This window comes from Dasypus novemcinctus, chromosome 2 (assembly GCF_030445035.2).
Source record: "Dasypus novemcinctus isolate mDasNov1 chromosome 2, mDasNov1.1.hap2, whole genome shotgun sequence".
Taxonomy (NCBI): Eukaryota; Metazoa; Chordata; class Mammalia; order Cingulata; family Dasypodidae; genus Dasypus; species Dasypus novemcinctus.
In genome coordinates this window covers 39,694,279-39,838,457 of record NC_080674.1, presented here as the reverse complement: position 1 = coordinate 39,838,457, position 144,179 = coordinate 39,694,279, and the positions used below count along the sequence as shown (strand labels likewise).

The 144,179-nt window shown below is 40.6% G+C and overlaps 1 long non-coding RNA gene, 1 other non-coding gene and 1 pseudogene across 2 annotated transcripts; 1 reads left to right on the top strand and 2 right to left on the bottom strand.

The window, feature by feature from the left end:
* Positions 1-19,067: 19,067 nt before the first annotated feature.
* LOC111763286 (U6 spliceosomal RNA) lies at positions 19,068-19,174 on the bottom strand. Its single transcript, XR_002796176.1, has one exon. It is a non-coding gene; the product is annotated as a U6 spliceosomal RNA (small nuclear RNA).
* Positions 19,175-101,287: 82,113 nt separating this feature from the next.
* Positions 101,288-107,214, bottom strand: LOC139436376 (uncharacterized). The gene is made up of 3 exons (XR_011645594.1): positions 106,958-107,214; positions 101,618-101,872; positions 101,288-101,529 (listed from the first exon to the last, which is right to left on the bottom strand). It is a non-coding gene; the product is annotated as an uncharacterized lncRNA (long non-coding RNA).
* A 7,840-nt stretch (positions 107,215-115,054) lies between these two features.
* Positions 115,055-120,607, top strand: LOC139439937 (omega-amidase NIT2-like; annotated as a pseudogene).
* Positions 120,608-144,179: the final 23,572 nt, after the last annotated feature.

Genomic DNA, 144,179 nt, shown 5'->3' with positions numbered 1-144,179 from the left:
AGGCCAGTCTATGGGATAACATCTTAGAAAAAGATACAATATTTATACAGATGATTTCCTTGAGTCACAGAAAATTTTTCTTGGTGACTAGAGAACTATGGCATTTTGGAAAAGTTGAAGGGTTTTTGTAACAGGAAATAATAGAAACATCCCCAGTAACATGATAGCAAATGTTTGGGAGAAAAATTAATCAGAGTAGTAATTTAGCACTTACTGTATGCCTAGACAGTAGGATGGGTTCTATTTGGAGAACTACATGATCCCTGATCTAAAAGTACTTTTGGTGCATTTGGAGAGATGTGGAATAATGGAATATTCTTAATGAGAATGATGGAAACAAAACAAGAGAGTAATCATTAATGACTGTCAAGGTGAAGAAAAAAAGTGGTGTTGAAATTCAGAGAAAAGTGACCCCAGGGGCATTGAAATACATGGCAAAGTTTAGTGAAAGTCATTATCAACTGGATTTGGATTTGAAGACCTGGATTAAAATCTGGTTCTGCCATTTACTAATTTACCTTCATTTCTTAATTTGTAAAGTAAGACTGCCAAGACCTATCCTGCAGTGTTGCTGTGAAGAGCCTGTTCGTCCTCGTACTGTTTGCCTTCAGATCCATTCCTTGCTCTCTCTGTATTACAGCAGGGTAGGGGTAGGCAGTGGCTGCATTTCCCAGGCTCCTGTGTCAGGAGGATCAGGCCAATGGATGGTCTAGGACATGATGGAAGGCAAGAAGAAGGAAAATGCCAGAGTATCTCTTTTCATCTCTGTGCCTCGGGCAGCATCTCCAGTAGTGGTTATTTCTCTTTCATGGCCTCAGTTCCCTTTGTTTAGGCTGACTGTGGTTCTGGCTTCTACTAGATAATTCTGACCCTGGGTTCCAGTAACACCTTGTTCTCCTTTCATCCTTCAAGCCTAGGGGTGCTGGTAGCTTCTTGCTGTTGCTAATTTCTAGATTACCTCACCGCATCCTGTTTGCTTTCAGCTTTTTCATCACCTGTGTTACCAATTCCCTGTATTAAATTTCCTGTACTGTAAATATTAAGAGTGTTTTTGTTCTGTTAGATTTTTTTTTGAAGATTTATTTTTTATTTATTTCCCTCCCCTTCTCCCCTGTTGTCTGCTTTCTGTGTCCATTTGCTGTGTGTTCTTCTGTGTCTGCTGCATTCTTGTCATGTGGCATTGGGAAACTGTGTTGCTTTCTTTTTTGGTTGCATCATCTTGCTGTGTCAGCTCTACGTGTGTGTGGCGCTACTTCTGGGCAGGCTGCACTTTTCTCAAGCAGGGCAGCTCTCCTTACAGGGTGCACTCCTTGCATGTGGGGTACCCCATGAGGGGGACGCCCCTGCATGGCATGGCACTCCTTGTGCATGGCAGCACTGCGTGTGGGCCAGCTCACCACATGGGTCAGGAGGCCCTGGGTATCAAACCCTGGACCCTCCATATGGTAGGCGGACACTCTGTCAGTTGAGCCACAACCACTTTCCTGTTTGATTTTTTACCAATCCAAGGAGTACATACTATTGTGAAGTTGTAAAGTGCCACATAAGTAACAACTACATGTACGCGCAGATGTCATATCACGCATACCTGTCTTTGCCTGTCCTGCCTATGGTTCCTGCATAATCATATTTGTGATCTGCCTTCCCTGATCTAGTTGATCATTCCAGAAGACGCAGGACAGGCTGCTGATCCAACCACAGTCCCTCTCAGAAACTTGAACTAAGAAACAAAGAGGAACATTTTAACCCACTGGAGCTGAGAAGTCAAGCTATGGAGTCATTACTGATGGCCGTCATGTTGGGCCAAGTTCTGATAAGTAGAAGGATCCAGTTGAGAGAGAGAGAGAGAGACAGGCAGAAGGACAGGCAGAGAGAAAATACAAACTAAAGGGCAGGTCATACAGCTCCTGAGAAGTAGAGTGTAGCCTTGGTTCCAGATAGCTTTCCATTTGCTAATATTAATACCAGTTTTGTGCATAGCCTGGTATTCCTATTCTCACATTTCATGAGATTTCTTTATATACTTTCCATAAATTTCTCTTCATTTGGGCTAGCTTGGCTAGAAATTCAGGTTTTTTTTTGTTTTGTTTTAGCTTTGAGTGAAACACTCCATGTGAGTGTATGAGTGTATAGATACATATATACACATACTCCTCTTCAGGATTTGCACCGCCTTTAAAAATATTTAGCTAGCATTTGAGACAGAGACAATTATATAGAATTCTGTTTGAAATGAACAACATCAGCAAAAGTTTGTGGATGAGAAGGATAAGACTCTAGATTACCTCTTTGACTGCTATGCTTGTTTTAACTAACCTAGAGTTTATAAAGATGCCTTTAAGGTCAGGTGAAATTGTTTCTAAGTTAACTGTACTTTTTATTAGCAATGTTGTTTCAAATTCACAAAAATAAAAGAACCGAAAAAGGCAACTCAACAACTTATGGAAACATTACTCCTAAAAAGTCCTTTTTTAGGCCTTTTATCTTATCTAATTCCAACTGCTAACTAAGTTGTTCCTCTAGTGTTCAGAAAGATACACGGATGAATGCAGATTAGTTAAAAGCCCTAATCAAGGACTTCTTATTAATGAAAAAAATGAAGAAGATAATACTTAATAGTATTCATATCTCACAAAACCAAACTTCATATTCTTTTTTTACCTTTAGAATTAGTAAAGTACCAACTTTGCTTTTGCTACAAAAATATTACAATGTTGTTGTCAACTAGAGTGTATAAATTACATTATATTTTCCCATGTATTACCACATTCTTAACACCCTGTAGTAGATGGACATTCCTGTATTTATATTGTTTTTAAAATACATTTTTTATTTTTAAAAGATATGTTCCCATATAGCCCACTCCCCACATCTCCCACTTTTCCCACATCAAAAACTTCTTTCATTAGTAACCGTATTTAGTTTATATCAGTGAGACCATACACTGTGTCTGGCTTATTTCACTCAACATAATATCCTCACGGTTCCTCCATGTTGTCATGTGCTTCCCCAGTTGATTTTTTCTTACAGTTGAATAATATTCCATTGTGTGAATATACCAGATCTTGTTTATCCATTCATCAGTTGATGGTTACTTCGCTTGTTTCCATCTTTTTAGCATCTGTGAATAATACCACTATGAACATCAGTGTGCAGATATCTTTTCAGTTCTGAATATATTCCTAGTAGCAGGATTGCTGGATCATATGGCAGGTCTATATTTAGTTTCCTGAGGAATGACCAGATCATCTTCACAAAGTTTGCACCATCTTACAATCCCACCAACAGTGAAGGAGTGTTCCTACTTCTACACATCCTTTCTAGCACTTGAAGTTTTCTATTCTTTAAATAATGTCTATTCGATATGGTGTGAGCTGATAACTCATCATAATTTTGATCTGTATTCCCCTAATAGGTAGTGATGTTGAACATCTTTTCATGTGTCTTTTGGCTTTTTGTATTTCCACTTTGGAAACATGTCTGTTCAATTCTTTTGCCCACTTTTTAAACTTTTTTTCCTCTTCTTCCTTTAAAAAAAAAAATTCTTTATTTACCCTAAAAAGATACCCAGGCTACATAAAATGCTACAGAAAAAAATATAAGGGGTTCCCATATGTCCCACTCCCCACATCTCCTACCCTTCCCCACATCAACAACTTCCTACATTAGTGTTGTACATTCACGGCAATTGATGAGCACATTCCGGAGCACTGCCACACAGCATGGGTTACAGTCCACATTGTAGTTTATACTCTCTCCCACTCCATTCCACAGGTTATGGCAGGATATATAATGGCCTGTATCTGTCTTTGCAACGTCATTCAGGACAACTCCAAATACCCCCGAAAATACCCCCATACTACATCCCTTTTTCCCTGTCCCTGACCTTCGCACCTCCAGTGGCTACTGTCTCCACATCAATGACACTTCTTCCATTCCTAGACTTTTGCCCATTTTTTAATGCAATTGCTTGTCATTTTGTTGGTTATGTGATCTCTTTATATAACATGGAAATCAATCCCTTGTCTGATATAGGGTTTCCAAAGATTTTTTTTCCCATTGAGTAGGTTGCCTTTTTACTTTCTTTACAAAGTCTTTTGAAGAACAAAAGTGTTTAATTTTGAGGCAGTCCCATTTACCTATTTTTTCTTTTGTTGCTCTTGCTTTGGGTATAATGTCCAAGAAACCACCACCAAGCACAAGATCTTGAAGATGTTTCCCTAAATTTTCTTCTAAGAGTTTTATGTTTTTAGTTTTTGTGTTAAGACCCTTGATCCATTTTGAATTAATTTTTGTATAAGGTATGAGACAAGGGTCCTCTTTCTTTCTTTTAGAAATGGATATCCAGTTTTCCCAGCACCATTGAATAGGCTATTCTGACACAGCTGAGTGGATTTGAAAGCTTTGTCAAAAATTACTTGACCATAGATGTGAGGGTCTATTACCAAATTCTCAGTTCAATTCCATTGGCCAATCTATCTTTATGACAGAACCATTCTATTTTTACCACTGTAGCTAGAAAGTATGATTGAAAATCTGGTAGTCAGAGTCTTCCAACTTTGTTCTTCTTTTTAAAGATATTTTTGGCTATTTGGGGGCCTTGACCCTTTCAGATAAATTTGAAAATTTGCTTTTCCAATTCTACAAAGAAGGTTATTGGAATTTTTATTGGGATTGTGTTAAATCTGTAGATCAGTTTGGGTAGAATTGACATTTTATGATATCTAGTCTTCCAACCCATGAACACAGAATATCCTCCCATTTATTTAGATCATCCCTGGTTTCTTTTAGCAATTTTTTATACTTTTCTGAATGTAGGAAAGACTGTCTTTGGATTTTATAGTTTTATAGAGCTATCCAATAATGTTGGGGTTCCCTGAAGACTGCTTTAAAATAACATAATTATAATATAACTCCCAAAACAGAGCAGCAGTAATCAGTACATTAAAATGTATTAAACACTATATTTATAAGCAGCATGTTTCATTCATGCCTTGAAGATCATGCCACCAAGTTTCTGCAAAATCAGTTCAGGAAGAAAATTCAGCAAATAAGGGCTCTCTCTGGAAAATATCCTATTTGCAATTTCCTGAAGTTAAACTTTAAAACAGTCACTCAGTGCACCCAATGGATCATAATTACTATACACAACACATTCTTGAGTCCCAGTTTTATCTTGCAGATTAAGTGTTTTGCTGTCATCCATTCCTTGTTCAGCAGAATGCTTGCTATTGAAATGAATACCACTCCTCTGTTATTATCTGGTTTTGTTCTAAACAGACTGGATAGTGTTTTGTTATTCAGTGTGAACTCTAACAGGTAAGGGACTTGAACAAAAATATAAAATGTGCTCTCAGAAGAAAGTTCCAGGTTTGAAGTTTTAAAAGGTATCGGTCAACTTCACCAACAGTTGGAACCTGTCTGGAAGTTTTTCAAAAACAGATCCAATTTTCTGGTCACAGCATTTGTGTACTATGGTAGGTTTTTTTTTTTTTTTTTTTAAAGATTTATTTTTATTTATTTAATTCCCCTCCCCTCCCCCGGTTGTCTGTTTTCTGTGTCTTTTTGCTGCGTCTTGTTTCTTTGTCTGCTTCTGTTGTCGTCAGCGGCACGGGAAGTGTGGGCGGCGCCATTCCTCGGCAGGCTGCTCCCTCCTTCGCGCTGGGCGGCTCTCCTTACGGGTGCACTCCTTGCGCGTGGGGCTCCCCTACGCGGGGGACACCCCTGTGTAGCACAGCACTCCTTGCGCATCAGCACTGCGCATGGGCCAGCTCCACAGAGGTCAAGGAGGCCCGGGGCTTGAACCGCGGACCTCCCATGTGGTAGACGGACGCCCTAACCACTGGGCCAAAGTCCGTTTCCCACTATGGTAGGTTTTAGCTGCTTACACAAATCCATTTGTTGGTAAAGGGCAACATATATCTTAACCATTTTTAAAAATCATAGTCATGTATTTGATATCCTCAAGTACAGAATTTGAGCTGGTATTGACCCTAGATATCATATAGCCTATGTGAGAAAGCACAAGAAAATCTCCCCACTCCAAATATTAGATGATACTAATGATGCTAATGATCATTTATATGCATACACATTTTGACTGCTATTGTGAAATGATTGAATATTTAAATTAAGGTGTGGAATATTTTCTTTTACATAGTTTCAGAAACAACCAGTAGTCAATATTAGGAACAAGACTCAATCCAGTTTTCTATTCACGTTTGTCTCTTTTTATAACTTTTGAAATTTATATATTGATAGAATTAAACTTCTATAAAAAAGGTCACTTATAGAAGCAGCTTTTATAAAATATGATTTTGATAATTTATTAAATATTTAGTTTTCTTTTGAACCCTTGAATAATACACTGTGAAAGTAGTACAAGAAAAGCTTTATAAAAATGCACGTGATTTCTAGAATTTTTGAGGATTAGTTTCTCAAATTCGTGTTTAACAAAGGTTGCATCTATAAATGATCCCCAATACAGCATGGCTCAGAGATAGTGACAGTCTTGTTTCGCGACTTCTAGATCTTGCTCTAAAAAGCCCTTTTAGTCATATATTAAAATCCCAGGAAGTGGACTTGGCCCAATGGATAGGGCATCTGTCTACCACACGGGAGGTCCATGGTTCAAACCCCGGGGCCTCCTTGACTCATGTGGAGCTGGCCCATGCGCAGTGCTGATGTGCGCAAGGAGTGTGGTGCCACACGGGTGTCCCCTGCGTAGGGGAGCCCCATATGCAAGGAGTGCACCCCATAAGGAGAGCTGCCCAGCGTGAAAGAAAGTTCAGCCTGCCCAGGAATGGTGCTGCACACACAGAGAGCTGACACAGCAAGATGACACAACAAAAAGAAACACAGATTCCCATGCCGCTGACAACAACAGAAGCGGACAAAGAAGAACACACAGCGAATAGACAAAGAGAACAGACAACCAGGGTGGGGGAGGGGAGAGAAATAAATAAATAAATCTTTTAAAAAAAGGTAAGATATAGAATACATACTAATTTAGAAAAAATAAATAAAGGAAAAATAAATTGGAGTACCAAAAAATGAAAAAACTTTGTTTTTGACATTTTGCCTTTCATCACTGCTATAGGTGTTGCCCTGTATATACAGTGACAAGGCAATTTCTTCCATTTCTTCTTTAGTGTCTACATCCTTTCTTTTTTTTTCCTTCTAATTATTAAGTTTGTCTTCACATAAGTTTTAGATCACAGTAATTCACATATACAATATATGGTACTCCCACATATCCAACATCAAACAGTTTGTCCAAACAATGATCTTTTTACATGTTCATATTATATTTGCTGCAGCTGATATACAGATATTGAAACAATAGCTTTCAAACATGGTTCTATTTGGGTTTACATTATGGTTTATATTTTAAACTACACAATTTTCTAAATTTTTAGTTATCTTATGTTTTACATTATGGTTTACATTTTTAGCCCATAGATTTTTATGTATTTTTGGTGTAATTTAACATGTCCTATATCCATCATTGCATGATCTTGTGGAACACTTTCATTGCCCCACAGTTACACTGATCCATCTATTCAATATCTCTTTCCCCCTCCCCTCAGGGCCCACCATGACAATCAATCTTCATTACTTGAAGGACTGTATTCAGAGACACTTGCAACAATGTTGAGGGCTTGACATACTCGACTGCCCTAACCAATTGGGAGCCACCAATTTTTCTTTAATCTGTCCGTTTTTGTTCCTCCATTCATACAGATCTTGCAAAAATCGTGTCTGGTTTGCATATAGTACACATGGGCCCAAAACCATCAGATAAAAGAACTTCCTACAATCCTTCCTGGAAAACTGCATTTCCATCCTGACTTGAATTGAAATGGCTGACTGGTTCCATGTTCAGTTTAACCCTCACATGGAGCACTAGTCTCTGGAGATTCGCTTTCTGGAAGATCAGAAATTTCCAGATCATCAGTTCCTGTTTTCTTTATGCCCAGGAGTTCAGTTCTCAGCTTATTCCTTTCCTCTCATATTTTTCTATTAGCCACAAGGAGAAACCAGGCTGCACTTCCACACTTAGCTTGGAAATCTCCTCAGCTAAACATCCAAGCCCATCACTCTCAAATTTGCCTTCCACCTGATGCCGGAACTCAAATGTGCTAAGTTCTCTGCCACTTTAAAAGAAGTATCACATTTTTTCCAGCTTCTAATGATACATTCACCATTTCTGTCTAAGGTCTCAATGGAAGTACCTTTATTATCCATATTTCCACCAATAGTCTCTTCAAAGCAATCTAAACCTTTTCTATCAAACACCCCACAATTCTTCCAGTTTCTACCCATTATCTAATTTCAAAGCTATTTCCACATTTTTGGTACTTGCATTAGCAGAATTCCATTTTTGGTATTAATAATCTGCTTCAGTTTTCTAGGTTGCTGAAACCATGAAGGGGGTAAACTTACACAATGGGAATTTATTAGCTTACAGGGCCTTTTGTTTGTTTGTTTGTTTGTTTTGAGGTACTAGAGGCGAGGGATTGAACTCAGGACCTTGTATGTGGGAAGCCTGCACTCAACTAGTGAGCTACATCAGCTCCCCTGAGTTGGTTTTTTCATTTGTTTTGCTTGTTTTTTTTGTTTTTGTTTTCACTTGTCTTTTTCAGAAGGCACCAGGAACTAAACCCAGGACCTCCCATGTGGGAAGCAGGTGCTCAACACATTTGTTCCCTAGCTTACAGTTTTGAGGCCAAAGAAAGATCCAGATCAAGGCATTATTGAGGCAATACTTTATTGTTGAAGACTGGCTGTGGGCATTCCTTGGCTCTTCTGACACATGACAAGGTGTCTCTGTGGTGTGCTAGTCTCTCCCTTCTCTTCTGGGTTTCACTGATCTTGGTTTCTTGCTTCTGTGGTTTCTCTCTCTTTGTCTGAATTTCATTCTCTTATAAAGGTCTCCAGTAATTGGATTAAGACTCATCCTGTATGAGGTGGGTCACACCTTAACTGAAGTAACCTCATCAAAAAGGCCCTACTTACAATGGCTTTACACTCACAGGAATGGATTAGATTTAAGAACATGTTTTCCTGGGGTACATACAGCTTTCAACCACCACACCTAAGAAGCGAACAACTAGAAAGCACATTAAACAGAGTCTAGGTTTATATAAGCACAACACATTTCTCTTACTCACATAACTCCTCCCATCCCTCTTAAGTTACGAAGTTCACCACAAGTTGTGTCTCTGAGACTTTCAGGAAGGGTGGCCCAAACTCTGGCTAGATACTGTCTGAGGTCCAGGTTTCTCCCCAGTTGGAAGGTGGATGGGAGATGGTGAAGGTATGGATTCTCAGTTCATTTTATTCTAGAATCCACCCAAATTAATGCACATGTGGGCCCGGGGTTTTGTTTCCGAAATTCCCTGGTACCTTGGAAGTCATCATTTGTGTGAATCTGTGGGCAGACTCTGGCTACTCACCACCCCCTGACTCATTCTGGCATCAGGATTATGGCATCTAGGTTCAAGATGGTGATTTCTCTTATTATTATTTATTTATAGCCCAAATAAAACACCAGCACAAAAAGGCTACATCTTCCCCTGATGCAAAAAAGCTATTAGTTTAGTCTGCATTTGCAGAAAATATGCAACTCTTACTCTTCCAGCTCTTATTCTTCTTCCATGTATGTTCTTTACTGAGCCTTGCCTCAGAAATAGCCAAGGTTACGACTAATCTCAGCTTAGCAAAATGTGCCAGCCACCAGTTAGACAAAGTCCCTGGAGTTTCAGTGTGTTTTCCAGTTGTCAGTATCTGTATCTTTGCCTGAGGACTCTTCCCTCCACCTCACCTCCCCCCAATCCCAAATACAACTATGGAAAATCATGATGCCCAAATACAGCAGGCTAGCAGTATGAGAAGTTAACATTCCATCTCCTCACCACTTCAATTGCTGACTCTTGGGATTTTGAGTTTAAATACCTTAGCTCCCTCACCTCTCAGCTGGTATAATTGTGAGACATGTGTTTTGCACTATTTCCAAGGGTTTCTACCCTGGAAATTCTGGGGACAGCAATGGGAAGGGGAAATTGAGCTCTAGCTCCCACCGCAGTATTGGTCTTAATAGTACTCCTTTTAAGTACTTCTGCACTTTTTTATCTGTGCTATGTTCACTTCTCAAATAAACTACCAGCTCTCAAATCCTTGTCTCCAGGTCTGCTTCTGGGAGAACTCCAACCATGCCACATGTGAACTTTGTCCCTTAAGTCTCATGAGAGTCCCTGGAACTGCAGCCATAATGAAATTGGTGGAATGGCCATGTCTGCTCAGGTGAGAGTATTGTGCATACCACATAACAAGACCAGGAAACTCATGGAGCCGTCCAGGAGGAGCTCCATGTTACATGTGGCCATCCATCTTGGCCTCCTATGCTGTAAAAGAGTATGCCTCTTTAGTGTTCATTCAAACATTGGAATCTGGGATACCATTGACCTTCATAGCTGTGTTATGAACCCTGGAAATTGACCTGGGTTCCCAGCGGAAAAAGTTAAGAAGTCCTAGCATGATCAACTGAGATGGGGGGTGGAGGGTGGGGGGAGAGTAGGTGGTGGGACAAAGAACAAATGTGGAGAAAAACAAAGCAAAAGAATGGAAAACAATTGCTAGAAGAGGGAACGAGGAATCTAGCATTCACTTTTATTGAGTGCTAATGTTGGTTACATAATGTGCAACAAGTCAGCCTGAGTAAAAGGCACAGTTGGAAAGGAGCCCTAAATTACCTTGAATTACTTACAAGAAAATGATCTTACTAGCTGGTAAGATTCATTTTGGCTCTGAACCCCATTCCATTCTTCTCTTACATTGCAACTGACTACATTAAAAGGAAAATTCACTATAGTTGAAGATTGGCTTGAGAAGTCATTCTTCCCATCAAACTTTATTCTCACTGTTTTCTGTCTTGTTCATTCTGTATACACATTATCCCTACATCACCACGAGGAGTTTAGAAAAAGCAGAAATCTCTTTTGAAAAGTTAACTCTTCTTTGAGAAACAGTCATTGATGCATAGCTTCTAATAATATAGACGTTTATGTCTTATATGTTGAGAACTTAAATGGATAGCTACATAATTTGAAAATAATACCCACCAGGAAAACTGACAAAGGTCAAAACACAAATACAAAGTACTTGATGTGTATATTTTAGGGACAATATGCCTAGAGTTCAAGTTTCAAAAGCAATTTTCAAACAAGTTTGGGCAAGACATGAATTCAAGCCCTGGTTTTTCACCTTAAAAACATTTTTCCACAATATTGCCTTCCCTTAAAGCATTGTTATATTTGGAGACTGGAGAGTTTTGAGTAGAGTGTGATGGGATTTCTTTTGCTGCAGTATTAAGAATAGATTAGATCCTTTCCTTTTCTTTTTTTGTGGAAAATTTTTAAAGAACTGGTGATGATTTTTGCTGTACTTATTGACTTGAAAAAAATGCAGGACTTTAGAAGTGTGAAGGAAAATACTAATAAAAGTGTGACTTCTCTCCTTAGTTCTACCACTTATTAGGAATCTGTGGATTGGGTTAAATTCTGGGTTATTGTTAGTAAGTCCTTTTTGGCCCCAAACCCGGCTTCATTCTCCTTCCTCATCTATTTCTTTGACCCTGGCAGGAAATTGTTTTTCTATATCTTGTGAGTTATATTTGAAAAACCAGTGTTATTAGTTGGAAACTAATTAGGCTGATGTAAAAAACAACTCCAAACAGTAGCTTAAATAAAATAGAACTTTATAGCTCTCATGCAAAGAAGTCTGGAGAGTTAGTCTAGTAACAATATGGCCTCTCCATGGTGTCAGGAGCCCTAATGTGTTACTCAGAGATTATCAATGCTCAGCTTCAATCCCTTTGTTGAAAATGGTTGGTTCAATTACAACCACAGATCAATTTACTGTAAAACTAATGAAGCTTCAGCTTCAAGATCCTTCACTTGCTTGGGTCCTTTCTACATGTTGGGTAATGTTGGAGAGTCTGCAAGGATGTTCTGGGTTATAATGGACTATTTTGTGTCATAGATCCCTTTGGCAGTCTGGTGAAGCCTATTCTAAATTCTTAGAACAGTGTTCTTAAAAACCTAAAATAATATATATAGTATTACAAAGGACACCATTCATATTGAAAATGAATAGTAGCAATACTTCAGTAAGTATTCATCAATTGTAACAAATGTACCACACTAATGAAAGATGTTGTTAATGGGGAAAAGTATGGGAGGGAGAAGGGGTAAGGTATATGGGAATTACCTATGTTTTTGATGTAATGTTTATGTAATCTAAAGCTTCCAAAAAAAATGATCAAGATATGGAAAAAATTTTTGTGACATAGTTATATTTGTGCTTTTTTATTTTTAAAAAAGATTTATCTCCCCTCTCCCCTCCCCACTCCTCCAGCACCACCTCAGCTCCCTGATGTGCTGCGTCTCTTATTATCTCCCCTCTGTATCTCCTTTGGTTGAGTCATCTTGCTGCGCCAGCTCTCCGCGTGGGCCAGCACTCCTGCACAGGGCAGCATTCCTGTCGGGGCAGTACTCTGCGCAGGCGAGCACTCCATGTGGGTCAGCTTGCCCACATCAGGAGGCCCTGGGCATCAAACCCTGGACCTCCTATGTGGTAGATGGGAGGCCAATTGCTTAAGCCACATCTGCTTCCTTGTGCTTCTTTATTAATGATTTACATAATAAGACCTAATGATTGGCCTAATAATTACCATAATTTCAATGTTATTATAATGAGCATTAATGATATATTGATATATTTGGAATAACCGTAATGTCATATGGAAATATCTGTGACTTCTTTTGGTGACAAAACCAAATTCAAATACTACCATTGTTTATTGTCTGCATTTATAGTAGAAGAAAATATTAAAAGTTAGTTAGGAATCAGTGAAAATAAAGATGTAGATTTTTTTCCATTCAAGTTCCTCTATAAATTTACACACTAAGTTCCTCAAGTCCCTCTATAAAATTACACACTAAGAACCCCTGGACTAACGGGAAATTGAATTGGGACATATTTAGTATGGGTTTAGAGAAATATGTTTACATGTTTCTCAGTCATTTCTCTGTGTAATTAAGTTATTACTGACCATCCCAAAGTAGAGATGGCCTCATTATTGTCCCCAGTCCCCACCCCACCCTCAACTCCATACCCACTTCCTCTTCTCCTAGTGCTGACTTACCAGACATCAAGACAAGCAGACTTGGCCCAGTGGTTAGGGCATCCATCTACCACATAGGAGGTCCATGGGTCTCCTTGACCCGTGTGGAATTGGCCCATGCGCAGTGCTGATGCATGCAAGGATGCTACCCAGAGGTGTCCCCCACATAGGGGAGCCCCACGTGCAAGGAGTGTGCCACATAAGGAGAGCTGCCCAGGGTGAAAGAAAGTTCAGCCTGCCCAGGAATGGCGCCGCCCACACGGAGAGCTGACACAACAAGATGTCGCAACAAAAAGAGACACAGATTCCCGTGCCACTGACAACAACAGAAGCGGACAAAGAAGAATACACAGCAAATAGACACAGAGAACAGAAACTGGGGTGGGGGGGTGGGGAGGGGAGAGAAGTAAAATAAATAAATAAATCTTAAAAAAAAGACATATTGGGACAAGACTAGTGTGTGGTGAAAGATCTTTTGGTACCCAAAGTATTTAAGATTAAAATGACCTTAAAATGACTCAAAACCTTTTGACTCATATATGAAATGAAAACTTGATCAAATTTTTTTCAGATTTGACAACAATCTTAAAGATTTACATAACATTTCTAGTAACAAGTCATGCAGCTGAAAAAAGGCTTTCTTAAACCATTAAAAAAAATAAGCAAAATTTGATAAGCTGGGCTATAGGTATGCATACTCTACACAAAATGACATGGAAAAAAACTAATGTCATGTAAAGGGGCTATCGAAGAGTATGCAAACAAAAAATATAGGAAAAATGTGTTAGACTGTTAAGAAATAAAGACATTACATTAATTTCTGGATTTTGTGATATTCTTGGTAGTTTTCCACTTCAAAATTTATTTGTGTTTTTTTTTTCTCATTTTAAATGAGTATTTACTTTTTAACTTAATTTTGTACTCTGGATTTTGCATTCTTTCTCCTAATGAGGTCCTCCTGCCAAATTGAACAAGGTGCAAGCCCTGTATAAACCTGCATGCACCTCTATCACCGCCATGTCTGCACTTCAGTCATCAGGAAGGGGGAAGAGGACGAGGAAGGCACGTGGCATGCCTTGTGCACAACTCAGAAGCTGTGCCCATCACTTCTGTTCACATTCTACTGATAAGAACTTAGTTGCCTAGCCACACCTAGTTGAAAGGGAACTTGGGGAATGTAGTCTTTACCTGGATGACTGTGTGCTGAGCTAAAACTCAGAGAGTTTTTATTAAAGGAAGAGAGAGGATGGATATTGGGAGACAATTGGCAGGTGGTGCCACAACCAAAAGGTCCTAACTTCCCTACAGATATCTACAAAGGATGTTCATTAGGAAGGCGGAGATGGCAGGTAAATCCACAGATTGATACTAATTTGACTGTGTCTAAGTAAAGTCTGTTCTGGGAATGCACCCTTCTTAATTTGCTGTTAAGGGTTCCTTGACAGCAGGCAGATATGATGCTTCTTGGGGAAGGGTGACCCAATTAGCAAGCTCCCAACAGCTTCTCTGGTGCCCAAGTTCAATACGATGCCTACTGCAGGTACCTCCTGGCTTCTTCAGATTTTCTTTCACTTCCTAGAATAGCAGTTAGGTTCCAAGTGTTCCACTGCCAGCACTACTGAAGCTGGCTAGTAAGATAGGGAATCAATGGATGGATCTAGAACCTGGCAGAGAGTCCACGTGGACATTAATAACCCCCAAGATGGCTGCTGGAAGATCCCCATCCCCAAGATTGTGCCATCTAGAACAAGACTTCCTCCAGAAGCCAGGAGAAGCCCCAGATATTCCCTGAGGACTTTATCATTGGGCCCTCATGGGGGATTGATGGAGAAGGTAATCAGTCAAAACACAAACAGCTGGAACTCCTCCTATGCCATTAGCAAAGGGGTGGAGTAATTAATAGTTCAAAAAGCAGGCTCAAGGCCTGAATTCGCTCTCTCTCATCTTTGGACCCCTGTTGCTGCCCTCTGCACCCTGCTCTCACCATTTTTCCCCTGCTATGATGGCGATGCAAGTAAAACCTAGGCATTTATAATCTATAATGGGGAATTGTAATCTGTAAATCAGCCTGCTTTATCACTTTTCAGCCCCTTTCTCTCTATCTGGGACCCATGCTCTGTTATTTTCTCCCATTTCTCTTCCCTCCCTACCTGAATAAATTGCTGGCCTAACTCACTCAATGTGCTCTTGAAATTCATTTCTGCAGTATAGTAAAAAATCTAGACAAAGTCTGGTAACACTATCCTGGAGGGCAGTTCAGAGTGTGTTTTCTGATTCACCCTCATCTAGGGTCAGACACTCAAGTCAATACTTCTATCTAACCACCACCACCCCTCATCCTGCTCTCCTATAATGTGACAGTGATATTTTACCATAGTAATAGTGAGTAACAACAACCAAAAAAATTCATGCATCTGGAGTGATTGACTAAATGGCTCTGTTGACCTTGGCTGGGCTCAGCTTGGCAATTCTTCTGCTTTCAGCTGGATTTGCTCACAAGGGAGGGGTGTAGCTGGCTGTTAGCAGCTCTAGGATAGTTTGGACTAGGACAACTGGTACTACTTGGTGCTGTTTCATGTAATTTGTCCTCTAGCAGGCAAGCCTGGGCATGTTCACATGGCAATTCCAGAGGGCGAAAGCACCAGCAGAGAATGCAAGTGCTCGTTCATCCTTCTGCTATGCCATGTCTGTTAATATACCACTGAAAAAAGCAAGTCACATGGCCAAGCCTGGAGATAGAATGGGAGGGAACTACAAATTTTCATGGTAACAGATGAGAATATAGGGGAAAATTGGAGCATTTTTGGTAATTTACCACATCACATGCATTTGCCTGACCCTGGGGGAAAGAACAACTCCACTGCCCTATCCCTAGGTCAGCGTATACTCTTATGTTCCCCAGGATTCTGGCAGTGTTTAGAGTCTAGAGCACTCCAATAGAACTTTGTGCAATGATGGAAATTTCTACTTCTACACTTCCTAACACAGTAGTCACTAGCTATGTATGGATTTTGAATGCTTGAAATGTGATGAGTTTGAAGAACTGAAATTTTTAATTTTACCTTATTTTTATTTGATTTAAATTTAAATAGCTATATGTGTCTAGTGGCAACCATATTGGACAGCCTATCTAAACTCACATCTCTGGGGAGCTTGTTTTCTGCATTTTCATTAAGTACAGGGGACATATGAAAGTTTGCTCCAAGGAGCAGCCCTGGGTCTCACAATCCTAAAGCTAGTTGTGTAAATCAAACTCAAGCAGTGACTGTGGGTGACATCTTTGATATGCTGGAAGGAGCATCAACTGGAGGATTGTTGCTGTTCCATTGGGGAATGTGATAGAGCTCCCCTGGTCAGGAATTCAGCACTCTCTCATCTGTTGTTTCCTCTGAAACCACTATGAAAATATCCAAACCTTTCTATGCACCTGTATACATGCCCTGGAGAACTCGCTCCTAACCGTGTGCCCCCCACTAAAGACACCCCTCACAAGTGCTTCTCACTTGCCATAGTTGAACCTCTCTGTAGTCCAAAATGTCTTCAAAAAGGAAGCCCAATATATTGCCAGGTTCCATTAATAGAAAAATGGAATATAATGATGGGTTTAAAGGTTAGATACAGAATACATAGAAAATCAGAAAAATTAAATAAAGGAAAAATAAATTGGGGTATCAAAGAAATGAAAAAATGAAAAAGCTTTGTTTTTGACATTTTGCCTTTCATCACTACTACAGGTGTTGCCCTGTATGTACAGTGGCAAGGCAATTTCTTCCATTTCTTCCTCAGTGTCTTCCTCCTTTCTTTCTTTTTTTCTCCTGATTATTAAGTTTCTCTTGACATAAGTTTTAGGTCACAGTAATTCACATATACAATATATGGTACTCCCACATATCCAACATCAAACACTTTGTCCCTTCCCCAACAGTGATCTTTTTACATGTTCATATTATATTTGCTGCAGCTAATGTACAGATATTGAAACGATAGCTTTCAAACATGGTTCTATTTGGGTTTACATTATGGTTTATATTTTAGACTACACAATTTTCTAAATTTTTAGTTATCTTATGTTTTATATTATGGTTTACATTTTAGCCTATAGACTTTTATACATTTTTGGTGTAATTTAACATGACCTATATCCGTCATGGCATGATCTTGTGGAGCACTTCCATTGCCCCGCAGTTACCCTGATTCCATGTATTCAACAGCTCTTTCCCCCTCCCCTCAGGGCCCACATGACAATCAATCTTCATTACCTGAGGGACCATATTCAGAGATACTTGTAAAAATGTTGAGGGCTTGACATACTTGACTGCCCTAACCCATTGGGAGCCACCGATTCTCTCAAGAGATACAATTCCCTCTGTTTGAGAACATCAGTACTCCCCAGGATGTGGGTATACCTTCACTCTCATTGTATGGGCCTCCACCCAATGATATAATCCATTATGACAAAATGAGCACTCACACACTCCCCAGAAGCTTGCCCTGTGTCAGATGCCCCCCCACTTAAGCATCCCAAACAGACAACCTTCCATATTACATTCTCTAAAGAGTTTTCTCTGCACCACAATTTCAACCACATACCTGACAATCTCCCATGATCTAATGTTCCCTATTTAGGACTTTAAAAAAAAGAAATCTTTGCCTGATATGTCCCAGGTCTGATCCTTCTCATTGATGGTTTCTAATGCTTTAATCTTCTCCTCTGCTTGGGTCATTTTTCACTGTTTCTTTGTATGCTTTGTGACCTTTTGTTGAAACCCTGAAATTTTGATATTTTAATGTAATACCAATGGAATTTAACTGTGAGGAGTCTGTTCCTTAAGCTTGGATGCTGTTAGTATTATGGCAGAGATTTCTGGAATGCCAGGAACTAACAAAAAATAAGGAAAAAAAAAAAAAAAAAGAAAGCATCTTTGTCAGTCTTTCCAGACTGACCCATGCAAATTTTCTCCTTCAGGCTTATCCATACAATGCATTTAGAGAACATCTCTACGCCAAAGCATGGGGCCTTCCTGATCCTTTCTGCACATGTGTCTTGGGCATGCACTGTGTCACTAGGTATTCTACAATTTACATGATTCTGAATGTCCCTTTTTCTCTAGGAAACAGTTTCCACATGGTCCTGGGCACTGCATTGTCTATCCTACCCCAGCCAGTGAGACATGACTGCTCTCCCACAGTGTTTAGAAGGAGAGTTCTGTGAGTTGTCTTTTCCATGCAGGGCAAGTTCTGGGATGGCAAGTCCCTCAATCCACCAGCAGACAGACTGGGCCAGGCAGACATACTCCATATGTGTGCTGGGTGTTACTCTGCTCCCTCCAGAACTGGGACCTGGGCTCTGCACTGGGAATGTGGGCTGATCCAGATCAAGCCAGCGAACAGTGGGAGAGGAGCCAGCCAGGGTACCAGGAGATCCTGCTGCTTTTAAATAGCTTTCTTTTTCTTTCTTTCTTTTTTTTTAATCTTAGTGAAATTGTAGTTTTACAGAAAAATCATGCAGAAAATACAGAGTTCCTATATACCCCCCTTTCATACACATAGTTTGTAATATTATATTATTAACACTTTGGATTAGTGTGGTATCTTTATTACAATTGGTGGAAGAATATTCTTCTAATTGTGTTTTTAACTACAGTTCATAATTTGCATTGGGTTCACTATTTGGATGTTTGGTCCTATGGTTTTATTTTTTTTATTATTAATTTTTAAAAAATATTACATTCAAAAAATATGAAGTCCCATTCAACCCCACCGCCCCCACCCCCCACTCCCCCGACAGCAACACTCTCTCCCATCATCATGACACATCCATTGCATTTGGTAAGTACATCTCTGGGCATCGCTGCACCTCTTGGTCAATGGTCCACATCATAAAAATATGGAACGCTTCACAAATTTGCGTGTCATCCTTGCGCAGGGGCCATGCTAATCTTCTCTGTATCCTTCCAATTTTAGTATATATGCTGCCGAAGCGAGCACAGTCCTATGGTTTTTAAAAAAATTTTATTCTACTTACATATATAAAACTTAAAAATTTCCCCTTTAACGGGATTCAAATAATAATTCAGTGGTGTTAATTACATTCAGAATGTTGTGCTACGATTACCACTATCTATTACCAAAACTATATATGCCAGACAGAAACTCTGATTAGACTTTCCTTGATTTGGCACTCACTTTACTAGAGAAGTTCTTTACCTATTTTCCAGAGCTTTGAGAAAGATGTTTCTATCAGTTCTTGCTGGTTGTTTAAAGCCTTGAACACTGTCTTGAACTTTCCTCGTGCTTTCTTCTTTCCTTGTTTATTTCTTACATGATTATAAAAAATTCCTTTGGGGGGAAGAATTCAATCTTATTCATATTTTAACTCTACTTTTGCCCCTTTCACCTAGTACAGAGACTGTCACAGGTATGTAAATATTTATTTGAAATAATCAACATGTGTGTTTAATATGTAAGCTGAATAGAACACTCTAATCCAATTTATGGCCATCATACATTGAACGTGTTAGATAGAAAAACAGCCTTTTCATTTTTCTGAGGAACTATGCCTGTAATTAGAGGACTGTACTACATGTGGTCATTTAATGCTACAGAGGAATTGCTGTAATAACAGTTTTTGCAAACTACATTATTTCCAAGCTTCCTTATAGTTTGGGTGAAGTATGTCATTTTGCCACATCCTACTGAGAAAACCAGATCCCGGTACCCCTTTAGAGAGGACATCGTGGGCCTTGTTGACATATTTTCTCCATATGTATAGATGGTATAGATGGTATTCATAATATGATTATTAGAAATTCCTCAACTTTTATATCTATATCATGACAATTGCCTTTTGTTAAAAAAAAGCAATTGACTTTATAATCAGGGTGTGTGTGGAAATGTGTGACATCTAATAATATTACAACTAAACAGCAAAAAAAAGACATGACTCATATTCTCTTGGGTGTTTCTTTTTTTGGTTGATGGGTGGTTTACATAAGCCAAAACAAACAAACCCATTCATTCTTCAAAATTAACAGGTGTGTGCTACATATTGTGCTTTAATATGCCTGCTTTCACAATTGGTAGCATTATATACTTAGGATTAAAGGGTACTGAAAATGATTTGCACTTTCGAATCTCCCCACCTTTGCTTGTGCTTGTCCTTCTGTATAGCAAATGTTGTCTCTGCACCCAAAGAACTATTGAGGTCATTTCTATCTTTTAAAGCCCATGTCAAATACACTCATATACAGTGCATTTTATTATAACACCATTTATCTCAGGCAAATTTTGAAATGAAAAGCACATATACATATTTTGGGTAAAGATGGGTTGAAATCAGCTTGACAGAAAGCCAGTTGGTACAGGTAGGCCAGCATGAATTATTTTGAATAAGTCAATCAGTAATAAGAATTCTGATGATACCTGGGTTGGGAATGTAACTTTAGAATCCAGCACATGCCTACTTCATTCACTCTTATCTTTCATGTTCTGATAGTTTCGCTTTATTAGGCAGAGTAGGAATGGAGATGTAGGCTGTATCTTGTGGTATCTTGCATATTAGTTCTGAAAATTGCTATGAGCTCACACATCGAGGGCATAAAAGAAAACCAGGAACATCAAGTGAAATGAGCTGGAAGATTTTTAATTAACTTTTGAAATGATGGCCTATGAGGCTGATACTACTCTTCTTCAGTTGACCAGCTCTCACTCTTATTAGCTACGTTAATCCATTAATTAATACAAGGAAATTTAGTGGGTGCTTACTATATGCCAAGAATTATGCTAGTTGCTACATACTGTTCTAAGTTCTAAATTACTTTTATTGATGTGGGACTGTTAGAAGGCTTTTATGGAAAAAACATAACATGTTAAAAATTTTAAATTAGTGTTTGGGACATTAAAAATATGAATAGTTAGTACAATTTCTATATTTTTGCAACATCATACTTTCTCTAGGAACTTTTCTTTTGCATTGTCAAAATAGTTCTGAACTGTCTTGCTAAATGTTACTGCTCTGTGAGGGTGGTCTCCATTTATAAAATGGAGGGCATGCTTCTTTTTCAGTGGGACCCCTTTAAAAAGAATTTCACTGCTTCCTTTAAAAACATGCAATGAATTGAAATTATTCTTAAATGTTCTAATTCACTTCCTTTTTATTTCATTTTTTAATTTGAAAAAATATCACAAATAAGATAAAATAACAAGGCATTACTTTTTAAAAAAAATCCTGTCCAGGCACTTTTACCTTATTTAATCTTAAAAACAAACTCAATTTTTTCTCCAGTGTTCAGAAAGATGAATAAATGAGCACAGATTGGTTGAAATGACATGACCAAGTTCTCCTTGTTAATGAAAAAAAAAAAGCTTGATCATATTCATATTTCATAAAACTAAATCCCATAATCTTTTTTTTTACATTTAACATTGATATAATACCTTCTTTGCCTTTGCTACAAAAATATTACAATATTACTGTTGACTATAGTCTATAAGTTACTTAGTTGTAAGGATCCCATGTATCACCACGTTCTTAACACCTTGTAAGAGAAGAACATCTTTTGTTTGTATTATTAACTACCATCCTCATTTACCACTGAAATCACTATGTTATACAGTCCTTAGATTGTCCTCTAGCTGTCTTTCAATTAATATTAACCTCCCTAGACTACCCCTTGCAGCCACTATGAAATCTTGCCTTTGGAAAAAGAATTAGGATGGTGAAGAAAGATTAAAGGAATATGATCAGTTGCTAAGAGAGAGGAAATAACCCGAATTGTGATTGCTGGAATTATTACTAATGATGGAGAGGTATTTTGCAAATGTCAGCTATTATATACAAACTGCATAGAAATATGCAAAATAATATACTTTCATATCTGTAGAGAATTATGTGGCAGTCCATAATTCTTTGACACTCCTCCCTTTAAGTAGTAGAGCCTCAGTTGCCTTTTCTTGAGTGTGGGCTGGACTTTGTGACTTACTTCTAGTGAAGAGAATAAAGCAGAAGTGATGGTGTGTGACTCAGGAGGCAGGGTCATAAAAGGCACTGCAGCTTCCTTTGTCCTTTCCCTTGGATTGCTTGCTCTGAGGGAAGCCAGCTGCTCTGTTGTGAGAACACTCAGGCAGCTCTGTGGAGAGAATCATGTAGAGAAGAACGGAGGCTTTTAGTAATAGCAAGTGAACAATTGATGCGTGCTGTTCACAGCCATGTGAGTGAGGCTCTTGGAAGCAGGTCCTCCAGCCCCAGGTAAATCTTCAGATGACTGTATTCCTGAGTGATATCTTGACTGCAACCTCATGAAACTCTCTGAGCCAGGGTCACCTACCTAAGCATCTCCTGAATTCATGACCCACAGAAACTGTGAGATAATTAATGTTTGTTTTTAAGCCACTAAGTTTTGGGATAATTTCTTACACAGCACTAGAAAACTAATGGAAATTCCTTTAATAGACAGGATTTATTGAAAAATTCCAGCTGTTTTAATCTAGAGGAAGTATGCTATAAGGAGTTTGGAGGGCTGGAGGAAAGGTGCTTAGGTCCTATTTGTAGAATGATACCACTTTACTTGTTTCCAAGTGGATACTTCCCTCTGGAACTGCTGACCTCAATAAACTCTACTAAATAAATCAGTAATCCCCTGACACTATCACCACTGCTATAATACCCACAAAGCTCCTACCTGGACACAGGAATGTGGCTGCAGAATAAGACAAATGTGAGTAACTTTAGTTTCAACCAAAGTAGCAGAAAAAAATGCCTTTGCCTTGCTTCTGCCTTCCAGGTCAGATGAAAATATATCCCGTTGGTAAAACAAACAGATAAGCAAGCAAAACAAAGAAAACCAACCTGCTGCCAGAACACTAGCTGTAAGGGAGCCTGAGAAATGTTGTTTGTAGCTTCCTAGTCTCTGCAGTACAGGAAGGCATTGTGGAAGAAAAGTAGAATGGAAACCAAGTGTCAATCCACATATTCATCACAGTCATTAATCCATATTTACACCTCCATATGATGAGAAAACACCAACTTGTGTCATATCATGTAATGTAACTCATCCTTGTATTGAAATTTCCAACTATAATTAGGTATTTGCCTCTTTTTCCTTGTAGTTCTATCAGCTTTTGCTTTGTGAATTTTGAAACCCTGTTGTTAGATGTATACATGTTTAGGATTGTTTAGTCCTCTTGATGCATTGAGCTCTTTATTATTACAAAATAATCTTCTTTAACCATGGTAATGTTCATTGCTCAAAGTATCTACTTTGTCTGATGTAGTCATTCCAACTTTTGATTGCTGTGAATGTGATATATCTTTTTCACCCTTTTACTTTTAATCTATTTGTGTGTTTATATTCCAAGTGTGTTTCTCATAAGCAGCATATATTTGGATTTTGCTTTTTTACCCAATATGAAAAACCTTTGCCTTTTAACTGGAATATGAATGACATTTAATGTGTTTTGATGTGGTTAGTTTTAAATCTATCATCTTGCAATTTGTCCTTATTTACTCTATGTTCTTCTTTTCCTCTTTTTCTACCTTCTTTTGGATTGAATTTTTTATTATTTCATTTTATCCCCTTTGTTGGCTTATAAACCACAACTCTATTTTGTTGTTTAATGGTTGCTTTAGTGTTATAATATACATCTTCAACTTATCACCATAGTCTACTTTCAAGTGATATTATATACTTCAAATACAGTATAAGTGTGGCAGTTTGAGATTATTTATGAATCTCCAAAAGAGAAAGATTATATCTGTAAACTAATCTATTCCTCTGGGTATGATACCCTTTGACTATATTAAATTCAGTTGAGGGGGCCTTTGATTAGATTACCTGTTAAGATAGCTTTTAGGGCCTTAAAAATTTATTTTTATTTTAAAATAATTTCAGATTACATAAATGCTACATGAAAAAAATAGGAGATTCCCATATGCCCCCTCCCCTCCCCTTCCCACACTTTCCCACATTACAACAACTTTCATTAGTATGACATATTAACTAAAATTGATGGACACATATGAAGCATTGCTACTAACCATGGCCCATAGTTTATATTATAGTTTACACTCTATCCTGCATGATTTTGTAGGTTATGACAAAGTATATGATGGCCTGTGTCCATCATTGCAATGTCATGTAGGACAATTCCAATGTCCCAAAGATGCCCTCATATTACATCTATTCTTCCCTCTCCCTCCCCTTAGAACCTCTGGTGGCCACTGCCTTTCTTTCAATGATAAAATTCTTCCATTGCCAGAATAACAATAAATCCATAATAGAATCATAATGTCTACTTTAGTCCATTGTTCTTTCCCCAATCTTGAGGATTTGGGGATAGTGATGCCCATTCTGTTACTAATTGAGAAGGGGCCTAGGTCTCATGGGGCAGATATATGGAACTATCTAGCTTGCAGTTGCAGACACTCTCTGTTCCTTGGGATGGGCATAGTCCATCATCATCCTTTTGTTAGTTGTCCTGGGTGAGTCCAATGAACTGGAGAGTAGGTTTTGCAATTCTGCTGAGATTCAGAACTCAACTGGCACATGAACAAACCAAAGATTTAAGTCTCTGGAACATATATTTAACAAGTATAGTGCTAATTATACATTCAAAAAAAGGTGCAGTAGAACCAAGTGTAGGGTATATTATTCAGCCAAAGGGGTGCTCATGCAAAATACCAGAAATTGGTTGGTTTTCATAAAGGGTATTTATTTGGGGTAGGAGCTTACAGATACCAGGTCATAAAGCATAAGTTACTTCCCGCACCAAAGTCTGCTTTCACATGATGGAACTAGATGTCTGCCAATGTCTGTGAGGAATCAGGCTTCCTGGGTTCCTCCCTTCCAGGGTCTTGCTTCTTTCTGGGCTCAGGGTTCCTTTCTTCCCGGGGCTTGCTTCTCTTTCCTCTGTGTGCTTACTTCCTGGGGCTCCAGTTTAAAACTTCAGCATCAAACTCCAACATCAAAACTCCAATATTAAGAACCCTTAGCTCTATCTTTTGCCATGCCTTTTATCTGTGAGTCCCCACCTACCAAGGGGTGGGACTCAATGCCCTAATGATGTGGCCCAATCAAAGCCCCAGTCATAACTCAATCATGCCCAGGGACAGACAAGATCACAAACATAATCCAATATCTATTTTTGGAATTCATAGCCATGTCAAACTGTTACACAGGGAAACTATAATTGAGTCTACATCTGCTATACTGGGAAGGATAAATTCCAAAGTAAGGCCCATTGACAGGGTGCCAAATTCCTGAGCTTGTCTGTCCTATATTGTCTGGATGTCTCTAGAGCCATCACGAACCCCACTATTAGAGGCAGTGTTTACTGTGGCAGTCAATGAGATCCTGCAGAAATGTGCGTAAGTATAACCTCTGGAATGACCTCCCCACTCACTTTGAAATCTCTTAGCCATTAAAACTCATTTGCATTTAATATTTTCCCCTTTTGGTCAAGATGTTTTTACAAATGCATTGCTAGTTGGTTCTGCCTAATAATCCCTTGGTGCCAGGGAGGCTCATCCCTGAGGGTCATGTCCCAAGCTGGGGGAGAAGGTAGAGCATTTATAAGCTGAGTTTGGCTTAGAGAAAGGTCTCATTTGAGCAATAAGGAGGCTTTCAAGAGGTAACTCTTAGACAATATATAGTACTAGGCTAAGTTTCAATTTTACAAGAAAAGGTTCATAAGTACAATCATCAATATAAACAGCCTGGTGTAATGGTCTATCTTCCTTCACTAGGCACTGCCATTGTACCTGGGGGATTCTTGTCACTCTATTAGAGAATGTAGCAGGACTCCTGAACATAGAAATTCAATATTCTTTTGGTTATTGAGTGGGTCTCCACCCACTGAGACAATGCCCCATGAACACTTGAACATATTCATATACCTTAGAGGCATGTCCCAGGTGCACCCCTCCCCACACATCCTCCCATCACTCACACCTGGCACCAGTGATCCTCCCCTGCCACAGTAATGAGCTTTCTGTGATTCAAAACCTCTCCAAAGACAAGGCCAACAAAATAACCTAATAAAATTAATAAGAAAATGAAATAATTTAAAAAAATAACAAATAAAATACAAAATTTTTTTAAAAAAATTTAAATAATATAAGCATTTTTTAGACACTGTAAGATCTATTGTCTTCTATGCACAGTAACAATTTCTTCTGTATAGCCCCCCAGTATCTTATTTTTTCCATTTTATTTTCAAAGAAGCTTTAGGTTACAGAAAAGTCACATAGGAAATATAGGGGATTCCCATATACTCCACACCGTCCCCCTTTTCCACTCTTTTTTTAGGGTTTATTGATTGGAACAGGTATTAGTCAGCCAAAGGGGTGCTGATGCAAAGTACCAAAACTCTATTGGCTTTTATAAAGAGTTTTTATTTGGGGTAGAAGCTTATAGTCACAAGGGCCATAGAGTGTAAGTTACTTTCCTCACCAAAGTCTGTTGCCACGTGTTGTAGCAAGATGGCTGCCCATCTCTGCAAGGGTTCAGACTTCCTCTCCCTCCAAAGGCTCCGTGTTCCCAACTTCTTCCTATCTCAGGTAGGCAGGCATAAGGCTTCTGTCTCTTCCTGGGGCTCATTTCTCTCCAGGCTCAGCTGCTCAGGACTTTGGTCTTTGCAGCTGCAAACTACCAGGCGAATGGTTCATCTCTCTTCCCAGGGCCGCAGAATCCTGTCTATGAGCTGTCTCTTTTACTCTGTGTTCTCTCCTTCTTTGTGTATTTACTTCCCTGGGCTCCAGCATCATAAACTCAAACTGTCTCCTTTACCATGTCATTTTCTCTTGTGACTCCCTGCCCAACAAGAGGGTAGAGACTCAACATCTTACTGACATGGCCAAGTCAAAACACCAATCTTAATTTAATTAAGTAAAAGTGAAACCTCTGAATCTAATACAATCTAATATGCTCAGAGAAACAGACCAGTTTACAAATATAATCCAATATCTATTGTGGGAATTCATAAGTAATATCAAACTGCTAAAGATCACATAAGTAAGGTGTGACTCAGTTTGAGTCCCTGCCCCCTTGTGGGTCTGATATAAATGGACACTCACACAGAGGGAGCTCTATCAGTTTTGATCCTGCCATGTGACAAAAAGTAGGAGGCTCAGACAGCTAAGGCCCCTGGGTGAGCCATTTTGCCCAATAACTTACAGATGCCTTTGTGAAGAAAGCAGGGCAGCTAAGACTGATATAGGAAGCCCTAAGAGACAAGCTCTATGCTAGCCTCCAGCAGAATCGAGAAGAGGTGGAACAGCTGAGCCTGAGAAAGGAAGCCCAGGGGAAAGGCTGAAACCTCACAGAGATTGCCCACCATCTTGTTCAACACGTGGCAGCTGACTTCGGGGAGAAAACACCTCTTATGGCACCTTGAGTTGGACTTTCCACAGCCTTGGGACTGTAAGCTTTTACCCAAATAACTATCCTTTATAAAAAGTCAACATATTTCTTATACTTTGTGGTGGTGCGGCGGCTTGCTCGGTCGGTAGAGGTGGGGTCTGGCTGCGGACGAGGGGTCGGTCCAGCTCTGGACGAGGGGTCGGTCCGGCAGCAGACGAGGGATCGGTCTCACAAGGGGTTGCGCGGTTCGGCTGACGGGGTCGCCCGGCGAAGCCGGCGACGAAGGGGTCGCCCGGAGAAGCAGGAGACGAACTGGGGACAAGGGAGGCCAGGCCCTTGTCAGGGGCTCTCAGGACTGGAGGGCGCACGGCAGAAGAACTACCGCGGAGACAAGGTAAACACGCAAGTCCACTTTATTGAGGGAGAGGCAACAGTTTTATAGGGGCTGGGGAAGGCTGATTGGTCGAAGCCATGCCCTGTTCTGATTGGTTGCCGGAGAAAGGTCAGTGGGCGGTACTGGACGGGGGAGGGGTGGTGGTTAGGGATTGGCTGTCGCTGTTGCTGGGGGAAGGGGCAGGGTTTAGGGATTGGTGGCTGCTGTTGCTGGGGTGGAGGGCAGACTTGAGTTTCCCGCCCACGCCTGGCTGTTGCTGCTGTCGGGGGGAGGGAAAAGGGCAGACTGGATTTTTCCGCCCACGCCTAGCTGTTGCTGCTGTCGGGGGAGGGGAAAAGGGCAGACTGGAATTTTCCGCCCTGGGCCTACGCAGGGAGAAAGAAGAAGAAGGGTACTGCCCCACAGGCATCGTGTGGCGCCATCCGGGAGGAGGGGCGGCCGCGGAAGCATGGCTGCCGAGAAGGGGAGACCCGAGGGCACTCTGCGCCCATGCTGAGCTCCCTTCAGGGGTGGCGGTGAGTCCGACCAGCCACCCTATTATGGGGGCAGCGGCTTGGCCTGCCGCGGCCGCTCCCCCGCCGGGCCACACTTCAGCCCGAGGGGTGACCGCACGGTGGCATTCCTGTGATAGATTAATATAATAAGAAACTTAAAATAGTACACTTCCATTTCTCCTTGTGAGGCCCTTATGTTAATGTTGTCATATATTTTATTTAAATATATGTTATAAATCCCACAATAAACTTTTATTATTTCTGCTTAAACAGTTATCTTTTAAATTTTTTTTCTACTCATTTTATTTCAAGTCTTTCAAGAAATAAAATAAATTTTTAAAAATTTTCAAGAAATTTAAATAATAAGGAAAATTTTAAAATATATTTATCCATGTAGGTACCTTTTCTGTTCTTCATTCCTTGAGATAGATCCAGATTTCCTTCTGGGATAATTTTCCTACTGCCTGAAGGACTTCTTTAACATTTCTTGTAGTGTGCATCAGCTGATGAAGAGTTCTTTCAGCTTTTGTATATCTGAAAATGTCTTTATTTCTCATTCATTTTTGAAAAGTGTTTTCAGTGGTATAGAATTCTAGGTTGACATTTTTTTTTTCTTTCAGGACCTTAAAAATGTTGCTCCATTCTTCTCCAGTTGCGTTGTTTTCAGAAAGGAAAGGAATCTGCTGTCATACTTATCTTTATTCCTCTCTATGTAATGTGGTTTATCCGCCTGATTTTCTCTTTATCATTTGTGAACAATTTGATTATAATGTTCTTTGGTATAATTTTGTTTATATTTCTTGTGCTTGAGATTTGTTGATCTTCTCAAACTGTGGATTTATAGTTTTAATAAAATGTGGGAATTAGAGGATAGTATTTCTGTAAATATTTCTCCCATGTCCTTCTTCCCACTTTTAGGAATGCCAAATACATGCATGTTAGGCTTCTTAAAGTTGTTCCATAGTTCACTGATACTTTTTCTTCTCTTTCTTTTCTTTTGGATTATGTTTTCTTTCTGTGTTTCACTTTGAATAGCTTCTATTCCTAGGTCTTCCAGTTCACTAATCTTTTTTTTTCTGCAATGTCTGATCTGCTATTAATCCCATCTAGTCTATTTAATTATTTTTTCATCTAAGACATGGTAGTTTTCACATATCTAAAAGTTGAGTTTGGGCATTTTTTATTTCTTCAATGTCTCTACTTAACTTTTAAATATACAGAACACAGGTATAATTACTGATTTATTGTTCCTTTCTGCTGATTTTTAACATCTGTGTCAGTTCTAGGTCTTGAGTGATTGATTGATTTTCCTCCTGATTATGGGTTGTATTTCCCACTTTTTTATGTGTCTTATTTGGTAATCATTGTTCACTTCCTGTTTTATTCCTAGCTAACAAAACAAATACAATTAAATGGGTTGGCTTAAACAATAGTAATTTATTGGCTCACAGTTCTGAAGCTAGAAGTCCAAAATCAAAGCATGCCCCGAAGACTGTGGCATTCAGTGGCTGGCTGCTGGTGACTCTTGGTCCTTGGCTTTTAATGGAGGAATATCAATGTCAAGTTGTAAAAAGCACATATGATGGATATATTGGTGTAGCCATCTTTGGAAAATACAATCTGGCTCACCATCATATATCTCTTCTCCTCATCACTGATTTTCCATTCTTGTACCTTCCAAGACCCTGAACATCTAGCCAAATTGGTAGCCTTTGTCCATGAATTGATGTGTCTCTACTATACTTCTTTCTAAAAAAAGAAGATGAACACATGAGCTGCTCAGAGTTCTCTCCCTGAAAGAATTTATCTGCCTCATTGTCTTTCATAGTGCCTAGGAGTGTCACTGTAATCCTGAGGCAGTCCACTTCCAGAAGGTACCAGCATATTATGCAAAATATCTGAAAACCTTTCTTGAATTTTTTATTCCTGGGCAATTGTCATAGATGATTAGTTGTGATGAAGGAGAAGTAGAGGTGCATCAGGAGCTGGAATACTGAGAGTGTAAGCCACATGTTCGTGAAATGTTAGTGTCCTCAGAACCTGCTTGAGCCAAAATTTTTATTCTCTTCAGGATGGAGCGCAACTGCATTCAACTTTAGAGTTTGCTGGAACTGATAACACCTCAGTTCATGATGAGATCAGGACACATGATCACCTGGAATCTGATGTTAAGATGAGTATTAAAGTCTCCACGAGGGCCCACATGCAAGCCTAAAGCTTTGTAGTGGTTTGGAGCTATGCACTCCAGAAAAACATGTTCTTAATCTATTCCTGAGGATGTGACCCACTTTAAGTAGGACTTTTTTTTTTATTTCCCCCTCCTTGGGTCTTGCTTGCTGTCTGCTCTTCTGTGTCCATTCACGGTGCGTTATTCTGTGTGTCTGTATTTATTCCCCACCTCCCCTTGAGGCTTGCTTGTTGTTTTGTTCTCTGTGTCCATTCACTATGCATTCTTCTGTGTTTTTTACATGTCTCCCTTTTTTGTTGGGTCACCTTGCTGAGTTGGCTTTCTGCGGCGCTTGTGGGTCGGGTGGCTCTCTGCTGCATGCGGGTGAGCCTGCCTTCATAAGGAGGCCCCAGGACGCGAACCCAGGGCCTCTCATATTGTAGACGGTAGCTCAACTGATTAAGCCACAGCCGCTTCCCTAAGTAGGACCTTTTGATGAGGTTACTTTAGTTTAAGTGTGGCCCAACTCAGTCAGAATGGGCCTTAATTTTATTACTGGAGTCCTTTTAAACAGAATGAAATTCAGACAGAGAGAAAGAGACAGAGGGAGTAGCCAGAAGTCAAATATCAATGGAAAAGAAAGAGAAGGGAGAGGCCAAGTGAATCCACCAAGAGCACTGTTATGTGACAGAGGAGCCCGGGACTAAGGTCCACCAGCAGCCAGTTCCAGAATGTCAGTCTTGAGGAAGAAAGCATCACTTTAACGATGTCTTCATTTGGACTTCTAGCCTCAAAACGTTGAGCCATTAAATATCTGTTGTTTAAGCCAATCCTCTGCACGATATTTGCTTGAGCAGCCGAGGAAACTAAAACAAGCTGTTCCTCCAGAGAATAGTTATTTGAAAAGGATGGAATGGCTTTGTTCTAAAACCTTAGGGGTCTGGACAGTGATTGTTTGAATGCAGTTTTTCAGATAAGCCATACAATTTCAAACCTATTAGGACAGGCTGAATCCTAAGAGCCAAGTGTTATACTGGACCAGAGGGAAAGCTTCTTTCTCTCAGCTGTACTCAAAGCAGGCAACCCTGAGGGTCGAGTAAATGGACTGCAACCACACACTCAAATATTGTATATATGTAGTCTCCAAACTGCAAAGACACTATTAAACATCGTGTCTCTTACTTGGTGGTAGGGGGTGCAAAATGCAGTACCTTTCTTTCACTGTCTGAGGAGATATTCTGACATGTCCCAGACATTTCTACTGGACCCTTAGAAACTTCACTGAATTAGCAGTCTCCTGACTTTATCTGCCACAAATGTGTCTTACTAAAGCATCCCAAGCTTATTAACCATTTGCTATATATTCTTTCGAGCCCTTTTATTTTCATTCATGTTTACACAGATAGTCTGTATTCATTTACTTCTCATCCAGCTGCTCTTCATCTTTTGCTCAATGTGAAATATGCCGTGGTGGGCTAATCTATTCTGACATCTATACAGTCACTCCCACCCACAGAGTCTCCTGTGAATTGAATGAAAGAGATAGTATTCTGGAATGAGAACACACAATATGCTTATAACAGGCATCCTTTTTCAAGCTTATTTAAACCAGATGCAAAATGAATTTGCTAGTAGGCGTGATGGGTGTGGCTTGTCTTTTTTTGTGTAGATTGGGGAATTTGGAGGTGGGTCTGACTACAAGATTCTTCTATTTCTGAGCCAGATGTGCTCACAGATACACGGGGCACACATTTCCTGTGTGTACGTATGCATGAATAAATTCATTAAAAGCGGAGGATGGAATATTTGAAGCAGCATCCTCTTTCTTCTTTTCATGGGCATGTACTAGGTGATGTATTTACTCTTCAATGTATAATTTCCAGGAGAGCTAAAAATTTTCACAGCTATTCTGGTTTCATTTATTTGTCTCCAAGCCTGGTTACATATAAACTTATCCACATATGAATTTAGAAGCTTCTGAAGGCTTAGTTTTTCAAAAGGCAATTGAAAAATAAAAGAACATTCAATAAAATTCCCATATCTAAATATCCAGTTTAAATAAAATTTAAACACATGTCTGCAGAATTTCTTTTATTGTAGAAAAAATCCTAAGGTTCAATGGTGACTCTTAGAAATTGGGACCTTAAAGGATACAGGGAATAATACTTCATTTTGTAGATGACACAACTGAACTCCATAAGGACTCCACAAAGTTGGGAATAGAATTCCAAGGTGGTTTTCTTTGCTTTTCTATAGAATCAGAGAATTAACACAAAATCTTTGATAATAATGAAATCTTAAAATCAAAGCAAGGGCCATACAATGGAATAGTATTCGTAAATATATTGTAAAGGAATGGAGTACCAATACATGCTACCACATTGATGAATCTTGAAAACCTAATGTTAAGTGAAAGAAGTCAGGCACAAAAGATCTCATATTGTATGATCCCATTTATATGAAACTTCTAGAATAAGCAAATCCATAGAGATAGAAAGTAGATTAGGGAGTAGATGTGGCTCAAGTGGTTGAGCCACCTGCTTAGGAGGTCCTGGTGCCTCCTAAAAACAAAAAAGCAACAAATGAGGAAGCCAACTCAGTGTTGCTGATGGCTCAGTGGTTGAACACCACATATAAGGTCCTGGTTCAATCACTGGCCCAGGTAACACACACACATACACATGCGCGCACACCCACACCTACACCCACACACAAAGAAAGTAGATTAGTGGTTGTCAAGGCTGGAACAGGGAGGAATGAGGTTTCTTTTTTCGGGGTGGTGAAAATATTTTGGAATTACGTAGTGGTGAATAAGCTAAAAACTACCGAATTCTGTATTTAAAATTGTGAATTTTATGGTATGTGGAATTATATATCTCAATAAAAATGTTTAAAAAAACCAGAGCAAGATATCACAAGAATTTTGCATATCGTATCATTTCTCAAACTTTCAACAAGGTATCAGCATTACCCCAAACTTTTGGAGGACATACTTAAATAACAGTACAGGTATCCTTTTATTGTGTTTATTTAATTAATGAAGCAAAAATAAAAGGGAATGTTTGGTTCCTGGTGCCTCCTAAAGAAGCAAGGAAGATAAATAGTCACAGCAAGTGCAAAACAATGAGGAGGTGGGGAGAAATAAATAAAATGCATCTTTAAAAAAATGTTAAGAAATTCTAACACTAAAAGTTTAGGGAGAAACAAGTGACCAATTTATGAATTAAATTATACAGGCCTTGGCAAAAACTAGGAAAGTGAGCCTCAAGGAAGCAAATTTGCTCTATCTGTGATCACTGCTATTCATTATAGTGTATACTTGCTAGTGTGTTCCAGAAACCATACAACATATCTTTAAAGTAGCTCACGGTAATTGGGTGAAGTTGATTCATTTTATGAAAAATTAAGCACCGAATAAACAAACAGACTTTCTGTTTTAGCTAAGTTGTCCTCACCATACATCATGCATATAAATACCTAAACTGGATAGGAAATTATTTTCAAGCTTTTTTTCAATACTTTTGAAAATTAAATTAAGCAACACAGTAGCCTTGACAGACTCTGCTGGTGTATACTCAGCACTGATTTCCCCTTTCTTTCTTACCAACAGAACCCTGATTATGTTTGGAGGGCTAAATAAAAAACCTTTTTTTTCTTTCGGTTTCCTTGCAGTCAAGGGTGGCCATGCTTCAGAATTCTAGCCAAGAAGATAAAACAGTGGAAGTTCCTTGGAGGGCCATCTGATAAAATTCTCTTAGAGATCAGAATCAGCTACCACGTACCTTTTGCTCTTTATTCTTTCCTTTATTCATGCCTGAAATGGGAATACGATGCTGGAGGTGGAGTAGTCATCTTGAGACTGAAGCAATAGCTAAGGATGGCCAATTGGAAAGATAGCCGTGACCCCAGACCTGACAGCATCGTAGAACCACTGGGCCAATTCTCAGCTATTTGACTCCAGAATTCTTTTTTTTTTTTTCCTTCACATAATAAACTTTATTTTTAAAGAAGTTTTAGATTATAGAAAAAGTTACATGGAAAGGATAGGGTATTGCCATATGTCCCACCTCTCCCTCACAGTTTCCCCTATTAATAACATCTTTAGTTAATGTGATGCATTTATTACATTGATGAACAAATATTGAAGCATTGCTACTAACCAAGGTCTAGGGTTTACATTATGCTTTACACTTTGCATCACACAATTTTATAGGTTTTGACAAAATTTATCATGGCCTGTGTATATCATTGCAATATCATGCAGAACAATCCAGGATTCTTTTAGGTGAGAAAAACAAACCTTTAATTTACTTAAGACAATGTTTTTTGTTTTGTTTTGTTTCTATAACTCATAGTTGAATGCAATTCCTAATGATACCACAGATATTTAGTGAATTTTTTTCTTTTTATATAATAAAAAAGAGAACTGTGCTGTATGGGGTATAGTTGAAAAATCTAATCAAAGCCACATCGAATTTATTTCCAACCATCTGCTTGGCCAGACAGTTATTATTTTCTCATTTGTAAAATATTTCAAATTAGTTTACTAGTTAAAGTGGATAGATAGAAAAATTTTAATGTGAGAAATGATGCTTACAAATCCATTTATTCAATATTATTCAAGAAAATTTCAAAGGAACCCATAATTTGGTAGCCAGCACAGTTAAATGTAAAGAAGTGTTTCCTGTAAAAATTAGAGTAGGTTCTAGAGTAGAATCATGGGATTTCTGTTTTTGTAAATTTTCATATATACTTGACCATTGCTACTCAACATTCCATGGATCAGCTGTAGGTCTGCACACTGTTTGTTATCAATCAGCAAAGAGATAAGGTGATAAGGAGCTTGTGCCCAGATGTAAATCAACTACTTCACTAAATAAGACTTCTCCATGAAGGAAGTAGTGGATGAATTTATATTCTGGTGCAAACCCCTTATCTCATCAACAATGGGCATTTCCAGTAGCACTGAGGAATATAACTTCATTAGGTGTAATTGGCTAACCATTGTGGGAGCTATATCTGCCCTCTGTCATTAGCCAGTGAGTCTAATCAAAATCATTTTTATATCAGGGTCACATTGTGATGACTTTGAGGCCCCAACTATCTACCCAGGAACTTTTGAGGGTGTCTAGAAAATTATTTCATATTTGTTTAGGAAAAAATCCACTCCAGTTCTTGGTTTCCTAGCACTAGCTCTGCTGCCGCTGTTCTCAGTGAGGAAAGTGAAAGGGCTCTATTATTTAGCTGCAAGCAACAGAATACCCACCTAGCAGTAGTTTAAGCAATAATGACTCTTGTTTTATTTCCATATAACAAAAAGTCTGGAGGAAAGTGGTTTTAGGCTTGAAACTGGGTCAAGAGTTACCTGTAACTCAGGATTTATGTACTCTTCAACGGTATCATTCTCTCTGTGTTGACATTTTGTCCTTGTACAAGTCATCTAGTGGCTTACAAGATTGCTTTCACAGCTCTACACATCATGGTCCAAAGCAGGAAGGAAAAGGGGCTTTCTTTTGTTTAGGGAGAAAAATCCATCCTACAAGCAGCACAAATTCTTCCCCTGTCACCCCACAGCCACCCATCCTGTTACATCTCATTGGTCAGAACTCAGTCTCATGAATTATCCTGGTTTCAAGGAAGGCTGGAAAGTGATCATCTGGAAAGGGGAACAGGATAAGTATAACTGGCTTGGACAATTAGAATTCTTTCCCTCTTGCTCCACTCACTGATACCCCAAACTAGATCAGTGTTCTCTTAGCAGAGAAGGAGGAAGTGGCCAGCTCATTCCTGATGTTTGCCAGTGAAGCTACTACCTCCCAAGAGCCACTTTCCAAGGCAGTGCTGGTCATAGTAAGGAGAACTGGGCTTCAAAGCAGTTCAATGTAAAACCAGAGTCTCACAGTTTCTCCCATGCAAAGAACTACTTTACCCTCTTATTCTCAGTTTCTGAGCCTGTGACAGCATCTCCTCAATATATATTCACACCCCTCAATGACAATGAGCCACTGCTTTCCAGCAACAGAGCAGCATACTTGGAAAGAAAAAAATTCTCTCCGGGAAACATTAATCTATTGAGATGTAACTGCCTACCACACAGACATTATCATTCACTGTAGCTTTAGCCCCTTACAGCCAGTCTCAAACATCTTATTTTTCAGATTGTGGTTCTTATTTGTATTTGTAAATATATCATTCAGGTAGTTTTCCACAACAGAGAATAGTGTGTCCAACTCTCTCCTCCTTGCATAACTCCAAGCTGCTAGATGATTTGCAACGACCATTTCTCAACTTTGGTAACCCCTTTCAAGTTTTCAAAAGTCTTAGGTTTAATTTTCAGCCAGGGATCTTTCACTCTGTCCTTCCCCTCTCCTAAAACTTTTTGGGAAAAGAAGCAGCTCCCAAGCAATTGGCTAAGGGATGGGATTTCAACACTGAGAATGTGGCAAAAGGTTTTCTTCTTTTTCATCATCAACGTTTTAGTGATCTTCACAATTAAATAATACAAGAGTATGTAATACATATAAAAATTTGGTGGACATTTTATGAAATGTAATGTGCATGTGGGTATGTGTGTAAGTCACCATTAACTGGATGGTTTAGGGAAGCTTTAAACAAGAACTAGAACTAGAACTATGGATAGATTTTGGCCAAGTAGAGAGAAAGGATGGTGTGGGCATTCCTGGGAGTCATGTTTAGTATGAATATGACTCAAGGTAGGTCCAAATTGGAGATACAGATAAACAGATAGGTTAGGGCTGGTCAATGGAAGGAGTATAATAAAATTACCAAGGGTATAAGCAATTTAGAATATATCTCTATTATTCCAAGCTGATTAATGATAATAAGTAAAGATAGCTAGTACCATAAATTCATTGGTCTTGGTGTGGTGGGTGGCTACAAATTCTTTGTCACTCTTTCCATCAAGAAATACAGTCTTTTTCATCTGGAAAGATTTTGAAAGTCTAATGAAAAGGTTAAAAAAAAATTTTTTTTTTTTGAGCACAGCAAAGAATAATACATTCTCATAAATACAACTATAGACATATTTCTAAAAAGTCTGAAAGAAAACAGATTAATAATTAAGTGGTTACCTAGGCAATCGGAAAGAGAATGGGGATTGGTCAAAAAGAGGCACTTTTGGGAAACGGATTTTGGCCCAGTGGTTAGGGCGTCCGTCTACCATATGGGAGGTCCGCGGTTCAAACCCCGGGCCTCCTTGACCCATGTGGAGCTGGCCATGCGCAGTGCTGATGCGCGCAAGGAGTGCCCTGCCACGCAGGGGTGTCCCCCGCATGAGAGCCCCACGAGCAAGGAGTGCGTCCGTGAGGAAAGCCGCCCAGTGTGAAAAGAAAGAGCAGCCTGCCCAGGAATGGCGCCGCCCACACTTCCCGTGCTGCTGACGACAACAGAAGCAGACAAAGAAACAAGACGCAGCGAATAGACACCAAGAACAGACAACCAGGGGAGGGGGGGGGGGGAATTAAATAAATAAATCTTTAAAAAAAAAAAAAAGAGGCACTTTCATTTAAAAATAAAGAAATATGGTCTCTCCCCTACTCCTCTTGTATTTAGACTGCCCTTTTACTTGTTTTGACAAAAAGAATGTGATGGAAGTGACGTTGTGCAACTTCTGAGGTTGGGCCTTAAGAGATCTGCAGCTTCTGCTTGGCACGCTCAGAATGCTTTCCCTTGGAACCCAACGTGATGCTGTCAGGAAACCCAGAGTGCCAGTTATAGAGGACTATATGGAGGAGAACTGAAGCCCCTGGCCAATAGCTGCATTGGAGCTTCCCACCAAGCAGCCCGTATCAACTGCCAGCCATGAGAAAAAGGTCATTTTTGTATATTCCAACTATGCCAGCACTCTGGTTGACACCACACAGAGCAGAATACCCACTCAGTAAACCCATGGAATCGTAAGAAAAAATGAATTGTTTTAAGCCATTATGTGGTTTGTTATACAGCAATAGATAACCAAAACACTCAGGAATTTGGAATTGCCTAGTCTTCCAGTGTACATAGCAATTTACAAAAGCCAAACAAAGAATAATTCTGATCTCATTTATTTTGCTGAGTTGTGCCTTCACAAAGGTAGGTGTGATGGCAATTAAAAAATAGACAAGCTTTGTTGATCAGGGTCTCCTGTTTCTGAGATGAGAAATGTGTATGCATATTAGATATAAATGTAGTTCTCCATAATCATCTTGGGCTTTCTTTTTCCCAAAATTTCCTTCTCACCTTCTACATGAAGCTGGCTGGATAATCCTAGAATCCCTCCATGTAACTATGAGGCAACTAAGACTCATGTTGGTTAAGAGATTTATTTGCTGAATATCACTAAGCTTTTTAGTGGAAAAGCCACAACTAGAGCCTAAGACTTTCAATTCATGGCCTATGTCCACTACACTAATTTGACTCAACATTTCTCTTTTTGTTTTATGCCAGTTGTAGCAGTGGACTTCTCAGGAGAAACTGGGACTACACTTATCCAACCATCTCTTTCTCTCTACCCAGTTTCTTTATACGATCTTGATTTAGCTGCTTCTAAAACAATAAATTCTGAAGTCACATGAATATAATTCAAAAGCTTTGTGAGATCTGCATTCCTTCACATTATTGTCTCAACAGTGAAAGAAGAATGGGGGATATGACCTGAATTCTGTTGAACTTTCTTCAACTGGTATAATTGCCTTGTATTAATAGTGAAATTTCAGCATCTTATAATGTTTTCTATGCACATGTTCTGGATATAATTCTCCAACCGCACTTATTATTTTATTCATTATTTATCACCAGTTCTTAAGCATCTATGCCTTTTAATTTAGAGGGGAACAAAAAATGAATTGGTTATTATATGCAAGAGAGTCAGTTATCTACCTTTCAATTTTCCTGTTCAAGAAAATTTGGCAGTGTGCATAGAGACGAGACATATGATCCCTGTCATCTGATGGGGTTTTCTGGCTTCTAAATGGTTTTAATCTCATTAGAAAAATTTGAAATTTGGATTTCATATGTCAGCAACACTGATTGTTTCTTAAAGCATTTGAAAAACCAGTGAGGATGGGGTGGTGATAGTAGAATCAGACAAATGAGATAGAATATATGGATCCTGAAATAGGGCTTGAGAAGTCTTTACTCACATAAGACCAAATGTGTATTTACTGAAAACAACACATGGAGAAGAAGGGAAGCTAGAATTTTCTTTGTTAAGCTAAAGCTTGGGAAATACTGTAATTGAAGATCCACCTGGTATATTCAAAGCAGATTATAAAAGCCTTTTGTGCAGCAACTGATTTTTCTTCTCAGAGATCAGATTGTACCTATGAACATAGCTGGGTTGGCTTAATTGTACCCAAATCAAGTCACAGTTTATTTATTGAAGCATTCACAGTTGAATACCCTGGAAATAATCTGATATAATATTAGACACCAAATGACATTCAAAAGGATTAAAGAGTTAAATATGAAAATAAGACCATAGAAGATCTAGGAGAAAATATAGTTGAATATTTATCATATTTCCAGAAAAGTGCAAGCTCTCAAAGTTAAGAAGTGGTAGGGAAAAAAAGATCACATAGCTAAAGATGGAAAATTCAATTAGGTAAAAAAATTTACTCCTATGTATCAATAAGAAAATAATTAATACAGACATAAATATTTGTAGCAAATATGACAAAAATAATTGATATAGTGTCACATAGAGGTTATACAAATTAAAAAGAATAATGCTGAGACCTCAAAAAATAAATAGGAAAACAAGATTGCTAGAAAATTCACGTAAGAAGAAGTACAATTGGTAAAAAAGCATAAGTGAAAATGTTTGACCTTGTTAGGAATCAGAGAAAGGAAAAATAAAATGCAGATACAGTTTTACATCTATTAAACTAGCAAGAGTTTTTAAAGGTTCATGATACTTAGAGTAAATGACTCTTACGTTGATTCTTGCTAGCAAAACAGTTATAAGCCTTGTGGAAACACTTTAATGATAAAGAGATATCAAAAGGTTCATATCTTTTGACCTTGAAAACAAATACTAAAGAATTAAGGCAGAATGCTATGTATATAACAAATAAGAAGAAGAAGGAAAGAAACAACTAAGTCACAATAATAGAACTAATCACAGTAATCTATAGGATGGTTGTGATGATGGGAAATAGTTCATGTAATATTTAACACACGGAGGAGCATAACATCAGGTGCTCAATACATATTCGTGTATTGGGGTGTCATTGAGCAATATATGACTCTGGGATTTTGAGTTTGTTCAGTTCATTTCTCCAAGTACAGCTGTAACTTTCCTATAGGTCAAACTTCTCCCCTAACAGTTGTTGAGATATTGAGATTTTATCCAAGAAAGGTGAATAAAAGGATTGTTCAGCAGTGAAGAGAGCAAAGGGTACAGGTAACTGGAAGTTCTTGCACCAATGTGGCAGAGTATATTTTGCAAAGATGGCCATAACAACATCTCACATTCCTCATATGATTTTATAATGTGATCTTGACAGTCCTCCCATCAAGAAGTGTGATCCTCTTCTCCTCTCAAATCTGGGCAGGATTGAAATTTGCTTGTAACTAACAGAGGCAGAAGTGATGCTCCAATGCTAGTCAGAAAAGATAATGCAAGCTTCTCCTTCTTCAGTGGAACACTCACACCTGGAACCTTGCGCTGCCATGTAAGCAGTCCCATGCCCTAAGGATGCCACCCTATGTGGAGAGACCATGGGGGATGTCCTGAGACTATATGGAGAGAGATGCCTCACCAATGCCCAAATGCTCCCGTCTCCTGCTATTCCAGCTGCAGCCACCATCTAACACAACTGTACAAGTGTCCAACAAGCCAGAACCACTGAGCTGAACATTCCTGACTCATGACCCTATGAGAGATGATAAAATTATATATGTTTAAAGCTCCTCAGTTTTAGAACCAGAACAACCAGTTAGGGCTTAGATGAAGATTCAGCTTCTTCGCTGTTTCTCTGCATTCAAACAGTGCTCCTCAACGTGCTGCTTTGCTAGAGTGACTTACCTTACCCAAGGGAACAGCCCTATCTTTTCTTGGACCAGCTTCCTGGCTTCCAGGCCCTACCTAGTGACTGCCTGTGCTGCTCTTCTCTCCCTCACTCTTCTTCTTTGGTTCCCTTTTCACTTCCTCTTTATCTCTTTACCCTCTCCATATCTATCCTTTACTCCTCCCGGCAGGAAAAAACACCCTTATTCTCTTATCTTCTTTTCACAATAGACGTTGATGGCAACTGAATAATGGCTTTCTTTTACCTTAAGAACAAGAAGGACTTAATGTTTAACAATCTCTCAAAAAGTGGAGAGGAATATTTGTTGTTTATCATCTAAAGCACCAAAGCAAGGAAAGAAAAACAAAACAATTGTTTCATATTAAAACTGGTTAAGGGAAGTGGATTTGGCTCAAGCAGCTGGGGGCAGGTCTACCACATGGGATGTCATGGATTTGGTTCTCAATGACTCCTAAAGAAGACAAATAAGACAGTGGGTTAGCATGGTGAGCTGATGCAAGAACTGATGCAATGAGGAGACAAAATGAGAGACACAACAAGCAGGGAGCAGATGTGGTTCAAGTGATTGGGCATCTCCCTCCCACATGGGAGATCCCCAGTTCAGTTCCCGATGCCTCCTAAAAAGAAGATGAGGGAAGCAGACTTGGCTCAATGGATAGAGCATCTGCCTACCACATGGGAGGTCCATGGTTCAAACCCAGGACCTCCCTGACCCATGTGGAGCTGGTCCACATACAGAGCTGATGTGCACAAGGAGTGCCATGCCACGCAGGGGTGTCCCCGCATAGGGGAGCCCCACGTGCAAGGAGTGTGCCCCGTAAGGAGAGCCGCCCAGTGTGAAAGAAAGTCCAGCCTGCCCAGGAGTGGCACCGCACACACAGAGAGCTGATGCAGCAAGATGATGCAACAAAAAGAGACACAGATTCCTGGGCCGCTGACAAGAATAGAAGCGGACACAGAAGAACACACAGCGAATGGACACAGAAAGCAGACAACTGGGGGGCGGGGGGAAAGGGGACAGAAATTTTTTAAAAACTTAAAAAAAAAAAGATGAGGAGATACAGAGAGCACACCATGAACAGACACAGAGAGCAGACAATAGCACAAACAATGGGGGGGGGGGGGATGAGTAAATAAAATAAATCTTTTAAAAAGAAAACTGGTTAACACTGATGTCCTGCCAAATTAGGTTTTATTGGTTTGCTATCACCACTCTGTCCTGGGTGAGGAGACCCTATTCTTCTCAATTCCTTTTTGCTCAAGTATGAACATAAGTCTCTATTCCCAGGCTCCAAGGTATAAAGTTGCTTTGATGATTTTAGGATAATGGAGTAAAAGTGCAATAGAGAGATAACAACCACTGTGCAGGCCTACTGGCCTAAGATTCCTTCTGGGGCTGGCATTGGACCTCACTCCTGGCCTGTCCCCTCATGGCCAGGGAAGCTCCTCACAATGCCAGGACATTCCAGGCACTGCCAAGTGCTGGGAGGTGCCAAAAGGACTTCTGTCCTGGAGATATGAAGAGATTTACATTTTTTCCTTGCTTCCTTGCTTGCTTTTCCTGTCTAAGCCTTATCTCCTAACTTTCTATTTCAGACTCCAACACTTTCCAGGATTTTGAGAAGAGGAAGCATGAATCTCCATTAAGAGAACTCCTATCCCCACCCACAGGGGAATGGTCTGGCCTGTGGCCCCAATAAATCAGTCATGTGTACTGTAGCTTTGGCCTGGGTTATTCAGTTGATGGGGGACATTACCCTCCCAGGGCAGGTGGGGCTGGGCCAAGGTCTGCCCATTTCCTTTTTTGTCTCTTGCCATGAAAAGTTTGAAGACTCATGTGGTTTGTTCTCATCCATAATCTCTCTCTCTCTCAGTTGTGGGAAACTGCCTTACCTGTTCCTTATTGTTAATGTTACACCTGTTCTATTGTAGATGTTGCAGTTGTTCCCTATTATTGTAGATGATGGTGCAGTTCTAACTGCAAACAGCTGCGTGGTAGTTTCCAATAAATACAAGGTGGAAACTAGGGTTGAGGCTCTCAGTTCCAGAAGCTGTGAGTCCCCTGGTCCCAGCTTTATCTCCTCACTTGTGTCTTTCTCTCTGTCCTTTTATTTTGTTAAGTTCTGCGTTGCCTTCCCTTCAAGTCAACCTATTGTGAGCTGATTATAGTACCTCTCTCTCTCTTCCTCCCACCCACCCATCCCCACTAGAAAGTTTTGATTTTATATCATAGTAGGTTGAATAGTGGCCCCCAAATATGTCTACATTCTAATCTCTGGAAACTGTGAGGGTTATCTTAAATGACAAAAGTGACCTTGCAGATGATTTTGCAAGGTTTGCAGAATCTTGAAATGGGAAGATTATCCTGGATTATCTGGGTGGGTCCTAAATGCCATCACAAGTGTCCTTATAAGAGAGAGGCAGAGGGACACTGACACAGAAAAGAAGAAACATGATGACAGAAGCAGACATTGGAGCAATGCAGCCACAAGCCAAGGAACACCGGCAGACACCAAAAACTGGAAAAGGCAAGGGAAGGATTCTTCCCTAGAATGTCTGGAGAGTGCAGCCTTTCTAGCACCTGGCTTTTGGTCCAGTGAGACTCATTTTAGATTTCTGGTCTCCAAAACTGCGAGAGAATAAAATTCTGCTGTTTTAAACCACAAAGTTTGTGGTAATTTGTTATGGTGACAATAGGAAACTGATAAAGATATATGATAGAGTGATATCTTATTTAGAGGTTAGGTATTATAGTTAGAATTTAAGGCAAAAATCACATATAGACACAATGACCCCTGAAAAAGTACCATGTAGAGACCAATATAGCAGGTTCTTACCCACCACTGGAACGGAGTGCTGTTTTTTCAGTTGAGATGCCAGATGAAATAGTTGGTTTGTATTTAGAGAACATGTGGTAGGAAAAATATTTATCTTTAAACACTGGAATTCTTCACAGAAGTATTTGGGAACCATGTCCCACTGAGAACTGCCAATTCGCAACTGCCATCTCATTCTCACTTGAGGCATATCCTCTTTTGAGTAGAACAGTCAGCAAATTGCTCACATGATAAATAGTTCTTTCTTCTTCTTCCAGGTCAGTAAGGTTGAATTTGCTTTAGCTAAGTAATAATACTTAATGCACATATAGATTCACCATGTATCAGAGGCTTTTCTAATTGTTCATATTAATTCTGCTCCTATAAACTGAGGTGCAGAGAGATTAAGTAACTTGACTAAGATCATAGAGCAGATAGTTGGCAGAGCTGGGGTTTGAATCTAGGCAGACTGAGACCAGAATCTTTACTCTTAACTACACTAATCTCTGTTAGTAAAAGCTAATTAAAGATATGATACTATTTCACTATGCAACAAAATGTGGATGTTGGGATTACTGGTGATTTCTTTTTCTTTTTAAAACATTTGCATTTTCTGTTACTTTATTTTATTCAATTATTTTATTTTATTCCATTTTATTATTATTTCAGCAAAGATCATAGATTCCTTTAATAACCCAAAAACAAAACCCAAGAAAGCCACCATATTTTCATTTTGGAAAAAATTAGTCAACTTTGCATTTATGCTAGGAAACATCTATGTAAAAAATCATATCTGTCTATATGTATAGTAGATAAAAAGAAAAGACTAGACAGGAATATTGAAAAGATTTCACTTATTGTACTGTTTAGCTCAGCAGTATTTAAAAAAAAATAGGAGGAATTTCTAGAACTTGGACAGATTATTACAAGACATGGATAAATACAGAAATATAATTGTGGCTTTTCCACACTCATTCCACCTGGCATTGGTATCAAAGGAGAGTAGACTCCTTTGGCTCTGCAGAGATCCTGGAATTTCTTGATAACATTCTGTGATTTAGTAAAATAAGCTATTAGATATATGAATAAAAGTCAATTAACTATCTAAAGTCCCCATTTTTTAAATTGGAAAAGTCTTATGATAAGTGGGGGAAACTGGACATAAGGTTATAAGAACAATATAATCTCAATTACAATAAGGAAAAATTATACATTCATAGTTTTGTTGCATGGTGGGATCCTGGGTACAATTTATTTTCTTCTTCACATTTTTCTCTATTTCCTAAATTTTCTACAGTGAGAATGCATTTTTCTTTTATATATAGGAAAACTGTTAAACAACCTTCTAATGCAAAATGAAAGATGTTTAAAAATCCAAATTTTTGGCCCATAAGGCTTTCTTAGGGAGCTGCCTAATAAAAATGAAGGTTGCATTTCAGAATCTGTGGACCCCTTAAGAATGTGCTTTCCCCAAAAGAAGTTCCATCTTATTTCATGAAATCTTCTACTCTTCATTCGCCTTTAAATGAAAAGAGATTCTTTAAAAAGCTTTCTCTTTTGTTTTTAACTTGAAGATATTGTGCTATTTTCTAAAAATATATTTTCATATTTTTAGTCTAATGCTGTTAAATTAATACATACTTTATTCCTGGATTTTCTTTCCCAGCAACCTCTGTGGCCATCAAAGAGGATCCTTTACACTCCCTTTACTTATTTTTTGTCCATTTCTTTAAATTGCCTATTTTAATTTATCTTTCATGTAGTACATTTGAAATAATTTCTTTTCTCTTTCTAACCACAGAACATTTTCTTGGGCTCAGTAAAATTGCTGTAATTTTATACAATCTTGGATAACTCTCTTACTAAAAGAGCCATATAGTTAAGTTTCAGTCACAGCTTAAAGTTGCCATAAAGCTTTGTCTCTACCAGTTAAATAAGCAGACTGTAGCACACTTGATGGGATTTTTCAGGCTCTTGAAATGACTGAGTGGTATTGCTGCTTGGTTGACAGCCACTCAATGATTCAGAGAGATTGAAAAAAGGGGTGAATTGGCGATGGCAGCCAATTTGGTCACAAGCCATGCAAGGGCGATCCAAGAATGATTCTGTATCTTTAAAATCACTTGCATCATTACCGCACACCCTGCTTGTCTCACTGATGGTTAAAAAAATAAATAAAAAAGAAATGCTTTTTTCTTTTCTTTTTTTTTTTAATCTAGAAAACTTGGCAGTACTCAGTAGTGTCTTCTCCCCTTTCCACAATCTCTTTTCTAAGGGGGTTTCTCCCCAAAGATGCTAATTCTCCTGCAGCCTTCTTGGGTTTATTTTTCCATTCCCCAGGTGCCTCAGGTTAGTGCAGTAGGATGGTGTCATTACTTCACTGTTGCCCTCCAGGGCACCCATGCCCCAGCTGCTGTAAGTGTTGGCTGCTGATTGCTCACAGCTTCCCACCTTGGGAGAGTTGCCCCAAGTCAGTGCTTCTCAATGTGTGGTCCCTGGGCCACCAGCAAATCCTCAGGCCCTACCCTGGACCCACTGTATCAAAAACCTGGATGTGCGGTCCGGACGTGTGTTTCTGATGCCCAGGTTGGTTTGACAGCTACTGGCCTAGTGTGAATGGGAACCCAGCCTGGAAATGCATGAGTTCATACAGCCTCTCCTCAAGGACCACCTGCAGTCAACGGCTGATTGATCCAGGGGGTACAAAAGGCTAGCCCCTTCCCTGAAGGGGGACAACTTTGTGAGGCCACTCAGAAGTCAGAGCTCCCTGTAGGCTCAGGCTAAACCCAAATCTTGGCCAAACTTCTTCCCTTCCCCATTCTGCACCCTCAGTCCCTTTAGGGCTTTCACCTGAACATACTGTCTCTAAATTTCTTACACAAAAACACATCAGGCTCTCTCTAGGGAACCCAATCCAAGATACATGGAAATCTTTACTCCTTGCTGAGATTTCTCTGCTATTAAACACCTTGTTCCTTTGAAGTTCACGCCATTGGACCCACCATTTTCTCTCTGAAATTGTCATTATTGTAACAGGTTTATTAAGCTAACGGAATCCAGTGGGAAGCGCTCAGGCGATAGCTTGCTTATTTCTTAACCAACTGCCTTTAAACATACCCAGTGCAGGTAAGGTATGGTAAGATAATAAAGCAGTCTCTTGTTCAGATAAAAAAAAATCCAGACCAATCTAAATCAGTATGTTCATCTCTCATCCAATTCAAAGCTATCTCTTCTTGCCCACCATGGGACTGTTCTGAGATTCTGCAGGATGGAATTAAAGAAGGTGTAGAAGTTTGATATTGTTTATGAATTCCAAAAATAGATATTGGATTATGTTTGTGATCTGGTCTATTCCTCTGGGCATATTAGATGGTATTGGATTCAGAGGTTTCACTTTTATTTGATTAAATAATGATTAAGTCTTTGATTGGGTCATAGCAGTAGGATGTTGAGTCCCTGCCCTCTTTGTGGGTGGGGACTCACAGAAAAATTGACATGGCAGAGGAGAAAAGGAAGTTTTAATGCTGGAGCACAGGGAAGTAAATACACAGAGAAGCAGATACGTGAGGAAAGAGACAAGGCTCCATTAGACACAGCAGAGGCTACGGAAAAAGAGACGGACTGTTGGATGAGCTGGTCACCTGGTAATTTGGAGTTGGGGCCTTGTGGAGAGAGCAGAGTGGCTGATCCTGGAGAGAAATGAGCCCTGGGAGAGAGATGAGACTTGTCCCAGACTACAGCTGAGATTGGGAGAAGCTGGGATCACGGAGCCTTGAAAGAAGGAGGAAGGCTGAACCCTTGCAGACATCACCCGCCATCTTGCATCAACACAAGGCAACAGACTCTGGGTGAGAAAGTACCTCTTAGGATACCTTGACTTGGACTCTTTAGGGCTTGTGACTGTAAGCTTCTACCCCAAATAAATACCCTCTATAAAAGCCAACAGATTTCTGGTATTTTGCATCAGCACCCCTTTGGCTGACTAATACAAAGGGGATGCAAGGACTTGCTGGTTTTCTTCTTCCTTACTCACTGTCTTTGCTGCCTCTGGCTCCCTCAGGGCAGGTGAAGGAGGGATTGGGAGAGGTTTCTCCACCTCAGCAATACTGATGTTTTGAGCTGGGTAATTTTGTTGTTGCTGTTGTGGGGGTCTCTCCTGTGCACTGCAGGATGTTTAGCAGAATCCCTGGCTCTCTACCCACTTACATGCCGGTAGCACCCCCCCACTCCATTGTGACAACCAAAAATGTCCCAGAAATTGCCAAATATGCCTAGGAAAGGGGGGGGGGGAGAGGGGGGGGGGCAAAGTGGCACAAGTTGAGTACCACTGGATTAGGGGGAAAGGTCAAATTCTTACTTGGCAGGTGCTGCAATCACCTGGCTAGTTGTGCCCTCTGTCATTGCACATATGTCTCATTGCTGTTTTTTTCCCTTATGGGGAGCTTTTGTGGATTCTTCAGAGACCAGTCAATACTTGGCAGACATGCTACTGGGAATGCCTCCTCTGGCTGACCTCTTACCACTCCCTCTTGCTCAAATGGAATCCTGTAGGCCTCTTCTGCAGGGGTTGTCTTTCCCCAGCAGGTGATTCTCTTGGGTGGCATCCTTTCAAGAAGTCTCATTCCCAGCCATTTCCACAGGCACAACTTGGCCCAGAATAAATACACAGCCTGCAGGCATTCCTCCTCACCACACCATTGCAGAGCTGGTTCAGACCAGCCATTCACCCTCAGGTGCCTCCAGCTTTGTCATTCTCCAACTCTAGGGCACAGAAATGAATATCTCCCAAGAATTCTCACTGGACTTCACTTTAGCCTTGCATTCATTTTCTATTGCTGTGTAACAAATTTTGGCAAACTTAGCAGTTTAGAACAACAAAAATTTATTACCTCATAGTTTCTGAGGACCAGGAATCTGGGTGTATGTTAGCTATGTCCTCCGCTAAGGGTCTCACCAGGTCAAATTCCAGGTGTTGGTTGGAATTTTGATTCTTGTCTGAGACTTGGGGGTCTCTTTCAAACCCATTGCTTATTAGCAGAATTAATTTCCCTTCATCTGTGTTGACTGAGGTCCCCATTTTCTTGCTAGCTTTTGACTGGAAACTGCTCTCAGTTCCTAGAGGCCCTCATAGACAAATCGCAACATGATTGTTTGCTTTCTTCCATAACAGTGGGAGTTTGTCTCAGACCACTAGGCTCCCTTTTAGGAGAGCTTCCTCATTAGGTCAAAACCACCAAAGATAAGTCTCTCTTCTGAGTAACTTGTGTAGGGACCTTAATTACGTATGCAAAACCTCTTTTGTCATAGTATAACATAGTATATCTAATAATCTAATAATGTATAATATGAGCACGGGACTGATATCCTAGCATGTCTACATGTCTCACCCGCTCTCAAGGGGAGGAGATTACGTAAGGGTATGGGTCATGGGGGTCATCTTCTAATCCTGTCTATCCCAGGTTTTATGGGACTACTGGGCCAAGAGGGCCTCTTCATTTGGCTTGAGGGAACTATCAACTGTTCCCTTCCCTATTAATACCATGGTACTCTTTTCTAGATTGACACCTTCTTAAAAAGTGTTTTTCTCAAAAGAATACTTAGTCTTGTCTTTTATAGATTAGACATGGGCAATAGACTAAAGGTTATGGGATTGGTGTTTGTCTACCTCTTGGCAAGTCCTGGATATAAGTGTTTGGCACCTCTCTTTTGAATCCTCAGATTGGGGTTTCAGTTGAAACTCCCAGACAACAGAAAATCTCATTTAACATCCTGCTAAATTATTGCCTTCTGACTTGACAGCATTCATCAAAATCTGTGACACCTGGCTCACATGACACCAGCTAATTGCTGGTGGAGAAAGTTGTACAAGTGAATAGTGGTTTCTACCATAACTTCACAACCCTCAACCTCAGGTGGGCCCTTGGTACATTCCTAACCACTCTTCCATGTTTCTCTGGCACTCTTACTATGACTGTTTCAGACCTCAATTTTCCTCACATTTCCCATCTCCCCTCTTCCCTCCCTTACACAATATTCCTTGATTACCTAATGCATATTAGGGTATACAATACTGTGCTGGGGATTCAAAGGTCTATGAGACCAACTCCTTCCCTTAAGGAGCTCACAGTCTAGAGAGGAAGACTGACATAAACAGTTAACTGCATTATAAGATGAAAGGACAATGAAAGAGATCTACACGTGGGGCATTAACAGAACATAGGCATACCTAGCTCAAGTTGGGGGTGGGGGTTGATCAGGAAAGACTTCCAAGAAGGACTAATTCCTGTGCTGTCTTCACAGGTGAATGGTACTGGGTTTAAATTATGTAATATTATCATTATATGAGATGATCTCACGTTAGTGTGAGTATATACATCCCTATCCCACTCTAAATCCTGTGGTGTAGTTGGTTGGGATGGTGCTTCTAAGTTATAGTTGGTGCTATGGCTTTCATATGAGTGATTTCTGGCATTTTTGTTCTATCTGGAAATCCAATCTCATGATAGAATATATGTGTATGACACCCCTCTGATAGGCCACTTCAGACCTTCTCTCTCTTCATGGACTCTACCTGAGGTAATATGGGTGCTACCTGGCAACACCTCACCTTCTGCCCATGCACAGACTTCTTACCTCCAGTTGTGGAATTCTGTGTTAATTCCATCAAGGGGCTCAACTCTACACCCACACAAAAGCAACCTGGGGAAACGGACTTGGCCCAGTGGTTAGGGCGCCCGTCTACCACATGGGAGGTCCACGGTTCAAACCCCGGGCCTCCTTGACCAGTGTGGAGCTGGCCCATGCCCAGTGCTGATGCGCACAAGGAGTGCCGCGCCACACAGGGGTGTCCCCCGCGTAGGGGAGCCCCACGCGCAAGGAGTGCGCCCCGTAAGGAGAGCCGCCCAGCGCGAAAGAAAGTGCAGCCTGCCCAGGAATGGTGCCGCCCACACTTTCCGTGCTGCTGACGACAACAGAAGCGGACAAAGAAACAAGACGCAGCAAACAGACACAGAGAACAGACAACTGGGGGGGGGGGGGGGGGAATTAAATAAATAAAAAAATAAATCTTTAAAAAAAAAAAAAAGCAACCTGAAAGTGTGGAGGAGGAATTAATAGTCTAGGTCAAATTTTTGACCAACAGAGGATGTAAACTAGTGGATAAATTCTTCTCTATTTCTTTCCATCATGAGAAACTGTTGATATGATGTCTTGGGGATAGAGAGTTGTAGACTGAACAGTCAATAGCACTTAGCAGTGGTCAGTCCCATAATGCATTCTTGTATTGGTTCTACCTACTTCCCTGCCATATTCTCCTTTTCCTTCACTCCTGCTCACTGGGAAGGCATTTTCTATAAAAGACTTTTAGGTGCTGCTTTCTGAGGAACACAGACTAAGACGATATGCGTATTTAATTAGGATATAGTTAGATGAGTGGGATCTGTGGTCAGAAAAATGAGATTTCAATCTTAGTTTCTTACCTCTTCATGCCTCAGATTTATGGTATGTAAAAATGGAATCATGCCTTCTTCAGAATGTTGAGTGATATAGCACCAGACACATTACACACTCACTGTTAGTTGCTGTTGTTATTATTATTATTATTATGCCTATGACTATGCCAAACCAGAGAGGAGCAAATGGCCCTTACGGTTAAGATAGTTATGGCAATACCTTAATTGAAGCAGCACTTTTTCCTTTCCCAAGGTTCTTTGTGTTATTGTAGTCAGTCTTTACAAAGAGCTAGATGCACCTTGAATCTTGACTCATCACCTGCCTTTATAAACCTTGGTCTGCAGAATATAGGCCAGTTTGATGAGAAGAATGGCAAGGTCAAGAATGTGACTCGCTGGATGCATGTGCACCAGCACCCCTGGGTGCTGCAGTGGAAAGGGGTTGGAGCTTGGCTTGGTCCTGGCCCCTGGCTCTTGATGATTCCTCTTGCTCACCTCTCCTGGGGGTTTGTGTCCCTTCCTAAATTCTTTCAGGGTGGGAACTGGGGCTTCTATTTCTCTGTGTCCCCAGATGGTGCCTGGAGCATCCCACAGAAGCACTATGGTAAGGACAGAGTGGCATTGATCAGAATTTCCCCTGAGGGAGGAATTTCCAGTTATACCGCTGTGTTCAAGATTGGAGTTCTTGAATTAGGGAAAGAAATTATTTTTAGAAGGGATCAGGGAAGGCTTTTGGCTTCAATTCTTAAGTGAAGCTAAATAACAAGTGCTCGTGGAAGGCATTAAAGAGAAATTCCTGTAGTGTTGATTTGTTGGTTTTTGGCATGTCCTTGCTTTTGGAATTACCCCAGTGTAAACCCTTAAGTCGTTTTCTATCTGTAAAGTTGTCATAGCTCACGTTTGGCTTCTCCAACTGGTGCTTTTCTTAGCTGAAAACATCAGAAAGATATAACTAAAGAAAACAAACATTTGACCGGAATTACTATAATAGGCTTGTGATGAAAGGACAGGTTTTGAGAATTGTGTGTATTACAACTTGTTTCCTAAAACAGCTTTTCCAAGATAACAAAACATGATTTGCAGAGTAGTAAATGTAGATCCATTGACTGGCTTAAGCAGTTTTTTGTTTATTGTGGAATAATTCTGTACACTTCAAGGCCAAATTTGCTTCACTTAGTTTAATTGTCAGTTAGATGAATGGAAAATAGCATGTTACTAAATCCAATTTATTTTGCTTTGATATGGTAAAAATTCATGCAATGGAAAAAAAAAGGTCAGAATATGCTATGACAACTTTTTCTTTTTTATTATTTGTATTTTGCTGTTATTGTTAACATTTAGTAAAGAGTTCAACTAAATTACAAATAAAATAGGCTGTTGACATTTTCTTTTCATAAAGGAAAACATGAAGTCCAGTGTAATTACAGAGACTGAAAAAATACATACTTGTATGGTTACTATTTGCATTTTCTGTGTCAAAAATCATATAGGACAATAACCCTTGGAAATAGGTTTAAGTACATTGATTCTGTTTCGATCAAAACTCTTTTCTTAAATCTGATTACCCAGTGTTTAATTACTCTTCTCAAAGACCAATCAGCTCATATTATTCTCTACAAAAGTGATTTTCCTAGAACCATCAGGGAAACTGGTAGGTTTTTTTCATATGTAACAATTGCCATCTTTCTACGCAAAATGGTTCTCATACTTGTCTGAGGGGATTGGTGGTCCATGGATCTGCAATTGATAAAATAAACTTAAGACGTGTTCCTCATAAGAACAGATCTTGCAAACCCATTATACTATGTGGCACAGATGTTTCAGAACTTCTGTGCATTTGGAAGGGAATTCTTTTAGAATTTTTTTTTTCTCTTAGTCCTGTTGGACCCTGGGATCATGACTGAGTTTTATAAGCAGACAAAATAGGCAACCACTTACATTTCTGACATGAAATGTATGTATACATATGTGAACCTCAGTTTTTTCCTCTGTAAAGTGGAGGTAATTCTATCTACTTCATTGGGTTTCTGAGGAGGAATAAATTTTTTTTTTTAAAAAAGCACTTTCACACAGTTTTAAGATAGGGGTGGTAGAAAAAGGGGGAAGTGATCAACATGAGGATTATGCTAATTGTCTTCACTGTCTGTGCATATTTATTCACTGTCTTACTTTTCTTTAAAATGGGGATAATGATACTGACCCACTTCACAAGGTTGATGTGAAGAACAACTAATTACTGTTGGTAAAACACTTTGAAAACATTGAGTGCTATCTATGAAAATGCTAAATAATAACTTCCTGATGCTGTTGAAAGGATTAATTAGAGGATGTTTACTTGGAAACTTGATCCTCTAATGAAGGGTGGCTCTCCTGTTGCTATTTTTGTGTTAACTATTATTTCTGCTATAACTTATTGGCTATAGCACGTGTCACGTTTGGCTTGTTTTTGTTTCCAGATGGAATTTTGATAACTTTTCTTAGGTCAGTTGGATCTCGCTTTGTAAAGCATCTTGTCTGATGTCATCCAACTAAATGGACTTTTGCTTATTTCATGCTTGTCACTCACAGCCTCTTTGATAATCTCACACAAGCCCCTCCTTTATCTTCTGCTTGAAATACTGTACTCAGTGATAGTTTTAAAATTCTCTAACTCCTTCTCCACTTCTTTGACCATTTTTTCTTCACCAATTATATACAATTTCTTGCTTGATTTTGTCAAAACAGATTTTGAAGAAAATTTAATCTTCACTTACTGAGAATTATGAGTCATATGTAAATAAGTTATCACTTCCATTTCCATCCTTAAATATGTAGATATACAGATTTACTCTCTTGGTTTTCTCTTAATTTTCTTGGTCGCAAAAGGCACTGCCTTTGGAATATCTGAATCCCAAAGATAATTTGATAAAATTTCATTTTCACTTATTTATAATGGGCATAGTTGCTCCAAATATGTTTTTCAATAAATTGTGAACAATAATTGGGTCGGTCAGAGATCTTAGAGCAAGTGACAAGAGCCTACTTGACTTCAGCTGCAGCAGAATTCATTTAAAGGATTTTGGGCAACTCACAGCACCTGTGGGAGGAATAGCGCGCCAGCCAGAGTGGGGGGGGGAAGGGGGGACGGTGTATAAGCCAATAACAATGTCCCAAATCATCTGCAGAAGTGTCCCCTCTGGATACAAGATGCTATGGCTTGCGCTGCTGATTTTGCTGATATTGGTGCCACCAGGTGCTGCCACCATAACCGCTGTCACTGCTGCCTCTGAAAATCAGGTGTTACCGCTGCTGCTGCCAACACCCATCTCCAGAATGAATTTGCAGCAGTCCCTCCTCTATTTACAGTCTGAGGGGGATGCATCTGATAAATGGAGCCTTGTCAAGTGCCTGTGCACCTGTCACAAGAAGGCTGAGAAATCCAGAACCTGGCACTTTCAGCTTCTAGTGAAGAAGGGGCTCTGCCTCATTAGAAGGGAAGAGTGGGGGCAAGGGTGTTCTTCAAACATTGGAAAGAGGTTCAGATGCTGGGTGGCCAAAGAGAATGACAAATGTCCACCCATGACAATAACAGAACTACAGTCTGTAAGTATATGCCTTTGAGTCCTTACATTTCCCCAGGAATAAATATTTAGATGCTTTTAATTTCCAAAATTTGTCATCCTTTCTTTTTCTGCTTACAAAAGGTAAATTCTTCTTGGAATAAAAAGACCTGTTATTAATCTCAACACTCTTTAGTGAATGCCTGCACAGATTTTTTCCCTATACATTTCTATAGAATAATTCCTTTTAATATAGTATTAAAAATACTTTTCTTAGCATATCTGGAAAATAATGACCAAAAAAGCCAGGAGGTAGGGACAACAGCATCTTTATTATTATCTATTGCCATTTTCATTTGTTTGTTTGTTACTCCAGTTTGAATCAACAAAAGACAGCAAGTATTGCCTAAGCTCCTCTAGAATTTTAACCAACTCCAGATTAGCTGGTTGCATCACTTGTGGTTTTAACTCCCACTGGCTTTTTCTCTTAATCTAATGACTGATTTTATGGTTCTCAACATCGCTGAATCATGAAAGGCTTTTTCCCCCTTTCCTTTTCTTTTTTTCCCATACACTGTGCCTGTTTCTACCAAAACCATGACAATATGCTGGTGGCTTTTGCAAACCAATAATGTTATTTGTAAAGTTTACCAACAGTGTTCCTTGAGGCAATTTCTTCCAATTTCGGTTTCCAATTTCTCATTTAAAACAGGTTTCGAATTCTTTCAACACCAACATTTTGAATATTTCATTTTAAAATAAATGGTACCAGGCAAAGAAACCATGTGGACTGCCACCAAAAATGGATTACTTTCTTCCAGTTTGGATATTTGCTGCTTAGCTCTCCTAGAAGATTTGGGAAAAATTTTTGGATTTGTTCTTAATCTAATGGTGGAGGCCGAGAAAGTTCTCATAATATAGGTACTGTAGATATCAACTGCTTCCTAATAATTTTTCATTATTAATTGACATTTGAAAAATCACCTTTATCCAATAGTATTTATTAGATAGTATAGTGAGATAGGCTTTGCTGAACTCTATTCAAGAAACAAGTGTAACTTGTAAAACTGAAGAGCCTATCTTGGTTAGAGTATAAATATTAAAGATTATGTTTTTGTAATTGCTGCTATAAATGTGCTAAGGTGAATCATCCTTTCCTTCTCTTTAACTATACCTCAGGCAGAGTTTTTTCTGTCACTTTCAGTGAATAAAAGCAAAGCAAAATAAAAATGTATAGTTCTGTTCAAAACTTCAATTTCCCATATAATTGAACATTCATCTCTTCCCTCCTTTGACCCAAGGGACGTAAAGTGGTAAGTGGCATGGTCTGCTCTTTCATTTGCTTGTCCCCCTTATCTTCTGTGCCCTTTCATTTCTACTTCGCCTGGTGTTGGTGATGAGGAGAAAGGGACAGCACAACTTTGTGAGCCTGGATAGGTTACAGTTATCCTCTGTTGGAAGTTGAAGCCCTCTGTGTGGCCAGTGTCCATTGGCTGTTTCTTTTGGGTGATATTTATGTGTTTTTTGGCAGAACGTATGGGGGGTCCCTGTACATTCGTGTTGACTTGGAATGCACATTTCTGTGAAACTTCACTTATCTTGGATAGGGAAATCTCTCATGGGGAGGGGAGATAAAAGCTATCGAACCCTTTGCTAGGGACTCTCGGCCATTTCTTTAAATGCTCCTTCCCCAGTTGTCTGCTAATATGGATTGGGAAAAAGGAGAGAAATGTGGTTGAGGTTGGAACAATTTAAGCCACCTCTTAATAGACACTAAGGAGTGCTTTGCTTCTAGTTAACATCCTTAGTATGAGATCCTGATTGTGAGACCACTACATTATAAATATAATGCACCTGTATAAATAAAACGTTCCTGTACATCCATTGCCATAAGAAAAGTCACACTCAATATCACATTACCTTTGGGGTTGGCTTCCCCAAAGGTAAACCCTGAGACAAGTAGTTATTTGGAAAGTGATTCCAGTAAGAACAGTAGGAAAGTGAGGCATGGAAGGAAGGAGAGGCAATAAAGGGGCAATAAATAATGGGCATTGGGACCTAGTTCCTCTGGGGACCTACTGAGAAGACTGTAGAATATACATCATAAGTATCCTATTACAAGAGGAGAGGAAGCTAGACTTTTTACCTATGATTTGCATCTCTCACAGCTTAGGGCATAGGGTCTACCTCCCTGGCACTTCTGGTCTGCATCCCACATACTACATTCTGTTCTGGTGGAGACCTTCAAAGAGAGAGATACAGGGGCTTCGAGCAGGTGGCCGTCAATGAGTATGGAAATAACCGCTGAAGATGGTGGTGGTCTCCAACGTAAGCCAAGGGGCATTTGCTACAGAAGGATAAGAGAGGATGGCAGGCTCCTCTATTAAGACTTTTTTTTTTCCTTTCAGTTCCCCATAGTAATACTTGCATGGCATTTTTCAGCTCCAGCACAGTGGCTACATGCACAGGCTCTGTTTGAATCCTGGTTCTGCAGCCTATTAGCTCCACATGATCTCGGGAAAATTACCAAACTTCTGTTAGATTAAGTTTTGTGCCATGGAAGAAACAGGTTCTTAATCTTAATCCCATTCTTGCAGGGATGTAAATCCTTTTAAAGATGTTATTTTTAGTTAAGGGTGGCCTTCAGAATCAAGTTGGGTCTTAATCTTACTATTGGGGGGCTTATGAAGAGAAAGCCTTGGGGAGGAGCCAACAGCTGGAAGTCAATGGAATCCAGAAGAGAAAGGAGAGGACATCACCATGCGATGTGAGTCAGGGAAACAAACCAAGGAATCCCAGGGATCCTCAACAGCCAGCACCAGCATGTTACAGACTGTGGGGAGAAAGCATCATCTTGTGGATACCTTGATCTTGGGCTTCTCCTAGCCTTAAAACTGGAAGCCAATAAGTTCCTATTGTTCAGGCCAACCTCTTGTGTGGTATTTGTCCTAGTAGCTGTAAAACTAAGACATTCTGTGTGTCTCAGTTCTCTCATCTGTATTATGGATTGGCGTAAGGATTAAAAGAGTAACAAGGTTTGAGAGGCATCTAGTAAGTACTCAATAAATACTAGCTTTTGCTATTACAGTAGATGAGGAAGCATTGACTGGTTCTTGCTTTTTAGAAACTTTACTTTTAGAAATAGTGACTAATATTCTAGTTTGGGTTCTCAACCTTTTTTTTCCTGCCTTCCTACTGTTCACACTTGAAACTCACTCTTGTCATTACATACTTAACTATAATGCCATCCCTGCCATGCCCTTTCCACCCTGGAATCCTCTCCTTCCAGAATCATTGCTTGCCTCTCCTTGCATTGTCTTAGCAGCACTGGCTTAAGGGTAAATTAATTCTGAAGGAACTAACTTAGATTCATTGCTAAAGATTGTTGGAAGTAGTCATGTACAGGTACTGGTGTCATGGTGTGGCAGACAGTGATAATCTCCTCTTGACCTTGGACTCAAGCACCATCTCATTTCAAGTCTGTTCAACTCAGCACATTTATTGAGCACCTACTGTTTGCCAGACACTGTCCTAGGCATTTGGGTCATATTTGGGACATAAAACAGAAAAAAAAAAAATCTCTACAACATTTTGTTGGCATCGGCTCATTCAGATGGGAAAAAAATGAATTAAAAAATTATAAAGGACCTTCTGACCATCAAAGGATGAGAGACGTTCCACTCATGCTTCTCACTGGTACCCATGGTACACGATTCACATGATTAAGTGACTTGGTAAGGAACGTTGAGTACTTGTTGGGCTAAATTGGAGCTATTACACACTGTTGAGTGAAGCCTCAGTTTGAAAATGTTGGACTTGCAGATCAATAATGTGTAAGATCAAAAGGGCTCTGAAAAGTTACAACCTATGCTCTATGAGGGGACTGTGGCATGTAGGAGGTATGTTGCTCTATTCTGACCAGGAGGACTTGGCAGGATTCTTGAAACAGGTGTGGCCAGCACAAAGAGAAGCTATGTACCCAGGTGATTATGTGTAAAAGGAATGTTTGAAAAGACATAATATTAAATGGACTGCAGGTTATTGGTAAGGCATTTTTGTTTAGGAACAGATACGTGCTGGTTAAGTCTAAAATACATAATTCTTCTCTTTCTAGGAGAATATGTTGGGACAGGAGCCAGCTCAATAAATATTGATCACCTACTGCATTTGAGGCACTGTGAGAGAGAGAGTTTGTGTTCTGTTTAAGCTGCTCATGTATACTCCATCATGTCTGCTTTTGGGTATCCTCTTGTTTTAGTTACTTAACCCTTCCTACTTTGGTTCTGGCTCCCATCTAGTCTCTGGGCTTTTCTGGGCTGGACTGTTGAGCTCCCTCCCACCCACTGCCCCCTAGCAACAACTAGCAGCGGGGCTACTGCTAAGCATCAAACAGGGGCAGCCGTTTAGCTGAGAGCAGGGCTACATTTTTACCAAAGCCCCGCCTTTGCCACAATTTTTGAAGGTAAGGTGTTGCCTTGATGGTCCTCAGGAAGGAGAAAGGTGTGTGTGTTATACCTCAGTCTGCTTCTTGAACTTTAACTGCCTACAAATCACCTGGGGTCTCGTTAAAGGGCAGACTCAATCCTTAGGTCTGGGGCCGGGTGGAGGCTCTGCTGTGACAAGCTCCCCCAGGGGGCGCAGGCGTCGGGGGCGCAGGCGTCAGGCCCGCGTACCAGCCGGCGGGAGCACGCGGAGGCATTCAGGAAGCACCAGGTGCTTTGTAAGGAAGCACCTTACAAAGGTCGGTCAAGGAGTCAGAGCGCCCTCTGCGCCCAGGCCTCCCGCCGCTCGCCCTCCCCGCCTGCGCCGGGGCTAGCCCGCCGGTCCTCAGCGCCCGGCCGGCCGCCGAGCGAGGTCTGCAGGACGCCTGACCCGGCCCCTCTCCCTTTCCCCGTGGCCCCAGAGTGGGGCGTCCGGGCCGGCGCCGCGCGCGCAGCCAGGTGCGCTCGGCCGGGAGCGCACGTGGGCCGGCCCCGACCGCGCCCCCGCGAGACCAGACAGACCGGTTTTACCTCCCGTTGTCCCGAGGCCACCGACCCGACTTCAGTTCCCGGGATGAGGCAGGTGTCCCTCCCTCAGCCTCCCTCCCGCCTTTCTCGTCCCGCTCGGAAGTTGTCTACCTGCCGCTCCCCAAGCCGCCGAAACCAAATACCCGGAACAGCAGCTGGTCGAGCCCCGTCCCCAGCGACGTGTGTGAAACTGCTCAACCCAAAACACAAACACCCGCCACGGAAATGTTTTAAGAAACGCTACAGTTGGATGACGGCGGAACCCAAACAGACCCACCGGGAGGCAAGCAGGGAAAGCAATTGGCCCGTGTCGGGTGGAGAAGCGGCTCGTGTTACACTCACTTTGCCAGGGAGCGGCGTGGGCGTTTGTTGTTGCTGTGTTAATTACAGTTCTTCCCGTCGTCGGAGGCGAGAACAGCCCTTGTGGAACGATTTCAAGTGGAACGTTCCACCATGAAGAAAACAACTGCCTTCCTCCCCAGCTGGAGTGGGATTCCCACCAGGCGGCCCTCGGCGGCGGAGGCTGCCCGACCGCGGACGCGCGCCTGCCCAGGCGGGTGCTGGCCCCGGCCTTCCGGGGCGCGCCTCAGAAAGGCAGGCTCCGGGTGCTTAGGGCCTATGCCTGGGGGCCAGAACCAGACATGGAGCAGACCCTGCTGGCTTCTCCTGAGGGCATGCCTGGGGAGGGGCACTTTGCAAGCTCCCTGGTTGTTTTTCTCCAAGCTTTCCTGGGAGCTCCGGGGTGGAGGTGGCGGCTCGCAGATCTATTTATAGATGGGCAGGAAGAGGATGGGCTGGGGTGGTAGGACAAACGGGCGATGGTGCAACAGGGTGGAAAGTGCATGGCGTTGGAGACAAAATGACCAGGCTCCACGTTCTCGGCCCCTCAGCAAATCTGTGAAACTGGGCAGGTGACTCCACTTTCCCGAGCCCCAGTATTCTCATGCTGGCCTCATGAGGTTGTGAAGCGCTAACACACTTTCGTATGTGTCAACGGGACACTTCTAAACACCTAGTCCTTACAACAAACCTTGGAAGAATTACTTTGTAAATTGCCCTTTCACAGACTGGGAAACCGATTCGTGGAAATGTTAAGGTAACCAAGGCTGTGGCAGCTGGCAGCTGACGCGTGCAAGAGTCAAGCGCTCTAGTTCCAAAGTCCATGCCTTCTTAATAATGTTATGCACGCCAAGTGGTATCGTGTACCTAAAGTGTCTGGAAGATAGCAGGGTTGGAGTAGTAGTAGCTATGCTTGTTTCCATTACTATTGGCACATGGAACTGGTCCTGGCTAAAGATGTAGGGAACTCACTGTTGATTTATGGGGGAGGAGGCAGAGGGGAAGGCAGCTGAACAGAGAATGAGGAATAAGTGTGTGCATCCTAGCCCCAACCTCACCAGTGCGCCCATGTCACCACCTTGCCTGTGTGTCCACAGTGGAAACGTGGTTAAAGTCCCTAGAGAACCAGTGATGCAGAGCCATGGGCTCAGAATGGCTCAGCAAAAAGGGGTGTGCATCTGAGTCTATAGAATAGTCTCTCATATTACTTGCTTAAAGCTGCATTTAAAAAAATACTGAAACTGAAAAGTATATTTTTCTATAGTGCTATTTGGGCCCCTTAAGAGCAAAATTCTTGGAATCAATTAAAAACTGCAAGCCCCAAAACCATGGTGTGCACTTGAAACTGCCATTTATAGACTCTTAAAGGCTGGTACAGGTTCCTGAGATAATATATGGGGACGTGCTTTAGAATAAAAGCACTAGATGATGATATTTTAAAAGACCGCCATACCTACTTTGATTGTAATAATCTTCCTGAGAGAATTGTCAGAAGCATGTGGCTTTCACACAGTGTCATGTCCTTGGTAAGACCATTTCCAGAACAGTGCAGGGATGGGAATGGGACAGTTTCGTGTCAGCCCAGTACGCAGTGATGCAGGAGTGGTACCATTTCTGTCTATGAAAAACTCCAGGGAGGTGGAAGGCGGATATTCAGGTTCTACGAAGAGCAGCCTACTTATCATTCACCAGGGCATTGCCCAGCTATCAGGGCAAGGGAGTCTACACCCCTTGTAATAGTTTTCTATTGCTACTTTAACACATTTCCACCAACTTGGTAAACCACATTTATTATTTTACAGTTTTAGGTGAGAAGGCCAACACAGGCCTCACTGAGCTAAAATCAAGGTGTAAACAGGGTTGTGTTTCTTTCTGGGGGCTCTAGGGAAGAATCTGTTTGCTTGCCTTTTCCAGCTTCAAGAGGCCATCACATTCTTCGGCTTGTGGCCCCTTCCTCCAACTTCAGGGCCAGCAATGCGAGGTTGTCTCCTTCGCACATTGCATCATTCTGACTCTCTTCCGCCTCTTTCTTCTACCTTAAGTGATGCCATTTTTGTGATTACATAGGGCCCGCCTGGATCATCCAAGATATTCTCCCTCTTTTAAGGCTAGCAGATTAGCAACCTTAATTCCATCTGCAACCTTAGTTCCCCTTTGCCATGTAAGATCATATATTCACAGGCTCCAGGGACTAGGATGAGGACATCTTTGGAGGCTGTTCTTCTGCATACCACACACACCAGTTACCTTCGTAGCAGGCATAGCTGTTATTAATTCGTCAACATATGCTGAGCTCTTACTTGGTGAAATGTACCATGAATGAATAAAAGTTAAAGAGCAGGGACTTTGGGGTTACACAGACCTGCATTTGAGTCCTAGCTTTGCCATTTACTAGTTATGTTCTTTTGGACCAATTTACCTCTCTAACCTTCATCTGCAAAATGGAGATAATAAGAGTACCTATCTAGAAGGGGAAGTTGGCTTGATGAAATGAGATGGTGCTAGAAAACATTTAGCACAGTGCCTGGCACTTTGTAAACACTCCATGCATGTTTTTGATTATCTGTTAAGGAGATTGCAAAGAAGCATAATGCATGGCATCTGCCTTTGGAAAGTAAGGTGTGCTCACAGAGTAAGCCAGCACAGAAGGCAAGATAGTGGAGAATATAAAAGAGTATCATACTTAAGTACCAAATTGGGTACTCCAGACAGTAAGTGCTGTTGAGTGAAGTAAGAGATGACATTTTCAGCAATCAGGGCAGGTAGGAACAGAGGAGCAGGATTTATGCTGAAACTAGAAGGAAAGTTGGGAAGAGGATTTGGATTAACTGATAGAGTGTCCACCTACCATGTGGGAGGTCCAGGGTTCAAACCCAGGACCTCCTGACCCGTGTGGTGAGCTGGTCCATGCACAGTGCTGCTGCATGCAAGGAGTGCCGTGCCATGCAGGGCTGTCCCCAATGTAGGGGAGCCCCATGCACAAGGAGTGCAGCCTGCCCAGGAGTGATGCTACACACATGGAGAGCTGACACAGCAAGATGACTCAACAAAAAGACGTAGTTTCCCAGTGCTGCTGACAAAAATGTAAGCAGACACAGAAGAACACATAGCAAATGGACACAGAGAGCAGACAATTGGGGAGGGGAGAAGGAGAGAGAAATCTCTGAAAAAAAAAAAGGAAAATTGGATTTAGATAGAAAAGGAGGAAATGTTGGCCATATAGGCACATGCACAGGTTATTACCAGGTGTTAGTAAATAAGACCATTTGACTGGACTGGGAGGTTGTATAGGGGTGCTCATTCATTCATTCCATTTTTTCTTCCAGAATATTTATGAGGAGGAGTAGGTTATCAGACTTGAAGGCCTTGGAAAACCAGACCTTGGAAGGCCTAGAATGCTGAGTAACATGGTTAAGACTTTTCCTCAGTAATGGGGAGCCATGGAAGGTTTTTGAGCAGAGGTAGGTTTATGATGAAAGCAGTGTTTAGAAAGACTAATCTGAAAGAGTATATATAGATGGGTTGGTGGAAGGAGCTTGGCGGCAAGGAGACCTGTTAGGAGATGCTTTCAGTGATCCAGATGATAAGGGCCTGATGAGATGGTATAAAAACCAACCTGATGCAATGGATGTGTCATGATGATGGGAGAGAGTGTTGCTGTGGGGGGAGTGGGGGGAGTGGGGGGTGGGGGCGGTGGGGTTGAATGGGACCTCATTTTTTTTTAATGTAATTAAAAAAATAATAAATAAATAATTTTAAAAAAAAACCAACCTGAGAAAAGGGAATGGATGCAAGAGATACAAAAAAGGAAGGGCAAAGGGCTTTGGTGACATTTTAGATTTGGGGTGAGAAGGACAGGATCCAAAATGCCTGGAAGATTGATGATGGCAGTAATAGAAATCTGAAATGAGTTTCATTTGAAAGGTCCTGGGTTGGTTTAAGATACTGGGAGATCACCAGGTGGCTCATGCCCGTTTGGATGTTGGAAGTATGGAACCGGATTGTGAGCGAGAGGTCACAGGTGGATAGTCAGATTTGGAAGTCTTCTTCAGAGAGGTGGGGGTGAGATCCTTCACCTCTGCCCTCCCCACCCAGTTCGTCACGATCAAACCCATTTTAGAGCCCACGCTGCCATCTTTGGTGGATTCCTAGCAGCATTTCCTCGCTCCATTTCCCCTTTTCACTCCTCCAGGGAGCAGTGCGCTCATACCATCACTCCCTCTACCCGCGGGTACTCCATACTCCCAACTGCTCCCTCTGCTTAAATTTCACCAGATCTATTTCCCAGTCCCTTATTTTCTGAATAAGTTCTGGGTGCTATTTAGTAGTTATCCGATATATTGCTCACTGTGAACTGAGGAATAAGTCACCCTCCAGTGTAAACAGTGCTTTGTATCTCACGAGGCTCCCCACAGTGGGAACTCTGGGTCCAGAGCAGGGCTTGTGGGGGAGAGAGTTGGTCTAGGATGCCTCTCTGAGCAGTCGGCTCACAGCTGCTCAAGGGCTGTTCTGCCACCTGTTCCCAAGACTGTCTCTGGCATTGGATTCTTCCATGTGCCTTCCTCTGAAAGCATGCTCAGAACAGAAAGAAATGTGTCCCTCCTCATTAGCAAGAAAGAAAAACGGGTTGTCTTGCAATTATAATTCAAGCTTTAAAAATTTTTTATGAATGATTCTGAATCTCGGGCCCTGTTTTCCAAGACACAAAATAAAGTGCCATGAGGGCTATTATACACCAAGTCAGCACTTGAAGGAGCCCTCAGAGGAAACAAACAGAACAGAGTGATGTATTCACAGAGCCACCTACAATGAGCTTATCTATGAAAGAGCAGACTAGCTCACATTTAGAAGTCCCCCATTAGCTCAACTGGATAGATTTCAAGTCTAGACTGTAGACTTCTGGGACACTGAAGGATTCAGACCAGGGCTGTGTCCTTGGTGACTTCTGTGTTCATTGGGGCTGGACTTTATGACGAATTGAGGCAGTTATTAGGAAGAAGATGCTGTTGAACTGTTCTCCGTCTTCACGGAGGACAGAATGAGAGAAGTGGGCTGAAGGTGTAGCTACAAGAGTCATATGTTAGAAGTAGGACACCTGCTAGTAAGGGCCATGTTAAGGTCTACTCGGCTGTTCTCTAGCTCCCTCCTCTGGGCTCCCATGATACTACCCTGTATTTTCCACTGTTGTCCCATCTAATATATTATGAAGTAATTATTTGTTTATGTGCCTTTTCCTACCAAAAGTCTGCAAACTCCCAAAGGACGTGACTCTTGGCTCATGGCTCATTTATCTTTTGTACCTCTGTCTCAGCCTCTAGCTGTACTGGGCGAGCCCTTGGTGGTGGTAAATGAATGCCTGACTATCTATATCCCTTGAAAACTTTTTAGTGTCCTGGAGAGACTGTGTGTGTGTGTGTGGTGTGGATGAGGGATGAGGGGAGAGGGAGAGAATGAAGGAGAGAGAGAGCAGGTGAAGAAGACAATGAGTAAATACTCTTTGAAATGACTCTATGAAGTCCTTTGTATGATTCTATGCAAGATATTTATTCTAGATATCAAAAAAGTATATGAATAAGCACTGTTGAATAATTGGCACCATTTGATGATTAAGACATAATTATTGACTGATTGGTTAACAAAGGACTGGTAAACTGGTACTTGTTAGAGGGAGAGGTATGACTTCCACTCCAGAGAGTTTTAAGAAAAGAGATAGTTATATTTTGGGGATGAGGCGTGAGCCACCCCAAGTGCAAGTTTTCTCTAGGACTTAAAGGACAATTGGGATCATGAAGCTGTATGCTGGATGGTTAGTATAGCGGCCTTTTATTGAACACCTACTATATATCAGGTGCTTTGTATATGGTATCATTTAGTCCTTGCATACTCCGTGATACAAATATTGTTTTCTTCACTTTACAGATAGGGAAACTGAGGTTCAGAGAGATTTATTTATTCATCTAGTCAACAGTATTTATTAAGTTCCTACTATGTGCCAGTCCCTGTGCTAGGTTTTGGGGACACAACAATGACAAGATACACATAGTCCTTGCCCTCATGAAGCTTACAATCTAGCAGGAAGAGAGATGGTTTAATAGGGTGCTGGTGAAGCTTATACAGGGTCTCTGCCCTTAAAGAGCTCATAGTACTGTGAGCTACTGAGTATCAAACAGACCATTACAAGGTAGGATGATAAGAGCTCCAGGAGAGTAAGCCCTAGATGCTATAGGAACACAGAGGAGACAGGCAGGGAGGCTTCTTGGAAGAAGTGACATCCAGCTGAGAACTAAAGGGTGAGTAGGAGTTAGCCAGGTTAAAAAATTAAGTGTGCGTGGGGGAGCGGGTGTGGCTCAACTGGTTGAGTGCCTGTTTCCCACATGGGAGGTCCCAGGTTTGGTTCCTGGTGCCTCCTAAAAACAAAAACAAAAAACAAACAACAAGCAAAACCAACTCAGGGGAGCTGATGTGACTCAGTGGTTGAGCGCTGGTTTCCCACATATGTGTTCCAGGTAGAAGGAACATGGTGCCATATGCAAAGGCCCAAAGGTGAGAACTAGCATCATCCCTGTAAGGTGAGCCTCTTTGAACTAGAAATGAGACTGGACAGGTAAGCAGGGGCCAGATCCTGTTGGTTTTTTAGACTTGATCTCAAGGCAACCAGCCAGAGGATGCAGGTGATAGTTGTCTGAACAAAGTAGGAGCAGGTTAAGTGACTTGTCCAGGGTCTCATAGCCAGAAAATGGCACACCTGGGGTTTGAACCCAGGTCCAGTCTAACTCTAAAGCTTGTCTGTTGGCCATTGAACCACTCCGCCAGGAAACATTCTATTCACTGGAAAAGACTTGCCTGTGTTTTCCTATTAATTTCCCCCATCTCTGCCTTTTCTATTTCCCTGGGCTTGCAGCACTCTAGGAGCAGTAACAGGTGAAGGTTCTGGCACCAGGGGGCGTTTCTGTTGCCGCTGCTGTCAGTTGACTGCTCCCCAGTCCTTTTCTTGGGGTTGGCACTTCTGTCCATGACAGATCTGTTTGCCAAGAAGCAGCCTGGCTGCCTCCAGGTGGTGGGGAAGATGCAGGCTCTGATTGCATTGGGGAGATTTTCACTCCTTCCCTAAAATACGAGGAAGAAGAAAACGGAGGTTCCCACCTTGTAAGAGAAGCAGGTGTTGGGTGGGGAAGAGCAGAGGTTCCTGTTCTCTTCACTGACATTTGGGTTTTTGCTGGGTGGATTTAAGCCGCAGGTGCTTGTGTTTGGTTTCACATTGTTTTCCTGTATCCCTCCCCGCTGGAGGGCTGCCATCATGCCAATGTTTAGCTGAATCTTTAAGTCATTAGTTTGTATTTTGGAACCCCAAAACGCTTTCATGGAAAACAAAGCATTTTCAATAATTGCTCAAGACAATTTGGAAGCATAAACTTGTTTTTCCCATCTCTGTATTTTTAGTGGGATGGTTGTCTTTGTTCATTTTTTCTTTTAGTGTGATGGCAGAGGGTAAGGGCACAGACTCCGCCAGACTGCCTGGGTTCAAATCTGGCCAATATTTCCTAGCTGAAAATTGGCAGATCAATGAATATTTCTGTGCCTTGGTTTCCTTACCTATAGTAAAAGCAGTAACAATAGCATGTGTTTTGTTGTGTGTTATGAGGATTAAATGTGTTAATATAGGTAATGCACTTAGAATGATGACCCTCTTCTATTAGGGTATTCTGTGTCAACCTCTAATTCAGTATCTAACTTGCATCATTTTTAATTTGTCTTTTGAGATTCTCAGCTCCAAATATAATATACTTTTAGGAAAGGCTTTGGAGAGAAATATTGTTCTGACCTTCAGCTTGAGCACTCTCTCCACATAAAATCCATCACTAAACAAGGAGATGGAACCTCTTCTGAGGATCCCAGAAGAAAGATACAACTCTGCTGTACTGAAGTTTCTGTGAGTGTTCAGAAGCATATGCAAAAGATGGAATCATATTCTCTATGTTAGTACGTGTCGCATCAATCATGCTAAAAACCTTCTGGGGCAGCATACAGTACACGGCCCAGTGTTAAATTGCAGAACAACAAAACATTTTAAAACCATGGATAATGTACATCATATGGGTAAAATTCCTTTTTTTTCCCAAGTCACAAATTCAAGTAGGGTGTGTCTTTGGCTATTGCCCCTGCTACTATGTGGCTGGCTCTTTCTGAAAGCCAAATGGGTGAACTCCTATTGCTTTGAACTACGTTTTCTTCTGCAGTCAGTTAATTCTTTAGCTCTGAATGTGTAGGTGACTTTTATTTTCTTCTGAAACAGGTTTAACCAGAAGGTACACACAGAAGCTGCCTTTTGATTCTTCTAAAAGGAGGCTATGAGAAGCAAGGTCTCGGCAGTCCATGCTGCCTGGGAATGCGCAGGTGACTGTGGAGACAGCCGTGGAGGGACAAGGATGGGCATATGGTCCTTGTTGGCACAGAATAACAAAGTAATTAAAAATGTCTTAAAATGCAGAACCCCCCAAACTGTAAAGTATATCATGGTAGATGTCAAATTAGCATTTTCTGTCTCTTTTTAACAATGCCATAATCTCATTAATCTCCAGAAGGAGCTAAATGCATGGACTCTAACCAGTTGGCTGGGCATATGTTGCACACTGGACTGGCCATTTGGCTGGATCAGATTAAAGTGGAGGAACTGCATTTTATTTTTTGGGCACTGAACCCAAATCTGGGCCTGCTTATTACTTTCTGAGCTCTCTTTTTTAAAGTGGTAGGTTTGTAAGTGCCAAAAATTCAGTATCTTCTTGAGTTAAAAAAAAAAATCCTATAAAGAAACTTCACGGAGGCAAGGGACAAAGGATTGATTGGAGATGCAAACTGCACATAAGGCTAGCTTCAGATCGTTGTGATTTCTTAAATAGCAGCATTCACAATATTACACATCAGAACTGTCAAATCCACAGAATCTAGCTAATTTATGGGAGCGATGGCTCAGTTGGCTAAAATATTTTATTTATTTTTGAATGGAATCTGATACTCTTGAGCCTTTCAGCACAATGCTTTGTCTTAAAACCATTAACAAATGTGAAAATTAAAAAAATTATTCTAAATATTTTTGAAAGGAGAAAGCACGTATATTGTTTGCCTGCATGGATAGAGCCTCTACTATTTCCTTAGTACTCGGTTTTATGTCTTGAGTGCATTGGACTAAGCATTGCAGGAATACAAGTTTGAATATGACACTCTAAGGGGTTTATAGCTAGGGCACAACCTGATAGTGGGCAGGAAGGAGAGGGCATCTTCAGGAATGTGCAAAGTGTGATGGGGATTCAGAGGAGAGGGATGTCTCATGGTGTAGGCTTGTTGGGAAGGGCAGGTGGGTTTGGGGTCAGAAAAACCTTCATGAGGAAGGTAGTATTTGTAAAGATAGGAAGGTAATTTGAAGTCTCAGGGGTAAAGGGTGAGAGAGGTGGGAAATCACAGGAAGGTATGAATGGGGGCGGTGCTCTGGAGGATGTCTTTGAAAAGATATGCTTTGGGGACCAACTGGACAGGTCAAAGAGTTTGGTAGGCAGTGGAAGGCTATTGAAGGTTTATGAGCAGTGGAATGACCGGTTTTAGGATGAATAATATGGCAGTGATGTGTAGGATGGATTGGTGAGAGCTTCGGCTAGGAAATGGTTCTGGCAGTCCTCGTATGAAAAATAAAAGCATGGGACACACAGCCAGAATTATTGTGGAAACAGAATCCACAGGATACAGACATCGCTGGCTGCTAGGTGATGTAACAGGATCATAGGGCTTCAAATGTATCACTTTAAACAATAATAACCATTGCTCATTTGGAGGCAGGCTGGTTATAAAAGTGCTTTGGTTGATAGAATGCTCAATAAACAAACTTTTGCTCTATTAAAGATGTCTTTTCTAAAGCTCAGTCTGTCATTCTCTTAGATGAATGCAGGCTCTGTCTGAGCAGGATGGATGTGGACGAGATGGGGAAGAGGGCACATGTTCTGTTTTAAGCTGCCCAATACTGCACCCCAGAGGTTAGACATTCTAGCTATCTTGTTGGAAAGACGCAGAAACCTCACACGAGGTCCGGATGTTGGAACTGTCACCTGGATTTTCCAACACCACACATGTTCACGAGAAGCCTTCATATTTTCACGAGATCTTGACATGTTATTATTTCTAAAATCAGTTTTACCAGAGAGCCTGCCAAGGTGGTGGATGAGGTGGAGAAATGTGTTCTATGAATTTTAAGTACTGGAGTTCAATCAGCCCTACAATATCTGTATATGAGATTTTAAAATCAAAGAATGCTGCCTGTTAGGCATATGTTGGTATCTCAGAGATGCACACATCAGTGGAGGAAGAGGATTTCCCTTTAGACAGGTGCTCTTTTGACCTATGTCCTAATTATAGAGTTCCGATATGAGCAGGTCTCAGTCTTGGGGAAAAAAGTAGCCGTTTCATTTTATTAATCCCTTTCTTTAAGGCAGTAGAATTTTCTGAATGGAAAGGAGACCTGTGAGCCTCTTGGCATAGAAACGGTAAATTAGAAATCTGTCCATGAAGGCTTTGCTGCATTTAATTAAGTGACAATCCCTGGAGATTTAGCAGTGTATGGAGTAATAAACCCATCACACAGAACAGCTAAATATGCTGACTTAGTCCAAACTTGCTATTATTGTAAGATTCTAGTGGTATATGAAAGCATTCAGAAATGGTTATATTTGAAGCAATATTTGGCATTTTGCTCTGGCATTTTTTTTCTTGATATTGTGACTCTGTGCTAGGCAGAAGTGGACTAAATTTTTCCTGAGTGCAACTGAAGAAGGTAAATCGACATAAACCTTTTGGGCTTTTTTTTTTTTTTTTTTTAAGATGTATTTATTTTATTTATTTCTCTCCCTTTCCTCTCCACCCCAGTTGTCTGTTCCCTGTGTCTATTTGCTGCGTCTTCTTTGTCCGCTTCTGTTATTGTCAGCGGCACGGGAATCTGTGTTTCTTTTTGTTGCGTCATCTTGTTGTGTCAGCTCTTGTTGTTTCAACACTCTGGGGCAGGCTGCACTTTCTTTTGCGCTGGGCGGCTCTTCTTACGGGGCGCATTCCTTGCGCAGGGGGCTCCCCTATGTGGGGACACACTTGCATGGCATGGCCTTGCGCTCATCAGCACTGTGCATGGGCCAGCTCCACGCGGGTCAAGGAGGCCTGGGGTTTGAACTGCGGACTTCCCATGTGGTAGACGGACGCCCTAACCACTGGGCCAAGTCCACTTCCTGTGGGCTTTTCTTTTTTTCAGGGAAGAAGCTGCTGGAGAGAAAGAGCCTTTCTGTCTCATGATGGGGAACTTGACAACAAATTGTGTTCTGTAATTTATGACTAATGACTGTACTTGAGATATTCAACAAAGCAATGAGATCTGTTCCTGGTCCTGTTGAATCTCTTCGGGATTTCCCCTGGAACAGAGTGGATACTTTGGTGCAGAAACAGGCTACACAGGTATTGCAAGGTGTTAGGTACACCTTGGAATTTAACTTCACAACTACCCAGTCCATACAGACTTTCCCACTTTCCTGCAAAGAAGAATCACCAAGTATATTCTCCATTAATTATAGGGTGGCAAAGGTGTGTGTGTGCATATGTGTATGTGAGCGTGTAGCTCGCGTATTTTCAGGAGACATGATACAATTTCATTTCACATTTTGCTGGCTTAATCTATTACAGTACACAGTGGAGATGCATCTTGCCTTAATGTATGGCTGTCTTCTTTACGGATCCTGCTCCTTCTTCTGATAGGAATGCTACTTATTTAGTGACAGCTTGGAAAACTTAAAGCATTTGGAAGATTATTTTTTTTAAAGAACTGGCTTAATATATTGCCTTTCATTAAAGGAAGAAAGGAATTTATGAGTTCCTTTTGTAGGTGATGAAAGCTAACTAACTGGTGACATCAGTGGTGGTAAAGAGCCTAGGCATGGGGGCTCTGGAGCCAGATCTGGGTCCAGGTGCCTGCTCTGCCCCTTCCCACCTGAGTCACCTAGGCAGGTCTGAGCCTCAGTTGCCTTCATTTGTAAAAAAAAAAAGGGTTATAATAGATGAGAGAATGTATGCAGAGGCCTAGAACAGTATCTGGTGCCTAATGGGTGCTCAGAAAATGTTAGCAGTCGTTAGCATCATTCTTATTAGTAACAAGTCTGCTCCAAGCTCCCACAATGGGCTGGAATCTCTCTGTCGACACCGACTGCCCCTGCTTCTGGCCAGGGGCTGCTGATTGGGGTGATATGCTTTAACCTCTAGCCTCAGTCCTTCCCTTCTTGTTCCGGGCCCTTTCTAGCTCCATATGCTTTCAATACTCTTTGACCACCCTCGAGTCAGAGCAGCCTGAGCTGATAGCCTTGGAATTAAAGCACACTTTGCTGCCTCCTCATTTGGAGACTTGTATAACCTTGAACCAGAAAGCAGTATGGGTTTTGAAACCAGACAGAATGGGGTGGAATCTAAGCCCCACACCTTATTATCTGAGGCACACTAGCCCAGGGAGCCTGCCTGGCATATGATTTCATGCTTCGGTCCTGGGGTAAGACTGTACAGGAAGAAATCCTTATTCCCTAAACTACTTCATCTCCTGAGCCCCAGTTTCCTCATCTGTAAAATGGGGATGCTGATTCCCCACCTTACAAAGCTGTTGTGAAGATTGAAATAGAAAAGCATGGAACATAGTGCCTGCTGCAAATATGAGCTATTATCATGATCAGAGGAACCCTGACTCAGCCACTGAGTAGCTGGGGTCTTGGGCAAGTTACTCTACCTCCCCAAGCTTTGGTTCCTCGTCTGGAAAACGGACTAATCTTTACCTCATAGGGTTAGTATAAGCTGAATGGTATTATATTAAGTGCTCAGCACAGAGTCAAAACAATATTTGCTCTTGTAATTACTAATATAAGGTGACCTTGGATGGGTTATTTCACCCATCAAATTGGAATAATTATCTGTCCCTTACAGATGGGAGGAATAGAAGCAATATTATACACAAAGGATGTGCCGCATAGTAAGGAACCATTGGTTTATTTTTTTCCACAAATTTGCCTTCGCGCTGGAGAGCACTCCCTGGCCCAAAGCCTCCCATGGTCAGCTTCATGCTTTTCATTCCTTGCCCAAGTTGAACCACATTGCCTGGAGAATTGACATCCTTCCAGAGTGGATTCTGTTCCAGGTATCACCTTGCAACCCAACCCCAGCCCGGCCGCGGGCCTTTGTAATTGCTCTGCACACAGACAGCGCTCCCAGGGCCTCAGTGTGGCCTGGAGGGGGAGGCCGCTCTATTTGATTTCTGTAGGTCAGCAAACAAACATTGGAAATTAAATAAGCATGTTAGTCATGGCTGGTTCAGGTTGCTGTAATTACCTTGTGTCTGCCCTGCTGTAGCAGCAGCAACCCTGTGTTTCTCCCTGCCTAGGTAGCAAGGAAACTCCAGTCTCAGAGCTGGGAAGGTGCTGCTGCTGAAAGCACTTGACGTTGATGCATCAGGACAGATGCTGGCAAAAGCCTTTCCCCGTGGCAGGGGCGGAGAGCATGGGGCCTTTTGTTTTTTTCAGGCTGTTGAGAGTTTCGGAGCAAGCTCTTCGGTAGGAATTGGGAACACAAAGACCGACTAGACGCCGTCCCTGATGGCAAGAGACTAAGACGGAGGGCCGGGGCAGGGAGGGGCACACAGAGGCCGGTAAGCCAACAGTGGTGGTCTCTTTCTCACCAGCTCAGCTCTGAAGCCAGTTTTGGTGCAGACCGTGCTATGGGTCCTGCTGGGGAAAGATATTTCCCCCCAGAAATGTGATGTTGCTAGCAGAATAAGCTGCTGGTGCCCTGTCCCTGCCTGGTGTGGCCACCTGCCTGGCCCTCACCCAGCTCACCCGTGAGTGCTCCAGTGCTCCCTGCTGGTCCCTCCTGCACAGGTCCAGCTCCTCATCTGAAACTCTGAGCTACCTGGGCTTCAGTTTGGCTCTTCTATCTCTTTCCTGGAAATTGAGCACCTTTAGACTAAGTTCAATCTCTGCATATCATTACCCCGCAATCTGCTAACCCAGTGATGCACTTAATGATAATAATAATGGGAACAATACCTTGCTTTGGTGAAGGCGTTTTGATTTTTCAAAGCAAATTATATTCATTATCTCCTTTTTTTTCGGAAGCTGCTACATATGCATATTCATCATCTCCACCAGGCATTTTTTTGAGTACCTACCAAGTTTGCCAGCTCTGGAACTGCAAAGAAGCATAAAATGAATACCTTGCTCCCTCTAAGGGGAAGTAAAAACAGTGTGAGCTTTGTAACCTGTCCCTGCTACTCACAAACCCTGTAGCCTTTGGTGACTTCCTGAACTTCAGTTTCCATGTCTATAATAGAGGAATTATAATAGTACTTCTCTCTTTAGATCTTTATCTGCATGAATCCCCCATACAAGGCAGGTTGTCCATAGAAAATATCAGTGTTGAATTAGGCACCCATAATGCGCCGTGCACTTTATAAGCATAATCTCGAGCCTTATCACAGCTCTGCAAGCTGAGTATTATTGCTTCCATTTTACAGATTAGGACGCTGAAGCATAGGCAGTTTCCCAAGGTCGCATAGCTCTTAGGTGGAAAAGTTGGGACTCAAACCCAGGTCTTCTCTAGTACAGAGGCCCCATCCTTTGCAGTACAGCCACATTAGTGCGTATCAGGCAATAAACCCAAAGGAGTGGCACAAATGGCAAAAACTATAGAAACACAGAGAAGTGAGCTCAACAGATGAGTGCATGGTTATCCCGAACATGTCCTCCTCTCCACTCTATTTTTAATTTTATGCATTTACACTTCTGTAATAAGAAAATGGCACTTAAGTATACTGTTCTAGAATATGTTTTAATATCCATGTTTGTGTTTATTCTGACATTTTGCTTTCAGCCAATGCTAGTGTGAGGTATTTGCATTTAAAGTTTTGTTCAAATGAACCGGGGCATTTGAATTCAAGGAGTGCATTTTGATGATGGGAAGGCCAATTACACAACATGTGCTGTGACTCAGTTTTGCATCACTGCCCTCTGGTGGTGACTCTTGGAAATTACTCACTTCATGCAGAATATAAGTAGAATGAAAGAAGAAAAAAAATCCAGAATTTACACAAGATCTTTTTGACATCTCCTGCCAAAACATTAACCAGCCAACCTTGAGTTCACATAAAAACTGTCATGGGATATACTTCATGGTGTTCTTCCAAAGGGGGTTTGTGAGCAGTAGTTAGGGGTCAGTCATTGCACCAAAAGTTTATATCCTGTTTAATTTTTCGGACAATCCTTTGACCTGTAATGTAATTATATCCACATTTTCTACAGGAAAGGGACTCAGAGAACTTAAGCAACTTGCCACACAGCTGTAAAATGGCAGAACTGGGGTTCAACCTCAAGTCTCTGACCTCACAATCTATGACTTTGCCTCCTCACCATGTGACTTCCCATGGAAGACCCCAAATGCTGGGTCATGTTCATGTTCAGCTCACGTAGCAAACAGAAATGGTGAGGCTGGTTGTGCCTTGTGTTCCCTCAGGTGAGAGCAGCAGTGAGAGGCTCATGCCTTTGTGTAGAGCTTCCCCGACACATGGCAACATCACCTCTTCAGAGCCATGGGAAGCAGAAAGCTCTGCTCAGCACCCTACTAATAAGTTAAGGTTGAAAACACTGAAGACATGTACTCATGGAAGTGACATTTCAATAGAGCCACACCTGTTCAGCCTGGCACAGCTCCTTTAAACAGCAGTAGGGGAAACTGCCCTCCAGTCCCTACACCCAACCCAGACTTACACCTACCCTGGTCTCTTGGCCCCTGACGTTGCCACTCATTTACTCATCATGCACTAACCTGGTCCCTGAGACATGATACACTTTGGAGCGTTCCAAATTAATGACTTTAACTCCCAATGGCAATTCTGCCTCCCTTTCTTGGAGAAAGTATTTTGTAAAACAATTTCTAAAAAAAATCTTCTCACTCACTGATAACAGTGTTGGTTGGAGGATAAATGGACTCTTTGGAGGGAAATTTGGCAGTGATTGTGCTGTGGTTTCACTTCTAGGAATTTATACTACATAAATATTCATGTATATGTTCAATGATACATGTATATGAATGTCCATTGCAACACTATATGTAACAGCAAAACAAAATGCTCTGATATCCATCAATAGAATACCTATTAAACAAGTTAAGGGTATTTGATTTCATAATATGTTTAGACTATAGCATTTGAGTATGTCAGTTATATATGGACTTATATGATATGATATTTTATATAGCTGGAAATAGTTCCACAATATACTGGTAAATTTAACAGTAGGCAAGTTGCAGAGCAGTATATATAGTAAACAATTATATGAATTTGTATATTATAAGAAAAATATCTGAAATGATACATGCCAAACTGTCAACAATAGGGAACCTTCTGAGGGTGGGATTGGGCAGGAGGTAGAAGTAGAATGGGGTGGAGGGAGCTTTTTATTTTCTGCTTTTAAAATTCAAGATTATTTGAATTTTCAAAGTAATAAGCACATGTGAGTTTGGAATTAAAAAACCAATGCCTTCTCTATGTTAACTGTAGTAAGAATAATGTGAAGCAGAATTCTACCAATAATGTAGATGACATGTAGCACTTCAGGTCCATCTTATCAGGAACTCCTGGAATTCCCAGTTGGCATCACACATCTCAGATCTCCTTTGGCCAAAAGTCCTCAACCTTGCCCCATGTGGACCTGAGCACCAAAGTTCGTGTTGGCTAGTAGTCTCCGTGCCCCACTTTCTCCACCCAATCTCCATAGGCCTTGAGAAATATCATCATGAATAAGAATTCTTAGTGGAGAAACAAGGTACTATGGCCCCCTTAAGTACAGTAATAAGTTGGAAGGGCCAGGGGAAGAAAGTCCACTTCAGCAAACCAGATACAGCATTGAGGGTTCCCCAGACCTAGAGAAAGGCTGGTGCCCAAAGGTGAACAGATTGTGTGACCTCCAAGCAGTCTCACGGGGGCATCAGCAACACGTCAAACCTGTGTCAGGTTGGGGGCTGTCAATACCAGGATGTGATCTGAGTCCTTGAAGGTCTGAGTAATATTGGTCAGTAGCCAATATTTAGGTAAAGGAATGAAGTTGCTCAGACTGGACCACAGGGTGGGAATGTGGCTCAAGAACAAAGGACAAGTTCTTCAGAAGTCTTCCTGCAGAAGGTTAGGATCAATAAGGCCTGGTTAGGGCTGACCTTGGGCAGTGGGGGAGGAATGAAGGGCTCAGGCTCTGCAGGGAGAGAAGGCGTGCAGAGTAGGAAGCTCCAGATGGCCTAAGAGGTGGGGACTTTTGCCTCTTCTGGTTTCCTAGGTTCTTGAAAAATCTAGTTGGGTATGAGTGTGAGTTCTGAATATGGTGGATATATAAAGGCCTTGAGGTTTTCAGGGGCATTGGGAAAGTCACCACATTACTGAAGCTTCAAGAGACCAGCATATGGAATAGTGCCCCTAATTTCTGGCCTTTCTGGACACTGTTACCTCTTGGTCATCGTCTCCTATCACCCTCCCTTACAGCCACACTGGCATCTCACTCTTCCTTAGGCATGCTCAGGGGGTCTTTGCACTGGCTCTTCTCTCTGCCTGGACCACTCTTCCTGGAGATAGCTACACACTTCCTCCCCTCCAAGTCTGTGCAAAAGCACCTTCTCAGGAAGACCTAACTGGATCACCCTATATTATATCGCACTCCTCACTTCCCTTCCCTTGCCTTTGCCTACAGAGCTTGTCACCTCTTAACATATTATAAAATTAAATTTTTATATTTATTGTCTGTTTCCCTTCCCACCCTCTTTCCTGCATCCCAGAATATAAACACAGTGTTTTTGTTTTTTTTTTTTTTTTGCCTATTTTGTTCTCAGATAAATACATAGTGCCTATAATGGTACCTGATCCAAGGACTGTTTGATAAGTATTTGTTGAATGCATAAATAAACAAATGGACTGTACTACAAGTAGTAGCAGATTTGGGGTCCTATGGTCTTGGGATGCTGCCTAAATATAAATTTCCAAAGCATTATCAAAGGACTTATTTGGTTTTCCCCTCTTACACTCTAAAATCTCTATGGATTTGGGTCTTGGCATTCAACTCAGGAAATATGATTGCTGGCAAAAGTTCAGTGGAGCAGCCAAGAATGAGGGTTTGGAGTCAGATAGACCCAGGTTTGTATCTAAACATTTCTACTTATCAGTTATGTGACTTTCGGGAAATTATCTTCTCTAAGGCTGAGGATGAAGTGATGCCATATATTTTTGCATGTATGACGCCTGAAATATGGTCGCTCTTAATAGATGGGTGTTAATATTATAATTGATGGAGATGGTTGAAGGAAATGGAGTAATGCATTTAAGCTGCCTCAAGTGAAAATTTCTAGTTAATTAAAAATATCAGGAGTAGATCTCAAATTTTCCTTCAATATGAAGAGTTCTTTTAAAAAAGGCCAAATAAGCACAGGGTCTTGGAGATGGGTGGTGTCTTCCAACCTCATATCTCCCTCCCAGGAAGGTGGGCAGAGACCACTGGGGCACCTTGAGCCTGGGATACAGTGGTGGAGCCAAGCAGATAATGAGCATGATCTGTATGGAGTACAGTTTCTGTATTTGCTGCCCCAAGGGTCTAGAGCCAGGTTATCCAGCACAGATGCAGGAACAAGAAGACATAGGTAAACTACAAAATTTGTGGGTTCAGCCTAGGAAAGTTAAGACAGAAACAGTCTGAGAAGGCAGATGAAAAGTTAGCCAGCACCAAAGCCCAGGCAGGTGGTTCAGAACAGCTTTTGATCTGGAGCTCCTGGCCCCGGGTAGTGAGAAGGAGATGAAAGAAGAAGGGCCGACCGTCAGACCGGAACTAACCCTGCCACCTATGCAGCCCAGAAGAGTGCCTGCAGGCTTCATAATGGCCTCCCACCTTTCTTCGTGATGGGGTGCCTGCTCCATTGCTTGGCTTTTATCCTATCCTGCTCACCCCTCTTCCTCCTGGTTTCTTCTGGGAGCATTTCCTTAATAAAGTATTTGCACTCGAATCCTTGGCTCCAGATCAGTTTCTGGGAGAATGCAGCCCAAGACAGTAGGCTTCTCACAGCTTCAGATTTCTACAGCTCAGGATAATGTGCTGATTGGCCCAACTTAATCCCATGCCCAACCCTGTGACCTTTGATTGGCAGCTCCTTCATCCCCCCCTACTCCCCCTCCACAAACTTGAGCTTCCAGTCTAGGCAGACAACACAACTTCAGCCTCTTATATAGTGTGCATTGTGCTGGGCTATAAGGATGCTGTGGGGAGCCCAGTCCCTGCCCTCACAGAGCTTACAGTCAAGTGCGAGAGAGCTGGTAGTCAAGTAATTCCATGTGTGCATATTTGCAAACTGTGGAAAGCTATGAAGGGAGGAGAAAGCCCTGGATGCGGTAATGGGAGGGACACTTCCTGTGCCCGTGTGGAGAGTGGATTGTAAAAAGGGCAGGAATGGAAGCCTAGGGACCATTAGGAGGCCACCACGGAAGAGCAGGTGAGAGATGATGGCTTGATTAGAGTTGGAGAGAGAAGGAAAGAACTCAACTCAAGAGCTGGCGTTTGAACATGAACCTCATCTTCAGCCAGTCCCCATCACTAGGGATCAACAACAACAAATGCAATGTTGCAATTGGCTACACTAGGAAGAATTTAAGAGGAGCAAAGGAAAACTGAGTTGTCCCCTCAAGCCTCTAGATATGTCCTATTATTTACTCTGTGTCCCCACCTCCTGCTCTTCTTATTTTCAAGTAATGCATCCATCTTGTTTGGAACTTTTAGATAGAGAAAGGTTTCTTGGCTTTTGGAAATTATTGCCTAAAATAAATATCACACTGAGGCCTTTCCCCATATTTCTGTTATTTTTCTTTCTTTTGTGGGACTATTTAAAGGATAATCTAATCCTGTGAATCTAATCTCTGTTCCTGATTCAGTCAGTGATGGAGCAATTTCCAAGTGTAATTTTTTCATAAATTTATTCACATATGAGAAAAAGATGGCTAAAAAAATAAACTCTTTCACCATCTCTTCACAGTCTGGTGTGGTCCCATGTGAGTGTTTTGTGGAGTGGCAGTAATTTGAGGTGGCTAATACTGCCTGCCACCCTCTTCCATTCACGCAGGTCACAGTTGGAAGAGTTGCTAGTGAGGGAGGGGGAAGCCTCATGCTGCTAATCTTGGGGCAAACCCAGTACTAATCCGCACTTCCTTTCGGCAACAATGATAGGTTTGTCCAAGGCTGCAAAGCTTATTGAACTAGCTTGCTTCCAAGCAGTAGAAGGAATAGGAGAATTGGAGGAACTCCTGCATAACTCTACCTTAAGTCACCTGCTACAGCAGAAGAGGCCTCTGAAGCTTGAAGAATTCAACTGGCTTGTGCATATTGTTCTAATTTGCTAGATAATTCTTCCGTTTAGCACTTTACTAAGCTTATTAACAAATATTTACAAGTGACATTGCTTAGACTATAAAGGCGTATCCTTGCTTGTCTTGTGTATTTTAAGTCTTTAGAGCCCTTCTGACGCTCAAGCCACTTTGTTTTGCTAGTTACTCTCTCCAGACTCAAGGTCTTCAATTTCTACCCTTCTATTTTTCTTTACCATCTGCTCCCCCACCTTAACTTCTGTTCTATCAGTACGCTTCCTTTTTTTTTCTTCTTATGGTATTCTCTTGTCATTCCTCCTCCTCCTCTCCTTTTCATTACTTCCATTCTGTATTCTCCTGCTACTTTTCATGAACTCAGAGTTGCCCTCCAAATACCAAGGGTATCACCATATATTTGGTAGTAAAGGCTGCTCCTGCTCTGGCTTGAATGATGACATTTCCAAAGAATTCCCTGTAGAGGCCGACTGGCCTGACCCAAATAAATGCTACCAGCTAAAATAATCCTGGCTTGGAGCCCATGGAACTCACCAGTCATTATGCTGTATTGGAAAATAAAACTGATTTGGCAGCTTCATTAGGTTATAATCAGCTCAGATCTTCCCTTCTGGCTTCCATGAGTATAACACGTGTCCCTGGAAGTGGCAGAGGGGAGAAAACCACCTGTTTTCTTTAGTGCTCTGTACTTCTTCCAGAATCTCAGATCAAATTAAATCTTGATTCTTTTAGAACAGAGAATAATGCATTGGCCAACATACCTGTTTTGGAAGCTATGAGGGAGCCCCAGGATAGCATCTACAATCCCAATAGTACCATTGTGGGGGAAAGATTGTATAGGGGAATATAAATTTCTGGTTTTATAACAATAGCAATAATAGTTACAACTTATTGGGTGTTTCTTAAGTGTCAGACACTGTTCTGTATCAACTCATTTAATCCTCACATCAATCCTATGAAGTATATACTATATTATTCTTATTTTAGGAGGACACTAAGGCACAGAGAGGTTAAGTAACTTGCCTAAAGTCACACAGTTAAATGGAAGATTCAGGATTTAAACCCAGGCAGATTGTCTCCAGAGTCTGTGCTTTTACTATATCTCTATACAACATTCTATAGTTAATGGGTAGCTATAGAAGGTTATTAAATAAGAGAATGAGAGTGATACTTAAGAAGAGTTATTTGGAAGCAGAGAGAAAGAGTGATTGATGAATCAAGGAATTCAGTAGCAGAGTTTCTTGTAGTGATCCTGGTACATAAAAATTAAAGTCTCAATTAAGGATTGTGGGAAGATGGCTGAGTAGGGAGCTCCAGGACTCAGTCCCTCCACCAAAACAACTATTAAACTGGCAGGAACTGTCTGAAAACCTTTCTGAGACTCTGGAGGCCAGAAGAACACTGTACAGCATCCAGGGAAGACCAGAAGGAAGGAGTTGATAAATTAAGGTAAAGAACAGTAACTTGTTCTCTCCACTGGCAGCTACTTGTGCCCACCTCACTCTCATAGCAGGCTGCTGTGGGGTCCAGCCCCTGGCTAGCTCACTGGTAACAGAAAGGGACACAAAAATCTTCTTCCCCAAGACCAGGGGTGGGCATGGCTGGTCACTGATCATGCCTTTTGATTAGTGAATTCAGGTCCATGGGGCCCTAGCTCTGAAGGCAGTTGTTGTTCCAACCAGCCCTGGACAGAGGCAGTGGCACCACCACTCCCTGGACAGGAGTGGAGGGGCTGGAGATTTAAAGATGCAGTGCTTCCTCAGGGCTGCATTTGCTGGGCAGGCTAGGAAAGCTCAGCTTTGGGGAACCATCAGAGAAGCTTTTGGTACACTTTCTGATCCCTTCCCCAGTGTACTTTGGAGCCAGTCTATGCCCCCACCATGGGTCCCTGGTCCTGGATCAGCAAGGTAAAGACAGACTTGGGAAAGTCCTCTCTGGCATGTCCCTCCTCCTGGAATTTACCCTCCAGGCAAAAGTAGAAACTACAGAGGTGGATAATCTGGGGCAAAAGCCTGCCAGCTTCAAACACCTGGAAGAGGGATCACTGTCTCCTAGGAAACAGAGGAGACAACCAAACTCCTATGAAGAGGGGAACTCCAAAACAACCAACCAACAAAAACCCAGGACAAGACAGAGGCCCAGAAAGACAGGGCAAGTCCTACACACAGCATTTACCTTGGCCAGACCTTCCTGATAGGAAGACTGAAGTTTAAGAAAATCTCTGTCTTATGAGTAACTGGTTAAAAAAACCAAGATATCTCAGGTAATAACTTCCAGAGTTAACATTTTAAGATATTAATTTGTTGTACAGTGTGCAAGAAAAGAGTGCAAGACAAACAAAGAAACAGGAAATGATGACCCAACCAAAGGAAGAGCCTTAAATTCCAGAAAACACCAGTGAAGAAGACCAGAATGTGGACATACTGAGCAAAGTCTTTAAAAAATGATCTTAAAAATGCTCAAGGAGATGAAGGAAAATACAGAGAAAGAACTAAAGGATATCAGGAAAACAATGAATGAGCAATATGAGAATCTTAGTAAAGAGAAATTTAAAAAGGAACCAAACAGAACCACTGGAGTTGAAGACCACAATAACTAAAATGAAAATTCCCAGGAGGGTTTCAAGAGCAGATTGGAGCTGGCAGAAGAAAGAACCAGTGAACTGAAGATAAGACACTTGAAATGAGCCAGGCGGAAGAGCAAAAAGACAAAAGAATTATTAAAAGCAAAAGTAGTCTGAGACAGCTAAGGGACACCATAAAGTACACCAATATATTCACTATAGGAGTCCTAGAAGGAGAAAACAGAGAGAAAGGGACAGTTCTAGTTTGCTAAAGGTTGCTAAGGCAATATACCAGAAATGGGTTGAAGTATAAGTTTACAGTTCTGAGGCTGAGAAAAGCATCCAAATAAAGGCATCATCAGGAGATGCGAAAAGCATCCAAATAAAGGCATCATCAGGAGATGCGAAAAGCATCCAAATAAAGGCATCATCAGGAGATGCGCTCTCCCTGAAGACTGTGGGCTATTCTGGACTCCTCTATCACACTCTGCCAGTTTCTGCCTTCTCCTCTGGCTCCATTGCTTCCTGCTTCTGGCTGCTCCATCTGTGGCTTTCTCTTTCAGCTTCTGTGGGTTTTTCTCAGAGCTCCTCTTCTCTCTCCCCACGGGCTTCTGACTTCCTCTCTGTAAGGTCCCTGTATTCATTCATCCCACATCGAAAGGACTCCAGTAAGAGGATTAAGACCTACCCTGAGTCACGCCTACTGAAGTAATCTAACCACAGTCCCTTAACTAAACGATCTAGTCAAAGACCCCACCTGCAATAGGTTCACACCCACAGGAATGGATTTGCTCTAAGAACAAGATTTTCTGGTGTCCATAAAAGTCTCACACTACTACAGGGGCAGAAAGAATAGTTAAAGAAATAATGACAAGAGAACCTTCCAAATTTAGCAGAAGACATGAATATGTACATCCAAAAAACCCAGAGAACACCAAACAGGACGAACTTGAATAAAAATACATCCTGTTACATATTGATCACACTATCAAATGCAAAGGGCAAGGAGAAAGTTCTGAAAGCTGCAAGAGAAAAGCAATGTGTTACACACAAGGGAGTCACAATTGAACTGATTTCTCATCAGAAACCATGGAGGCAAGAAAGGCAATGCGTTAAAATACTTGAAGAGCTGAAAGAAAACAACAGTCAGTCAATAATTTTATATCTTGTGGGACTTTCTTTCAAAAGTGAGGGAGAGATTAAGTCATTCTCAGATAAACAAAAGCTGAGGGAGTTCGTCACCACTAGACCTGTCCTACAAGCAATGCTGAAAGGAAAGGACACTAGATAGGCTCAAAGCGGCATAAAGAAATAAAGACCTGTGCAAGCAACAAAAGAAAATATAAGTAAATGGGACTTCATCAGAATGAAAAACTTTTGCGTCTCAAAGGACTTCATGATAAAAATGACAACCTACAAAATGGGAGAAAATATTTGGATACCACATATCCTATAAGGGTTTAATAGCCAGAATATATTTAAAAATCCTTCAACTTAAAAACAAAAAGCAAATGACTCTATTAAAAAAAAAAAGTGTAAAAGACTTGAATAGACCGTCTCTCCAAAGAAGATACATAAATGGCCAGAAAGCACAAGAAAAGATGCTCAACATCATTAGCCATCAGGGAAATGCCAACCAAAACCACAATGAGATACCATTTCATACCCATTAGAACTGTTGCTCTTAAAAACAATCAGGAAATAACAAGTGTTGGGGAGGTTGCAAAGAAAGAGGTGCAATGTACCTATTTACAAAGCTGGTGACAATATAAAATGGTGCAGCTGCTGTGGAAAACAATTTGGCAGTTCTTCAGAAAGCTAAGTATAGAACTATCATATGACCCAGCAATCCCACACTTGGTCTATACCCAAAAGAATTGAAAGCAGGGACTCAAACAGATATTTGCACACTGATGTTCATAGTGGCATTACACACAATTGCCAAAAGTTAGAAGTAAGCTCCGTACCCATCAACAGATGAATGGATAAATAATATGTGGTATATTCATACAATGAAATGTTATTCAGTTGTAAGAAGCAATGAAGTCCCACTACATGTGACAGTACAGATGAACCTTGAAGACATACTGTTGAGTGAAATAAGCCAGACACAAAAGGACAAATATTGTATGACCTCACTGATTTGAAACAATTGGACTAAGCAAACTCATGGAGTCAGAATCTAGACTATGGGTTACCAGGGATGGAATGGGGATAGGGAATGGGAAGCTAAGGTTTAAAATGTCCAGGTTCTAGAATCTGACTCTGTGGGAATGGTAAGATGGTAAGAGGTGACAGTCAGGAATGTGGTGGGGGCTGGGGAGAGATGAGCCAAGTAACCGTCTCTTCAGTCGCTCTTAGTCTGGTCCTAAAGGACCAGAACTCAGCTCCCTAGAATCAGGATAGGAGTTTGGGACTGAAACTCCAGGCTGTATAGAAAACTACACATTTGCCATTGAACAGCTTCCCCCTCTTTATATGGAAAGGAAGGCATCCATGAGGTGGAATTTGAGAAGTCAGAATTCACTTTTATCAACCATGATAATGTTTCTTTCATCTAACCAGACTAAAATTCCCCCCTCTAATTCTTTTATTTCCTAACCTGTGTTTTCCCATTTCAATAAAATACTTAGGGGTGATAGATGTTCTTGAAATATTTAGTGCAAAGGGTTAAAAGGATTTCCCCCCATACTGTGAAGTAGTATTTGAAGCCTTGCTAAAAAAAAGCTCTCAATGCAAACAAATAAAAACCAAGGGCCATATGAATAATAATAATTTGGGGATGTAGGTGGAAGTATCTATATCCTTGGATAACATATAGTCACACTGTATCTTCATTTTAATTAACAAAGTTCTATTTCTTATAATTTCAGCAGAAGGTATCCCAGGGTAAGAAAATGAGACTTGGAGGTGTTTTTATGTGAATAAAGAGATTTATGTGAATAGGAGTCTTAGTTTCATCACTAAATCCAAACAGTATTTTCCTAGTGCAAAAACAGAGATTTTATTTGTGGTCAAAGGCATTGTGAATGAGAGCAAACGTTTCTTCTGCAGGCAGATTTGAATAAATTCAGGAAGTGATTTAAGGCATAACATGCCTTCTAGAATCTGATTCATGGCAGGCCCTTTTATTAACAAAATTTACACACTCAAACCCAGAGAATCAGAGGTGCTAATTTTCATTCTGGCAAATCACAGATAGATTTGCCATTGGTTGTGTACCTAGAGATTAGGATTGTTTTGGAAAACAGCAGAGGTTGTGTGTTCTGATTTGATTTTCAAGACCTTTGGGAAAGATAACTAAATCCTGGTTAGCTGTTACCTTTTTTCTATAAATTGTAATTTGATATCTTCATAAATGCAAAGTTTAAACGAGATATTGTCCTTTAAGGATGTTTAAAACCATAAATTACTTTGTAAATGTAGGTGTTGTGATGACTATTATAACACATAGTTTTAATATGAAGTCAAATTTCTCTTATATTCCCAATGGATATTAGACAATTAGTCTAAATCTCTCTTGGTTCAGGAGCCTTGCTTGGATAACCATGACTTTGGAACCAAAATAGAGCCCTGGCAGGGAAATTACCAAGGCCATCCACAAAAATGTGAAATAACTAGAAGGCAAAATGTGTTTGCAGTAACTTACTGCCACGGTCTATTTCTGGATTGTAATTTCTTGATTTTTCTTCTCTTCTCAGTTTCTTTTTATCCCCATCAATACACTGACTCAAATTCATATACTGTAGGAGAAAAAAAGAGGTTTAGGTGACACAGTGCCAGAATGGGACTGAGAGTTCTGAACTGGACAAGGCAGTGGTGATGTAAGCCAATGACATCTTTTCTTGGCCACTTAGGGACATGCAGGGCTCCATAGTCCTAGGGGGTCTCAGACTTTAATGTGAGGAGAAACTCCTGGTTGGCATTCTCCTTGTTAAATATATATATACATACACACACTAACTCTGATCCACTAAGTCTGGGATGAAGCAGCCAGGAATCTAAATTCTTAACAAGCATTCCAGGAAATTCTAACGCGACTGGTCAAAGAGCCACAGTTTGAGAATTACTGCACAGACAGTCCTAATTCCATAGCACCCTAGTGCCCAGGAAAAGTGATTGCAGTTATGAAAACCCCTACCTTTCTTTGGGTAGAAATAATGTAGTTCTGTCTCAGTAAATACAAATGAATGAATGACTCTTGCATTGTCTACTCTAGGAGGCTTTGATTCTTCTGATTTCTTCTTCACCAAGGTTGGGAGATGTGAGAGTGGATAGTCTCAGAGATGTGAGATAGCTACAGTCACCCAAACAATAGCATCAGCATGTAGATCCTAATTTTCAGTACCCTGCTCTAGAATCACTTTTTCTGAGTTGATTGTAAATCAATAAGAAGCAAATGGAGTCAGCCAATTAGTAAACAAATACAAAATCAGGAAAAGCACAGAGGGTGAAATAAAGCAGCAGGGATCTAGATGATCCTGTGGGAGCAAGAAAAAGAGTGACAATTCAAAGAGCTGTAGGTTGTAATGTTCCAGGAGCTATGTGAGACCAAGGGGTGTTCTCAATCTCAAAATGCTAATGTATAGTTCTCATGTACTTAGATCTTCATAATCCTGGAGATTCACATATAAAAAGTACAAGAAGGGCTGTATAAGCCAGGATTCTCCAGAGAAACAGAACCAACAGGATATACATCTATCTATCTACATATTTAAGAGAGATTTATTATAAGGAATTGGCTGGTAAGTCTGAACTCCAAAGGGCAGACTGCAGGCTGGAAACTCTGATAAAGGTAATGCTAGAGTCCTTAGTTCAGATTCTCCAGGAAGTTGGCTGGATGAGAATTCCAACAAGAACCAATGCTGAAGTTGAGTCCAAATTCCTCTTCTGACCTCTGAAATCCTCAGTTATGGCTTTTAAGACTTCCAGCTGATGCACATTGTGGAGGGCAATCTCCTATGTTGATCACAGATGCAATCAACTGAGTATGGATGTAAATCCTATCTTGGAATACCCTCACATTAACAAGAAAGTCAGTGCTTGATCAAACAACTGGACATCATAACCCGGCTGAGCTGACACATGAAATTAGCCATCTCAGGGGCGACGAGTAGATAGCACAGAAATGTGTTATGTGGCCCACAGTGGTTTACCTGTCACGGTCCCTTAGAGGAAAATGGAGCCTTGGCCTTCAGGGTTTACGAGGTAACTTGGCAATTATTTCTTCTGCACCTTCTGCATGTTCAGCATTGAGCCCAGGCTGCAATAGGCCTGACTCATGTTCTGTGCTGTCCACCAGCCATGCAGCTGCCTAGCATTTCTCACAGCCAAGATAAGGCTGGCACTTAATCCCTGGGCGTAGCATAAAAATGCAAGCAGCTTTCTAGTGTTGTGGGTTTTCACTGTTGCTTAAGGAGGTGACTCCCTCCCTCAATGTGGAGGGATTCAAATGCCAACTAATTGCTGCACATCACTGATTTCTAGTTCTAAAACTGCAAAAAAAAAAAAAAAAAAAAGTGATGTCCATTGGCACACTTAAGAGAAGCACCTAATCCCGTGATTAAATAGTGTGTGAGAGACAACATTGGGTAAGTAAATGGGCAGGGTATGGGGTATGGGCTCTAGGGGCTTTAGACCTGAATTCAAATTCTGATTCTGCCACTTCTTGTTCAATCTGAACCACGGTTTCCTCATCTCTGAGAAAGGGATGAGTCTACCTACCTCATCAGACTTATGTAACATTTAATAATATACAAATACATATAGTATAGTGTTGACACATAATAAGGACTTAAGAGCTATAATATGCTCTTGTCCTCATACCCTGGGCTTTCATGAAACCTATTCTGGGTTTCGGCAGAACCCCAAATCAAGCAGATAGTACATTTGGCTTGAACTTTCTTGAGATGGCAAACTCCTCAGGGAGAAGCCCTGTGTCAGAGTTCTATGCAAAATTGAGCAGAGAATATTCAAATTCTATAAAAGAAACCATCATCTCTCTAGGGGTTTGTCATCCCAGCCTGCATTCCCTACAGAAAGCAGAGCCTGAGACAAGAGTTTGTGTCAGGTAGTTTATTTTGGGAACCAATCTCAGGGAGTAAGAGTAGGGGATCTGGGAAATGGAAAAGAGGGAGAAAAGGTGAAGCCAGTACACACATACATGTGTAATCAAGTTTGGTCACAGCTTTGGGCAAGTGGGACCTGATACTTCTGGGACCCTCTGAGGAGCCATGAAGGCTGCATCTCATAACTGTCCCCTCCAGGGACACAGTGGGGCGGGCATCCCTCCCCCTCCATACCTTCCCTGATTAATAACATCTTTAAAAAATTTTTTTTTAAAGATTTATTTTATTTATTTCTCTCAACCCTCTCATTGTTTGCACTCACTGTGTCTGTTCATTGTCCTTGTTTCTTTAGGAGGCACTGGGTACCAAACCTGGGACCTCCGATGTGGGAGGAAGGCGCCTAATTTCTTGAGCCATCTCTGCTCCCTGCTTTGTTGTGTCTGTCATTCTGTTTTTCTTCTTGTGTCTCTTGTTGTGTCAGCTTTCTGCACCTGTCTATTGTGCCAACTCTCTGTCATCTTTAGGAGTCACTGGGAACCGAACCAGGGACCTCCTACATGGTAGGTGGGAGCCACATCCACATCTTAAATTGTGTAGTTCATTTGTTACAACTAATGAACAAATTCTGAAGCATTGCTACAAACCAAGGTCTATAGTTTACATTGTGGTTTCCACTTAACTCCAATGCCCTCAAAATGCCCTATGCTCCAACTATTATTCCCTTCCCTGAGATCCTCTAGTAGCCACTATCTTTATAACAATGTTACATGTTCTTCCATTACTACAATATTATTAAGTTTACTTTGTCTGTGATTGCATTCCCCCCTTAAGTTTGTTCATTCCTCAACCTTGAAGAATTTGTCTGGTGATGTCTGCTCTGCCTCAGATTGAGAGAGTCTTAGATCTTATGGGGTGAATGGAAGAAACTGTTTTGCTTGCAGTTGTAGATACTCTTTCTCTTTTGGGGATGGCATTGTCCATCATCATCATTTTGTGAGTTGTCCTGGGCAAGTCCAAAGAACCGGAGAGTAGGTGTTGGCCACAACTCTACCTAGATTCAGGGCTCAATTGGCATATGAACAGGCTAAAGATTTAAGTCTCAGAGCCATATATTGAATTAGTGTAGTGTTAATTACAGGCTCAAATAAAAGGGGTAGAAGAATCATGTGTAGGGATCTTATAAATGAGTCTAACTGTTACATTGGGGAAATAGGTTGTCATATGTTTCAGGGTAAGTCTTACTGACAGAGTGCTGATTTCAAGGGATTGTGTGCCTTGCCTGTAGTTTCTCCAGATGGCTCCAGAGCCCTCAGGAACACCCCTATTTGAGGCTTTGTTCATAGTGGCAGTTAGTGAGATCTGCCTGAGACATGTATAAGTGAACCTCTGAAATGATGTTCCGATTCATTTTGAAATCTCTTAGCCATAAAAAGTCTTTTGTATTTGATGTTTCCCCTTTCTGGTCAAGATCTTTTTCCAGATGCATCATTGGTTGGTGCCTGGTGCCTGGTATTAATCCCTTGGTACTAGGGAAGCTTATCCCTGCAAGTCCTGTCCCATGCTGGGGGGAATGTAGTGCTTTATCTGCAGGGTTTGGCTTAGAGGGAGGCACATTTGACTAACAAGGAGGTTTTCAGGAGGTAGCTCTTAAGCAATAGTTATTATTAGGCTAAGTTTCAATTTTACAAGAATAAGGCTCATAGTGCATTAATATTGAAGGCTTGACATATTGGTCTGTTTTCTTTTATGAAGCCTTCTTATGTACTCTAGAGATTCTTGCTACTCTATTTGAGAACATAGTAGGACGCCCCAGCATGGGAATTTAATATTTTATTTTTTATTGTGTGTGTCTCCATCTACTGAGATAATATCCTATGACAAGATGAACACATTCATATTCCATAGAGACAGGCTCCAGATGCACCCTTTCCCACATATTCCTCCTCCACCAACACCCTGCACCAGTGACCCTCCACTGCCATCTAATTTCTTTCTCTCTCTCTTTTTTTAGGTGGTACCAGGGATTGAACCCAGGATCTCATACAGGCAAAGCAGGTGCTCAGCCACTGAGTTACATCTACTCTGGCATCTTATTTCTATTTTGTGTTTTAATCTTGACTGTCCCTCCCCACAAGAGATACTAAACTCCCTTGAGCAGCTTGGGGTTGAATCTTCTAATTCTTTTTTATCCTATCAGCACCTAACTATGCTCAGCAAAAACCTGTTTACTCTTTGTATTTGCATTCACAGTCAGTAGCACTCAGAAGGCACATATATTTAGACTAGACTCCACACCTCTTGTTCAAGTTCTCTGTATGTAATGAAACAAGAAATGTACTGGTCTTTTCTCTGCCTGATCTTTACCCTCTCTGCTTCAGCCCTTTCCAGTTTTAGGTACTGACTTTGTATGAGCAGTGATATTTGTGAGATTACTTCAGATGGCAAAGAAAGGATTACATACACATTATCTTCAATATTTCTTAGTGTGGCTGTGGAGCCACTTACATGAGCTTTATGTCATGGGCAGGTTACACACTGTACCAGGTTACACACTGTACCACTCTCAGGGGCATTCACATCACAGCCAATACTTATGTGGCACCTGAAGGTGGGCAGCAAATAACCTGTGTGGCCACAAATAATGATCTTATCTGAAGTCCCACCCCATTCTCCCATACTTTAGTATGGGAGATCATGAATCTATATGCTAACAAATTTTATAGGTTGCCATTAACACTAAAGTTTGAAAATAACTGCTTAGGAGATAAGGTTTGTTTTTGTTTCTTGTTTTAAAAAATTGTTTTCTTTCCTTCCCCCACTCTTGCCCTGCTGTTTTTGCTGTCTGTGTCCATTCGCTATGTGATCTTCTATCTCTCTCTCTCTTTTTTGTGTCTTCGCTTCTCATCTTTCTCCTCTAGGATTCACTGGGATTTGATCCTGGTGACCTCTAATGTGGAAAGAGGTTCCTTGTCAATTGAGCCACCTCGGTTCCTGGTCTCTGTTGTGCCTCATCTTGACTCTTCCCTTGTCTCTCTTTTGTTGCATCATCATCTTGCTGTATTACTTGCTTGTGCAGGCATGGAGTCACCGCATGGGCACTCAGCTTGCTGCGCGGGCATTGAGCTCACCGTGTGGGCACTGGCTAGCCACGTGGGCACTTGGCTCACCACATGGGCACTTGTGTGGGCAGTTGGCTCACCATGTGGGCACCCACATGAGCACTTGGCTCACCACACGGGCACTTGGCTCACTGCGTGGGCACTCGGCTCGCTGTGCACGCACGTTTTCTCTTCTTTTTCACTAGGAGACCCCAGGGATCGAACCCAGGTCCTCCCATATGGTAGGCAGAGGCCTTATCACTTGAGCCACATCCCCTTCCCAGGAGATAAGGCTTTAAGGGAAGAAAAGACATGTGGAAAATTATCTCAGCATGTATGCCATTACTGGATCCCCTGCTTCCCAGGCTTAAATGTAGAGTTGGTGAGGTGTTGTCATTCAGAATATGATAGCCTTTCTAGTGATTTGGCCATCTTTTCATCTCCTTCCAAGGGGCCCCTATTGCTTTTTTTCCTATGTACCTTCACATTCATTTCTCAAGAGAGAATTTCTGATCAAGCTGCATTGTTACAACCCAATATGGAGTGCTCCAATTAGATAACACCTCAAGACAAATTATCTCCTGGACAACAGGTCTGTCTTGCTCATGTTTGTCTTATATATTCATGGTTGCCTTTGGCTAGGTACTCATATTTGGTTAGTGATCATCAGCTACGGCTCCTTAATGAAGAAAGAACTACCTATGGCCACTTTCTTCAGAAGGGAGCTGTAAGCATGGCCTTCACGTAGTTTCATTGTTAATTAGGACAGGAAGGCAGTGAAATTACTCCGTACTATATCCAGATGCCATGTCCTGTAATAATAAGAGCTAATATGTCTTAGTTTCCATCTTGTGCTATACATTTTTTCAAGTACTTCATTACATTTAATCCTCCAAAACAAATTTCTGTGGTAGATGCTATTATTATCCTTATTTTATAGATTAAGAAATTGAGATACAGAACTTACCGGACAGTCAGCAAATGGGGGAGTCAGGATATGAACCCAAACAGTTTAGCTTCACAGCCATTGCTCTTTGCCACCATGTTGGTGTCATGACAGGATCATTGTGTGTGTGTGTGTGTGTGTGTCTGTGTATTGGGGATAGGACAGTGATAAGACAGAGAATGCAGAGCATGAATTAAGTCAGAAAGACAAGAAAGTGCAGAAACCACTATTGCTGTGTGTTGGGGGAGAGAGTTGAAAGACCATGATAGATGCTACAAGGAAACAAGACAGAGATGGGTTTGTCTTGAGTGCCAGACAGGGTTCTAGTAAGGGGTCTTGGGAGGGTTTCTTTTACTCATTCCTTCCCTGACTTCTTAAAAAGAGTAGAAATGATATTTAATTATTCACAGTTTCTTTTAAAAAATGCCATATTAAACATCTTCCTTTGGGGCCATAAATCTCCATCTTAGCAAGTACTCCCCAAGGGGCCTTGAACTACTAGTTAGGCAAACCTAGAGAATTTAGGGCTGGACAGGAACATTTGGATTTGAATATTTTTAAGGAAAGAAGGTGGAGAGGTTATGCATATACTGTTGAGGAGTGTGGAGTTTGCAGTAGGAGTGGAAGGCTCTTCCACCCTGAAGATTACTCTTAGGGTCCAAACCCAGAGGAGCTAAGCCTGCAAATCCAGGTTCCATGGAAGATTGAGACAAGTATTCCAGTAACTCAGGGGGAAAGTGACTATTGAATTTCTAGAATAATTATCCCCATTTCCTTTCTTTTGCTGAGAGAGACGTGGTCTGCTCATGTCAAAGTTTACCGCATTTCTGGCTGGGGTCGGCCTCTTAAATTCTTACCTATTGAAGTCAAACAAAATGTTTAGCAAAATATCATTTCCCTGGGTCCATATGGGTCTTGGTGACGAGACCCTAACACTTCTTAAATGAAACCTTTTCACCTTCTATTAACTATTTTTCTCTTTCAATCCCTGACTTAGGAGGTAACAAGAGAGACTTGATTTAAGAAAAAAAAATGGCTAGTTAGGGTCTCACATCTGTTTGGTGTTGGCCAGGATTGATTTTGCATAGTCCTGGCTGAAGGCAGGGCAATGAATGGATGGCCTTTGCCCTCCCAAACTCTGAGCAGCAGGTGGGCTGCCCTGAGTGTGGATTCTGTCCAATACTTGGCATACTGTGTGCACTGGAGATTTATACGGCTGACATAAATAGGTCTTGGTGCTGAGAGCAGTTGTTGTCCTGAGAAACACAAAGATGTTCTCTGTTTCAGTCAGAACGAATATTCCAGAGACCTTAGGAGTTTCGAGACAACTAAATACAAGATAAGAAAGGGGATATCTTAGAGAAGATAAAGCATTCATCCGCATTGGGACTTTGCTGTATTGACTTCAAGGCAAGAGGCCATGAAAGTATGCCTTTCCTTAAGACAGTAAACTCTCTGTTTTCTGAAGTGAATGGAAAAGAGGGGCATGCTGGTTCTCTATATCTGTTTCCAAAGAATGAGCATATTGTACAATGCACCTCAAACTACAATGCTACTGAATATGATTTACTTTTACTTGGGTGATTCAAAAGATCCTCTGAGATTTCATCAAGATAAACAGTAAATATTTCATGTCGCAGCTATGTGGAAGAGCTATTTAGCAGTGATTTCTACCAAAGAGTCAGAATTAAAGGACTTTCATGGTTATAACATGTTCTTTTCTTTTTTAAAGACTCGTTTACTTATTTATTTCCCCTTCCTCCCTCATTGTCTGCTCTCTGTGTCCATTCACTGTGTGTTCTTGTGTCTGCTTATCTTCTCTTTAGGCAGCACCAGGAACCTATCCTGGGACCTTCCACACTGGGAGAGAGGCACTTAATCTCTTGCACCACTCAGCTTCTTGGTTTGCTGTGTCTCATTGTCTCTCCTTTGTGTCTCTTTTGGTTGCGTCATCTTGCTGTGCCAGCTTTCCATGTGGGCCAGAACTCAGTCTGGGCCAGCACTCCTGTATAGGATAGCACTCTGTGTGGGCCACTCTCTGCTCGGGCCAGCTCGCTACTCGGGCCAGCTTGCCTTTACCAGGAGGCCCCAGGAATTGAACCCTGGACCTTCCATATGGTAGACGGGAGCCTAATTGCTTGAGCCACATCTGCTTCCTGTAACATGTTCTAAATAAATTAGTTGGAATTTATAATTTACCTCTAACTGTCAGGGATTTTACTAGGTTCGTGGGGAGTATTTTGAAAAGCACAAACTGCAGAATAAAAGGTTGCAGAAAGAGTTAAATTTACATAGGTACTTTGTCAGAGCTTAAGAGTAGAACTTGGTAATTGGGATTTGTGATGGGTTTGGTAGATCTGCCCCCAATGCAACTCTACCTGCTTCTAATGTGCCTTCCTACATTGTGGAGATTGGAAAACTAAACATCATATTTCCCAGACTCATCTGTCCTCAGGGTTCTGGATATGGTTTAAGCATTGACAATGTGTTGCATGGGTACAGGGTTTGGAAGGCAGAGACCATGCTTTTGCTGCTTTTCCTTTTTTTTTTTTTGGAATGTTTGGTAGTGGAGGCATTTGCATTTTCTGCAGCAGCAATTGCAGAGGTTTGTGGGTGTCAAGAAGCAGGTACAGAGATCCCACTGGGAAGATGGGCGTTAAAGCATGGGCAGTATCATTCTGGAGGCAGCATCCTGGCCATGGAAGTTTCCACACTGTGGTGGCTTCCTAACTTTGGCAGTCATATTGTAATTCTGAAAGTGGCAGTCTCCTAATCTTGGGAGAACCAAGAGCTTCTTTGGTGACCCAGTTCTAGGATGTGGCTTTGGGTGCCGTTTCTGAAATCTCAACCAAAGTCCGCTTCCTTGGTTTTTGCAATAATCCAGGCAGGTTCTTAATGCCCTATAATAAATCCCTTCAGGCTTAAACCTCCTTGAATGGCTGTGTTCTCTGCAGTTGAACCCTGAGTATGACTGTGATTGGTGCTAGGAGTCTCAGGCAATAGGTTCTAAGAGAATTGTAAATCTGGGTTTGTTGTTCTGACTTGGTTGGCAGTTACCTCACAGAGCTAGTAGTACACTTACTGTGTCTTAACTCAGGGCTTTGCCACCTCTTAGATTCTCAGTCCTATTTTAGTTTGTGGGGTTATTGATCAACACAGCATTCTGTAGAACATCATATTGATCCACAGTAGTGAGGACGTTCTATGGGGCCTGTGAAAAGGAGTTAGTATGTATTCTTGGTTAGATGCATGCATGACAGGATATTTTAAAAACCGTAAAATTGAATGGTCTGTCATCTCTATAGCAGCTTATAGAAGACCTATAGTCTGGAGCAGTTGGGGATATTTCATACAAAGTAAAAGACAAATGGATGTACCTTCTCCAAAGAAAGAGGCACAAGCTTACTGGTTCTCTTTTGGACTTTGGAAACAGCATATACTACTATAGTAGATTGAATTATGTACCTCAGGGGGTAAAAAACATATTCTTCATCTCAATCCCACTGTAATAGGACATATTGAAAATGTTATTTTTTCATTATCTTTTTTTAAAAAAATACATAGATCACACAAAATGTTGCATTAAAAATATAAGAGGGGGAGGAATGGGGTAGGGGGTAGAGGTATATGAGGAACTCATATTTTTTGAATGTAACATTAAAAAAATAAAGACAAAAAAAACCCCTCAATTATCTCAAGAAAAAAAATATGAGGTTCCCATATACCCCACTCCCCACACCCTCCACTCCTCCCACATTGACAACTTTTTTCTTTAGTGTGGCACATTCATTGCATTTGGTGAATACATTTTGGAGCACTGCTGAACTGCATGGATTATAGTTTATGTTGTAGTTTACACTCTCTCCTGGTCCATTCAGTGGGTTATGGCAGGATATATAATGTCCTGCATCTGTCCCTGGTGGTTCCTTAAAAAACTAGCTATAGATCTGCCATACGATCCGGCAGTTCCACTGCTGGGTATACCCAGAAGAACTGAAAACAAGGACACAAACCGTTATATGCACACCAATGTTCATAGCAGCATTCTTCACTATTGCCAAAAGTTGGAATCAACCTAAATGCCCATCAACAGATGAATGGATTAAAAAAACATGGTATATACATACAATGGAATACTGCTCATCTGTAAGAAGGAATACAGTACTAACACATGGGATAACATGGATGAATCTTGAGGACCTAATGTTGAGTGAAGCAGGCCAGGCACTGAAGGACAAATACTACATGGCCTCTCTCATATGAACATGTTATTTTTAGTTAAGGTGTGGCCAACTGAATGAGGCTTGGCCTGAATTCTATTACTGGAGGCTTTACAAGAAAAAGTCACGTAGAGGAATAGAAGCGGAAGTCAACAGAACCTGGAAGAGACAGGAGAAGATACGGCTATTTGAGAGAAAAAGCAAGGAACCTCAGGGATTGAAAGCCAGCCAGAATAAACTGGTCCCAGGAGGAAACAGGGCTGTTAGCCTCTGAAACCATGAGCCAATAAATTCCCATTGTTTAAACCATCCCATTTTGTGTTATGTGTGTTCACAGTCAGGAAAGTAAGACAACCACATTTGGATATGCTACTCTGACCCATTTACTGAATAACCTGGAAGGCTGCCAGTTTTGAGTGGGACCCAGAGCATGAAAAAGGTCTTCAAATGATCCAGGCTGTAATGCAAGCAGCACTGTCACTTACTTGGTCTTTTTGACCTAGCTAATCTAATCATGGCTGAAGTGTCTGTAACAGATCGGGATGGTGCGTGAAGCCTAGCAAGTCTTTTAGGAGAATTACAGGACAGCTCCCTACGGTTTTGGAGCAAAATCATGCCATATTTGAAAATTAATTATTCTCCCTTTGAGAAACTGTTCCCAGCTTGCTTCCCTTTGAACACCAAGTTATCATGTGACCCGAGCTCTCCATCATGAGTTGCATGTTATCTAATTAACCAAATTATAAAAATTGGTGTTCCTATTAAGTGGTCTTGTAGGCACGCATACATTGCATAAGCAGGAGGCTCACACTCCCAGGACATCTGCTGCTGCATCTCCTTCTCCTTCATTCAATATCTATAGATTCTTGAGGAGGTCCCAATGAACAAGTAACCCGAAGAAGGAAAAAATCAAGCCTTGTGTGTGGGTGTTGCTACATAAAATGTTGTTTCAGCTGGAAGTCAACTGCTGCACACTACAGCCTTACTTGGCAGTGAACTTGAAGGACAACGGGGAAAGAAAACCTCTCAATGAGCAGAACTTGTCAACTTTGCCTGAAAATAAAGTGATTCAGAGGTCTAGGCCAATATGGATTTATTAGTGGTGGCTAATGGGCACTGGGTTAGGTGGATGGTTAGGAGTTTGGAAGAGAAAATATTGGAGACTTGGTGTCAAGAAGGACGGGACAGGAGGTATATTTTAGTTTGCCAATTGCTGGAATGCAGATACCATGAAATGGGTCGGCTTTTAAATTTTACTCTGATATACAGACTTAATTTTAATTTTTAATTTTTTTCCACATTTTATTTTTTAAAAGGTACGTTGATTACATAAATGTCACAGAGAATATATAGGGGATTTCTATATGGCCTGATCCCCATACCTCCCAAAATTTTCCACGTTAGCAACATCTTTCATCAGTGTGGTACATTCATTGCAATTGATAACCATATTTTGGAGCATTGCCACTAAGCAGGGATTATAGTTTACATTTTAGGTCATACTCTTTCCCATTTGACTTGTAAGTTGTGGCCAGGTATATAAAAGGTCTGTCTCTGTTGTTGTAATGTCATTCAGGATGATTCCCAAGTCCCAAAATTGCTCCCCTATTACACCTGTTTTTCCCTCGTCTTAAACTCAGAACACCTATGGGTCACTGCCTCCACAACAGTGGTATTTCTTCCATTGCTAAATCACAGTAAGTCTATAGTAGAAAACTAGTAAGTTTATTTTAGTCCATAGTTCATTTCCCAGTCTTGAGGACTCTGGGATGGCGGTGCTCACTTCACCATTAATTAAGGGGGGCTTCGATAAATGGGTCAGCTTTTAACAATGGGAATTTATTAACTTGCAAGCTTACAGTTTTGAGGCTGAGAAAAATGCCCAAATCATCATCAGGTGATACTTTCTCCCCAAAGACTGGTGCCAATGATCCTGGGTTTCTCTGTAACGTGGTACGGCACATGCTGGCTTCTGCTCGTCTCTCCTCTTCCAGGCTGTTTTGCTTTCAGCTTCTTGCTTCCATGGTGTTCTCTCTCTCCCTCCCTCTCCACTCTCTCTCTCACTTTCCCTTCCTCTCTTCTCTGTCTCTCTTTCCCTCTTTCTCTCTTTCTCTCTCTCATCCCATTTTTTTTTAAAAAGATTTATTTTTATTTATTTAATTCCCCTCCCCTCCCCTGGTTGTCTGTTTTCTGTGTCTTTTTGCTGCGTCTTGTTTCTTTGTCCGTTTCTGTTGTCGTCAGCGGCACGGGAAGTGTGGGCAGCGCCAATTCCTTGGCAGGCTGCTCCCTCCTTCACGCTGGGCAGCTCCCCTTATGGGTGCACTCCTTGCGCGTGGGGCTCCCCTACGCCGGGGACACCCCTGTGTAGCACGGCACTCCTTGCGCGCATCAGCACTGCGCATGGGCCAGCTCCACACTGGTCAAGGAGGCCCAGGGCTTGAACTGGGGACCTCCCATGTGGTAGACGGACGCCCTAACCACTGGGCCAAAGTCCGTTTCCCTCATCCCATTTTTAAAGGACTCTAGTAAGAGGATTAAGACCTACCCTGGTCTTCATTGAAGTAACCTGCTTACGATATGTTTACACCTATAGGAGTGGATTAGCTTTAACAACTTACTTTTCTGGGGTCCATAAAGCTCCAAACCATCACAAGGTATGTGAATGGAACCCTTAGAATGGGCACAGAAGATAAGAATATATATGACCCATATGTTTTTCACAATAGGACATGCATTTAGGAGAAGTCACTGAAATAAATTGGAAACAGTGACCTCTTTTGTGGATGTTTTTAATCTCTTTCCCCACTCTGATAGATTGTTTCCTTGTGATTAGATTCAGGTTATAAATATGGGCAACTCATTTCATTGAACGACAGGCAAAGAGGGTCACTGTTGTATCAGCTGGGTGATTGATTAATCCCAATTATCAAGGGGAAATAGGATGTCTGTTACACAATGGGAATAGTCAGGAGTATTTCTGGAATGCAGAGGATCCTCTAGGACACCTCATAGTGTTGCCATGTCCACTGGTAAAAGTTATCCCATATTTAACATTAAATATTTAATGCATGTATGTGTACACATAAACTTAAATTTATATATTTAACATTATTTTTTAAGGGAAGACTACAGAAACCCAGCCACCAAGGGCTCTATTCCACTAAACATTTGGGGACTCCACCAGCCAAATAACCCAGCCCAGCGGTGATGCTGACTGAAGGTAAAAGTAACATAGACTGGAATATGGAGGAAAGAACTTGTAAATACTGACTCTAGTGATGAATTACTGATATATGTACACTAAACATTTAATGTTAAATAGTCAGAGGAACAGTCTGTGTGTGGTATTTATGGTGCTTTCATGCTCAGCATCCATTCAAGTCTCCTTCCAGTGAACTTTCCTGACCTGCAGGAATTAGAAAGCAAAAAAAAAAAAAAAAATTATTTCCCCAGATTCTTTTGCAACTAAGGTTTTGGATGGCATTTAAGCTTACCTGTGCAAGATCTGTAAGGCAGAAGTGATGCTGCTCTGGCTTTTTTGTAGACAGTTCAGTTGTGGAAGGATTTCTTTTTCTCTCCAGCAGTCTCTAGTAATGAAGCTGGTTGAGTACAAAGAGGGGGTCTTTGGGCATCCCTTCTGTTGGCATGTATCAAAGCAGGCATGGTGTGACTTCATGAGGTGAGAGCTTCCTCTTGGTAGTGGTTTCCTGGTCATAGCAGTGGAGTAAGATTCTGGAGCCAGCTGCTTCCTGATCCAAGAAGAGACATTCTGTATTGGTATGATGGTTAGACTATTGTGTCAACTTGGCCAGGTAATTGTGCACAGTTGTTTGGTCAAGCAAGCACTGGGCTGACTGTAATACAAGGGCATTTATGGACTTTAGTCATCATTGAGTTTATTGCAGTGGTAAATCATAGATAGCTGATTACAATTACATTAATCAGGGAGATTGCTATCAGCAATGAGTAACACTTTATCCAATCAGTTGAATGTCTTAAAAGGGGAAGTGGTTCCAGGATTGAGTGAGAATTTCCCAGCTTGTCTTTGGACAGCCAGCATCTCCCAGAACTCATCAAGAACCTTCATTGGACTTTCATTGGAGCCCCTGGTTGCAGCCTGCCTGTGGAATCTGGACTTGTGCAACCCATGGTCACATGAGAGACTCTTATAAAATCACATGCTATTGACAGATATCTCTTGTTGATTCAGTTTTCCCAGAGAACCCTGACTAATATAATTGGTGACCCATTTCTGTATGGTGTCTTTAGGAGTTATTCCTGATAGCTCAACTTAGAGGCTATTTATTCTGCTCTCCCAATGATTCTGGAAGCCACTAATACCCTGAAATAAATACATTTCCTGCTTAACTAGCTAGAATGGTTCTGTTCTCTGCAAATAAACCTTGATGAATATGGGGTTTAGGAAGCCACTTTCCTGTGCCAATATTTTACATGTGAAGCAAGCAAGATTCTGGCGTGGCTCCTCCACTGTTGACCATTGTTAAGTTCCATATTATCCTGGAGAGAAATCTGTCAAAAATTATATGCCAATTTACATCTATTGCGGTCACCCCTCGGGCTGAAGCGTGGTTTGCTGGCCTGGCGGGGGAGCGGCCGCGGTAGGCCTAATTCCGCTGCCCCCATAATAGGGTGGTTGGTCGGGCCCACCGCCACCCCTGAAGGAAGCTCGGCATGGGCGCAGAGTGCCCTCGGGTCTCCCCTTCTCGGCAGCCATGCTTCCGCGGCCGCCCCTCCTCCCAGATGGCGCCACCCGATGCCTTGTGGGGCGGCACCCTTCTTCTTCCTTCTCCCTGCGCAGGCGCAGGGCAGAAAATTCCAGTCTGCCCTTTTCCCCTCCCCTGACAGCAGCAACAGCCAGGTGTGGGCGGAAAAATCCAGCCCGCCCTTTTCCCCTCCCCCGACAGCAGCAACAGCCAGGCGTGGGCGGAAAAATCCAGTCTGCCCTCCACCCCAGCAACAGCAGCCACCAATCCCTAAACCCTGCCCCTTCCCCCAGCAATAGTGACAGCCAATCCCTAACCACCACCCCTCCCCCGTCCGGTACCGCCCACTGACCTTTCGCCGGCAACCAATCAGAACGGGGCGTGGCTTCGACCAATCAGCCTTCCCCAGCCCCTATAAAACTGTTGCCTCTCCCTCAATAAAGTGGACTTGCGTGTTTACCTTGTCTCCACGGTAGTTCTTCTGCCGTGCGCCCTCCAGTCCTGAGAGCCCCCGACAAGGGCCTGGCCTCCCTTGTCCCCAGTTCGTCGCCTGCTTCTCCGGGCGACCCCTTCGTCGCCTGCTTCTCCGGGCGACCCCTTCGTCGCCGGCTTCGCCGGGCGACCCCTTCGTCGCCGGCTTCGCCGGGCGACCCCGTCAGCCGAACCGCGCAACCCCTTGTGAGACCGATCCCTTGTCCCAGGTGGGACCGACCCCTCGCCCCAAGCGGGACCGACCCCTCGTCTGCAGCCAGACCCCACCTCTACCGACCGAGCAAGCCGCCGCAATCTATTATTGCTTTTTCATTAGCCTTTGATTCTCAAAGGAAACAATAATGTCTTGAGGAGTATGAGACCAAAAATTATTCAGGCATGAAGGGGATGATGAGGAGGTACCTCACATGTTCTCAAGCAATGGGGCTCAAACTCAGCTACACATTAAAATCATCTGATTCTGATTCCTGGGCCATTCCAAGGCCAGTTAAATCACTCTCTGGGTGAGGGAGCCTGGATTCAGCATTTTAAAAGCTTCCCAGGTAATTCCAAGATATCATTCACATGTAGCCAAGCTTGCAGAACTATTGAGTCTGGAAAGAGAGAGAAGGAGAGTTCTCAGGTTAGGTATGAGTTGCAGTTGGGGAACTATGACATACTAGTAAAGCAGCAAATGGACTATTTTACAATTCTGCAGGTCTTAAGTCTGAAATGAGTCTCACTGGGCTAAAATCAAGGAGTCAACAGAGATGCATTCCCTTCTGGAGGCTCTAGGGAAGAATCTATTTTCTTACCCTTTCCAGCTTCTAGAGGGTGCCTGTATTCCTTGACTCTTGGCCACCTTCCATCTTTAAAGTCAGCAATGCTGGCCAAGTCTATCTAGTGATGCCATCTCTTTGGCACTCTTCTGCCTCATGATTACATCAGGATAATCTAGGATAATATCTCCAACTCAAGGTCAGCTAATTAACCATCTAATTCCACCTTGAACTTTAATTACCCCTTGCCATGTAACCTATTAGATGGCCATTATTCTGCTTACAAGGAAATAGGGGACAAGGGCCCTGGGGAGGAGACACGCTCAGGCTCCTTCCTCCACATTTTTGAACCAGAAGTGCCAAGGGGAGGGGTCAAGGCCCTCAGAAACCATTATTCCATTAATTCCTGTGTGATGGGAAGCCTGGTACACAGTATAATCATATTCCTGTAAGAAGCAGGGTTAGCCAGAATAGATTAAGAAATTAGATAATAATTTGAGTTTATTTCACCTTACCACTCTCCATTTTAATAATTTGAAACTTCTCTGCAGTCACCTGGATGCCTGGCTATCAAACTAGAGAATGCAAATATGCAAATATGCAAACCCTCCAGTTTGCTGATCTATGCCCTCATTGTCAGGAATCAAGAGGCACCTACAACAAACTGTTGGTCCTGTTGCCTAATTGTTGTTTTAGCACTAGTCATTATTAAGCATTCCAAAATGAAAATTATTCTTTTAGCATTTGTCCCCCAAAATGTATTGCTTCATATCCAGTAACTCCCTGCTGCAGGATAATTCATTAAATTCCTCTCGGGTTATGCACATTGTGCGACTAATTCAGCCAGGCAGGTTCACTGGGAAGTTGTTGCTCATGAGAGTATTTTGTAGAGTTGGTGTAACCTTGCTGGATGACTGGTAACACCTGCTTTAAGCATGTTCCATGCCAAGAGCATCTGGGCCGCGATCCCTGGTATAGAATGCTACATGCTGGGTGTTTATTTGTTACCATGCGAAAGCAGACCCTGTTTCCCGAGGAAATTCCTGGCTTTGTCCACAGGTCCTGGAGATGCTCACCGCTTGCTCTCCTAATCCCAAAAGCCTCTGGATTCACCCCTAACCAGCACACTGGCTTCTTGTCTGAAGAAGCCAGTCATTTGTGTTTCCCTGGGTCCCACTAAAGGAGTGGAGGTAGGTTACAACAACAGGAACAAAGGTGGGTTTCTCTGGTTCACTTGCTGCCCCAGTAGGGACTTGCAGGTCTTCCAGCCTCCTGTCGCATGTGCTGCCGCCTTGCTGTCCTGGAGGGTCCTGCCTTTCCCTGCTCTCCAATCCTGAGGGCGGCCTCGTGGGTCCTGGTTCCCAGGTTGCATCTCTGGCTGCCTGGAAACTTCTAACTCTCTCTAGCTAAATCTGAGGCCCAATTACAGCACCTGTAAAAGTTGTCATGGGCTTTCTCCAGTCTTGACTTTATTTATATTGTCCCTGCTGCTGATTCTTGATTCTAATTTGTATTATGTCATAATATTATTGTATGTGTTCTTGTTGAAAAGCTCTTCAAATCCTCCATGGACCATTATGAAACACAAATAAGTAAATACAATAGTAATATCAATGTCCTTTCCCCCCACTGAAAGATTGGTGGTGAAAGTCAGCTGTTTATTTTACTCCAAAGAGCAGGGGCGATGATGCAAATTTTTCCGATTTCACTAGAAGATCAAGAGAGGTCTTTGGTTGTCTGGATCAGGAGAAGGAAGCTTTACCCAGTCAGGCACATTTCTAAATATGAGGCAAATGGTCCATGAAACCTTGACATGCCATGGTTTAATCACAAGGGTGAGTAAATCACAGGGGAAAAAACGGGCATAACTTGGATCTTTTATTCTATAAATAAAATAAGTATAGCCGATACTACACTTCCAATATTGATAAAGTGTTTTCTGATGACAGTTTCAGCTCAATTGGCTGCATATAACAATCTCTTAAAAATGGTCATTTTGGATTATGTATCTAGGGTAGAAGTTATCCCAAGGTAAACTTGTAATATTTTTCTCTCTGTTTCCTGTTCTCCCCTCTCTTTCCCTCCAGCTTCTTATTGTGCATTCCTGCTCATTTCTTCTTGCTTGGCTAATATTGGATGGAGTTTCCAAGTGGGCCCCACTGTGGTGCTAATAATAGCAATAGCTGCTATTTATCAAGCCCTTACCACTTGCCAGGCGCTGTGCTCACTCACTCCTCCCACCAGACCTCCAGGAGGATGGGCATATTTGTGTAATGAACCCAGCCCAACATGGTGTTTAATTGCTCCATTTGGTCCTTTGTCAGCACTCCAAATAATAAAGTTATTGGTGTCTTCTGGTTTCGCATGCTTGGCTTAAAATATACTGGTAAATATGATACTGGCTATAGAAAGGAGCTAACAGGCAGACTCTGGGGAATTGAAGTTATGCTTTAAAAATTTTTTGAAATCTTTTCCATGAGTGGTAATTACTGGTGGCAAATGAAAGTTCTGGGAGCCGTAGTTTCATATGGAAATTTAACTGCTTCCTTCCCTCCAGTGAAACAGACACTGGTGAAATCAAGCTAGGTGAGTAAAAGCCAAAGATGTAGGAAAGTGCTAAGTTTGGAATCCAGCTTCTCCTAATAGGGAAAATGAAAGTGCCAAGTACTCTGTTCTGTCCTCTACCCCCGCAGGACCTTCCCGGCTGTCTCCAGAAGGGCTGATCCTTTGGGATGGAGCAAATGAATGAGGAGAGGATGGCAGATCGGTGGAGGCTGGGAATTTTATTTTTATTTTTTCTTTTCTTCCTCCTGGAGTCTACATTACCCTTCCACCTACCTCCCTCTCCTGGTGAACCCACCTGTGTGCAGAGTTCTCTGGAGTTCTTCTGCTTCGTTTTTCCATAGGTAAAATACTGAAAGTTGCTTTCAGAGTGGGAATCTTGGGGGCTTCAGGGACTGGCAAACACAGCACAGTCAGGTAGCCGATTTTCACACAGGGGCACAGAGCCAACTTGTTCGGGCACGAGGACATGCAGGGAGCATAGTCTTGCATCAGATGATGAAGATCTTTCATCACATTGTTCTGACAATGAGGCTGGAACAACCACAGTTGAAAACTGATGCAATAGGATGGAGGGGGCTGGGTGCACTGGGAGTTCCGTTACCCTTGAGAAAGGGAAGACAGAGAGGAAGATTGAAAACAATATCTGGAGGCACTGAATTTAAATGACCAGCTTCACATTACCTGACAATTACCCACGTCTTTTAAGCTCACCTTAAAGGAAAAAATAAGTTCCTTAGAAGAAAAGTGATGAAGGATGTAGGAGACTTGTTAGAATATTATTAGCCTTTCTTAATTTTATTAACATGAACAAAATTGGGACCACATTTCTTGTTATGGTTATTAATTTCTGAAATACTTCAATAGTTAAAAAAACCTTATTGTAGGAAGTTGAAAATTTACTGTAGTAGGCCCCCAAATATATTAGGTCCTAATACTTGACATCTGTAAATATTACTGTATATGTAGAAAGTGTCTTTGCAGATGTGATTGCTAAAGATTGTGAGATAGGGAGATTATCCTAGATTATCCAAGTGGGCCCTCACAGGTCTCCTTATAAGAGAAAGGCAAAGGGAAAAATTTAGCACACACAGAAGAGAAGATGGCAATGGGATCACGGAGGCAGAATGAGGTGATGTGACCACAGCTTAGGAATGCTGGCAGCCACTGGAGACTAGGAGAGGCAAGGAACAGATTCTCCCCTAGAGCCTCTGACTTGGGCCCAGTTATATTGATTTTGGACTTCTGGCCTCCAGAACTGTGACAGAATAAATGTGTGTTGTTTTAAGCCATCAAGTTTGTAGTAATTTGTTATAGTAGCCACAAGAAACGAATACACTTTCTTAACTTGACACTAGCAACTTAGAGTCTTAAGTCATGAACACAGGTCTCTACTCAAAAATATATCCATGCCTAATTGGTGTGTCCTATAGATTGTGGTTAACAGCAATACTGTAATTTTCTTGCTATAGCAGTTTGATATGGTTTTGAATTCCAAAAATAGATATTGGATTATGTTTGTTATCTGGTCTGTACCTGGACATGTGTAAGTTATGATTAGGGCTTTGATTGGGCCACATCAATAGGGCATTAAAAGGCATGGCAAAGGACAGAGTTGAGGGGTCTTCTGCTGTTGGAGTTTGATGCTGAAGTCTTAAGCTGGAGCCCCAGGAAGCACACAGAGGAAAGAGAAGCAAGCCCGGGGAAGAGAGAACCTGAGCTAGGAGAAGAACACAGAGGAATAGAGACAGATCCTCAGATATGGCAGAAACCTCAGGGAGAGAGACAGAGCTGTTCACCTGATAGTCTACAGCTGACCTTGTGGAGAAAACAGAGGAGTTGAGCTCAGAGGAACCCAGGAAGTCTGAACCCTCACAGACGTCAGCAGCCATCTTGCTCCAACACATGAAAATAGACTTTGGTGAGGGAAGTAACTTATGCTTTATGGCCTGGTGTCTATAAGCTCCTACCCCAAATAAATACCCTTTATAAAAACCAACCAGTTTCTGGTATTTTCAGTCAGCACCCCTTTGGCTGATTAATGTGCTTGCATCAATGCCAAAGATGTACTGTGTTGATAAAAGAAAAAGTGTGCCAAATGTACACTATGGGCATGGTTGGTGGTAATGGTCTGATGATATTATCTCATAATCTGTAACAAATGTTCCCACATGGTGTGATATGTTGGTGAAGGAGTATTGTATGAGCATTCTACACATGTGTGTGATTGTTTTGTAAGTTCACAACCTCTGTAATAAAAATATATTTAAAAAAATAATAGGGTGGGTCGGGGGAAAAATACACCAGTGTAAGATATAGACTATAGTTAGTAGTAATATTTTGATGATGTTCTTGCATAGTTTGTAACAAATGTTTCATAACAATACAAGTTGTTGTTGGTGGGGTGATGTATGGGACCCCTGGGTGATGTTATGCATGTTTATTTCATAATTTCACAACTTTTATACACTTATTGTTGTTGTTGTTTTTAAAGATTTATTTTTTATTTATTTCTCTCCCCTCCCCTCCCCCCCAGTTGTCTGCTCTCTGTGTCCATTTGCTGTGTGTTCTGTGCCTGCTTGTATTCTTGTCAGTGGCACCTGGAATCCGTGTCTCTTTTTGTTGTGTCATCTTGCTGAGTCAGCTCTCCATGTGTGCGGCGCCACTCCTAAGCAGGCTCCAGTTTTATTGCCCTGGGCGGCTCTCCTTACGGGGTTCACTCCTTGTGTGTGGGGCTCCCCTACGCAGGAGACACCCCTGCGTGGCAGGGCACTCCTTGCGTGTATCAGCACTGAACATGGGCCAGCTCCACACAGGTCAAGGAGGCCCTGGGTTTGAACCTTGGACCTCCCATGTGGTAGGTGGATGCCCTATCCCTTGGACCAAATCCACTTCCCCACTTATTGTTTATGTATGATCATGTATGAAAGATGTGCTTCAATAAAATAAAAAACATATGTATATATTCATGCCTTTATATGCCTGTAGAGAAGGAGATACAACAAGTTGCTTCTGGAAAGGGGAACTGAGAGACTAGGACTCTGAAGGGAGAGGAAGACCTCCTGTTAATTTTAAACACTATGATTCTGTTAGTAATTTTTATCAAATCATGTATTCCTTTTTTGAAAAAGAAACTTTAAATTTTAGAACAGCTTTATTTTTACCAAAAAATTGCAAAGATAGTAAAGATACTTCCTATGTACTCCACACCCAGTTTCCCCTATTATTACTCTCTTACATTAGTATGTTACATTTGTCATAATTAATGAATCAATATTGATACATTATTAACTAACCATTATACTTTGTTCCCATATCTTTAGTGTTTATCTAATGTCCTTTTCCTGTTCCAGGTCCCATCCAGATACCAATTATATAGAGTCACCCTGTCTTCTTGAGCAAATTTTGGCTGTGACATTTTCTCAGATTTTCCTTGTTTTTGATGACCTTGCTAGTTTGTCTAAAGTCTTAAAAAAAAAAAAAAAAAAGGACAGTTACAAAAATAATACAAACCCCATACAGGGAATTTCAACATGTTCCTGGTTTCCCCACCCCTGATACTCAGATTCACCAATTTTATAATTTGGCCATATTTACCATATCATTCTGTCTAGAATCTCTATCAGTCCATTTTCTGAACACTTGAATGTAGGTTGTATATATCTTGCTCTTTGAATAGTTAAAACTGCCATATACATTTCCTAAGAACATGTAACAACCCTAAGAGCAGTTATAAAGTTCAAAAAGTTTAACATGGATATAAAATTTACAGTCTACATTCCAATTTTGCCATATGTCCCACAATGTAACTTTGAAACTTTTCTTCTCCCTTGCTGGGTCCCATCCAGGATCATGTATGGAATTTAAATTCATTGTCTCTTCAATTGTTCTTTTTATTTTATTTTTTTAAATTGTGGGAACATATATGCAATGTAAACTTTCCCATCTCAACCACTCCCAAGCGTCTCATTGAATGAGATTAATCACAATTGCAAAATTGTGGTACCCTCACCATCTTCTATTACCAAAATCTTCCCCCAAACCCAAACAGAAACCCTATATCCATTATGAATTAATTACTCATTCCCTCTGCCCCTGCCTTTGACAGCCTGTACCCTAATTTCTGTGTGTATTAGATTATATATTTTGATATTTTCTTTGTAGATACCAGGGGGCTTAAATTTAATATCCTAAATCTGTAACAATCTCCTTTGATTTGATACCAACTTAACTTCAACAATATACACAAATGATATTCTCTGTACCTTCCACCCCCTACCTTTATGTAGTTCTTGTCACAAATTACATGTTTATTCATTATGAGTCCAAAACCACTGATTTATCATTACATTTTATTCATTTGCCTTTTAGATACTGTAGGAAATAAAAAGTGGAGCTACAAAGTGGACTGACATTTATATTTACCATGTCATTACTTCACCAGAGATTTTTATTTCTTCATGTGGCTTCAATCTATTTTCCTTTCCTTTCATTTTACAGAATTCTCTTTAGCATCTCTTGTAGGGCTTGTCTAGCGGTGATGAATCTATCAGCTTTTATCTTAAAAATGTTTTAAAGCCTTAATTAAGGGAGTATCTTAATGTTTCCCTCATTTCTGAAAGACACTTTTACCATACATAGAATTCTGGCTTGGGGAAGTGGATGTGGCTCTAGTGATAGAGCCTCCGCCTACCATATGGAAGGACCTGGGTTTGGTCCCTGGGGCCTCCTGGTGAAAAAGAAGAGAAAGCATGCCTGCATGGTGAGCCAGTGCCTGTGTGGTGAGCCCAGTGTCCACACAGTGAGCCGAGTGCCAATGTGGGTGCCTGCACAGCAAGCTGAGTGCCCACATGGTGAGCCGAGTGCCCATGTAAGTGCCCATGCAAGTGCGCATGGGATGAGCTGAGTGCCCACATGGTGAACCAAGTGCCTGCATGAGAGCCCGTGTGGCAAGCCAGTGCCCGCATGTCAAGCCAGTGCCCACACGGTGAGCCAAGTGCCCATGTGAGTGCCCACATGGTGAGCCAGTGCCCACATGGTGAGCCAAGTACCTGTATGGTGAGCCAACTGCCATGTGAGTGCTCATGTGGTGACCTGGTACCAATGCGGCAAGCCAGGGCCTGTGTGGCAGGCCGAGTGCCCACACAGCAAGCTGAGTGCCTGTGTGGTGACCCAGTACCTGCTCAAGTGAGCTACATAGCAAGATCGTGACACAACAAAAGAGATGAAGGGAAGAGTCAAGGTGAAGTGCAGCAGAGACCAGGAATTGAGGAAGTGCAATTGACAGGGAAACTCTCTCCACATCAGAGGTCCCCAGGATCAAATCACAGTGAATCCTTGAGGAGAAAGATGATAAGAGAAGACAAAAAGAGAAATAGATATAGAAGATCACACAGCAAATGGATACAGATAGCAAAACAGCAGGGAGGGGAAAAGGGAGGGGAAGGGTTAGGAAAAAGAATTCTGGGTGGGCAATTTTTTGCTTTCAGCACTTTAAATATGTCATCCTTCTGCCCTCTTGACTATATGGCTTCTGGTAAGAAATTGGCACTTAATCTTATTGGGGCTCCCTTGAATATGACAAGTTGCTTCTCTCTTGCAGCTTTCAGAATTACCACTATCTTTGGCCTTTGGCAGTTTGATTATAATATGTCACAGTGTGGATCTATATGGATTTATTCTGTTTAGAGATCATTGAACATCTCAGATATGTATATACATGTATTTCATTAATTTTGACAAGTTTTTGGCCATTATTTCTCTGAATATTCTCTCTGCCCCTTTCTCTCTTTTTTCTTTCTGGGAGTCCCACAATGCATATATTAGTGCTTTTGATGGCATCCCCTAGTTTCCTTAGTCTGTCATTCTTCATTTTTTCTTCTTTCTGTTCCTTAGACTGAATGCTTTCAATTGTCTTACCTTTACATTCTCTGATTCTTCTTCTGCCAACTCCAATCTGCCGCTGAACCTCTCTAGGGCATTTATAAGCTGTGGTCTTCAGCTCTGTTTGATTCCTTTTCAAAATTTCCATCTCTCTATTGATATTCTGTTTGTGGTCATCTGTCATTTTTCCTGATTTCCTTTAGTTCTTTGTCCATGTTTTCCTTTAGCTCTTTGAGCATATTTAGGACCTTTTTTTTTGATTGCTGTTTCTAAGTTTATTTCTAAGTTGCAAAGATTATTTCCTCTTCCCCATGTTTTCAGAATTTCTTGTATTCCCCTATTCAGTCTTGGCTGCCACAACCTGACAGACAGAAAGTGCAAGGACCTTCTTTTTCTTGCATCTGTAGTGAAAACCTTAGCAGCAGACATTAATGGCTGCAGGTCTAGGACCATTTTTTAAAGTCTTTTTCTTGAATGTCCTAGGTCTAGTCCTCTTCATTGATGGTTCTAATACTTTAATCTTCTCCTTTGTTTAGGCCATCACTTCCTGTGTCTTTGAATTTTGTGGCCTTTCATTGAAACCTGGACATTTTGATATTTTAATGAGTTATCACTGGGAATTAGACTCTGAGGAACTGTTCCTAAGCTTGTATCCAGTTAGTATTATGACAAAGCTTCCTTGATTGCCAGGAGCTAACCAAAAAAAAAAAAAAAAAGAAGGAAAAAAGAAAATACCTTTCTCAGTTTTTGCAGATTGACCTAGGCAAGTGCTCTTCTTCAGGCTGCACCAACACAGTTTAGAGAATAGATCTAGGCCAAAGAGTAGGGACCTCCTTGAATCTTTCTGCACATGAATCTTGTCTTGGGCATGTGCATAGGGCCCTAGGAATTCCCTCTTTTATATTTTTTCAAATATCCCCTCTTCCCTAGGAAACAGTTTCCCCACAGTGCCAAGCACTGCACTGTACGTCTTACAAGCCAGCAAGTCTTGCCCCAGGCACCACAACTTTACTGCTCTCTCACAATATTCTATAGGAAAGATTTGTGAACTGCCTTCTACATGCAGGGCATGTTCTGGGATGATACAGTCAGGCCACTACCAGACAGACTGAACCAGACGTACATGAACCTAGTATGTGCATGAGGTTTACTATGCTCCCTCTGGAACTAGGACCAAAGGTCCACGCTGGAAGCAAGGGCAGGCTCCGGCATGGAGCTGGTGAGGAACCCTCCAAGATGTTATGAGATCCTACCATGTTTAAGTAGCCTTTTTCTTTCTTTCTTTCTTTCTTTTTGGCACGCATCCTGTGTTTTAGTGTGCTAAAAACTGCTGGAAACAATGTACCAGAATGAATGGTTGGCTTTTACAATGGGGACTTGCTAGGTTACAAGCTTACAGTTCTAAGGCTGTGGAAGTGTCCAAATCAAGTCATCTTGCCTCCCTGAATTGCAACTGTGGGAATCAGGCCCATGGCAGCATTTTTTTGTGTCTCCCCTCTACTCTAGTCCTTGTTGCTTTCAGTTTCTGGCTAACACGGCTTCCTCTCAGCTTCTCTGTTCCATTGTTTTCAGCTTCTAGCTCAAGGGCTTTCTCTAACTCCTGGGTTCTTCTCCAGCTCTGCAGCTTTTGTGTGTGTGTGTGTGGCTTTTATTTCTCTGATTACAAAGGACTTCAGTAAGAGAATTAAGAACCACCCTGAGTCACACAATCTAACCAAAGGCTTTTAACTGAAATCATTTAATCAAAAGTTCCCACCTATAATAGGTTTACACATACAAGAATGGATTAGTTTTAAGAACATGATTTTGTGGTATCCACAAAAACTTCAAACTACCACACCCTGTTACTGCACTCCTTAGTTATTTTGAGTCCTTTGGGAGTTTTGAGAAAAGACTTTTTTCTGCTAGTTCTTGAAGATGCTCAAAGCTTCTGTGGGGACATGAAGCCTTGAAGCATCTCTGCCATCTCAAATGAGGAGGGTCCTGAACCTTGAAAGTTTTGAGAAGTACTGGTCAAATATTTTGTGGCATGTACCTTGAATGGTACTTATCTGATATTTTTCTCATGATTAGATGGAGGCATGTATTCCTTTTTCAATTAAAAACTAATTTAGAAGCCTTGTCTCACCCATTTCTTTCCAAGGCACCAAAGATATGGTCTGTGCCCCATTAGCGATTCCCTGCCCCTGTTTCGATGGCTTAAACAGGGCATTCTTAAAGTTTTAGGAAATTTTGAATCAAAAATCAAGAAAAGCTGTGAAATAAAACCATTGGGCAAGAAAGAGACATTGATCAACAATGTAAAATCAAAACATAAGATGCCTAGATAGCAACAAAAAATTAAAATCTGTAGGAACATAGTGTCTGAGTCAGCAGACAGGCTTCAGCTTTTCTCACAAAAACAACAGAAAAAAGACCAAAAGCTTTCTGTATTCTCCGGAGGGTCAGTGGCCCCAGGACAGTGCTGAGCATCCCCCAGGATGGCAAGGGATAGAGAGACAAAGAACCCGAAATGACAACTGTGAGTTACTAAACTCCTGCAGCAGCTGGAAAGGGCACCCGTCCCCTGCCTTCAAGGCCATGGCCTGGATAAAACCTGTGGCCCACTGCAGCTGATGGGGAGGGGGACAGATATCTTCCTCCCTGAGAAGAGAGAAGGAGTGGAAGAGGGCAGAGAGTGGTCTCTCTTCAGTAAATTTGGCCAGCAAAGCGGGCATTGAATCTTGACTTTGGCCAGACCAGAAGCACGGGCAAGCTAAGGTTGAAAGAAACATCTCCTTGGAAAAGTTCACCGAAAGTACCATCTGCTGGCTGGCTGGGGAACTGCAAGGAGAAAAACTGCTCTTTGGTCTCTCTTAGCCCAAACCCCTGGGAGAAAATCCATGCCCTATTAGTGAGCCCCTGGCCTAATTTTGATAATTTAAGGTGGGAAATTTTAATAACTCAGGATAAGTTAAACCAAAAACCAAAGAAGAGCCATGAAAAAAAAAGAAAAAAGAAAAAACAAAACAAAAAAACCAACAACAAACCAATAGGCAAGAGAGAGAAATTAACCATCACAGTAAATTCACCAACATATTCAAATGTCTAAACAACAGTAAACAATTACAAGTCGTATTAAGAAACAGAAAGAGATGGTCCAGTCAAAGAAAAAAAAATCCAATATCCTGATGAGATTCAGGATTTAAGACAACTAATCAATGATTATCACAAAAATCTCTTAAATTCAAAGAAATAAAGGCTAATAAGAGGATACTGAGTGTACATAAAGAACAATTTTAAAGCCTGCAAAGAAAAGCAACAGAGCTTATAGGAATGAAAGACATGATGGATGAGATTAAAAATACACTAGAAAATAAAACAAAAATGAAAACAAAACAAAAAGAAATATATTAGAGGGAGTGAATGTAGCTCAAGCAACTGCTTCTCACATGTGAGGTCCTGAGTTCAGTCCCCAGTGCCTCCTAGAAACAAACAACAACAACAACAAACAAGCAACAAGCAGGGGAACCATTGTGGTTCAGTGATTGAACACCGGCTTCCCACATATGAAGCCCGGTTCAATCCCCAGCATTGGTACCTCAACAAAACAAAACAAAACAACAAGAGAGACACCTAACAGCAGATTTGACTTGACTGAAGACAGAATTAGTGATATCAAGTATAGAATATCTTGCCTTGAAAACACAGGAGAACAAAAAGAGAAAAGAATGGAAAAAATGGAACAGGGTCTCAGGGAATGGAATGATAATGCAAAACACACAAACATATGCATCATCAGTGCCCCAGAAGGAGACAAGAATGGAAATGGGGCAAAAAGAATTTTGAAGAAATAATGACTGAAAACTTTCCAACCCTTAGGAAGAACATAAATATCAATATTCAAGAAGGACAACACAACCCCAACAGAATAATTCCAACTAGACCTACTCAGAAAACCTACTATGCAAAATGACAAATATCAGAGATAAAGAGAGGATTCGGAAAATAGCAAGAGAAAAACAAAGCATCATATACAAGAAACTTTAATAAGATTAAATGCCAACCCTTGCAGTGCCACTGCCATCAGCCTCGGGAAATTTGCTCATTGTGGGGTACTGATGATGCTTCTTGGGAGAGCCATGGCCACTTTCTGCTAGGCCCTCATTCAGTTTCAGTTTCCTCCATCAAACCAGATAACCTCACTTGAGGTTGTAGTCCCATCTGCAAGGCCACGATGCAGGGACCCAAAATAATTTCTCTGCCAGAATGCTTTAATTCTCCATATGGCACCAAATATATTCCTGAGTATACAGAAAAAACTTCCTGGTCAATCCACACAGAAGCTTTCTGAAGTAGCAAAGGAGTGCAGCATACATCTCATTGGAGGTTCCATTTTTAAGGAAGATGCTGGGAAATTTTATAACACCTGTGCTGTATTAGGGCCTGATGGAACTTTACTGATAAAGTACAAAAAGATTCATCTGTTTGACATTGATATTCCTGGGAAAATTAAATTTCAAGAATCTCAGACATTGGGTAGAGATTAACACAAAAACCAAAAGAATATTGAATTTCCATCCTGGGGAGCTCTGCCACATTCTCTAATGGAAGCAGCAATCTCCCAAGTGCAGGGGCCATGACTGGTGAAGAAGGAAGGTCCATTGATGGGCCCTTGATATTGATGACCACGCTTAGGAGTCTTTGCTCTTGAAATGACAATTGAGCCTAGTGTTGTAGGGTGCCTAAGGGTTACCTGCTGAGAGTCTCCATATTGCTCAAAATGTGGCCTCTCTCTCAGCCAAACCCAGCATATAAATGCATTACTTTCCCCAGCATGGGACATGACTCCCAGGGATAAGCTTCCTTGGCACCGAGGGATTACTACCAAGCACTGTCTGGTGATACAACTGGAAAAGACCTTGAATGAAAGGAGGAAAGGTAAAGACAAATGAGTTTATATGACTAGGAGACTTTAAAGTGGGTCAGGAGGTCCACAGAGATGTAATGTTTATGCACATCTCAGCAGGATCTCATAGACAGCCAAATTAGATACTACCCCCAAAAGTGCTCCTGAGGGCTCTGGAGACACCCAGGTCCTATAGTCATGGCAGATAGCTCTGGAGTTTGGTGCTTTGCCAGTGGGCCCTACTTTGCAGTTTGTGCTCCCAAGTATGACACAGCTGGACTCAGATGTGACTTCTCTACACATACCTCTTCTGTCCCTTTTATTTGAATCTATATTTGGTGCTGGAGTTGGTACATGTACGCCCAAGAGACTTGAGTCTCTGGGCTATTCATATGCCAGCTGGGCCCTGAGCCTCAGCAGACTTGCAACACCTATTCACCAGTTCGTTGGACTCACCCAGGATGACTAACGAGGAGGGAAGGATGGACAACCACCACACCAAGGAACCAAGAGTGTCTACAACAGCAAGCAAGAAAGCCCCATCCATCAGCCATATGTGATCAAGGACCCCTCTCAATTAGAGGGGGAGTGGTTATCACCATCTGACAATCCTCAGAATTGGGGAATAAAATATGAACTAGAGTGGACTTACTGGTATTCTACTATAGACTTATTGGTATTCTAGTAATGGAAGGAATTATATCATTGATGTGAAGACAGTGGCCCCTGGAGGTGCTGAAGTCAGGGAGAGGGAAAAAGAGGTGTAATATGGAGGCATTTCCAAGACTTGGAATTTTCCTGAATGACATTACAATGACAGACACAGGTCATTATATATCCTGCCATAACCTACAGAAGTGAGTGGGAGAGAGTGTAAACTACAATATAAACTATAATCCATGCTGTGAGGCAATGCTCCAAAATGTGTTCATCAATTGCCATGAATGTACCACACAAATGGAAGAAGCTGTTAATGTGGGGGAAAGTGGGAGATGTGGGGAGTGGAGCATATGGGAATCCCTTATATATATATATTTTTATGTAACATTTTATGTAATCTAAGTACCTTTAAAAAATAAAATATATATTAAAAATAATAATCTCAGACATTGAATGAGAGTTCTCCACATTTAATACTCCATATTGCAGAGTAGGCCTGGGCATATGCTATGACATCCACTTTGCTGAGCTTGCACAAATCTCAGGACAGAGAGGCTGCTAGCTGTTAGGATATCATAGAGCTTTTTATTTGACCACCGTACAAGCCCACTGGGACTTTGCTTCAGTGAGAGCAAGTTGTTGATAATTAAGTGTATGTGGCCATAGCATCTCCAGCCTGGGATGACCAAGCCTCCTATGTTGCTTGGATATACAGCATCATCAGGAATGCCTGGGGTAAGTTCCTATCCAAAACTGGCACCGAAGAAATGATCGTGTATTCAGAAGTAGACCTGAAGAAGCTGGCTGAAATGTACCAGCAAATTCCCATTTTTTAGCCATGAATGACCAGACCTCTATGCAACAGAGACAAAAAAAACCCTAAATTGTCTATTTTCAGCATGTCATAGAACAGGAAAGATAGGATTCTGCAGCATAATCGATTTGCTACTACTGATTTATTTAATGGACATCTATTTTTTATTTTATTTTACTTCAGCCATTTCCCTTCCTGGGAGCTCTCAATTGAGATATTGGGGCCTTAGCACACTGATACACTCCACACCATATTAAATAGTTAAAAGTGTACAGGGTCACTACAAGTACTCAGGCTGACACTGAAGAACAGAAGGAAAGGGTGCTGGCCCTAAAGATTTTTCCATTCTTCAGTTGCCTCAGAGTTTCTGGTAAAAGTATCAGATCTTGGTATTTTGGTGGTTGATTCACCTAATACAAATATATTTTTACCCTACTTGCTGGTGTTAGGAACCATTATCTAGAAAACATTGTCTGGAGTTACTCTTTTCCAAGCAGAACCTTAAAAATTACTTTTTTTTTTTTTTTTATCCATGAGTACCTATGGGATAATAAGACAATAGATCCTTGGTGTTTGCCAGAGGAGGTGACAACCAGCTCTTTGGGCTCTGTACATTTAAGAAGGAACTAATGATTCAACTCCAGACTCTCCTGGTCTTGGGGGAAAAGCTGTGTCAACAGTGAGCCCTATGGCAGAATGGCAGTGATGGTAGTTGGTGAGGGCAACTAAAGTATGAATACACACATTTTTTTTTGATAAGGGTGAGTGTCTGAAAATCTCATCTTTTTTTTTCTGCTTTTCTCTCTAGTAACACTTTCTAGTTCCACAGATAAAAGCAAGTCTCCCCCTTCATTGTCAATTCTCTTCTTTAGTCATCCTCAAAAATTTTGGTCCCAGAATCATTTTGGACTATGACAAATTAAGGATTCCAACGAGATTTTGTTTATGAAGGTTATAGCTAATGGTGAGCTGGTAAATGTTTAACAATCAGCTGTCTGAAGAAAAGCCCTCATTTTCGGTAGCATGTGTGAAACCAATAGCATCTCCTATCTGACCAAGGATTGACCTTTCCCCTGACCTTCTCAGACATCCCTTCTCATAACATCCTAGAAGCCTGCTGAGCTTTGGCTGCGAGAACTTTGAGCACAGCCTGCCGTGAGCACATCTTGTTTTGAGAAAAGAGCACATACCGAGATGTTTTCCCAATACTTGCACACAAGCCCCTGGGACTTAGCTACCTTTGTTCCTCAACCATATATAAACTGTAGAGCAGTTGCCATAGGTACATACATACTCAGGTGAACTTCTTGCTGTCTCTGTACCTAAGTTCCTCTAATAAATGCTTTTGGACTAATCACCCTAGCATTTAGTGCCTCTTCAGAATATCAACTGGCCCCATTGTAGGATGCTTTGGAGCAATCCCAGAGTGTCTTCCCCTATTCCTTCTTCTGGGATAAGTCCTTTTTCATGTTCAACAGGATATAAAATTATCATTTGACAATTTCTGTGGTATAAATACTTGCACTATGACTGAGTTCAAACTATCACCATGATGTCTCTAAACACAGAGTTGGGAACAGATGTGCACAGTCAGCTCTTGTGAGCTGGTGCAATCCTGCTCTAACATACCTCTGGTTGTCTATATACAGATATTTACCATATTTGAAAGTAAAACAAACATTTTAAAACAAAAAAAACTGTGAGCACACATTCAATTAGTTCTAAGAGTGATGACATCATCACGCATATTTAATGTCTGGAAAACAGCATTGTGTACTCAGAAAAGGAGAGTGAGAAAAGCAATAAGTCTTATTTCAATTACATGTATAATTTGGTAAAATTGGACATCTGTGTACACCCATGAAATAACTACAATCAATATAATGAATATCTCCATAGAACCCCGAAGTTTTCTTGTGTTCTTTTATAATTCCTCTGACTACTACTCTCATCCCAGACAACCGCCGATCCGCTTTGTCACTATAGGGTAGTTTGAGGTTTCCAGAATTGTATATAAATGGAGTTATAGGGTATGTATATATTTTTTGTCTGTCCTCTTTCACTGAGGATAATTATTTGGATATTTATCCATGTGTGCATCAGTAATTTACTATTCTTTCATTGCTTAGTAGTTTCCAATTGTATGGATGTGCCACAGTTTTGTTTATCCATACACTTGTTAATGAATATTTGGGTTGTTTCCAGTTTTGAGCTATTACAAATAAAGCTGTTTAAAAGATTAAGTGCTGACTGCTCAGCAGAAACCATGGAGGGAAGAAGGAAGTTGTATGATGTATTTAAGGTACTGAAAGAGAAAAACTACCAGCCAAGAATTCTGTAGTCAGCAAAACTATCCTTCAAAAATGAGTGTGAATTTAAAATCTTCACAGACAAACCAAAACTGAGAGAGCATATTAGCAAAAAAAACCAGAACTACTTAAGGGAGTGCTACAGCCTGAAAAGAAAAAAAACAAGGGCAAGAGACTTGAAGAGTGTAGAAATGAAGATTATTTGTAAAGGTAACTTAAATGGTAAGCAAACAGACAATAGTAAGATATGACAATGGAAAGCCGAAGGTTAAAATGGATGAAGTAAACAATGTCTTTACAGTAATAACATTGAATGTTAATAGCTTGAATGCCCCAATTAAAAGACATAGTCTGATAGAATGGATAAAAATATGTAAGCCATCTATATTCTGTCTACAAGAGACTCACCTCAGATATAAGGGCACAATTGGGTTGAAAGTGAGAGGTTTGATGTGGAGAAAGTGGCCATGATGTTGCTGAGGACAGGGAGAGGGAGGAGGAGATGTGATGTGGGGGCATTTTCAGGACTTGGAGTTGTCCTAAAGGATATTGCAGGGACAGATCCTGGACATTGTATGTCCTGCCGTAACCCACTGAATGTACCGGGGGAGAGTGTAAACTACGATGTAAACTATTGTCCATGTGGTGCAGCAGTGCTCCAGGGTATATTCACCCAATACAGTGAATGTACCACAATGATGAGGGAAGTTGTTGATGTGGGAGGAGTGGGTTGAGGGGGGGTGGGGGTATATGGAACCTCATATTTTTTTAATGTAACATTTCTTGTGATTTATTTATCTTCAAAAAATACAATTAAAAAATTGATGGGGTGGGGGTGGGGAGTGGGGTATATGGGAACCTCTTATGTTTTTAAATGCAACATTTTGTGTGATCTATTAATTTTAAAAAAAGATAATTAAAAAATAAAATAAAAAAAGAAAGTGAGAGGTTGGAAAAAGATATTCCACGCAAATAGTAACCAAAAAAGATTTGGAGTAGGGATACTAATGTTGGACAAAATAGATTTTAAATGCAGAATTGTTATGAGATGAAGAAAGTCATTATATATTAGTAAAATTCATCAAGAAGAAATATCTATAATAAATATTTATGTACCTAAACTGGGTGCCCCAAGATAGGTGAGGCACACACTGGCAAAACTTAGGGGAGAAATAGATGTCTCTACAATAATAGTTGGAGACTTCAATATACCACTCTCAGCATTGAGTAGAATATTTTAACAGAGGATAAATAAAGAAATAGAGAGCTTCAATAATATGATGAATGAATTAGATCTAGAAAACATAGAGCATTACACCAAAAACAGCAGGATATACATTCTTTTCAGATGCTCATGGATCCTTCTTAAGGACAGACCATATGGATAGACAGGCCTCAATAAATTTGAGAAGATTGAAGTTATACAAAGTACTTCCTGTAATCATAACAGATAAAGCTGGAAATCAATAGGGGATGGAAAAGGGGGAAATTCATACATACATAGAGATTAAACAACAAACTCTTAATTATCAGTGGATCAAAGAAGAAATTACAAGACTATTCAGTAAATATCTTGAGATGAATGAGAATGAGACTGCAACCTATTAAAAACTATGGGACACTGCAAAGGCAGTGCTGAGAGGGAAATTTATAGCCCTCAATGCGTACATTAAGAAAGAAGAAAGAGCTAAAATCAAAGACTAACTGTACAGCTGGAGGAACTAGTAAAAGAAAAGCAAACTAATCCCAAACCAAGCTGAAGGAAAGAAATAATAAATATTAGAGTAGAAATAAATGAAATTAAGAACAACAACAACAAAAACCAATAGATTCAACAAAACCAAAAGCTGGTTTTTTGCAAATATCAACAAAATTGACAAACACTTAGCTAGACTGACAAAGGAAAAAAGGGAGAAGAAGCAAATATAGAATCATAAGTGAGAGGGAAGACATTACCACTGACCCCGCAGAAAGAATAGAGCTCATAAGAAGATACTAGGAACAACTGTATGACAAAAGAACTAGACAATGTAGATGAGATGCACAAACTCCTAGGAAAACACAAACCACCTACACTGGCCCTAGAAGAAATAGTAAGACCTCAACAAACAAATCACAAGTGAAGAGACTGAAACAGTCGACAATAAATATTTGTGAATGCACTCCCCTGTGGTTGGTTTGTTCATTTATATATTTATACATTCAATACATATGCTGCCATACTAAATGTTATGAATGTTAAAATTTTATTTCCTAGAAGCCCAATTAAAAAATGGGCAAAAGACTCGAATAGACATTTTTCCAAAGAAGAAATACAAATAGTAAAAAGCACATGAAAAAATGTTTGACATTGCTAGCTTTAGGTAATGCAGATTAAAACTACAATGAGACACCCTTTCACCCCTTATAGAAAGGGCATTATTAAAAATAAAAATAAAAACAAAAACCAGAAAACTACAAATGGTGGAGAGGATGTGGAGAAATAGGAATACTCCTTTACTCTTGGTGGAAATGTAAAATGGTGCAGCTTCTGTGGAAGACAGTTTGGTGGTATCTCAAGAAGCTGTACATAGAACTGCTGTATGAACCAACAATCCCATTACTAGGAACATATTCAACTGATGAATGGATAAACAAAATGTGGTATATACATACAATGGAATACTCTTCCACTGATGGAAGAAATGCAGTCGAGATGCATATGACAACAGGGACAAACCTTGAGGACATTAAATTGAGTGAAGTAAGTCAGACACCCAAAAGGACAAATAGTGTATTGTCTCAGTAATATGAACTAAATACGATTAGTAAACTCATGGAGGTAAACTCTAGAGTATAGGTTACGAGGAAATAGAATGAGGGTTGAGAATGGGAGTGAAGCTTAAGGTATGCAGCATTATTAATAAGGTTAATCGTAAAAGTGTAGAAATAATAGAGTTGAGAGTAACATATTATAATGAGTATAACTAACACTGCTGATTTATAAATGTGATTGTGGCTGAAAAGGGTAGCCTGTGGATGTAAATGTCAATTGAAAGGAATCCAGGAGCTCCACAGTTTGGTGCCTTGCCAATGGGCCCTACTTTGGAGTTTGTTCTCCCGAGTGTGACAGATTCGGACTCAGATGTGACTTCTCTACACATGCCTCTTCTGTCCCTTTTATTGAACCTACAGATGGTGCTAAAGTTGGTAGATATATGTCCAAGAGACTTGAATCTCTGGGCTGTCCATGCCCCAGCTGGGACCTGAGCTTCCATGGAGTTGCAACACCTACTCTCTGGTTCACTGGATTTACCCAGGGCAGCTAACATGGAGGTGAGGATGGACAACCTCCACACCAAGGAACTGGGAGAGTCTACAACTACAAGCAAGAAAGCCCCATCTCAATTGGAGGTGGAGTGGGCATCACCATCCCAGAGTCCTCAGGATTGGGGAATGAAATGTGGACTGGAGTGGACTTGCTGGTATTCTACTATGGACTTATTGTGATTCTAGCAATGGAAGAAATTATGTCATTGATGTGGAGACAGTAGCCACTGGAGGTGCTGAAGGCAGGGAGAGGGAAAAGCTGTACAATATGGGGACATTTTTGGGACTTGGAATTGTCCTGAATGACATTGCAAAGACAGATACAGGACACTATATATCCTGCCATAGCCTGCAGAATGGAGTGGGAGAGAGTGTGAACTACAATGTAAACTATAATCCATGCTGTGTGGCAGTTCTCCAAAATGTGTTCATCAATTGAAATGAATGTACCACACTAATGAAAGAAGTTGTTAATGTGGGAAAAGTGTGTGGGTGTGTGTGTGGAGAGTGCGGCATATGGGAATCCCCTATATATTTTTAATGTAACATTTTATGTACTCTATGTATCTTTTAAAAATAAATAAAAAACATATATTTTAAAAAAAGAAAGGAATCTAGGGAATAATCCAGAGAATGTATAACATAGTGAATTTCAGTGGCTGGTGAAGATTGTGGTTAACAGTATAAATATAAGAATATTCTTCTTTTACAAAGTGCTAAGAATATGATGAAACATGGGAAAATTACAACTAATAACTTATGGATGATTGTTAACAGCAATATTGTAATATTTTACAGAATGGCAAGAAAATATTATTTCAGTACTAAGGGACAACAATAGGGGTAGATAAAGGGAATGGGAGTTTTCCTTTTGAAGTAATGAAAATTGAGGTGATGACAGCACAACTCTGGGACGAAAATGAGAGCCACTGAGTATACATTCTGAATGGACTGTACCTAGCTTTGGACTATGTAACACACGGAATCCATTAGTGGATGATGGACTTGTCATTAACAGGAAAAATATGAATACATTTTCTCATGAGCAATAACAAATATATAATACTAATATAGGATGTTAATAAATGGGTGGATTAGGGAAAACATATGGCCAAGTGTAAGATATGGTCCATAGTAGTAATATTTTGACAATACTCTTTCAAAACAAATGTTTTGCTACAATGCAAGGTGCTGGTGGTGGGGAGATGTTTGGGAGCCTTGTATGATGATATGCATGTTTGTTTTATAAATTCACAAATTTTACTATACATTTATTGTTTATGTATGGTCATGTGTGAAAGGTATATGTCAATAAAAATTTTTTTAAAAAACTATAAAAAAATATATTATTAGTATGTTACAATATATATATGTAGATTATTGTGAGGTCTAAAAGAATTAATATAGGTTAAGTACCCTGGGCAATGTCTAGCATTTGGTAAATATTGCAGAATACTATTAATTACTACTACTATCATTAGCTTAAAACATACAGTAGAATTATTTTTGGGGAAAAGTTGGTAGGTGGGATAATGTGAAGTCAGAGAGATCTAGGTTACAGTCTCAACCCTGATTCTAGCTGGCTCTGTGATCTGGGGACAAATAACCTCTCTGAGCCCCAGTTTTGAAATCTTTAAAATAGGGGTAGTAATGCATGCTTAGAAGAGTGGTGGTGAATATTAAGTGAGATAACTTGTAAAACATCAAGTCCAACTACAATAAAATTTTCTATTTTTTTTTTCTCTATTGTTTTTAAGTTAACATTGGAAGATGAACTGGATATAGTGGGTCGTGGCTAATTTGCTTATAATACAGTTAGTGTACAAATAAAGCAGCCAAGTTATTATGTTACGTTAGCTTTATTTATAAACACCTCTGCCTTTCTGGTTGTGATGATTTATCCATCAAATATTTATTGAGTGGTGTGTGCTGAAGGTACAATTCTGTGCAGCAAATAGTTACTCAAGCCATTGTGCTTGCTTTTAATCCATCGGGAGCACAAATGAAATGACGCATGCATGCAGAAGAGGAAGGGAGTATTCTTGGAAGCTGAGAATTCTGCCTTAAAATATAGGTGACTATCATTTTTATACTTCATCGTCCCTTGATTATCAAAATATTAAATACATACCACTGAATATTGGAAAGATGGAGAGAAATAAGGGGAAATAGTCAAGCCTTTTTTTTTTTTTTTTTTTTTTTTTAACATTCTAGCATAGTTCCTTCTGGTGTTTTTATCATGAATTTTTAAAAAGATCCTGAGATCGTGCATATGTACAATTTAGTGCCCTGGTTTTTTTTTCACCTAACATATCATGCCATTAAAACTACTTCTTAAACATCATTTCATTTTTTATTTTCATTTATTACTATTTTAAAGAAGCTTTAGATTATGTAAATGTTATGTCGGAAATATGGGGGATTCCCATATACCTCACTCCCTCCCCCTCCCACACTTTTTGCTATTAAAAACATCTTTCATTAGTGTGGTACACTTGTTATTAATTGATGCACACATATTGAAGCATTACTACTAACCATGGTCTGTAGCTTTACATAATGGTTTCACTTTGCACCACACAATTTTATAGGTTTTGACAAAATGCATAATGACCTGTATCCGTCATTGTAATGTACCACGCGGAACAATTCCAATGTCTCAAAATGCTCCATGTTATACCTATTCTTCCTCTCCCTCCCCTCAGAACCTCTGGTGACCACTACCTTTATATCAATGTTACAAGTTCTTCCATTACTACAATAATAATAAGTCTACATTAGTCCATAGTTGCAATCCCCCTCTTATGTTTGTTCATTCCTCAGTCTTGAGGATAATAGCTTGGTGATGCCCACTCTGCTTCCAATTGAGAGGGCTAAGCATCATTTTAAATAGCTGCATGCCTAACAAACTCACTTCCAGGAATATACATAAAATAATTGAAAGCAGTTACTCAAACAGATACTTGTGCATCAACGTTCATAGCAGCCTAATTCACATTAGCCAAAAGATTCACATTAGCCAAAAGACTCAAGTGTTCATTAATATATTAAAAGATAAGCACATGTGGTATATATATACCACATATAATGGAATATTATTATTCAGTCATAAAAAGATGAAGTTCAAGTAAATGCTACAAATGGATGAAACTTGGAGATAGCATGTTGAGAGAAATAAGCCACAAAGAAAAGGACAAATATTGTATGATCTCACTTATATGAACTAACAAGAATATGTAAAATCATAGAGATAGAAATTATATTACAGGTTACCAGGGATTGACAGAAAGGGGAATAGAGATTAATGCTTAATGTGTATAGAGTTTCAGTTCAAGGTAGTGAAAAAGTTTCAGTGATGAAGGGTGGTGACAGTAGCACAACACCATGGATGTAATTAATACCACTGAATTGTATACTTGAAAGTGGTTAAAATGAGACATTTTATGTTGTATATATGTTACCATAATAAATATTACTAAAAAAAAAAGGGAGAGAGAGAGAGATGCAAAGACTGAAATAGAGTTGCATGATATTTCTTGTTCTTCAAGGAAATAGGTTTGGCTGCTGTGATAGAGACACAGAATATTACAAATGTATTATTTTTGTGGTAAAGTCTTCACAGGTGTAGTGGCTCTGCTCTGTGAATTTGTCACAGGCTCAGTCTCCTTGTATTGCACTGCTCTGCCATCTCTTGGTGTGGCCCTCATCTACATGGTCCAAGATGGCTCCCTAGCAGTTCTCTGTTCTAGCCAGCAGGAAGAAAGAAAGAGATGAGGGTATACTCACCACTTTTAAGGACACAACCAGGGAGTTATACTCATCACCTCCAGTTACGTCCCATTGGCCAGACCTAGTCACCTGGTCATAACTAGCTGCAAAGAAGGATGTAAAATGTAGTATTTGTTCTAGCATTTCTATGCCTCTTTAAAAACCAGGGTTTCTATTACTCTAGAAGGAGAAGACAGACCCTGTGGGACAACTAGAAGTGTCTGCCACACTTTGTCCTCTGGTGTCCTTTGCTTGTGTAAACCACTTATTTTTTTTTTAAAGATTTATTTTTTATTTATTTCTCTCCCCTCCCGCCTCCCCCAGTTGTCTGCTCTCTGTGTCCATTCGCTGTGTGTTCTTCTGTGACTGCTTCTATCCTTATAAGTGGCACTGGGAATCTGTGTTTCTTTTTGTTGCATCATCTTGCTGTGTCAGCTCTCCATGTGTAAGGTGCCATTCTTGGGCAGGCTGAACTTTCTTTCGCGCTGGGCAGCTCTTCTTATGGGGTGCACTCCTTGCTTGTGGGACTCCCCTATGTGGGGGACACCCATGCGTGGCAGGGCACTCCTTGCACGCATCAGCGCTGTGCATGGGCCAGCTCCACACGGGTCAAGGAGGCCCGGTGTTTGAACCTCCCATGTGGTAGGCAGATGCCCTATCCATTGGGCCAAGTCCGCTTCCATAAACCACTTACTGTTGCTAGAGAGTTTTGATGTCCCCATTTTCTTTTGCTTTAATGAATGTATTTGTACACAAAAATTTCGCAAGTTTGTGCTTAGCACGTGACAAATGTTTTACATATTAATTCATTTAAACCTCATAATAAATTTATAGATAAGAATTATTCTTATCCCCATTTTAAGTTAAGGAAACTGAACACAGAAAAGTTAAGTAGTTTTCTCAAGATAATATACTTGATAAGTGAAGGGGCTGGCATTTGAACCTAGGGTCCAAGTTGTCACTGCCTATGTACTGGTGATTTCTATTCTATTCTATTCTATTCTATTCTATTCTATTCTATTCTATTCTATTCTATTCTATTCTATTCTATTCTATTCTATTCTATTCTATTCTATTCTATTCTATTCTATTCTATTCTAAGATGAACACTTATATAGTCCACAGAAGCCTGCCCCAGGTGTACCCTGTCCTGTAAGCCCCCTTCCCATATCCAACACTCTACACCAGTAATCCTCCCCCGCCATATTTGCCAAAAGAACATTCCTGATGTTGTAGTTTTAACCACAGACTTGCAAATCCCCAGAGTTCACCTGTTCCTTCCCCTGACCCTCCCCCCATTTCCACAGATAGATCAACCCAACCCCCCACCCTACCCTCCTCACAGACCAGCACCGCCCATCCCAATAGCATCATTACACCACTGTCATACCCATCCACTGCACAACTACAGTCTTCCACCTTATAGATTTTGCCTATATGGGCATTGGTTCACAAACTTCTTCTCCCTTTCTACTTCCCATAAACCTATCTTTCAGACTCTAGCTCTCTGAGACTGCTTGATTTGCTTAATTCATATCAGAGAGGTCATGTAATATTTGTCCTTCAATGCCTGGCTTGCTTCACTCAACATAAGGTCTTCAAGATTCATCCATGTTATCGCACATGTTAGTATTGTATTTCTTCTTACAGCTGAATAATATTCTGTTGTATGTATATATCACATTTTCTATTACAAGCTCCTGTAGATGTTTTCCTACTACATTATCTTCCAAGGTCTTTATGGTCTTGGCTCTCATATTTAGATCTTTGATCCATTTTGAGTTGATTTTTGTATAAGGTGTGAGATGGTGTTCTTTGGAATATGGATACCCAGTTCTCTAAGCACCATTTGTTGAAGAAGCCATTCCCTCCCAGTTGAGTGGGTTTGGTGGCCTTGTCGAATATCAGATGACCATATATGCGAGGATCTGTTTCAGAACTCTCAATTCAGCTCCATTGATTAGTATGTCTATCCTTGTGCCGATACAATGAAGTTTTGAGCACTGTAGCTTTATAGTATGTTTTAAAGTCAGGTAGTGTGATTCCTCCAATTTCATTTTTCTTTTTCAATATGTCTTTGGCTATTCAGGGCCCCCTGCCCTTCCAAATAAATATCATAGCTTTTCCAATTTGGTAAAAAATATTGTGTTGATTTTTGTTGGGATTGCATAAAATCTGTAGTCAGTTTGGGTAGGATGGACATCTTAATGATGTTTGGTTTATCCATCCATGAACAGGAATATTCTTCCATTTATTTAAGTATTCTTTATTTCCTTTAACAGTATTATGTAGTTTTCTGTGTATAAGTCATTTACATGTTTAGTTAAATTTATTCCTAGGTATTTGGTTCTTTTAGTTGCTATTGTAAATGGAATATTTTTCTCCATTTCCTCCTCAAACTGCTCATTATTGGTGTACAGAAATGCTATAGATTTTTGTGCATTGATCTTATAATGTGTGACTTTACTGAACTCATTTATAAGCTCTAGGAGCTTCTTTGTAGCTATCTCAGGGCTTTCTATGTATAGGATCGTGTCATCTGCAAATAGTGAAATTTCGACTTCTTCCTTTCCAATTTGTATGCCTTGTATATATTTTTCTTGCCTAAGTTGCTCAAGCAAGTACTTCTAACACAATGTTAAATAGGGGTGGTGATAGTGGGCATCCTTGTCTTGTTTCTGGTCTCAGAGGGAAAGTTTTTAGGATTTTACCATTTTATATGATGTTAGCTGTGGGTTTTTCATATCTAACCTTAATCATGTTGAAGAAGTTTCTTCTATCCTATCTTTTGCAGTGTTTTTACCAAGAAAGGGTGCTATATTTTCTTGAATGCTTTTTCTGCATCTATAGAGATGATCATGTAATTTTTTTCTTTCAATCTGTTTATGTGCTGTATTGCATTGATTGATTTTCTTATGTTGAACTATCCTTGCATACCAGGGATGAAGCCAACTTCTTCATGGCATATAATTCATTTGATGTGTTGTTGAATACTATTAGCAAGTATTTCATTGAGGATTTTAGCATCCAGGTTCATTAGAGAGATTGGTCTGTAATTTTCCTTTCTTGTGGCATCTTTGTATGGTTTTGGTATTAGGGTAATGTTGGCATCATAGAATGAGTTAGGCAATGTTCCTTCTAGTTCTATTTTTTTGAAAAGTTTAAGCAGGAATGGTGTTAGTTCTTTCTGGAGTGTTTGGTAGAATTCACCTGTGAAGCCATCTGGTCTGGGGCTCTTTTTAGTTGGGAGGTTTTTGATGAATAATTCAATCTCATTACTTGTGATTGGTCTGTTGAATTAATCAATTTCTCTTCTTTTGTCAAAGTAGGCTGCTTGTATGTTTCTAGGAATATGTCAATTTCCTCTAAATTATCATTCTTGTTGGTACATAATTTTTCAAAGTATCCTCTTATGATACTCTTTATTTCTGTGGGGCTAGTGGTGATATCCTCGTCCTCATTTCTTATTTTCCATATTTGTGTCTTTTCTCTATTTTCTTTGTTAGTCTAGCTTAGGGTTTGTGAATTTTATTGATCTTCTGGAAGAACCAGCTTTTGCTTTTGCTTATTTTTTCTAGTGTTTTTAAATTTTCTATTTCATTTAATTCTGCACTCATCTTTGCTATTTCCTTCTTTCTACTTCCTTTGGGGTTAGTTTGTTGCCCTTTTTCTAATTCTTCTAGTTGTGCAGTTAGGTCTTCAATTTTAGTTCTTCTTTTTTGATATATGTATTTATGGCAATGAATTTCCCTCTCAATACTTCTTTTGCTGCATCCCATTGGTTTTTATATGTTGTTTTGTCATTTTCATTTGTTTCAACTAATTAGTGACTTCTTTTGTAATTTCCTCCTTGACTCACTGTTTGTCTAAGATTGTGTTAACTTCCATACCTTTGTGCCTGATCTGGTTCTTTGGCCCTTACTGATTTTCAGCTTCATTCCATTGTGGTCAGATAAATTACTTCGTATAATGGCAAATTTTCTGAATTCATTGAGGATAGTTCTGTGGCCTAGCATGTGGTCCTTCCTGGAGAATGATCCATGTGCACTTGAGAAGAAATTATATCATGCTGTATTTGGGTGTAGAGGTCTGTATATGTCTATTAGGTCCAGATCTACTGTATTATTCAAAGTCTTTGTTTCTTTACCAGTTCTCTTTAGAAATGTTCTGTCTAATGGTGCTAATGGTTTATTAAAGTCCCCCAATATAATTGTATGGGCATCTATTTCTCTACTTAGTTTTTTCAGTGTTTGCCTCATGTATTTTGAGGCACCCTTGTTAGGTGCATAAATGTTTTTGATTGTTCTTTCTATTTGAAAAATTACCCCATTTAATCATGTATATTCTCTGTCTTTGTGTCTTAAAATAATTTTGCATTTAAAGTCTATTTTGTCTGATATTAATATAGCTACTCTGGTCATTTTTTGTTTGTAGTTTGCTTGTAAAATTGTTTTCCAGTCATTCACTTTCATCCTCCTTTAATCCCTATGTCTAAGTTGGGTTTCTTGTAGACAGTATATAGATGGGTCATATTTCTTATCCATTCTTCCAATCTGTGTCTCTTGACTGGTGAGTTTAATCCACTAACATTTAGAGTTATTATTGTCAAAAAATTATTCACATTAGCCATATTTTCTTTGGGTTTATGTATTTCATGTGTTGTTTTTATTTCTCTTCTTAAAATTTTTTTTTCTTACACTCTCTTCCAACTCTCTCTTTCCTGCTTTTTCCTTTCAACCTGCAACACTCCCTTTAGTATTTCTTAAAGGGCAGGTTTCTTATTGGCATACTCTCTTAATTTCTGTTTGTCTGTGAATATTTTGAATTCTCCATCATTTTCGAATGCTAGCTTTGCTGGATAGAGAATTCTTGGCTGGAAGTTTTTTTCTTTTACCAGTTTAACTATGTCATGCCACTGCCTTCTTCCTTCCATGGTTTCAGACGAGAGATCAGCACTTAATTTTATTGAGCTTCCCTTGTATGTGATTGTTCTCTTTTTCTCTTGCTGCTTTCAGTATTCTCTCTTTGTCTTGAGCATTGGACAATTTGACAAGTATATGTCTTAGAGTAGGCCGGTTGGGATTTATCTTGTTTGGGGTGCACTGTGCTTCCTGGACATGTACATCTATCTCCCTCAATAGGGTTGGGAAGTTTTCAGCTACTATTTCCTCCAATACTCCTTCTGTCCTGTTTCCCTTCTCTTCCTCTTCTGGGATGCCCATAGTGAATATGTTTAAGTGTTTTGTATTGTCAATCAGATCCCTACGTCCCTGCTGGATTTTTTCTATCTTTTTTTATCTATCTGTTCTACTATCTGTTTGATTTCAGATGTACTGTCTTCCACATTGCTAATTCTTTCCTTTGCCTCTTCAAATCTGCTGTTATGTGCATCCAGTGTGTTTATGATTTCTTGGATGTGCTTTTCATCATCATCATATCTGTTATCTTTTTATGTATGAGCACAGTTTCTTCTGTATGTTCTCCTGGTGTCTCCTTAGTATTCTTAATCTCTTCCTTTACTTCATTAAGTTGGTTCATAATATTTGTTTGGACAGCTCTGATTGTTTCATGTTTTGCATCTCTTCCTGGTTTTTAGTTTATTATTGGACTGGGCCATGTCTTCCTGTTTCTTAGTATGGCTTATAATTTTTGTTGGTGTTTAGGCATCTCTTTATCTTGATGGGTTTATTCAGTTGATTAGTTTCTCTCTACTCTAGGGTTTTGTTAAGTTGCTGTTTTTTTGTTTGTGATAAGTTTTCCCTTTGACACTCTTTTCCTCCTATTCTATTTACTTGCTCTTGTCTATGTTCCCTTGAATGAAAAATACTAGGGTCAGAGAAAGGGAAAGAGGTAAGAAGAGAAAAAGGATAATAGCAATAACAATAATAAAAGGTAGAAGAGGAAACTTAAAAGACCTAGGAAAATGAATAATTATGTAAGAAGTGCAGAGGAATAAGATTTAAAAAGTGGGGTACAAACAATGAAATTTAAAACCAAATAGAGAAAAACACCTAGAATGAATTGAAAGGCCAGAATGATAAGAAGAGAGGGAAAGAGAAATGAAAAGACAATAAGAAAAAAGTTGAAAGAGAAAACAGAAAATAGAGGAGATAGAAATATAAACAAGAAAAGTGGAAGGCTAAACAAAGAGACTTGTAATGTAAGAACAAAAATAGAAAGCAGAATATATGAAGATGAAGAAAGAAAGGAAATAGCATAGGTCAACAAAATTGGTATACACACAAAAAAGGGAAACGGAAGGGGGACATGCAGCAAACAAGAAATGAAACAGCTGCACCTAATTTAAAAAGAAAAAAATGGAGGAGGAGGGGGGAAAGAGGGAAGCAGGGAAAAAAAAAAAGAAACAAAGAACAGAAAACAAGCAATCAAACAAAAACTTAGGAAAAATAGCCTTCTCTCTTAGGCTCCTGAGGAGCTTCTCAGGCTGCTGGTGCTCATCAATCAATCACCCTATAGCCTGCCTTCTGCAGATTTTTAATTGGGTTTTAGTGAGTAAACTAAGCTAAAATTAAGAAAGGAACTTTTTAAAGAAAAATAAGAGACCCAAAAGAAGCTAATAAAAAATACTGTCTATGTGTTCCCTGTCCTAAAGTATCGGCTGGGTGTTTGATAACCCAGCAGATCACTACATTATGGAAAGCCAGGAATTGAGCCAGGTGCCTTGTATATTCAAAGCAGACTCCTTCACTAAGCTAAATTTTCTCATTGGGTCTGTTAGCTAGAGATCTGTCCAGTCACTTTCCCTAGGGCAGGTTTGACTACTTGCAGTTGGGGAGATTCCTGCTGATTAGAAGCATGTCTGTCTCTGCTCCCTTTCTATTTTTATTGTTTTCTCTCCCAGGGCAGCAGTACATGATAGCCTCTGTGATAAGATTCCCCGCCGCCCCCCCTCACCTCTACTGGTCAGGTTGAGCTTCCTTCTGACATTCAAATGGGACCCTGATATCTGAACTCACTTCAGAGAAATGACTCTCAACCCTCTTCCAGACCTCTCCCTCCTCCCAGGGGACTCTAAATAGGCCCTTGGAAGGTTATTAAGCATTTCCTACTTCCTACCTTCTTTAGGAGAGTTATGATATTGCTAGCTTTCAGCACCAGACACGTCGAATTGCCTGACTCCACCCTTTCCAAGCCCAAGTTCCTCTCTCCCAGGTTGGCTATGAATCAGGCTGCCTAAGCATATTTGCCTCGCCCCTCTTCCCAGGGCCACCTCTCACTAGCTGGTATGCTCCCTAAAGTTCAAAGGGGGCTCAGGTAACCAAACCCACAGAAAGGAAACACCTCTCCATGCTTTGCCAGAACCATCTTAATCCCAGAGAACACTTCCTCCTGCTTGGTAGCTGGTGGAATCAGGGGGTTCCCAGGGGTTTTTGGCCTTGATGGTGGGGCTTAGCCACCTGCCTTTTCCAGCCACCAGACCAAAATAGAAACTTTTCCCTTGGGCTTTTCATCTCTTTGTCCTGTTCATTCCAGATAGATGCTCTGAAGACTCCTGCTCTGTGGATTCCCAAAAGAGCTCCCTCAAGCAGGATTTTACCCCTTCTCAGCTGTTTTTTTGAGATAATTTGTGAGTGCCCACTTAAACTGACACCATCTTTACATCTTCTCCCTCATTTTTGAATGCCAGTTTTTCTGCACAGAGAATTCTTGACTGGAAGATTTTTTTCTTTTAGTGGCTTAATTATGTCATACCACTGTCTTTCTGCCTCCCTGGCTTCAGATGAGAAATCAGCACTTAATCTTATTGAGGTTCCCTTTTATGTGATGGATCCATTTTCTCTTTCTGCTTTCAGTATTCTCATTTTATCTTGAGCATTGGACAATTTGACAAATATGTGTCTTGAAGTAAGCCTGTTATGATTGAAACTGTATGGGGTATGCTGTGTTTCCTGGACAAGTATGTCCATATCCCTCAAAAGAGTTGGGAAATTTTCAGCCATTATTTCCTCCAACATCCCTTCTGCCCCCTTTCCCTTCTTTTCTCCCTCTGGGATGCTTATAATGCATATATTTGTACATCTCATGTTGTCATTCAAATCCCCAAGTCCCTGCTGGATTTTTTCCTTTTTATCTATCTGTTCTACTATGTTTGATTTCAGATGTACTGTCTTTGACATCACTAATTCTTTCCTCTGCCTGCTCTAATCTGCTGTCATGTGCTTCCAGTGTGTTTTTTATTCCTTGCATTATGCCATTCATCACTATCACATCCATAATCTTTTTATGTATGTTTAGAATTTCTTCAGTATGTTACCCCAGTGTGTTCTTAATATCCTTTATCTCTTCCTTTACTTTGTTAAGTTGATTCAAGATATTTGTTTGGACATCCCTAATTAGTTGTTTCACATACTGCATCTCCTCCTATTTTTTAGTTTGTTCATTGTACTGGACCATGTCTTCCTGTTTTTTAGTATGGCTTGTAATTTTTTGTTGGTGTCTAGGTATCTGTTTATCTTGATGGACTTATTTGCTTGGTTAGCTTCTCCTTCCACTCTAGGATTTTATTTTGTTTTTCTTTTGTGTGTATGATAAGGTTCCTTTTTGACACTTGCTTCCTCTGATTCTATAGCCTTGTAGTTGTCTGTGTTCCCTTGAAAAAAATATTAGGACAGAAAAAAGGAAAGAGATAAGAGAAAAAGAATAATGGTAACAATAATTTTAAAAGGTAGAATAGAAACCATAAAAGAGCAAGGCAAATAGATAAGTAATATGAGTAAAATATTTAAAAGTACAAAGGAATAGTAATAAAAAAGATGGAATAAAAAATGAAACAAGGAACATAATAGAGAAAAAAATAGAATGACTTAAGAGGCCAGAATGATGAGAAGAGAGGAAAAGAGGAAAAGAAAAAAAAAAAAAAAAGAAGAGAAAGAGAGAAAAAAAATTTAGGCTAAGCAAAAAGAGATGGAATGGAAGAAAAACAAAAGGAGACAGGAGATAGAAAAATGAAAGATAGAAAAGAAGTAAAGTAGGTAGAAAAATAAGTAAAAGAAAAAGAAAAGAAATAAAAAGGGGAATGACAACAAATAAGAAACAAAACAATAACAATGACAACAACAAAAAACCCCCAAAGCATAAGGAAACAACAACAAAAAACAGCCTTTTCTCTTACGCCCCTAAGGAGCTTCTCAGGCTGCTGGTGCCCATCAATCAATCACCCTTCAACCTGCCCTCTGAAGCTGATGTACCAGGTTATGGTGAATAAAATAAAGAAAAAAAGGAACCAATAAAAATAAGAGATCAAAGGAAACCTAAAACAAAGAAAATCTGTCTATATGTTTCCTTTCATAAGGTACCAGCTGGGTGCCTGATAACCCAGTAGATCACTCTCTGTATCACTTCTCTAAGGAGACTCAGGATTGAACCAGCGACCTGGTATATGCAAGGCAGGAATTTCTCAACTAAGCCACATTGGCTCCACCCTGATGATTTCTTTAGAGAGGACTCCTAGGGGAGGAATTATGGAGTCAAAGAGTATTTAGTGTCCTAAGCTCAAGCAAGTACCATGCAATGGGTTGGCTTAAAAATGGGAATTTATTGGCTCATGGTTTTGAGGCTAGGAGAAGTACAAATCAAGGTGGTGCATTCTCCCTGAAGATGTGGCATTCTGGGGCTGGCCACCAGTGATCTTTGGTCCTTGGCCCCTCTGTCACGTGGCAATGCACATGGCAGCCTCTCCTGGCCTCTCCCTTCTCTTCTGGGTTCTATTGTTGTCCAGCTTCTGGGGATGATCCCTTTGTGGCTTTCTATCTGTATGCATTTCATTCTGCTTATAAAGGACTACAGTAATAGGATTAAGGCCCATCCTAATTGTGGGCCACACCTTAACTGAAGTAACCTCTTCAAAATTTCCTACTTATAATGACTTCACACCCAGAAGACTGGATGAAATTTAAGAAGTTTTTGGGGGGATACATAGCTTTAAATCAGCACAAAGTTTATGGACATTTCTAAAGCTTTTGATTTTTTTTGTGACACCATAGTGACATATATTCCCAGTACTTTACACGGTAGTGTTCCTGATAGGCTGTCCTTGCATGTCCTGCCTCTGAGGTCATAGACATTTCTAAAGCTTTTCATATATTTTTCCCAATTACTTTATAGAAAGTTTGTTCTGGCATGCCCTCTAATGGGACATAAGAATGGTAGGGCTTTTAGACAAAGATGGCAGGGGAGGGGGCTTCTTGCTGTAGAAGGGAGTAATTATCATCAAGGCTCTGAGGCAAATTAGTGTGCAGGGCATTCTCAGAACCAAAAGAAAGCCCTGGAGTAATGTGAGCAAGTTGGGGAGAAGCCTGTGGGGAAGAAGGCTGGAGGGTGGGCAGTGGCCAGACCTTGCAGGACCTTGAAACCCCACTTAGGATTTTGGTCTTTTCCCTAATGGAACAAAGCACTGCCTTTTTCTAAAGAAAGAAGTCAGTGAACATTTTTTGAAAGAAAGTGGGGAGAGACCCAGCAGAGTGGTACTTAAGTAAGATAAATGTGGTAGCTGAGCATCATGGAGCTTGGAGGAGAAGGGAGAGTCTAGAAGCTTCTAGGCAATTGTAACATCCAGGGAATGGGTGTAGGAGAAGGGAACTAAAAGAGAATGATGAATATGAAACACAGCAGAAGACAGGTGGGCATAACCATATGTACATATACAATTTTTAAGGAATGGAGTGATGGAATGGAATTATATATGTTTCTTCTACTCATCTCTTCCTGTCCTTTTCTTATTCTTTCCCCTCTCCTTTTCCCTTATTCTTCCTCCTCCTCTTCCTCTCCCTCCATATTCAGCAGTACCAACCAAACTTCTTTGAGATTATAATTGGAATCCTTCTTTTGAATTGGAAATGCCTGGTGCATATAAACACCATACACTCAACATTAGGCCCAAAATTTCAGGGTAGGGATAAAAAGTCATCACAAGAGGAAACTTCTAGCTTCTTTTTAAAGGGCAAATTGAAATCATGGACTGCAGCAAATTTTCAGGGGTGTTAAGGGTAGCCAGCCTGCTGGGACAATAGGACTGTGTTCTCCTGCTGTCTCTGCTATGGAAAAGCTCTTATTTTACAGGCTTCTTTTCCTCAATAGTGTTTCCTGTGGACATAATCTCTTCAAATTTCCATATTAATGCAAAATCTCTTCATCTGTAGGTATGAATTTGGCAAAGAAAGAGTGGCTGGTGGATGGGACCTGATGGCCAGTTTAAAAAATCTTTCTGATTTTTATCTGTATGGGATTCAAGTGCCATGGCTATTGGTAGAAAAGGGCCATGTTCACAGCAGGAAATAACAGCAAATGTGGGAAGAATATCTTTGTTAGCTTAAATAGAACTCCATGTTTTTAAAATTTCATTTGAGTAGTTGTGAGTTTACAAAACAATCATGCATACCATATATAGTATTGTATATTTGTTATAGTTCCTGAGAGAACATTCTCATATTTGTACTGTTAACCACAGCCCATCATTCATCATGGGGTTCACTGTGTTATATGGCCCCCTGCCTTGTACAATCCATCCAAAGTGTACCTTCGGTGGTTCTCAGTTTCACCACAGAGTTGTGCTGTCATCAGCTCAGTCTTTTTAGAATGTTTTCATTATTCCAGCAGGAGAAATCCCATACCCCCTTATATACCACCATTATTGCTCTTTTTTTTTGTTTTTGTTTTTGTTTTTGACTTTGGTTTATTTAAAAAACAAAAAGCAAAAAAAAAAAAAAAAGCCAACTTTATATACAAAGTCAAACTGAAACCACGGATTATGGAAAGAGGTGAGAATCAGGAATAGGGAGAAAGGCTGGCCAGGGCCAATACCACACTCTGGACACGGGGAACCACGGGGAGAAGTGCTGGTTTCTTCCGGCAAGTCTGGAGTGGCTGGAACACAGTGTTCTGCTGCATTATTGCTCTTTAGCATTGATATAGTACCTTCTTTTGTCAGTGCTGTAAAAATGTATTACTCTTAACTATAGTCTATATGTTAAATTAGTTGTATTTTTCCATCTCCATATTCTTAACACCTTGTAATAGAAGAACTTTCTTGTGTTTGTACTATTAACCACAATCATCATCCACCATCAAAATTACTATGTTATACGGTCACTAAATTATCCTCTAGCTTTCTTTGAATTGGTGTTAACCTCCCTAGACTATCCTACTGTACTCGCTATAATGGGTTACTATCAACTCCCTCCATTTCCCCACATTTACAATCCACTTAATTAAGCATTCTGCATACATTCAGCATCAGCTCCCCCTTTTCAACCAACATTCTATCTCCTGGTAAACTATACCCTGTAGTTTAACTCCACGAGTTTACTCATCGTATTTAGCTCATATTAGTGAGACCATGCAGTGTTTGTCCTTTTGTGTCTGGCTTATTTCACTTAACATAATATCCTCAAGGTTCATCCACGTCATCATCCATGCCGAAAGGCCATTGTAGTTTTGATCTACATTACTTAATAGCTAGTGATGTTGAACATTTTTTCATGTGCTTTTTGGCCATTTGTATTTCTTTTTTGGAAAAATTTCTGTTCAAGTCTTTTACCCATTTTTTAATTGGGTTGCTTGTCTTTTCATCATTTGTTGGATGATCTCTTTATATAACATAGACATCAAGCCCTTATCAGATATGTGGTTTACAAACATTTTTCCCCACTAAGTAGGCTACTTTTTCACCTTCTTAACAAAGTCATGTGAAGCATTAAAGTGTTTACTTTTGGGAAGGTCCCATTTATCTTATTTTTTTTGTCTCATTGCTTGTGCTTTGGGTTTAAGGCTTAAGAAGTCACCACTTACCACAAGATTTATTTTTTATTTTAAAAAAAAGATTTATTTATTTATTTATTTATTTATTTATTTATTTATTTATTTATTTATTTCTCTCCCCTCCCCCCCCCGCCCCCAATTGTCTGCTTTCTGTGTCCATTCACTGTGTTCTTCTGTGACCACTTGTATCCTTATCAACAGCACTGGGAATCTGTGTTTCTTTTTGTTGCGTCATCTTGTTGTGTCAGCTCTCCATGTGTGCAGCACCATTCTTGGGCAGGTTGCACTTTCTTTGGTACTGGGCGGCTCTCCTTACGGGGCACACTCCTTGTGTGTGGGGCTCCCCTACATGGGGGACACCCCTGCGTGGCAGGGCACTCCTTGCACGCATCAGCGCTGCGCATGGGCCAGCTCCACATGGACTACGGAAGCCCAGAGTTTGAGCTGCGGACCTCCCATGTGGTAGGCGGACGCCCTATCCATTGGGCCAAGTCCACTTCCCTTACCACAAGATTTTGAGGATGTTTCCCTATATTTTCTTTTAGGATTTTTATGGTCCTGGCTTTTATATTTAGCTCCTGACACATTTTGAGTTAATTTTTGTATAAGGTGTGAGATAGGGGTCCTCTTTCTTCCTTTTGGATATGAATATCCAGTTCTTCCAGCATCGTTTATTGAATAGACTGTTCTGACCCAGCTGGGTGGGTTTGACAGCCTTGTCAAAAATCATTTGACTATAGATGTGAGCCTTTATTTCTGAACTCTCAATTCAATTCCATTGGTTAATATTTCTATGGCAGTACCATGCTTTTTTTTTTTTTTTTACACTGTAGCTAAATAATATGCTTTAAAGTTAGGAAGTGAGAGTACTCCAACTTCATTCTTCTTTTAAAAGACATTTTTGGCTATTTGGGGCCCCTTGCCCTTCCAAATAAATTTGATAATTAGCTTTTCCATTTCTGTGAAAAAGGCTATTTGGATTTTTATTGGGATTGCATTGAATCTGTGGATCAGTTTGGGTAGAATTGACATATTAATGATATTTATTATTCCAATTCATGAACACAGAATATCCTCCCATTTATTTAGGTTTCTTCTAGCAGTATTTTGTAGTTTTCTGAATATAGCTCCTTTATGTCCTTGTTAAGTTTATTCCTAAATATTTGATTCTTTTAAATGCTATTATAAATTGAAATTTTTTCTGACTTCCTCAGATTGTTCATCAGTAGTGTTAGAAATGCTGTTGATTTTTGCATATTAATCTTGTATCCCACCACTTTGCTGAACTCATTTATTAGTTATAGTAGCATTGTTGTGGATTTTTGGGATTTTCTAGGTATAGAATCATATCATCAGCAAATAACTAAGGTTTTATTTCTTTCTTTCCTATTGGGATGTCTTTTCTTTCTCCTTCCTTCCTTCCTTCCTTCCTTCCTTCCTTCCTTCCGTCCTTCCTTCCTTCCTTCCTTCCTTCCTTCCTCCCTCCCTCCCTCCCTCCCTCCCTCCCTTCCTTCCTTCCTTCCTTCCCTCCCTCCCTCCCTCCCTCCTTCCTTCCCTCCTTCCTTCCTTCCCCCTCCTTCCTTCCCTCCCTGCCTCCCCCCTTCCTTCCTTCTTTTTTTTTTTTTTTTGCTAATCGCTCTACCTAGAATTTCTAGCACAATATTGAATAACAGTGGTGACAGTGGGCATCCCTGTCTTGTTCCCAATCTCAGAGGGAAATCTTTCAGACTTTCGCTGTTGAATATAACTCTAGTTGTGGGTTTTTCATATACGTATTTGACCCTTTGAGAAAGCTACCTTTTATTCCCATCTTTTAGAGTGTTTTTATCAAGAAAGGATGCTCTTTGTCAAGTGACTTTTCTGCATCAATCAAGATAATCATATGAATTTTATTCTTCAGTTTATTAATGAAGTTTTTTTACACTAGTTGTTTTGTTGTTGTTGTTGTTGTTGAACCACCTTTACATAACTGGGAGAAAACCCACTGGATCATGGTGTATAATTCTTTTGATGTGCTTTTGGAACTCATATGCAAGTATTTTGTTAAGAGTTTTTACTTCTATAATATAAGAGAAATTGATCTGTAATTTTCCTTTTTTTTTTTGCAGTATCTTTATCTGGATTTGGTGATAGGGTGATGTTGGTGTCATAGAATGAGTTTGATAGTGTTCGTTCCTGTTCATTTTTTTGGAAGAACTTGAGCAATTTCTTCTTTGATCCTTTGATTATTTAAGAGTATGTGGTTTTACCTCCACATATTTATGAATTTTCCATTTTTGTCTATTATAGATTTCTGGCTTCATTCCATGAAGATCAGAGAAAGTGCTTCATACAATTCAATCTTTTAAAATTTATTTGGACCCACTATGTGACCAAACATATGGTGTATCCTGTAGAAGGATCCATGAGCACTTGAAAAGAATGTATATCCTGCTATTTTGCGTATAATGCTCTATATATGTTTGTTAGCTCTAGCTCATTCATTATATTATTTAAGCTGTTTCTTTCTTTATCTTCTGTCAAGATATTCTATCCAATGCTGAGCATGGTGTTTTGAAGTCTCCAATTATTATTGTAGAGACATTTATTTTTCCCTTCAGTTCTGCCAGTGTGTGCCTCACCAATCTTGGGGCAGCCAGTTTAGGTGCATAAATACTTCTTATGGTTATTTCTTCTTGATGAATTTCCCTTTTATTAATATATCATGACTTTCTTCATCTCATAAGAGTTTTGTATTTAAAATCTATTTTGTCCAACATTAGTATCACTACTCCCGTTCTCTTTCTGGTTACTATTTGCATGGAATATCTTTTTCCAGGCTTTCACTTTCAACCTAATTGTGTCCTTACATCTGAGGTGAGTCTCTTGTAGACAGCATGTAGATGGTTCATACTTTTTCTTCCATTCTGTCAATCTCTGTCTTTTGATTGGGGAATTCAATCCATTAACATCCAATGTTGTTACTGTAAAGACATTACTTTCTTCATCCAATTTATCCTTTAGCTCTTCATTATCATATCTTACTATTGTCTGTCTTTTTACCCTTTAAGTTACCTTTACTAATAATATTTCTACACTCTTCTCCAAGTCTCTCATCCTTGTCTTTTCCTTT